Consider the following 124,690-nt stretch of genomic DNA (forward strand, 5'->3'; position numbering starts at 1 on the left):
AACGCGCACCCTTTTAGTAGACACCTGAATCATGGACTAGCCGAACGCGGGCGTGGTAGCCACCGCATACCAAAAGAGAAGCCTTGAGGATGACGGTTAACGTCGCACGGTAAAACAGCCCTCAATATTGCACCAGGAAACAATGCATTTTCCAATCATGATGTCTTCTCGTGTGTGTCAGATGCGTCGGCGTATCATGTATGAATAATAGACGTAGCTTATGCTTGATGCTACAATGGCTAGCTTGTTTTCAATTCGAGATATTCTCATGTTATGCATTCACAAAATGTGGGAGCAACAGCTCATTGTTTTACGACTTTATACTAAGTACATTAAATTTTGATCTAAATGATATGAACAAGTCACACGTACTCCTGCAGAACAGAGTTGAAAATTTCAGCAAACAATAATAGGACAAGGTAATCCTCTGCAGCTGCAAGCATCAAAGCACAAGTTATGGCCCATCAGAACAAGAAAATGTTACAATCTTTTCTTACAGAATCTTGAATCTGTGAAAAACATTGTCCTGGAAGCAACACAAACCAACAACCATGGTCCTCAACGCAGTCTTCCCTGGTGCTACCTGTTTTTCGGATAATACTGAGGCACATCATAGAGAAGCAGGTTTCAAAGGCGGACAGAAAGTTTAGATTGTTTGACCATACATGTTGAATACCAATGCATCTGGCAACAGTTACATACAATGAATCTACCAGTAACCTGTCTACATGTTCTGAGAACTCAAATACTGGGGCTACATTGCTACAAACAGTACACTTTATGCGGGTTAAATTGAAAGAAACCATGAACATATTGAGCATCAGGATATTAACATTCTAAACTAAAAGGCTTTTTAGTAACTTAGCTTTAGCTACAAATCACAGCCAATGGAGACAACCCAATACAGGCAGAACTATGTCAACTAATGAGTTTAACTTAATTGATACATGAGAGATTAGCAAGGAAGGAGTCTGAAGCATTAGAATCAGCAAGGAACTAGTTTTCGATGAAGAGCAGGGTGAGAACTTCTAAGCTCATGTCACAACCACATAATCTCACCCATAAGGCAAACCTGCAGTAGAGACAAAGTTAGTGAGGCGTGTGCTAATTAGGAAACTAAGTGCTGAGTCCACAGCTAGTTAGACAGTGTGAAATCAAGTGATGGTATTAGTTTAATTGGAGCCTGACTGAAGAAAACAACATAACTCTTGCACTCAATACAAACAACAATTCAGAACATAAATCCGCCGCAAATAGTTTTCCTTTTCATGACTCATGAACAAACAACAGTGGACACTTTTAAAGCACCGGCACAACCATCCATATGCGGATTTTAATTTTAACAAAATCATCAACAGTGCATCTCTCCATTAGTTTTCATTCTTAATAGATGACGGCTTCAGAGTGAAACGACATAGAATTAGTAGTGTATCATAGGGGGAAAATGGGGGGCATACTTTGTATTATTGTGCTTCATGTGGCATCGTTATTTTGATTGCTCAAATGGTGCACGCACAAATAGCTGCCCATGGAGAGTGACAACTGCAGAGGTTTGGTGAGGATCAATGCGGGAAGGCAAACTAATGACCTGCAATGGATGTGCCATTTTCAGTACCAATGAGTATATCCTTATACCAAAAACTAACTATCAGTATACAATTCAAACAGTTAACAGACCTTCTTGAATGGAGTGACACCCCATGGGTTATCTAGTTGCTCAGGTTCTCCAGTAACTATCAAACGACCAGCAGGATCCGACTGAACATGCACCTGCATCCAAATATGCATCAGCACTCTATAAGCAGCCTCAGCATTGCAACTTTTGGCAGCACATATGAGAAAATCATGATTAAGGGGCAATAACCAACCAGTTAAAAAGATTTGCATTTACTTACCTCTTCACGCAGAAGGCCAGGAACCAATGCATAGACTTCATAGCAATCTTTCTGCAAGAAAACAGAAAATCTTTTTCACAAAATGCCCACAAGTGATCACAGTTTCACTTAATTCTGGCTGACACATGGTATTTTTTAAGATTCCTATAATAACCACAAGACCTGGTATTTATACATTTCAAAAAGAATCAGCAGTTCAAGTAGCATAATTTTTAGTGCTTCAAAATGTCCTTTTCGGAATCACAGGCAAAAGCATAACAAACAACATAGAGCCATAATATTTAACTACAGAGAAAATAAAGATAAAGATACTCACAGTTCTCCTGACGTTTATCTTCACCCAATCAGCAGGAGGGCCCATGTCAATAACCATTGAGTCATTTCTGCCAGATAGCAATAATTCATCCAATCAATTAAAGTCCAAGGAGCAAAAAGAAACGGTGACTTTGTTCTTATGCAATGCCAAGTCTGAATAATTACTTAAATGGGTATTATGCTCCATAGGGCTATTATTTGCCATGCAAAAGAACAGAATGTAGCCTATGCTATGATGCAATGTTGCAATTCTTACTGATCTTTTGACAGTAACAGCAAGGAAAATGAACACAAGGTTTGCGTGAAGATTATATACAGAAGTCCACAAGGGATTTACTGTAGCTTATCGGATTTATATGGCATCACCCTGTCATCTTCCAAGGATGGCATCCTTTTCCTCTTGGCAGAACCTACGCAAATCCAACTATTAGTAAATAATGGCATTAATGCAAGTCTAACAAAAGATAATGCAGGAAAGTACCACTGCTTTTAGGAGTCTTATCCTTCTTCAAGACAATAGTGCCTTTATCCTGGGGAAAATAAAAAAGGGTTATTATACAACAAAATAAAGATTGCTTGTGATCCTTGACTTGAGAGCAACCAATACCTTAATTATAGGATCAGCAATTTCACCATTTCCCAGTAGACGCTGGGAATGCCAGCCTTGCATAGCACGAGTTGCTGATTCTCTTCTGGCTCTTCCAGAGCCAGATACATGGCTTCCACCCACCTGGGGAAACATATAACATCAACTTTTAGGCTCCTTCCACATCTCAAAAGCAGCATATTAGCTCATGGAATCATCATGGATCTTAGATATAAAATGAATCCCATTGCATGTGAAACTAGTTTGTGTTAAATTATCTAAAAAAAGGACTAATTCTATTTGAGTTCCATATAAAAACAACATATGCTAACCCAAATAAAAACTGTACCTGGCTCTCAGAACCAATTCGATCTGCTAAAGTAGATGAAGCTACTTGGAACTGTCCTGTTTCAATTTTGTGTTTCTCATATTCAAGGAGTGCCTGCATGAGAGCGAGGGAGAAAATTGAAGACAGCAGTAGGAAACAGGGGGGAATCAGTGCACACTAAAGAATTCAACCACTCTTGACAAACCCAGAACTACACTTTGCATCCCTGTGGGGAACAGTTCTTCTGAAGTTCTCAGGAAAACCTAGGTGGATAAACTAACAGAATATGTATACAAAAATCCTACCACTACAATAGAAATCCACAATGTTTTTCACAAAAAAGAAAAGGAAATCCACAATGTAACCTAAAACTTGATATGCTCTGTGCCAATAGAGTATATTAAATTTGATATGCATAATCCTATGTTGACAGCTTGGAAAAACTTCCAACAAACAGAGCATATTGTCAGATGGCAAGAGTCCACAAGACTCATTGCCATGATCATGTAGAATGTGCTTAAATGAAAGGTTTTCTGTTCAAACAACTGTAATGGCAGTTACCAAACATGGCAACACTAAGTGCTAAGAGAGTCCTGAAACTAGAGAGCAATTAAGGCGGACCAGGTAATCCTACGAACTGGGAAATGTAGAATTACCTTCTCATAGAAGTTACGGAAGGTCCATGAAACAGTTGTGCACGTCCTGCACAAAACATGCCGGTCAAATCATGGAAGATATAGCAGAAAGAAGAGTTTATGTCAACTATGTCCCAATTTCTGTCATCGTAAAATGACAGCTGAGAACCATCAGTTGAGAAACCATGAAGGGAATGATTGCAGACTATCAAATTCGTACTTTGGAGGTTTGAATGACTCCCCCACTTGGCGCCACAGTTTGCATGACGTCACCTGTCGAGTGTTGATGCAACTAGTTAGCAAGCATACAGTGCAAAAGTTATATTTAAAAAGAATTACAGAACAATATTACACAATCAAACCACTCTTAGAGAAACAGGGCCAAAAGCAGTCACAACCACAAATCAACAGATACATATTTTTATGTCCACAAAGAAATAAAATAGATTAAATATCAAATTTGGTGGACAAAAGAAATAAATCATGTCAATCCATTTGGTAGCACGGAGAATATTTAAGCACTAAACAGGAACATAATAGTTATTTAATGTGCAAATGGTGATTTCTCAAATGGAAATATTCATGCCTATAAAGGTTAAGTTTTTGCGACCTGTTGAGATTTTCACCACTATATGTAAACAAAAAATAGTGCCATGCATGTTAATAAGAGGAATGGTGTATCACGGGCCGCCTGAGTCCGACAGTAGTACCTAGTGTTTCATAGGCAGGTACACGAGAGTTTTTTAGAACAGGCACTAGAAGATTTGAACATGGACACAGAATGCTACAAACAAGGTGAACGGGTTAAGCATATTCCACAAAAAAAAAACAGAATGATGGTTGTGTATATGACTCTGGAAGAGAAAAGGGTGACATCAGATAATAGTAGGCCTGAGTCTCTGCGTAGGGTACGTATCCTAAGGCGATTTGATGGTCAAATAAAACATATGTAGGCAACATTGGGCAAGCTAGCCAAAAATTTTAACTCCTACTTGAGGCACAAAGTTAAAGGAGAATGATATGCTAAGTACCAACAAAGGAAATCAAAGGCAGAGGGTGAAGAAATTACTTAGGCATGAACTCTAGTAAGAGCTCATTGCTACACATTTTCTAGACATAGCGTGTTCATTAACAGAACAAAAATATTAATGATTGAACGCGATGCAAATGGAACCATAACTCAACCATCCCCAGAAAAAATAATTCATTTGTGTTTTCTTCAACGAGACAGAAAGGTGTAAATAATGGTGAGTACCTGATCATAGCCACCCAATCCAGTAACTTGTCTCCACAATCTAATGATAGTAAAGATTCGGTTAATTCATTCAGCACAGTCACAGGTCAATGAATAATCCAAGAAAAAGTCTATCTTGTGTGTGCTTACTTGAGGCAATTCAATCCTTCGCCATAAAACTTCGGGGGCTTGAACTCCATCATCTTCTCCCTGTAGAACCGCTCGAGCTCCTTCATGAAGGCAGCCTGCTCCTCCTCAGTCCCCGAGTCATCACCGCCAGTGGAGTAATCGAACATGAAGGAATTTTTTGAGAGCTTGGCCATCACAGGGTCCTCCTCAGCCGACACCAGCACAAGCTGGTTCTCACCAGGCTGATTCTGACCATCCACGCCCTTATCGTCACCACCCTCCGCAGCACCTCCCTCTGGCGAGCCTTCCTTCTCGCCGCCCACCGTCACAAGCTCATCCCCGTTCTCCAACTTCTCAGCCTCGCCAACCGAATCCGCCGCCGCGTCACCGTTCAGCTCCTCCCCGTCCCCATCCTCCGCGCCCGCCGCTTCGGGCTTCACCGAAACCTCCACGGAATCAAAGGTGCCGGCCGCCCCGTCTGCGCCGCCCTCCCCCATGGCGGGTTCCTCCTCCTCCTCATCCTTCACCGCCGCGGCCTCGCCCATGGGGACATCCGCGGCCGGCTGCGCCTCGCCTTCCGCCTGCGGCTGCGGCGGCGGCGGCTCCTCCCCACCTTGCTCTTGCGACATCACTGGTCCCGGCGGTGGCTGGGGCGAGGAGGGCGTTGGGCGCGGCGGGATGAGCAAACCCTAGTCGGAGATGGGGAGACGACGAGACAAGGGGCGGAGGGAGAGGTCGGGAGGAACAGTGGGGGAATGGTTTGAACTGAAAGTCTGATGCCGGGCTTACGTGGGGGAGCGTGGCGCTCCCAGTTTAACCCTTTTTGTCATGTTCCGTGCTTTTTCTCTGTTTTATGTAAAAAATATTTATTATTTATTGACTTATTGTTAAAATATATTTAGGCTAGCGTGAATATCATTTTCAATAAATAACCTGCTACCAACCACATAGTAAGCATTGATGATTGATGATGATATGATAGAGATTTAATGCAGAGAGAAAATGAGCATATCCACGGAACAACCCTAAACACTAGGTGCTCTCTCTAATTCTTTAAAATCAATTCAACCTCCCTATTCATCACACGATTTTAAACATCACAATATGAAATTATATATTGGAGAATATAGTTAATATAGTTTCTTGTTTGCTGGCCATTACTAGCCACACCAAGGCTTTGGCGACGGCACACTCATCATGCAAAAATGCACTAGCGATAGCAGTAAAAAGTTGTGGGCGCTTTATATGTTTCACCAACCAAGCAGGTCACTTTTTCTTGTGGCACCGCCGCAGCTTGGCGTGGCAATCCGTGGCGGGAAACCAAACACGCTCTTAGTTACCATTTTACTACTCCTTGCTTAGGTGGTATTTATGAAAATAACAAAATGAAATTTATGGGGATGGGTTGAAGTGAGATGAGTCCGGTTTCATAAACTATGCATGTAACTATGCGAGTTATCTCATGTATGTATAGATGTGTGGTTTTATGGTAGCGAGCATATACGTGTAGCGGAGGGCTCCGACATGCTATCATATTTCTTCCGACAATATCGACTTTGTTTTCTCTTTCTACATGTTTATCTCTCACATATATATACATATATACACAATGAAAACTGATGTCCCGTGTGGTTTCAGTTGATGTCCAGTGACGAGGCCATCGCGTCACCTCTTGGATTGAAGGCATGGTGGTGGCTAGTGGCAATGGTAGAATGTCAAAGCTCGCTAATTAGAGTTGAAGAAGAAGCAATGAAGTTTACATTATAGAAGAAATGATTAGAGTTAAAAAAAAACAATAGGTGTGACACGCTTTTTTAGCATGCGGTGGAAGATAACTCGGTGGTGTGTGTCAATCATGGTTTAAAAAAAATAGGGGAGGTTAGTGGACGGTGTTGATGTGAGGTCAAAACCTCACCGCTAGTTGTGGGCTGTAGCGGAGACCGGTTAAGTATCATACTGAGGTGGTGTTTTTATCAATGATAATGGTGAACCCCAGTTATACCCACCATCGGGAAGGTTGTTCGGTTATGAACGGCATGGCCTGACCTAGCCAATGATTCTAGGCGTGCAGGCATGATACAAGACAGCGTGAACCGTAAGATATTGCTTGAATACTAGTTACATCATCCTTCCTTGTAAACTGACTAGATGATATATTGCATCAAACTTGTAAATCGGGCTCTACAAGGCGACTGAGGGGCAATCCTGAAACTCTCTCGAACCCTCACTTCTTGGCTATAGCGAACCGATATACAACACCCCATAATACAACACTTAGGATATTATACTCTCATTGGTGGTCCGACCATATGTCTAATCCTTGCGCCTTGTGTTACCATCATGCTATAAATCTAGCAACCCCCTTCGAACATGTACCACTTAAGGATACCCCTTGAACACCGATAATCGGTTGCAGAGGATTAGCTGTGAGGCAATGAGGCAATGGAGAAGCCCCATGGTAGCCAGAAGAATTAAGAGGAAGAAGAGGAGCAACGAACAGAATAAGGGCAAATGAAGCAGGATGAGAAAAAAAGATAAATGGGTAACTAGACCTTTAACCGCTGTTATCACCGGCAACACACGCACTTGCTAGAAGCTCTTTCGATAGGTCGCACATACTAGTATGGTAGTCACATGCGTGTGTGTGAAGACATTATTTGCTTGCTAACTTGTGGACTACGGGTTGCACATAGGAGCATGGTAGCCACATGCTTGTGTGTGAAGATATTATTTGCTTGCTAGCTTGTGGACTATGGGTTGCACATAATAGTCCACCTGCTAGGAGCGCTCCCCCCGTATTTTTGGAGGTAGTTATTGTGTTATATTGTTTAAGAAAAATATATGATACTTAGGGTAAATTAGTTGGCCTACTTTTATTTGAAAATGAATGGAAGAAGAAGCATGTGAACGAGCCAATAAATACTGAAAGAAGGCAGACAAAAGAATAACAGTGGTAACTATAAAGAAGCTCTTTATTATAACAAAAGTTTGTTGTTTGACGATTTCAGCACACACAAAAAAAATGCACCTGCATTACGAAATCTTAATGGAGAAAATACATATCCAAGTAGAATCTAGAATTTTCTTTTTGGCCATTGTGCATTATTGCATCATTCCAGGGTTTTCCTGATGCGCATTCGTTCCCACATTTATTCGTTTTTACTCTCTCCGTTCCTAATTACAGGTAGTTTTGACTTTTTTAGATTCATAAATTTTTTTAATCTATAGATTTTGCTATGCACTTATATATACGCTATGTCTAGATACATAATAAAAATTATAAACCTAGAAAATTCAAAACGATCTATAATTTGAGACGGATGGACTACTTTGAAATCAACCACTAGGGAGCTCGAGGAAGGAGCATTCTTTACCAAAAATGTCCAATCCTTCCCTGGTTCTCAAATCTCAATGTTGCGTGCACGTGTACGTGAAGCAAAGACGGTTCTGGGGTTTGTTTGACTACGAGAATCGCTGGATAAAGAAAGACTTGCACATGGCCGATATACTCTCTTAGCATTAGCAAGCCACGTGTCACATGTACGTGCAAGTGCTGCAATCTCGCTAGTCGCTACTGTATCTGTGCAAGCCAAAATTGACCTCCTTTCTTCTTTGGTAGGAGGTTAAATTTTAGCCCCCGTCACATCAAATATTTGATCCTAATTTATTAAATCTAGACTAATTACAAAACTAATTACATAACCCCTAGGCTAAATCGCGAGACGAATCTATTAAGTCTAATTAGTCCATGATTTGACACTGTGATGCTACAGTAACCATTCACTAATGATGAATTAATTAAGTTTAATAGATTCATCTCGTGATTTAGCCTAGGGTTCTGCAATTAGTTTTGTAATTAGCTTATGTTTAGTCCTCCTAATTAATATCCGAACATCTGATGTGACAGACTAAAGTTTAGTCTCCTCCTCCCAAACACCCCCTTCGCGATCGTGCAAGCCAGGCGCAGGGCATCGGGTACGAGCTACGAAGAAATTGCACGCACGCTATTGCTGCCATTTCGCGAGATGTTGCGCCTTTTCTCGAACTTACCAGGGACAGGGCAAAAGCACCGAGGAATATGACACGGAGGAGCAAGAACGATCAGGCAACATGGGCAGTGGTAGGAAGAACGAACGGTCGAACGCAGTACGTAGATTGTGCTGTTAAAAATCACCAAGTCGCCGAGTAAACAAATCATTGAATTTTAGGCTCGATGTAATGCAGTACCACATTGTTCTTCTTTCTTTTGATTTCCTCAAAATGTTTCTCCTGCTATGTGATTTTTTTCCAAAAATTTCTTTCTTTACTTGCTCAATTTCTAACGAATTTAAGATACCCTCTCGTTCCAGTATAAACGGTAGTGCGGAAGGAAAGAAATGAAGAATTATGTTAACAAGACATCTCCACTTCACTGAAAAGGATCCTGACTAACAGCATAATACAAAAGAAAAACATCCATGTTCCTTTTGCCTTCAACATCGCCGGTGATCTCGGCTGCCAAAGAACGCTGGAGCTGGAGCAGAATCCACCCATAATCTCGTCTGGATGTCCCAAACCTTAAGCTTTTGCCGCAACAGCCCACGTCTTAGCACACAAACCTTAAGGCACATTTGAAGACGATGAACGCATATCGTTCACTACCTGACCAGAGTTGATGGAGGAAGAAAACCGGCCGTAGCAACCCTAAAATCTGAGATTAATAAGCCAGAGAGGAAACCTTGGAAGAGAACCTCTCTTCCTTTTATTATTAGACCAGTAGGAGGAATTAGATTAAGTTTTTAGTTTAAAAAGAAAATATGCTCCTAATAGTTAAAATAAAATCTAAAATAAAGCGCAGCCCTTGTCGAATCACTCTTAAATTGCGCACTTCAGTAGTCTCGCTGCTTCAACTTTATCAGTCAGATATTTGGTACTCCCTCCGTCCGAGAAGTTTAACCTCCAAAATTTATCCCACAAAAAATGTTTATATAGTTTTATCCAACCCTCATAACATATGAATCGATCATTTACTCCCACCATCAATGTCTGAGCCAGACTCGTTAAATAAGAAGACTAACATGTCCGACAATTACTGCAAGCGTGCATGCCAAATTAATTCTACTCGGTAATCCATCTGGCAGCTCGGATGCCAAAACAGATTAAGAAGAATTATTAGGGGTACTTTGAACTTTTAACATTGCTAATATCCTATCTAAAATTTTCTAAACGAAGTCTTTATAGTACGGAGGGAGTAGTCAATAAGTGAAAACTCATGACTAGTTGGACTCGAAGAAGAACGGCGGACAGTGGCAACTGATACTGGCGTAGCTATGGTTTCAAGTTAGGATGGTCCAGCTTAACATTGTTTAAAAGATATACATTATCATCTCTATACCTTTTCGCGGTTTTGAAGGATGAACGACTCATGCTGATGCAAAATGACGAGGGAGCGATGCTTCTTTTTATGGATTGGAACATCAAAATTTTTATGGATTGGAACATCAGAATAGGTGGTAATAGGCTTGGAATAGATTTTTAGGGTGGTCCCTGACCCACACGGACCACCCTCTAGCTCCCATAGTAATGGTGCCCATCTTGGAACAAGAAAGAGGTTAATGCAATGCAATGATACTCAATACTCAATTAATGCAATGCAATGATATTCAATACTCAATAGTAGCAAACTATGGCATGGTGTTGTAGTAATGTCAGGGCTAGTTTGGCTGGGCTCCAGTAGCCCCAAGGAGCCGGAGGAGCCACAAATTGTGAGGGGGAGGAGAAGTGAAGTGTCCCCATATAAGTAAAGACTAAATGTGATACAAATATCAGTCCAGGAGGCTGATAACACATTTATTCGACAGATAATTCAGTTGCCGTACAACTTCCGAGGGAGTGGGCGTGAAAGCCACGCAGCGATAAGAAGTAAATAAACAACAGCGGCTAACCAAGTGACTGCCAAAAGACAGCACTCGGGACTACACGGCAGCAACAACATCTTGGAAAGGCCAACACCACAGGCAGCGTTGGGTGCGGATACAACCTCTATTCAAGGTCTTCGGCGATGAAGTCCGGGTCTTCCTCTGTAGTAACGAAGCAAGGGTGAGTACGAACGTACTCAACAAGTCCAACCCCATCCACGGAGGGAGATACAAGCAAGTACATGCACATGATATATCAAGGATAGGCTAGGGTTTATTTGCAATAAAGCTAGATTTTTCAACACATGCAAGGGCTCGTTTTCAAACAAATTTTCGTAAAGCTTTTCTTTAGTAACCGAAACATTAAGTGGGGTTGATCCTACACAAAGGATCCAAGTTTTTATTGCTATCAGGCGCCCCGTCCACCATAGCCCACGGCACAACTGCCGGACACTTCCAAAATCCAACACACACGCGCGCGCGACATCCATGCCCAAGTGCTAGTTATGTGACCAAGCCGTAACTCGTCCAATGCCGTGGACACGGCTACCCGGATAGGTTTTAACTCTGCAGAGGTTGTACACTTTTCCCACAAGTAGGGTACCACAGCACGATCACCTTAGTGCCGGTGCGGGTCCTAACAAAGCCATTACCCACCTTAGCTAAGACTGGCTAGCCCTCACGGAAGCACCCAAGAGGTTCACGGCTCATCCACGAGACCGCAACCGGGACCTAAGTCACCAAGATCTTACTCCTTTTCCATGGGCTCCCGTTGCTCACCAGCACCCCTGAAGACTAACAGTTCAGCTAGTGGGATTTATGCTAAGCCGTTACCCATACAACGGTCGAGTGGTTGCACGATGGTTGAATTAGGCAAGATGACACATCAACTTGGTCCTTAACCACGACAAGATGGATATCTACCGACATTGCTCAACCACCAAGGTACGAGCACAACACCCTGGCATCCCACACAAGGAATACCCATCCATCCTATCTACACATCCCTTTTCCTTTGAACCCAGAAAGCCATTTTCCTTACTTGCACACACACACACACACATTTATTTTCCAAAAATATCATTGTAGTAGTGATTGAAGTTTAAGTAGCAATTCCCTAAGCATTCTAGCGGTGGCTATCGACCAAATAGAGCGAATCATATTTAGAGACAACCATATGATAACAAGGAATGTTCATAACAATCAAGGGGTGGCTATCCAACCATGTCTTGCGATGAAATAATATGCATTTTGTAAAATGGGCCAATAGGTTGTGTTTGAAAACTAGGTATTAAATATGCATCAAAGGGTGAGATTGGACTTGCCGTCTTCAAAGCCTTCCAGGAGTTCCGGCTCGTGCTGCTGATCCTCGGGCTCGGGCTCGCAGTCAAACTCCTCCTCGGGATCCTCCTCGGGCAATCCGCGATCTACGGCACACACAAACGGACACACAAATAAATAAAAGAAAGATCAGTTTTTAACCGTGAGCTCCGAACAGAAAATGTGAACGGAAAATAGGTAGAAAGTTTAGGGAAATTTGGATATGGATCGGCGAAAGTATTCTGGAGGATGAAGTGGTGAAATTTGGGATTAATTGGAGGAAGTTTGGCGCATGAAATGACGGGTTAAACATGAATTAGGGGCTTAAACGGAGGTTTAGGACTGATTTATAATAAACCAGGGACCTATTTGTAAATACTTTTGGAGGTGAAGGGGCTTATCCGCGAATAGGTTTATGAGAGTGGTGGAAGGACTGTTTCACGAATAATAGATTCCTTGGGGTTAGATCGGAAAGGAGGGGTTTCTTCTTCTCTTCTCTCTGTACCGGAACAGAGGAGATGGGAGGGAGGGGCGGCCGGCCTGGGGTGGCGGCCCAGGCTCGCCAGCGATGAGGGGAGGCGGCGGGAGAGGCTAGAGGAGGCCGTGGGGGCTCCATTTTGCCCGATACCTTGGAGCTTCGGTTAGGGAAGGGGTGGCCGGCGGTGGTTCGGTGGAGGCGGTGGCGGTTGGCGCTCGGGCGGCGGAGGTACTAGTGGCGGCGGCGCTTGGCGAGTGGTGTAGGTTGGGGTGGCGAGCTGGGCGGTGGTGGAGTGGCAAGGGAGGCCGGGCGAGCGGCCCTTTTTATAGGCCGGCGAGGGGCGGCCGGCGGTGTGCGGCGTGGGGGTGGGGGCCGGGCAGGCGGGCCGGCGGTAGGGGCTCGGGCGCCGGAGGAGGGCGTCGCGGGGAGGGCGGTGTTGGGATACGAGGTAGGCTACACTAGCGCAAATCAAAATTTCTACCGCGTATAACCAGGAAGAACTGCCGTATAAGGATCACGGGATTACCACTCGACGCACTACTGGTGCGGAAGATGTAGATATGCGTCGGTGCAGTGAAGACGATCACGTAGTCGTACGTAGTCGATCAACGTAGTCGTACGTAGTCGATCACGTCCAGCAGCTCCTCAGCAGCTCGTCCACGTGCACAGCAAGATCGCCTCCGGTGCCGCGGCTCGTCGTCGGCTCGTCGTGGCTCGTCGGCGGCTCGTCGATGGCTCGTCCAAGTGCTGCAGGCGCAACACCTCCAAGGTATCCACACGTGCAGGGAGGAAGCATCGCAAGCCGGACTGCTAGATCCGCGAGTTGCAACAGGCGAGGGCGTGGGAGGCGCGGCAAGTCTGTTCAGCCAAAAGGTGTGTAACCCTAGGGCGCCCCCACCCCTCTATTTATAGGGGTTCCTGATGGGCCTCTGGATCCGAGGCCCATTAGTACTCCTAAACCTAATCCAACTCGGATTAGATCCGAATTGGGCTTCCAGCCCCTTAAGTGTGTGACCCTATGGGTTCGGATACGTATAGACATGGCCCGAGTACTCCTACTCGGCCCAATAGTCGGTAGCGGCCTCTAGCAAGACGTGCCAACTCCTATACGCATACGAAGATCATATCAGACGAACCATCACAACATAATATACATGCTATTCCTTTTGCCTCACGATATTTGGTCTAGCTTCAAGCCGACCGCTCTTTCTCGATCCTGTGATTCGGAATCCCTTTGTAGGTTAACTCTTAACCGTACGTAGCATGGCCATGCATTTTCTGATCCGATCACTCGAGGGGCCCAGAGATATCACTCTCAATCAGAGAGGGGCAAATCCCATCTTGATTGACCATGTCTCATAGCATGCTTCTTGACAAACCCGAAAGCTACCTTTATAACTACCCTGTTACGGCGTAGCGTTTGATAGCCCCTAAGTAGGTCAATCCACATCTAGAATACATGCGACAATCTCAGGTCTAAGGATAAAGCGTATATGTTGTTTAAAGAGAGAACTACTTCTCGTGTTGGGTCAGTCCTAACACATGTCTCCACATGTGTCCACATTATTAGTTCAACATCTCCATGTCCATGACTTGTGAAACATAGTCATCAACTAATACATGTGCTAGTCTAATATTCATGTGTGTCCTCACATGAACTCCGACCAGGGACAACTTTAGAATAACCATACAAGTAAAGAGTTTCACATACAATTCACATAATTGCAACTCAATTCAAGTAGCCTTTAATGGATATTCAATGAACACAATATACAAATCATGGATACAAATGGAATATCATCATCTCTATGATTGCCTCTAGGGCATACCTCCAACAGGCGGCACGGCAACGGTGGCGTGCGGCAGGCGGCACCGGAGGAGAGGTAGGGGCCGGCAGCGGGCGGCGTGGCGCGGGGACTGAGGTGGGGCCAGCGCAAGAGGGGCGCGGGAAAGGGTCGGCGGGGTCGGGCGGTGTGGAGCGGGGCCGGAGGCAGGGTCGGCGGGGTCGGCCGGGCGGTGGGGCGCGGCCCGAGGCGGCCGGGCGGCGTGGCGCTAGGGAGACGTGGGCGCCGGGAGGAGTAAATGCGCCGGTGGGGGGGTGTCCAAAGGAAATGGCGCCAGGAAGAAGAAGGGAGGAGGAGAGAGAAGGAGGAGGAGGAAGAAGAAAAAGAAAGGAGAAGGGAGAGGAAAAAGAAAGAAAGAGGGAGGAAACAGAGAAAGAAAGAGGGGGAACCGGCGGCGATTGCGGCATGCGGTCGGAGCACGCGCGTGGCAGTCTGATGACGGCACGCGGCAAGATTTACGGGCACGGGTAAAGATGATGGCTGTCGGCTTAGGTGCCGGGACGGCGAAATCGCCGGGAAAGTTTTCGATATCCGGGAGCTCAGTGGTAAAAAGATTTTGAAAGCGATTTTTAACGGGTGATTTTAGTTGGTGATTTCCACGGATGTTACAAGAAGGAAAGAGAAAAGAAGCTCCATGCTATAGTAAATGAATAGTAGCCCGTCAGAAGGAGCCGGAGCCAGGAGGAGCTCCACCAAACTGGCCCTTAGTTCTGTGGTCTGATTTTACATGTACTGATGTACGGAATACATACTTCCCGAGATAGTCTATGTTCTTGAGTCAAAATACATACTTCCCTGAGACCTATATTCTTGACTCAAAATACATACTTCCCTGAGATAGCCTATGTTCTTGAGTCAAAATCAAATTGAAGGTATACACGGTACATCAGCAAAATTTCCCTAATGGATTTGCTCTCTTCAGAGAGGATAGTCATGCCCGAGCCGATGCTTCAAGTGGAGTAGCAGACGATTATGAGAAAGATTCCTTACTGAACTGCACAAGTATGGGCTCGTTTAGTAGGGCTTCGGCTCCTTTGAAAATGGCTCCAGCTCCGACTCTTCTGGTGGAGTGGTTTCTCTGGTGGAGTTGAAGCCATTTTAAAAACGTTTGGCAAAATTGCTTCACCCTATTTTTCATGGATGGATTGGAGATATCAAATGTCCAATATGCCCCTTGATATATAACTTGATTGTTAAGTTGAATCGTATGTTTCCCTTCTGTTTGTAATTTTAGTTCATGTAAATTGAAAAAATAAATAGAAATATTTTCTAGATCTCATATGCAGAAGGTCTGTGTCTTCGTGATGGCCCCGTCTTTGCTCATTTGCTGTAGTTGGTATGCAATTACTAGCTACTCAGTAATACCATTGACAGTTTCGGTTGTACATCAATAAAAAAGAAACGGAAATTGAACCCAAGCAGTACTGTAGCTAGTAGCCAACAACGGTAGTAACTAGGGCAGCAGCACAAGAGTTTCTTGCTTGCTCCCTCGCTTTCAGCAATAATAGTAGTGGTTTTTACAAAAGATGAGGCATAATCCTCGCATAAACCATACAAGCCAACATAGATGCTCATGATGATCTAGAAAGAAAGATCGCCCTTGCAAGATCATCACGGAATCTATCCATTGCTCGATCATTCGATTATGGAGTTGATGCATCGCTTGCATTTTGGGAAGGAAGATGTCTTGCATATCTTGATGGTATAGTGGGCAAATAATCAAGATTCCAATCACATTTGTGAAAATGTTTATCTTGTATATGGAGGCACATGGTTGCGGCAATGATCATCATTTGCTTCTCCAATGGAAAAGTCAGCATCTTGAGAAGTATTCTCCACTTCATTTTCAACACTCCAAAAGCACGCTCTACCACATTACAAAGACTTGAATGCAAATACTTAAAGAGCTCATGCTTGCCGCTTGGAGCAGGACCCCTCCTCCTCCATTCTGGCACATAGTACCTTGCGTCCTTGTATGGAGCCAAGTACCCAGATCTGTTTGGGTAACCGGTATCAACATTGTAATATTTTCCTAAGCACACATGGAAAACTATATGAGCTGCATTTCAAATATGTCCATGTACAATTTTGAAATATGAACATACCTAGAGGAGGGTGCGGGAATTTGTCATAATCATGCCTCAGTGCATGGAACAACACATTAGTGTCATGCATAGATCTAGGCTGCCCAATAGTTGCATATACGAATCGCAAGTCAAAATCAACAACAACAAGAACATTTTGTGTCGCTTTGCCACTTCAGCCAATATATCTAATATGGTAATGAGGAGGTGGTGTTGCCAAAATGTGAGTACCATCTAGGGCACCAATGCAATCTTTGAAATGTGGTATCATCCTATGATCATTACTGATCCTTGGGTGTGTAAGACTGAAATTATGTAATCCTTACACATAGCCACCACACAATTCAATACCTCCTCGAATTTTCTACTGATGGTCTCCGAAAAATGGTTGAATATACCATCTATAGCACTTTTTGACATACCTTAGCCACACACAAGTAGGAACATAGCAAGTGATTCTATAAAATTAATGTGAACAACTGACTCAAGACCATATGTACTCGCTAGCAAATCATGCAGATTAGGTGTGGATCCATCCTAAACATCTTGTGGCTCTATCTTGAAGCGTGAAGTTTTTCCATAGTCCAACCAAAGCCACTCTATGCTGGAGTTCTAGTCCCATTTTTGTCATGGTATGTCATGAAATATTTGAAAGCAAGAACAATAGTCATAAATTGAATATTTTGAGCACCCCTCAATAATGCAAGAGTTTTTACAGTCCATTCATCACCATTAGAAACACTATCATCAGTCTCATGAGAAGAATTATTAGATCTGTGCATGAGATAAAGAACAATCATTAAAATAGTACCATTATTACAAGTCGAAATAGTAGCATTGGAAAGTCATACAGAGCCTACAAATTATTACAAGCCATTAAACTAGTACCATTGGAAGCAACAAATAAGTAACATCCAAAAATGCTCTACTTAGGCACATCATTTCTAGTCATCCACTCATGCTTTCTAGTCAACCAATCAAATCTCTCTTCAGGTGTATCCACTGTCATGAACATCTCTTTTTCAGCCTTTTTGGTAAAAATAAGAAATGCAATGAAATGTTCATTTGTTCCTGGAACAGCACCACTGTCCTTCACCAAAGTCATGACATCCTTGCAATGGACTCACAAGATGCAGTTGTTCGCTCATTCATCTCCACAATCTTGCCTATTTGTTCATGAAACCAATGACCTGCACTTGTCTTAGGTTTCTTTCCCTTATTGTTATCAGCCCCTGTACCTCTCTTCCCTCTCCCACTAGTAGGTGTCACCTGTGTCACCTCCTCTAGTTGACTATCATCGCAATTTTCAGCTTCATCTTCATCATCAAGGTTAATGGGAGAAGTACCAGCAGACAGATTTGTTTGAGAAGGTCTTGCACCACTAGAAGCACACCAATGATCGTCATCGGTGTTACGAAGATCTTCGAACATAATTCCCAAGTTTTCCTCATTTTGGAGCCCTCCGTTCTTGAATCTGGTACATCCCTTTATTTTCTGTAATGCAAGAAATAATTTTCAGTATGGAAACAAAGCATGCAGCAACACAATGGAGCATTGTTAGCATGAAAAATAACTTACACTTACTGCTGCTGCTTCCTTCCACCAAGTCTCTAACATAATTATATTCTTTCCTGATTCATCCCATTCTATGCCAGTCTCCTTATTGGTTAGATGCTTCCAAATTCCATAATCAGTTTTCAATTTATCCTATTTGTTCTTGAACTATTTTCTAGTATACAGAAGACCGGTCCTCTTATGAAACCTTTGTATCACGTTCTTGTAACCAGTCTTATTTAAATTAGTGCTTGATCAATTTCCTTTTTGAACTTCGTCTGCAAAAATCTCATAGACTATTCTAGTGTTCTCATCACACCCAAGCGACATCTCTGTTGCCAATAAAATCATTACCATAAGCATCAAATATCAAGTAACCTACACATTCCAAGCATACTACACATTCCATTTTCACACAGAGATGTATGACACGACATTCCATCTATGCTCAATGAATTGCTAGCATGACAAGTATTTCTTACCTTGGATCGGCATTGCTAACATCGACGGTTGCAGGAGCAGCAGGGATCGTCACTTGTGGTCTAGGTGCCCGGCCACCGCGTCCTCCTCCACGGCGAGCAGAGGCTCCTCGAACTGGCACCGCCCTTGCCTCCCTTGCCTTTGTGTTCTGGTTCCTGACTGACACCGGTGCCGGCACCGAAGGCGACGATGTCACCAAGATGCTAGAGAGCCACTCCGGCCCGAGAGCCGCGGCTGTCGCTACATTGCTCCACCAATCCGGCACCACTCCGCTGCCCGCCATGGACACCCCTCCTGGAAACACGTCGGCGTGCCGGCGCCCACACCACAGGCGGGTCACCGAGCCACGCTCCTGCGCCCGCGGTCGAGGCGGCCATCGGACCGCTGGCCCATGAGCCGCCATCCTGGTGAGCCGCTGCCTGGTCGGCCGCCGTCGGGCCGGGCAGGGCGCCATCTGGCCCAGATGCAGAGGCTTTGGTAGCCCCAATCCCTGGATCAAGGTCAACCATGGTGGATCCATTGTTTTCCCCACTCGGAGTGGCCTCCCTGCACGCCGGTGTTGGGCGTCGGAGGGGATTTATGGCGCTGGCATCGAGCTTCTGCGAGCGCGAGAGAGGGAGAGAGAGAGGGTGCGAGAGATGGCCGGTTGGGATAGGTGATGCAGTGACATTTTTCATGTAATTTTGGCGAAGTTCACAAGCAATTACGTAACCATCCGCGCTGGCTTGAGGGAGGAGCCGTACGGAGCCACAATTTCCGGCTGTCTCCCGCGTAAAAAAATAGCTCCGGCTTCACAAGAGCTTCATTGGAGAAGCCATTTCTTTGAAGTTCTTTGGCATCCCTTCACCTAAAACGGCTTCGGGAGCCGTTCCTGAAAATATACCAAACTCCCCTATCTACGCATAGGACAAAACGGGCAAAAAAATTCAGGCGTCGGGAGTCAGTCAGGACGATCCGTACCGTGAATAACCATAGGCGTTGTTTAGTTCCCAATTTAGAAGTGGCAAAATTGGCATTTTGCCATAAATGCGCAACTGTAGCATTTCGTTTGTATTTGTGAATTATTGTCCAAACATTGACTAATTAGGCTCAAAAGATTCGTCTCGCAAAGTACAACAAAACTGTACAATTAGTTTTTGATTTCATCTACATTTAGTACTCCATACATGTACCGCAAGTTTGATGTGATGGGAAATCTTCTTTTTGCATAGTGTCAAAGTTGGGATTTTGGAAGGAAGTAAATAAGAGTATAGTAATTGCTCCAGTAACCAGCAACAGAGGCCCTGATGAGTGATGAGCCCCAGCACGGTGGTAGCCTCCGTGGATTACCACCAACCCCGAGGGCAATTCCGTCATGCGCCACCGTATATTATACCGTGGCCGGCCAGCCTGGCAGGCAGCAGGACCAGCCGCTCCGGCAGGCTTCCTCCGCAGCGCGGCCCCCTCCGCCTCCGTAACACCAGCGCACCCAACCCGCCTCCGCCACCTCCTTCGCCGCCGGGTAATGCCCCTACCCCTTGCTCCGATCCCGCTCTCCTACCTTCCCGTCCCGTCCTGTCGCTGTGGTAGCGGTACCCGCGCCGCGGATTCCGTTTCGCCCCGCGCGCGGCGCGGGCTCGTGGGTGCGGGGTGGTTGGTTGGGTGGGGTTTTTTGCGGTGTGCGCCCTCCCGCGGCGCGCGCGCGCGCCGGTGTTCGGCCACTCTGCGCCGCCGCGTGGTGTGCTTATAGCGGCGCTTGCTCGCTGATCCTGTTTGGGTTTGGGGTTTTTGTTGCTAGTGCTGGGTTTTCTGTGCGTGGGGTTGGGTGCTTTCCCCTCTAGTACGTCACAGTACGTCGCTTGCGGTTGCGTAACATCCGGTGCGTGATCGGGGGATTATTTCCCGCTCTTAACTACTCTGGTTTTAGTGGCTGCGAGTTTTGCATCTGCGGTACGGAAAAATGGTTGCGGCGTTCGTGAGGCGATTCGCCTCGTCAGAGTTGTTTGCCTTGATTTCTGTGTTTACTTGGGTTTAAGTTGGTGCCCATGGATTAATTTACTGGCTGAAGGGCTGTGGTTGGTTTCCTTGGTGGACTCTGGGGTTCGAATCGAAGCAACAAGGGGTTGAGACTTGAGATTTCCTCTCCTTTCTCGCGATTCCTGAGTGTTTTGCGCTGATCCTGATGCATTATTTGCGGAATTTGTGCAATGCTGTAGACTTACAGTTGTGTTAGGAGCGTCTTTGGTGGTTCACGGCCTTTTGGCCTTCTTTGAGGCCTGGGTTTATGCATTGGGCGCGTGCCTGGGGTGGGGCTGCCGAATCTGTTCCATTTTGATGTTACCTCGAAGCATGTGCGTGGACATGTAAATTGGCACTTCACTGTATATGATCTGCCTGCTGGCATCTGTGTCAGTTTCGATTTTTGCAATTTTTGCGGTAGAACTTTAGGACTAGGTTAGATAGCTCCATGTGTGTTTCGGAAAGGAAAACCCATTTACTATCCTGCTGTCTTTATCTAGGAAGAGTAATTATGCTACATTTTATATTAGTTCTGGACCTGTTTATGCTTTGCATGCCTCTTGGCTAGGAATAATCTTATTACCTTCATTTTGTTTTTCAACTTTGAACAACCGATTCATTTCAGTGCAATATGCAGGCTAGATTTCAGTTTAGTTAGATGTATGCGCATTATCTTAGAGTATAATTGAGTCTCACTCCAATGTTCATGCTATTCTAGCAGGTTAAGTCGAAGCGATGGGAAGTGTGACACTTGATTTGAATGAGCAACCACATGAAAATCAAGGTATGCGTATCACTGATAATTGTCAGTTTGTTATAATGAAATATCCACATTTTTTTGTAGATTGGGTTCTACATAACAAAATTTGATGAGATCATTCCAAATCTATTTGTACTGCTAAAATTTACATACTGCACCATATCTTCTTATGAGCTGTACCGTAGTTTTGATAATTTACCACATATACGCTGTGCAATTCAGTTGTAAGTTGTAGCCATGTAATTCCAATTGCTCATGGATCGATTGCGGGCTTGGACTTTGGAATGGGTCCAAATTCTCTCATGAACACATGCTATTCATGAAACTTTTCGTTCCTAATTTGTGTAGTTTTTCTTAAACTTGAACATTGTTTCCTTTTTGGCTTGTTATCCAACTATATTTATATAGTAAAATAAATGTTGCAAGATTTGTCCTGAAGAATATAGTTTTTTATGGTAGGTGGCTGCTTGAATTATGTGTTGCTGCAAAAGGATGGTAAGAACATATGCCGCACCAAAGTTTGCGACCTTCCCATAGAAGTGTAAGTTGAGAATTTTTCTGAGCAATTAGTTATATTGAGTACTTCTTATACTTGGACCAAACTTGTGGTGAAAGGAATTTAATGTTTCATAATTATGTAACATACTATTGCACATCACTTAACTGTGGATGGATGGCCTTTTGATCGGTTAAGTTCAACACTGTTGTCTATATGTTCAACATTAGCTTCATCCACTTATTTTTTTTATTTCATGGAAGCATTATGTGTCTGTTCTTTTCATGCCTTGATGTATATGCACTATAAAATCACAACTATGATTTCCTTTTGCAGGCCGACCATTTGGTCAATTATTTCATTTAAGCCAACTAAAGCATACCAGAAGAGTGTGTTCCCAAAATTTTCGCTGCTTCCTGATCCCGAAGATCGTCGTCAGAAAACTGAATGGGGAAAGTTCATGCGCTTCCTTTCGGATAATAAAAAGGTAAATATTTTCCACACTGTACATAAAGTGATAAAATACTAAATTAAGAAGGTAGCTTTTGGTATCTTAAGTTACTCTCGTTAAAAAATTGGGGTTAAGAGTAAGTACTGCCCAATTTACCATTCTTGGAGTTCTCATCTTGTTTGGGTGCGGTGTAAGTAGTTTTTACAATAAAGTGTATAGCAACAGGGACATCTGGATTAGTAAGGATAAAGGGAGGTGATGAGGGAGAGGGGCCTGATGTGCTGTCAAATTTTTTTGTGCAATCTAAAATACTGTAGGCAGTTTGTTTGTGCTGTATTTTATTGTCAGACAATCTAGTTAATCTGTTCTTTTGTTTTGATTTTGAAGGCTGCTATTGTTAGATGTGAGTCTTCAACCTTCCACATACTTGCTTCTCAACCTGATGAATACTCAAACTTTCCACATGCGGTGCTCTTGTACAAATGTGGACAAAATGACCCTAGAGACTGCAAACAGATGGCAGGAACATCTGGTGAGCGGTTTTGCTGTGCTGCCTCTTGAAAACAACTCCTTTTTTCCTAAGATAATTCACTAGCCCTACATTGCTACATTTACATAATCAGCATTTCATCATTAACAGTTTGTTTTTGTGTGGGTGATATCATTCCATTTCCTAAAGATTGTTTACTTTCTCATTTCATTGTGTTGGGCTGTACATGCTTGAAGTTGATGATATTCAACATAATATACCACATATTTTTTTTAACTTTTAATGATTTTAATTGATTTTCTAATTGACCATTCTTTTCTTAAATGTTATGACACCAGGGAGATATGTGAATAATCCAGCAATGGATTCTTCAAAGAGGTATTACAAGAGTAAATTTCAATATGGTTCAAAGAAGCCACCATACTTTAAAGAGGAGATTTGTGATAGTGGACCAAACCTCAAGGAGATGGAAAGTTCATCCAAGCATCATGATCCACATGTCACAGGACTTCATAGACCAGTTCAAGAATCCTCACCATGCGAGTCCATTGAAGACAGTCCTAGAGTTTTGAATCCAGTAGTAAAGAAGAGAATGGCTTCTCCTAAAAAAAATTTCATTGTTGCGGACCCTAGTTATCTGCGAACACTAAGTCAGACACATGCTGGCTGGATATTTGGAGCAATAGCCGAGCTCATTGATAACTCCAGAGATGCTGGTGCATCTAGGTATGCTCATATCTTCTGGATGTTGTAATCAGAATATGGTGATTTTTATTTTGCAATCAGTTTAGGTCCAGTTTATAATCTGCTTTTATGTTGTATCATGAAAGCACTGGTTAAGAAAATATTTACCAATTTTAATAATACAATATTCTCATGTAGCCCTAAGAAATGTTCTCGTTTTTTAAAAAAATAGGTAGGGGCCTCCCCTACTGACTTAGGTCAAAAAAAAAGAAAAAGAAAAAAGAAAGGTTCTCAGTTGGTTAATATTTTCAAAGAAAAAGGAAGAATAATAGGACTCTTGCTAGTATCAACCTCTCGATGGGAGAATGAAACCATTAATGATTAGTAATTCTCTTAATATAAAAATTGAATGGTAGATCATAGATTAAATGTCACCATAGTGTCACCCTTACTATTTGTAGTTCTCAGAATCCTGTTGCAAGATGTGTTATTAACATAGTTTATGCACTGTTTTCAGTTATTCCTCATTGATCATGCTAACTACTTTTTATTGTTTATTGTTGTTTATCACTATGGAAGGTTGAGTATTTCCATTGAATCTTTGTTTTCAAAGAAAGCACAGAGGAAAATTCCTGTCTTATCTATAATTGATGATGGGCATGGAATGACTTATGCTGATATGATGAGGATGATCTCTTTTGGTCACAAACGTCCAAATGAGCATCGCGAGAATCAGATTGGGAGATTTGGAATTGGATTTAAGGTAGACATCTCTTGGTAGTCTTGTAGAATTGCTTTATTTCCTCAATTTCAGTATTCTACTCACAGTCACAGTGTTAGATTGAGCTCCCATTCTATCCTCATTGTTGATGTGATATATGCTTTAGATTACCTTGAAGTACTTTAAACCTTCAACTTCAAATTCCAATACCGAACGCAATATGTTCCATTGGTATGGTGCAGCTGAAACAGTTTTATCTGAAGGCACTTATTTGTGTGATGTTGAGAATTTGTTTTTACGTTATTCAATTAGTCCCAGATGATCTATTTGTTCTACGACGACAATTTTAGAGATCTGCAATCAATTCATCATTTCTGTTAGCTAGGATTTTTTCTGCCCAGTGTTATCTTCCAAGTTGATACACGCCCCATCATTTCTGATGTAAAAGCTTTGATGAATGAAAATGTCCACTGCTTAGATACACTACTTTTTGAGACCAAACAAATATTGGTTCTATCAATTCAGAATTCCTGGTTCAGGATTCATAGATCTCCTTCCTAGCGCTGTGAACAGTACTTCAATCATGGCTGCAGCCTTGGCCGATCAAAATTTTGCATACAGAGTTATATTGTATGAAGATTGTGGTTGTTGTTACTAACTTTGCTATTTTCTGTGTGCTACATGTAGACTGGTGCTATGAAACTTGGAAAGGATGCAATTGTGCTTACTCAAACTTCATCCTCCAGATCAGTGGCCTTTCTTTCCCAGTCTTTTAATGAAGAAAAGGATGTATGTATTGTTGTTCTTATTGCCTGCCCTTATACCCTTGTATATCACATTCGATTGAAGATCTTTAAATCGGATAATTTGCTGCAGAATCTTGAGATCCCTGTGGTGACATATCGAAAGGAAGGGCAATACATGGAAGTTGATTTGAGTGTCCAGTCTGAAGCCACTGCAGAATATAACCTGAGTGCTATTAAGGAATTTTCTTCCTTCAATGAGTATTTCATTGGAGAAAAGTTAGGCCTGTTTGGTGAGGAGCGTACAGGGACACAAATTTACATATGGAATTTAGACAGATGGGGTAATGATTACACTTTGGAGTGGAATTCTGGCAAGTCTTCTGAAAATCCTGTGCACAATGGTCGTGGAGACATATTAATCCGTTCAAGAAGAATCAGATCACGTCCAGGACAAACAAGTAACAAGGTATTCTCTTTAACTCTTCATCGATTATTTTCTCTTTTGAGGCAAGAGATAACCATACTAAAAATGAGTTTAGAGGGGTATTTTCAATTTCACCTTGTAGAAACCAGAGTTCATTGTAGCTTTCTGATGGAATACTATAGCCTTTCATGGTTTTGTATCCTTCCTGTAAGATTTGCTTTGGTACTTTGATGAGGATGCATGTCACTCACACATTGAGTACTCTGAATCTTGTGCATGACTGAGTTGGATCCTAACCTTTTTCTTTGGTTACACCATGGTTGGCAAGTTCTTAACTTTGTATTTCCAATTCTTGCCGTGCATTTCACTTCTTTGATGGATCGTATTCATAGGTGCTGTTGGACTATTCTCTTCAGTCCTATTTGGAAGTTATGTTCCTGAATCCTCGGATGAAGATATCTGTCCAAGGATCTTTGGTAAATATTATTGTATTATTTCTTTCTATATTATAGTGTATTCCTGTTTTTATTCACTGGGTTTTGTACTTGGCAGGTCAAAAGCCGTCCCTTGGCAAAGACCCTTAACAAGACATCTGTTATGTCTGGTGAAATTATGGGAAGGACTATTCTATTGACCCTGGGAAGGAGCAAGGTAGAATGGGACAGAACAAATTGTGGAATTTTCTTGTATTGGCATGGTCGTCTGATTGAGGTGAGATTGGTTATTATGGTATTATTGCTCTGCCCTCTAGATTAGAGTTGGAGAGAATTGTAGTTCCATTTATGTTGAGCATGGAAATACATGTTAGATTTAACAGCTATTTGCAGGAGTTACATTGACCTTTTCATGTTCAAGTTTATTTAGCTGTCAATGTTTGTATTGTTCTACTTTTGATCATGTGTTTCACTTTTCAGTCTTACAAGCGGGTTGGAGGCCAGAAGCATAGTGCTGATGTGGGACGTGGAGTCATAGGAGTTGCAGATATCACAAATCTCATTGTATGCTTCAAATACCATGACTTTCCTATACTTTGTTTATTTTTTCAGTGCGAGATATTCAGATGTCCTGTTGTTTAGCCCATGGAATTAAATTCTCTATTCTTTTGCAGGATGATGAAGATGGTAATTCTTGGGTTTTGAACAGTAAGCAGGGATTTCAAGATTGTGAAATTTATGCTAAACTGGAGGAGTGGCTTGGTAGGAAAGTGGATGAATACTGGGATACAAAATTTGACAATCTCGAATTGGTATGTGTTATGATTCTTTTATTTTGAAATATATTAGATGTGCCTTACTGTTCATGCACACTGGGTCATGAAGTGCTAAGTGTTCATATTAATATATAGAATGAACATAGCAGGGAATGGGATGGAAAGTTTCTTTCCAATCATTGTTTCTTCTTATGCCATTGGGAGCTAATTTTCATGTTAGATATGGACTAAATTCTCACTGTAGATTCTTATATTATTCTGAAAAGATTACATGCGTTCTTTTTTTGAAGTGCTCACTCTATTTAACTTTCTTCATCCAGAGAAAAAGGGATGAGCACCACAAGCCTGATTGTGACTGGGTTCAGTGCTGCAGCTGTCGTAAATGGAGAGTGTTGAATGCAGGCTTCAATACAGACACTCTTCCAGTGGAATGGTTTGTATCAGGCAACCATGAAGGATTTTCATATATGATGAAGTCATTATTTTATTATTGTGCCCTTCTTAGCTGCAATGGCAACTGATTGGTTTACATGTTCAATGTACTAGAGCAGTGTCTTTACGTATCAATCAAGCAATTATGCTCTCTTTAATCATACACGATGTTCGTATCCATATGTAGTAGTTGTACCATTGTGCACTTCTGGGCTACCGTGACACCTTACTCTATGAATAATTAATGATTTACCATGTTAATCACACTGGATCACTTAATTAATGATGATCATCTTGCTGGCTTCTCACCTTACTGGATCTAGATAAATGTTAATGCAGCAGTTTTAGTACTAATCAGTTAAATAATGGGATCTCAATCCACTGATCAGTTCAAGCTATTTTTTAGATGGGAGAGTTTATAATGTTGGTTATACATGGGCATCACCTGTTTCTGTACTTTACTGACAGGTTTTAAGCACTGACGATCTCACTTTCAGGTTCTGCTACATGTCACCCTTCAATGGGAAATGTGAGGTTCCAGAGCAACAAATGGGACGTGGTGTCATTGTGATTGGTGAAAAGAGATCTGGCAACGATGAACAAAATAAGACTACCCAGCAAGGAGAGACACCAAAGAAGGAAATGAGGCCTGAGAACCTTGAGGTTGAGAAGATTGTTCAAGATGAAGATGCGAAGGTAACTATAAATCCTAAAGCATGCAATACATTTTCTCTCTTTTGGTCAAGATCAAAGCCATGTAAACAGACAGCTTAATCACATTCTGTACTCAGAATGTCCAGGGTACCCTAGAGGTCAACAAGCGAAAGAATTCTTCAAGTGGGGTACCATCAAAGCCCAAGAACAACAGTGATGGTAGGAAGATTGTGCAGCTGATATTCCCTTTATATTCAATTGTTTGTCTTGCATGAACTAAACTACCTCTTTCAGATGATTTTGAAGGTGCATCCTCACAAACAGAGGATGATGCCCCTCGCCCTACTTTAAAGAGGCTAAGAAGGGGACCTGCTGCGAAGACTTACAAATGCTGACGAAATTGGAAAACATGTGGTAACCATCATGTCCTTTTCCTTTTTACCCCTCACATAGGCTTTAGCCCATAAACCAGTAATAACCACTATGCTTTGTTTCCCTAGATTTTTCTCTCTGATCGCTTGTTGGTGCCCCTACTTTTACCCCATCTGTGGTATCATGCTTCGCGTGGACTTCAAGACTAATGCCTGAGGCCTTCTTTCAACGCACACTATTGGAGGAGCACTGCATCAGTATAACCAGTTTTGTTCTTGTGCAGTAGAAGTGCTGTTGTCGTGTTTGTAAATATAGTGGTGGATTAGTGGGTCGTTTGTAACTAGGTGTTTCTTCTCAAAATGTTAGCAGCTTGACAGCTTCAGTCGGTGAAAGTGTGTATAATAACTGGCCTGTGAGCTTTACAATGTTAGGGTGCGAGAAGGGCAGATCGTTTTTTGCTGCGCACAGTGCTCCAGTAGCCACTAGCCAGTCGGCCACTGATAGGGCCGTGGAACCTTTTTTGTGTTCATCCTGAACTTTAGAGGTGCGAATAGCGGAATACGCATTATTTACTGTTTGCTGCATCTGCACAGGGCTTCTCATACTGTGTGATGTACTAAGTTGGCCTGTTCTATCAGCGACCAAATAGTATTTTTTTCTCATAACAAATCAGCCGTTTCAGATTTTCAGTCGGCTTATAAGCTGAAGTGAACAGGCTGATGTTGCACGAGGCATGCATTAATGCCTTGTCCCTACTTGCCATATGACCTAAACTGGGCATAGCCGGAGCCCGGTCTGTAAACTGGGCATAGCCGGAGCCCGGGCAGACCGCCATGTCAGCTACAAGATGAGGTGGAGGGGAGAGAACGCAGTCGCCGAGCTGAACGCAGAAACGAAGGCTACCCCATTCAAGTGCTGGGTCCCACCATGCTTTTGCCGTACCAATTCAGACCCTTTTCTCTCTATCCCTCTACTGGTAGTCCCATGTAATAAAATAACATGCCCTTGTTTACTTCCCTCCAAACTCCCAACTTTGACACTATGCAAAAAGAAGATTCCCCATCACATCAAACTTGCGATATATGCATGGAGTACTAAATGTAGACGAAATCAAAAACTAATTGCACAGTTTTGTTGTACTTTGCGAGACGAATCTTTTGAGCCTAATTAGTCAATATTTGGACAATAATTCACAAATACAAACGAAACGCTACAGTGTCGCATTTATGGCAAATTGCCAATTTTGCAACTCCCAACTTGGGAAGTAAACAAGGACCAGGTATTAAATAAATATGAATAGACTAGTTATTGTGTGCGTTGGGCGGTAAGTATCTTGCTGACTTGTCTCGGCTATAAGTCAAGTCTTATGGTCTTCTGCAATTTTTGTGAACGAAAGGCTTGTTTAGTTCATCCCCAAATTCCAACTTTGGCACTATGCAAAAAGAAAATTCCCCATCACATCAAACTTGCGGTACATACATGGAGTACCGAATGTAGACGAAATCAAAAATTAATTGCACAGTTTTGTTGTACTTTGCGAGACGAATCTTTTGAGACTAATTAGTTAATATTTGGACAATAATTTACAAATATAAACGAAATGCTACAGTATCGCTATAGTATTTTTGGCACCTCAAAATTGGGCAACTAAACAAAGCCGAAGAACTCGAATCTCAAATCACTTTTCTAATTTTATGGCACGTCAGAGCTCAGGAATGGGTGTCAGGCACTTCAGACGGTGAATCTGTTCACACAGTTGCCATGTGACAAAGCTAATTAAGGGCCCGTTTGGCACAGCTTTGGCTCATGAAAAAACAACTTTGGCTCTAGCTCATCTGGAAAAGCAGCTTTTTCTGGCTCTGGCTTATTTTGAAGGAAAAAGTTTAGCAAAACGGCTTCTCCTAGCTTTTTAGATCGGAAAGAAGGTGTCAAATGTCCAAAATACCCTTATATTTTTCTCTTCTATTTTTCTTTTTTCTCTCCTCATTTTCCTTTTCTTTTTCTTTCCTTTTTTTCTTTCTCTTTCCTTCTCCCTTCTTTTCTTTTCCCTATCCATCCGCTCCTCTCTCCTTATCCATCCGCTCCTCCCTCCCGACCTTATCCGCACCCGACCGCCTGGCCCTCCTCCGCCGCCGCTCCAGCGCCACCCCGCCGGCCCCGACTCCGTCCGCCACCAAGGCGCCGCCCTGGTCCTCCTCCGCCCCTCCGCCGCCACGGTGCTGCCCCGGCACTCCTCCGTCCCTCCGCCGCCATAGCACCGCCCTGCCGGCCCGGCTTCGTCCGCCGCCACGGCGCCGCCCCGGTCCTCCTCCGCCCCTCCGCCGCCATGGCGCCACCTCGGCACTCCTCCGCCCCTCCGCCGCCACCGGGGACAAGGATGGAAAGTGACGAGGAGGAGCCAGAATAAGCCACTTTTTTTGGCTTCCGGTGGGTGGAGAAACGTAGAGACCGCATTTTGCGGGGCTTCTACTGGCTTTCGCGGGTGAGCCGTTTTGCCTTCTCCCGTTTGGCACGGCTTCATCAAAAGCCACCCTAGAAGCCGCTCGATGAGCTGTGCCAAAGGGGCCCTAAGTGTCTATGGACACGGTACCAAAGTAAGGCCCCGTTTTGGTTCTTCGGGAGCACCTAAAATTCCTATCACATCGAATATTTAGATATTAATAGGAGTATTAAATATAGACTAATTACAAAATCAATTGCATAGACGGAGGCTAATTTGCGAGACGAATCTATTAAACCTAATTAGTTCATAATTTGACAATATGGTGCTACGGTAAACATGTGCTAATGATGAATTAATTAGGCTTAATAGATTTGTCTCGGGAATTAGCTTCCATCTGTGTAATTAGTTTTATAATTAGCTCATGTTTAGTCCTCCTAATTAGCCTACGAATATTCGATGTGATATGAATTTTAGTCTGGACTAAAGATCCAAACACCCCCTAACTAAAGTTTTGATTTCACATACTGTAGAAAATGATCTATGTTGGATTGGAGACAGTATTAGCGGAATTGTAGTGATACTGTATGTCTGAACCACAGCAGAAGCTGATATATGTGTAACGAATAACATTTAGATGCACAATAATATCTATGAGCTTAGAAAAGCTAAAACGATATGCCCTAATAACTGTGGGGAAGTCGTAGACAACAAGACAGATATGGAGTGATGGATCATATGTCTGCAAATTAAACGAAATATTAGGATGGGTTGCTCAATGTGCCAATAATCTGGCTGATCCGTCGTAAGCTACACCATTGAGAAGGATAAAAATAGTGTTTTCTAGAGTATATGTGGTGATGGACCATTGGAATCGGGAAATTAACAGCCAGTAGAGTATTTACTCCAAGAACAGTAGCACTACAAGTGGCTAGTAGGCACTAGGCAATACTCTAGCTGCCAGGAGTAGCTGCTGCTGGATGTGGATGGAGTACTGGAGCAGCAGTAAAATTTGCTGGAGCCAAACGCCGCAACTGCTCAGGTCAGGTCAAATCGATCGCCAATTCACACAGCGTCACAGCCCGCTCAGCCCAACCGCCGTCCACGTCGGTCCAAATTGACCCTTTGTTTACTTCACCCCCAACTCCCAACTTTGACACTATGCAAAAAGAAGATTTCTCATCACATCAAACTTGCGGTACATACATGGAGTACTAAATGTAGACGAAATTAAAAATTAATTGCACAGTTTTGCTGTACTTTGCGAGACGAATCTTTTAAGCCTAATTAGTCAATATTTGGATAATAATTCACAAATACAAACGAAACGCTACAGTGTGCTACAGTGCTGTAATAGTAATTTGATACCTCCCAATTTTACCAACTAAACAAGGCCTGAATCATGGTGCCCATGCCTCCAATCCAAATTCCGTTGACGCCTTCCCTTCGTCTCTGCCCCTGAAGGCTGGGCAGCTGCCCGCTGGACTCCCCCTTCCGTTCTGCCCATTCATACGTCTCCGGCGGCGGTCCGGCCAGGGGCCAGCGGCGACGCTCTCATCCGTCTCGTGCTGCATGTCATGGTTTAAGAATCAGAATCGACCAAACTAGCCAAACAGTGCACAAAGCCGCTCTGATGTTTCCTTGCTGTAGCTGCAGCTGTGGCTGCACAAGCCGCTCGGCTGCATGCTCAAAGCAGCTGCAGCTGCTTCCCAGTTGCTCATATTTAGGCAATTTGCTGTCGTTTACCATAGTAAGAACCAGAAATCAAAGTTTACTTACATGTTGATGTGCAAGAACATTACTCTTTTTTACTACTGTGGATGGATATTTAACTTTTACTTCATCGGTACCGCCATCTTCACGCGTTCGCATGCCATTTATTAATTTAACCAGCGGGCCTCAAAACACATCAAGGGCTGACTGAGTCCAAAAAGGACAGAACTAGCCCACACAGCCTAACAACAGCCCTAACCTCGACTCACGCAGACCTTTAATTTAACCAGCGAGCCTCAAAACACATCAAGGGCTGACCGAGCCCAAAAAGGATAGAACTGGCCGACACAACCCAATAACAGCCCTAACCTCAACTCACGCACCAACCCAGCTCACACACTGTCCGTCACCATCGCAGCCGCCGCCCCTCACCGTCACCATCGCAGACTTCCACCACTGTCATTTAGGGGTGTTTGGTTCTCTAGAACCTTCTAAAATTTCTATCACATTGAATGTTTAGATACTAATTAGGAGTATTAAATATAGACTATTTACAAAATTAATTGCACATATGGAGGCTAATTTGCGAGACAAATCTATTAAGCCTAATTACTCCATGATTTGACAATACGATGCTACAGTAAATATGTGCTAATGATGAATTAATTAGGCTTAATAGATTTGTCTCGGGAATTAGCCTCCATCTGTGTAATTAGTTTTATAATTAGCTCATGTTTAGTCCTTCTAATTAACTCCGAATATTCGATATGACATGAATTTTAGTCCGGACTAAAAATCCAAACATCTCCTAAGCATTACTCTGTTTGGACTACAACAGCTGTTGGCCAGCTGGCTGCAAAGCAGCAGCCAACCAGCCAGCCTTTTGGTTCATTGTTTTTAATTGGTTGATGAGCCTATTTATGATAAATCCAATCCCTCGACCGCAAGATGTCCAGGGTTGATCCACCTGTAGCTTAAGCATGTTGAGATTAGTAAATTCATCGGGAGATCACGTCAAATCAACTAGGATCATGAGATAAACATCAAATGAACTAGATATGCGCCTATGCGCTAGGAAAGGAAAGGCATAAATAGCAGGTGGAGGCGTGGAGCCACTCTTACCTCTAGTGCCAGATTCTACCTTTCTCCTGAAGGCATGTATTCAAGCTATAAGCGTACGTTTGGGACGGCTCCGCTCCAAGTTTTGCAGCTCCACTCCATATTCATCTTGCCAAACACCTTCAGCTCCACTAGCACCAACTTCAGAAAAAGGTGGATCTAGGGACTAACTCCAAGGTTTTTCTGGATCGAGGCTTTCCTCCCCCGCGCGCATGTTTCTCTTCTGCCGCCGCCGCGTTCTCCCCTTCCTTTGACGCTCAAAAAATCGGCAAGATGGATGCCGAGGATGATCCTCGACTCCTCAATCCTAGCAAATTGGTGAGTAATCCTCCAACAGGATCGACTTCTACCCAAGCCCACGCCGCCAAAAGAGTTCTCACCGCCAACGCCGCACGTGCTGCTACCTCCGTTGGCCGGAGTCTGTTCCACTCGCCGGCTCTCAGGGGCGGGCGCAGCATGGTCGGGAGCGGGCACCCCTTGGCCGGCGACAGCCACCCAGGTCTGGAAGAAGCTCTGGTCGGTGGCTTTATATGTTTTATATGATTAAAGTTTTACTTGTCCTGATGTTGAACAAATAATAACTTTTATTATATTCTCATTTTGCAGGCAAATACTATATCATTGATGTGGGTTATCCTAATCGCCCTGAGTATCTAGTTCCTTACAAGGGTGAAATATATCATTTACTCGAATGGCATAGGGGTATGGAACCAAAGACTCCCGCGGAAAGGTTCAATCGTGTTCACTCATCTATTCGCAATGTTATTGAGCGATCGTTTGGATATTAAAAATGAAGTGGCAAATTCTCTACAAAATGCCATCGTACCCCATGTACAAGCAAAAGATGATTGTTGTGGCTACTATGGTCCTTCACAATTGTATCCGTGAATATGGAGGTGGAGACATTGACTTTGATCGGTTTGATCGTGATCCTAATTACATACCTACTATCCTGGAAAGGTATAACAAATATGCAGTTTCTCCCTTGGCGTCCGACCGATCTACTTTCGATGCCAATGCTTCAACTATGGATGTATTTCGTGATGAGTTGGCCACCGCCCTTTCTCTTGCTTGGAACTAAGTTAATGTTGGTGTGATTGATTTTATAATATCATTTAGTGCCACCTATTAGGTATATTAAATTTTTATCGGATCAATGCTGTCTATATTCTCCAATATGAAAATTTTTCATGAGTAAAAATAAGATGAAGTATAGTACAAATGTGTACAGTAGCGCCTCATGTATTGTAGTGGCGCGGGCACTGTAGCACCACGTGGTACTGTAGCTCGCGGAAAAAATCATCCAAGGGCATGAGTAACTATTCCCACTAGTTCCTACAATTCCTGAAGCTGGATTTGCATCCGGTAACCAATAGATACATAACTTTCTATTTTTCTAGAGTTGGTGAAGTGGAGCTGTTTTTTTGAGCTGAGCCTCTGTACCCCGAGAACAACACGTGCGCATGCACATACAACCACACTTATCCTCCTTTGTTGTTACTGTTCTCTCGTCTTGACGTCCTGCGTGTAGTACAAACAGTTGGTAGAATAGTGTCTGGCACCCATCAGCCTAATTAATTGCATGGCTGGATGAAAAACCCCACGCTCACGCTGTGGCACGCCGCACGCCCGTCGTCGTCCGCGCAAACCGGAGGGCAGCTCCGTCACACACCAGTGACCACAAGTCCAGGTTTCTCGTCGAAGCTTCGTATACCCCATCGGCCCATCCGAGTTCGCTGTGCCCGTGCTCCTCCTCTTGCATGCTGCTGCTGCTGCATTCGAGGACAAAGGGGATGTTTATTCCCGGTCACACTATGCCATACCTAATCTTAGATAAATTTGATCAAGTTGACAAGTGTTTGGTTCAATAACTAACCTTTAGCAAGATTTTTTAGGCTCCACGTGTCATAAAGATAAAAAATGTGGTAAGATTCCCTTTGCCATAGCAAAGTGTGGCTTTAAATTTCTTTACCACACTTGCCAAAGGTTAGGTGTAGCAAATGGTGGCTAGCAACCAAAGTCCTCGCCTCCCTCCCTCGTCTCGCCTCCGCCTCCTCTAGGCACACGGAAGTACCATAGTACATGCATGTTATGATTCAAGCTAACTCCAAAATGTATCATACTACTCCAATAACGACTCTGAACTCTAGCGATACTACAAATCATAAGATCTTTTTTAGAAAATAGAAATCTAGTTCCTGCACACTCTAGAGTACTCGAGTAACAAATTTATGAGACGCACATTTCAGATAACTCGACTAACAAAAATCAACCTTGGAACACACCAATTGCAAATGCAGCTGCAAGACCTCGAGCCTCAAACCTCGAGCCTCAAACAAGGCCAATAGGCCACGATGATCCAGTACTAGAATACCAGATGTGGTTCCAGTGGTGGATCCGGCTCAGGAGGTTAGGAGAGATTCTCTCTTCTTCTCCTTCCTTACGTCCCTTACCTTCTTCTTCATTCTTTAAAAAAAATCAAGGAGGGGCTAAGGGGGCTCCATTGTCCAAGCGGCGGTAGGGGGCATCACTAAATTTAGGCCGCATTGCCCCACCGCTAGATCCCTATAGGCCGCATTCTTCCCGAATCTGCATTTGGGGAGCTTTTGCATGCATGCGTCTTGGAAAGGGATATTATTCATACCTTTATTTTGTGGTCAATCTTTGGAGTGTGGTGCAGCATTTTGGACCTTTGGTTCAGTTTGCTTTAGACGTAGATGCATGATCTTGCAATTTGAGGATAATCTATTGCAGTTTCAATGGTTTTCACATTTCCAGCATTGGAAGAAAAGGAAATGGGAAGTGGAGCAGGAGCACCACATAATAAAGAAGGTATCATTAATTCTTGTATTAATGATTATTTGTTAATGAAATAAGCACATAGTTTCTGTAGAGGTTCTCATGAACAGATTATATCAACTAGTCAATTTGTCTTCTTACATGAGGTAGTAATAGTAATTCTAAGAGACGTAAGTAATTCATTAATAAATGCGGACCCGTATAGCCGATCTAAGTTTCCTATTGTTGCACTCTCATTTGTTCATATTTTAACATAATACTTATATAATTGTTTTCTATTCAGTTGTGATAGACTATAGTTACCAATTATTCTATATATTTTTCCATCCCTATTCATCGTTCCCCACTTTGTATCACACCTGAATGTGCGTTTGATGTGTATTTAGTTGACACCTTAGCTTCAATTATGTGTTTAACATAGAAAGTGATATGATCATAGCTTCTTGCATACATGCATATATGTGTTTTAATTTGCATGGTGACGTATATCATGCATCCATGTATACGTTAAGTTCTTTTTCTATATTAACAATAGCTGAAATGTGTAACGTAGAAGCAGATAAGGGTACTTTGGGACATTCTTCTTTATAAAAACGGAGGTAGGCAATTTAGATGCAGGATTAGAGGTTACTTATATTATTTATAATAATGGTAGGGGTGAGTAATTTGCATAGAGAGATTAAGTGGGTTACTTCATATTATTTTTCATAATAGCGTAAGCAAGTAATTTAGATGAGATTAGGGGGATGTTTCTGTTATTTTTCATAATGGAAGGGGTGGGTAATTTAGACGTACATTTAGGGGTTACTTTAGATGATTTTCATGATGACATAGGAGGATAAATTTTGGGAAAATGGAATAGATCCAAATGACTACTATCGTCAATGATGATTAGAGTCTATCTAGTTGATGGCAATATGTTTCTTATTTTTATAAGAGTTTCTATGATTTATCTTCCTTTTTAGCGCATCTCATGAACATTAACGTGGAGGCTCCAAAAGGAGTATTTAATCAGTAATAATAACAAGCATGGAAAATCTACTTGTTCTGCTCAAAATTTGCACATCGAACGGGTCCAAACTGTAGTATAATTTAAACAACTCCGACATTTACTCGTAAGTGCACATCACAACTTGTAGCTTTGGGCCTTGTACTTTCAATCTCTAAATGAGGGATCATGAGCTCGGAGAGGGTTCAAATTTCAATTTGAATATGTTTTTCTTAACTTGAACTTTAACATCAATTTACTAATAGTGGCATTCCCTACTTTGGAGTTGTTCTCCTAACTTCCTTTTTTTTTGTATGGGAGTCTACAGTTTATCAAAATTTTGACCTTGATGATGTTTTTCTAGTAGGAGCCAGTTTGGACTACGTGTTCCTGAAAATGGATTGTAAGAACATATGCCGTGCCAAAGTTTATGATCTTCCCGATTGAAGTGTAAGTCAATAGTTTTTCTAACTAAATAGTTCTACTGACTATTTCATGTACTTGCTTGGACAAAACTTACTGGTGAAAAAGGAATGTTTAATGTTTTCTGTAGCATACTATTGCACATTGCTTTGTTTTATTGTGGATGGCTGGGCATTTGACTGATGTTGTGAAGGACAAAACTTTTTCCCTTATGTTTAACACTAGCTTTATCCACTCGAATGGTTTTGTGTAAAATTTTACAGAAGTATGTTGTATCTCTACCTTTCACATCTATGTGTAGATTTAGCTTATTTGCACCAGTGAGTACCCTATGAAATCAGAATTGCCGAGTAATCTATGATGTCCTGTCACAGGCCCTTGGATTGGTCAATTTCTAAATTTGAGCCTACTAAGATATGCCAGCAGAGTGATTTTCCAAAATTTTCTCTGCTTCCTGCTCCGGAAGATAGTCGTCAGAATTTTGAATGGAACAGGTTCATGCGCTTCCTTCGGGATAATAAAAAGGTAAATAATTTCACGTTTGCATTAATTGTACAAATACTACCTTGTAAATTCTCACTAAGCTATCGTTTGGTATGTTTATGTTACCCGTTTAAAATACTGAGATGAACCTTCCAAATTATCATCCCGGGAGATTACAATTTGAAATGGGCTGTAATGGTAGGGACATCTGGCTTAAGTAAAATATGGGAAGGTTCCCTCAATCAACTAAAATATTGATGCAGGAATTTTGTTGCCCTCAAATGAGCATGCAGTGTAGTATATTGTTGCAACACACTAACCACTAGTAGCTCTAATATTCGTTGTCTCTAATTGGAAGGCACTTGCCTTTCTTTTCTCATTGGTTTTTGAAGGCTGGTGTTGTTACATTTGGGTCCTCGACATTTCACATTCTTGCTCCTCAACCTGATGAAGACACTACCTTTTCGTATGCGGTGCTCAGATATGAGCGAGAACAAAATAGTCCAGGGCACTGCAAACAGATGGCAGGACAAAAATGAAAAATTTGGTGATGATCTATTTCTTCTTATTTACAATGCCACCTAGTTCCTCTTAGGTTGCCTGTTTCTTAATAACAAACTATGTTTGCTTTGAACTAGATGATTTGATTTTTTTCTAACTGACAATTCTCTTGTTTACCTTATATTATGCCACCAGTGAGACAGGCCGGTGAATAGTCCCGTGTCAAAATCCTCACCATTCGTGTCAGTTCAACATCGCCCTAGAGTTTTGGATTAGGAAACAAAAGAACAACTATAACTAATCCTACGTACGAAGAATTTCTTTGTTTCAAACCCTAGTTTCTTGCGAACACTTGGTGAGGCGCATGATTGTTGGATCTTTGGAGCATTAGCAGAGCTCATTGACAACTCCAGAGATGCTGATGCATCTAGGTATGCTTATGTCTTCAGCAATCACAAGTTGGTTGTTTGAATTTATTGCAATCATTTTTTGATCTTGTTTACCATTAATGGTTAATGTGGTGTGTCGCTTTGTGGGATCCATAGTTAGGTAAGAAATTATTTATTATTTAGTAACAAGATATTACGATTTGGCTCTAAGAAAGGTTTCCCACTAGTATTTCAAGAAATTAATTGAAATAGGGAGCACAAAATAAATGTCAATGTTGTAAGAATTTGAGGAAACGTGATTGCCTATCTTGACCTACCACGGGTGTGTGTTTATATAGGAGGCAATAGCCAAGAGATATACATGAAGCTGTCATCGTATGTGATTCAGATGCTTTACAAAACCTATCTCTAAGCAGTCGAACCATTCAAAGATGACAAGCAGAGTTTGAACCAATTACAATTGAATAAAACCTATTCTAGATATTCTACTTCCCTCAATCTAAATTCCTCTTGCGCTTGAGATTTAGATTGCTTTTAAACTCTTCAAGTTTTTCAACCGGCAATGCCTTGGTAAAACCATCACCAACCTGATCTTTGGTAGAAATAAACCTGACTTGCAGCTGCTTCTTCATTACTCGTTCTCTTACAGAAAGAAAATCAATTTCTATATACTTTGCTCTAGCATGGAACACTAGATTTGTAGACAAGTAGGTAGCTCCCAAATTATCACACCATAGAATAGGTAGCTGTTGCAATTTGACGCCAAGTTCACCAAGTAGAGACTCGAGCCAAATTAATTCGTCTGTAGCATTGGCCATAGATTTGTATTCTGCTTCCGTACTAGACTTTGAAACTGTAGCATGCTTCCTAGCACTCCAAGATACAAGGTTCGGTCCCAAAAATATTGCAAAGCCACCAGTAGATCTTCTATCATCAACACTACCGGTCCAATCTGCATCAGAAAAGGCACTTAACCCCATTGAGCTAGACCTCTTAATATTTAAACCAATGTCCATAGTGCAACGAACATATCTAAGAATTCTCTTGACAGCTGTTCAGTGATCACTAGCAGGTGCATGCAAGAATTGACACACCTTATTAACAGAGAAAGCCAAGTCAGGTCAAGTAAACATGAGATACTGCAATGCCCCAACTATACTTCTATACCGTGTACTATCTTCAGAGCTTAGCAGCTTTCCTTCATGACATGAAAGTTTTTCTGATGTTGACAAAGGTGTAGAAGATACCTTACAATTTGTCATGCCAACTCTTGTCAAGATTTCTTGAGCATACTTTCCTTGAGACAGTCACAAGCCTTGACTATCTTGTTGAACTTCTATTCCCAAGAAGTAATGCAAGTCACCAAGATCTTTCACAGCGAAATCTTTCTTAAGATCAAGTAGCAAGGCCATCATAGCTTCGTTAGATGAGCTAGTAATAATAATGTCATCCACATATATAAGCATATAAATAATAACTTCTGATTTTTGATAGATAAATAGAGAAGTATATGATTTTGATGTTCTAAAACCAAGATTAATAAGTTTAGAACTTAATCTTGCATACCAGGCCCTTGGAGCTTGTTTCAAGCCATATATAGCCTTATCAAGTCGACACACCATATGTGGACCATGAGCACTCCCAAAACTTGGCGGCTGCTTCATGTAAACCTCCTCTTCCAGATCGCCATGTAAGAACACATGCTGAACATCCAATTGTCTCAAACACCAATTTCTGGAAATAGCAATGGACAACACTAGTTGCACTGTAGCAATCTTGACCACCAGGCTAAATGTATCTTCATAATCAATACCATAGCATTGTTTGAAACCTTTTGCTACCAAGCGTGCTTTATATCTGTCAATTGTCCCATTTGCCTTCCTTTTAATTTTGTAAACCCATTTACAATCAATCAGGTTGCTTCCTTGCTTTGCTTCAACAAGATGCCAGGTTTGATTCTTCATTAATGCCGTGTATTCCTCATGCATTGCCTTTTTCCACTTGGGATCCGCTAGAGCTTCCTGCAAATTTTCCGGCTCTCCTATAGCACAGAAATTTAACCATCGAACTATTCCATCAGTGAAGTTCTTAGGCTTGATAATACCATGTTGCGATCGTGTACGCCGTTGTGGAGGAGAGGGCTCAGCTTGAACTGCTGGCGGTGGAGCATCTGATCCAACTTGAGCCATAGAAGATCCGCCCATCTCAGCTTCGGCCGGCTGCGGGAGAGACACAGGGACGCGTGGCGTAGCAGGACTTGCAACGCCGGGTGCAAGCGGAGTCTATCCCACAGGCACATGCGCAGGCGCGGGAAACACAGGGATGCGTGGCGGAGCGAGACTCGCTGTGCCGGGCGTAGGTGCGGGCGCGGGAGAATCAACAACCCCCACGCAGCAAGCCAAGATTCTCCCCAGTAGCGCTCAAGGTTGGAGGAGGATCCACACGGGGATCGGAACCGAATACGCCAGGCGCCACCAGATGATCATGGGATTCAGCACCAGGAACCACAGGTAGATCAAATGGAGCCAATTCTACACTGTTTTGCACCAAATTTTCTTCATCTATGTCCTGCACATGAATAGATATATCACCAGAGACATTAGTAGCATTAGTAATACAACCTATACCCCCCTGGATTGAGAAGATGGCTTGGAAAGAGCACAATTTCTTTGTGAAGCTGAGCCCTAGCATTTGGATGAAGTTGGGCGAAAGGAAAGACATCTTCATCAAAGACCACGTCCCTAGATATGTAGATACGACCAGTGGATATGTCGAAGCACTTGAACCCCTTGTGCATGAAGCTATACCCTAGAAAGGCACACCATGTGGAGCGGAAGGCTAATTTGTGGGTATTTTATGGTCGGAGATTGGGCCAAACATGTGCAGCCAGAGGTTCTTAGGGATGTGTAAACAGGCTTCTCTTGAAGAAGACGCTCATGAGGCATTTGGAAGTTGATAACTTTGCTTGGTAGGAGATTTATGAGGTAGGTAGCTGTTAAGAAGGCATGATCCCAATACTTCAAAGGTATAGATGCATTAGCAAGAAGGGTAAGTCCAACTTCAATGATGTGACAATGCTTCCTTTTAGCAGCACCGTTTTGTTGATGAGCATGGGGACAGGAGACTTGGTGAGAAATACCAATGCATTGGAAAAAAGAATTCAACTTTTCATATTCTCCACCCCAATCTGATTACATTGCTTTAATTTTCCTACAAAATTTTCCCTCAACAAGTTATTGAAAGTCCTGAAAGACTTGAAAGACATAAGACTTTTTCTTAATGAGATATATCCAAGTATATTTACTAAAATCATCGATGAAGCTAACATAATATGTATACCGCCGTACTAACATGGGCGCTGGTCCCAGACATCCGAGAAGATTGACTCAAGAGGAAATTCAGACATAGTATTTGACAAAGGATAAGGCAACTGACGGCTCTTGGCCATTTGACAAGAATTACAGATGGAATCTGAATTTTTATTACTATCATGAGGAAGATTATTCAAACTAAGAATTCTTTCTATAATAGGAAAAGCTGGATGACCAAGCCTACTATGCCATCTAGATGTTGACGGCATACTAACTCCAAAAACTTGCTTGTTGGGACCTTCAATGGACAACCGCGGCTCTAAGGGATATCGGCCGCCCCGGCATCTACCTTGATGCAGAATTCTCTTCGTTCCCTGATCCTTAATAAAAAAAGGAATTTGGATGAAATTCTAGAAAGGCATCATTATTTTTGGCAAGTTTGAGAACAGAGACGAGATTTTTACTAGCGCTAGGAACATGAAGAATATTTCTAAGATGTAAATTTTTGCTAGGGGTATATAAAGTTGTAAGATCAATGTTACTGATTTTCATACCTGAGCCGTTTGCAGCATGGACTTGATCCCATCCATTGTACTTGTAATGGACGGTCATCTTCTCAAGTGCACCAGTAACATGATCAGAGGCTCCACTGTCTACGTACCAATTTGTGTCGTAGCCATAACCAGTGGTAGCAGCCCCTGCTGTTTTGTAATCTTGTTGCTGCTCTTCATCCTCATTATATCTATACCAACATCTTGATGCTTCATGTCCTCCCTTCTTACAGATTTGACATATAATCTTGGTGTTACGGCCCCTTGCTGGGATGTGTTACTTGGACCATAATTACCATGGTTCTAGCTACCACCACCGCGGCCACCATTGCTTCTGCCTCGACCACGACCATTGCCACGACCGTGACCGCGACCGCGCCCTCTTCTAGCCATGTTAGCAGATGACCAAAACTGTCCTCCTTCATGGTACATCTCTAGGTGCATATCATAGGCTAATAATTGAGAGTATAACTCACTCAAAGAAACGGATCCAACACAACCAAGCATAGATGATACAAACGGATTGCATTCAAAATCTCGTTCAAAATAAAGTGAGCCATCTCGTCATCATCTATCACCTTACCAACCGTAGCCAGCTCATCTTTGAAGGCGCACATCTTGGTATAGTATTGCGATGAGGTCATGCTGCCCTTCTTGGTTGTAGAAAGCAGCATGCATAGATTTGAAATCCTTGCCTTGGAGTGCGTCGAGAACATAGCTTCAAGCGCCTCCCATGCTTCTGCCGAGGTAGTCATCGTCGCCACCGACACCAGCGCCTCCTCTGTAAGAGAATTCAGCAGATAGCTCAGAACCTGCTGATCTTTTCCAATCCATGAATCATAGTCGGGATTGTGGACAATCTCCTTTGTCTTGTCCGCCTTGGCCACCTCCAAGGTCTTGGGTGGCTCAGGGGTAGATCCATCTAGGATCCCCATGAGTTGAGCACCTCGAATTGCAGGAAGGAATTGAGCCTTCCATAGAAGGTAGTTGTCCCGAGTTAATTTCTCGGAAACCACCCCTAGTTGAGCCAGCGTAGATGAAGTAGACGCCATGGGTAATGTGGTGGAAGTTTTGGATGTTTGTGAAAGAGGATGCTCTGATTACCATGTAAGAATTTGAGAAAACATGGTTGCCTATCTTAGCCTACCACGGGTGCGTGTTTATATAGGAAGCAATAGCCAAGAGATATACATGACGCTGTCATCGTATGTGATTTAGATGCTTTACAAAACCTATCTCTAAGCAACCGAAACATCCAAAGATGACCAGCAGAGTTTGAACCAATTACAATTGAATAAAACCTATTCTAGATATTCTAACAAATGTAAGGTAAATCTGAGTCTTATTTTAACCTTCCATGTGAATGTGAGGCATACATATTTGTAAATGTACCACCCTATATACAAAAAAGACCCTGTTTTTATGTGTACTTTCCATAATGTGTCTTGCTGCAAGATATTTCCTTAGCAGGAGCATGGGCTACTGTTACTAACATGTCTTATGGAACATGGAGAGTTGTTCGTCTATTTTTTTTGTGCTAACTAGTTGTTTCTTGTTTGCTGTCCTTTTTTCTTTCTTGAAGGTTGGATATCTCCATAGAATCTATGTTTTTGAAGAAAGAAGAGACATATGTTCCTGTGTTATGTATACTTGATGATGGTATTGGAATGATCTATGATGACATGATGAGAATGATATCTTTTGGCAACAAGGGACCGAATAAACATTGCTAGGATAAGCTTGGGAGATGTGGAGTTGGATTCAAGGTACATCTCAGTAATTTTCTGGAGAATGGCTTCATTTTCTTCTATTTAAGTATAATAATATCTCTACTCACTTTTGTAGGTTGCCCTCTTCTTGTGATATCCTCATTGTTCATGTGATCTATCTTACAGATGACCTTCTAATGCTAAGATGCTTCAAATTCTAATTATAAATGCAACATGTTCCACTGAGAATTTGTTTTCCGAATTATTGGCAATATTTAGTTCAAACTGTTTTATCTGTAGGAGCTTATATATATGTATATGTCATGCTGTTGAGCAAATGAGAGTTTGTTTGTGCTATCAGGAGTCCCTAGCTGTTCTTTAATACACTGTCAATGCTGCAATCTTCATCATTACTGTAGTTTTGTTGTTCTCCACAATGCTTATGCTATGTTCCAAGTTGCTATACATACTATCCTTTTTGCACTGTAAGCTATACTGACTAGGAATGTGCATTTTTTTAGTTATACAAGCAATGACATAAAAAAGACTATTAGTGTGGCCACTTGAGAATTCCTGGCTGGCAATGGCAGGAATTGGCACAATATTCATATTTAAACACTTATTTCATATGTTCATGCTTTATCATGTATGCAGTTGCATTATACCAAATGTTTGCATGCACAGTTTTATTGATGTTAAAACAATTTATTTTTTCATCAACGTTAAATTTTGTGTTATTGCCAACTTTACTGCTTTATTTCTGGATGCTATTTGTAGACTGGCGCTATGAAACTAGGCAAAGATGTAGTAGTGCTTACCCAAACTTCGTCCTCCAGATCAGTGGCCTTTCTTTCGCAGTCTTTTAATGAAGGAAAGGGTGTAAGTATTGTTCCAGTTATTGCTTTTATTCTTAGTATATCACTCTTTTGAGGATCTTTAAAGTTACCATTGGATCATTTGTTGCAGAATGTTGAGATCCCCGTGGTTACACATATCGGAAGGAAGGGCAACACATGGAACTTGATTTGAGCATCCAGTCTGAAGCTACTGCAAAATATCACCTGAATGCTATTAAGAATTTTTCTCCCTTTACCAAGTATTACCTTGGAGAAAAGATAGGGCTATTTGGTGAAGAAGGTACTGGAACTCAAATTTATATATGGAATTTAGATAAATGGGGTACAGATTACACCTTGGAGTGGAATTCTGGGAAGTCTTCTGAAAATCCTGTGCGCAAAGGTCGTGGAGACATACTAATCCGTTCGAGAAGAGTCAGATCACGTCAAGGACAATTAAGTAACAAGGTAGCTATAACTTTTCACCAATAACCTTTCAGCTTCATTACAGTAACTTGTAATTCATTTGAAGCTTTGTGATGGGTTGCTATGACATTTTTTATATACACTGCTTGGAAGCTTTGGTTTCTGGTAGCTTATGAGGGCTTAGTGATAAGCCTTCTCACTGTCACAATTGAGTACTCAGATTCTTTTACACGACTTTGATTTTGAAGGAACTGAATCATAAACTTTCGTTAAAGTCATGACTAGCAATGATTCTTAATTTCGTCTCGTTGATTCTTTCTGTGCAATCAGATTACATGTCTTTCATGTATAATTGATATGGCTAGTTGATTGGCGATGAGTACAATAGCAGATTGACAGAACCTGCTCGCCCTCCCTAGGAGGCTTTGAGCTTAAGACCTATCTTTCTCCTGCTCTAATCCCTGAAGCTTATGATTCTATCTCTAAGCTGTGCCTAACTAACTTGCGGCGCCTGAAGAGAACGGGCCCTTTGGCTCTACGGTGGAACTTCTTGCCAAAGAAGTTGTCCACAACAATAATATTCATAGATGCCATTGGATTATTCTCTTCAATCATATTTGGAGGTTATGTTCCTGAATCCTCATATGAAGATCTCTGTCCAAGGGTCTTTGGTAAATGTTCATGTGCTATATTTGTTTCTACTTATGTTGTATTTACATTCCTGTTTTCATTTGCTGGACTTTTTCTTGGCAGGTCAAAAGCCGTTCCTTGGCAAAGATCCTTAACAATACTTCTATTATGTCTGGTGAAATTATGGGAAGGACTATTGTATTAACTCTGGGGATGAGCAAGATAGAATTTGAGAGAATGAACTTTGGGATTTTTTTTGTACTGGCATGGTCATCTAATAGAGGTGAGATTAGCTGTTCTAGTATTAATAGTCACAGTGCTTGTTACAGTAGTTTTGGAGAGTGAATTGTAGCTTAATTAGCCTGTGTTGATAATGGAAAATACATGTCAAATGTAACCATTATTTGCAGAAACTTCTTGAGGATTTTTAGCTGTAGAAGTTTGTTTTGTTGTTGCATGCTATTTGCACTCTTTGGCTTTGTGTTCTGCAGTACATAGTTGTATGACAGCTTACCTCTTCATATGTACACATTTTTTTTTTTTTTTTTTTTTGAAACGAGCTGGCAGGAGAGCTGCCGCTATATTAATAAAGAGGAAAGCCCGAAGGCTGAACAGGTTACAAAGAATTACATGCCACGCGATGCGATTAGCTCACTGGCAAAAAGCTAATAAACGCTATTATATACACTCAATTACGCCTTGCGGCGTCTAAAAACCGCTCCAGGTGCACGGCACCTGCCGACACCCACATGGCTGCCTCGTCCCTTATGTGAGCCACTAAACGGGGGATGGATTGTTCCTGACGATGGAAAACTCGCGCATTACGCTCTTTCCAAACTTCCCACAGAACTAAGAGGATGAGAGATCGGAAGCCTCTTTTGTCTGCGACCTGCGCGCCTGCTAAAGCCGTCCACCAGTCATGCAGGGTGTCATATGAAGCCCAACGATCTGGGTTAATGGCCGGGCATCTCGTCCACACGCTTAGCTGAGACCAGACATTTTTTGTGTAATTGCATGCAGTGAACATGTGGATCCCCGTCTCTTGAGTTGTTTCGCAGAGAGCACAATTTGGGTTGCACGGCCAACCCCGTCGTTGCAGCCGGTCCGCTGTCCAGATTCTATCCTGAATCGCCAGCCAGCTGAAAAACTTACACTTTGGGGGCGCCCACGGCTTCCAGATGATGACTTCAAAGTTGGTGTTTGTGGATCCGAAGAACTGTGCCCGGTATGCTGAACTCGTACTGTAGTGACCATCAGCCGTCAATTTCCATCGAATGCTGTCCGGGACCCCAGGTCGAAGTTGCAGTCCGCTTGCCGCGTTCCAGATCCTCTGCAACTCAATGAAGTGAGTGACCGAGAAGCTCTGATGCTGGAGGTCAATATCTGTGACCCACGCATTGTTTAAGATGGCTTCACGTAACGATCTGTTTTTCCGTTTTGAAATGCGGTGAAGGTTGGGCGCCATATCTCTGGGCCTTTGGCCCTCAATCCAGCCACTGTCCCAAAATGAAATTCTGTTGCCATCACCAATGGATATAGTGGTGGCTGCCGCAAATAATTTACGATCAACCTGTGTGCAGGGGATATCACAATCATCCCATAAGGCGTTTGCATTCGTCCATTGTTGCCACAGCCAACGCAGTCGTAACGCTCTGGAGAATTTTCCCAGGTGCAAAATCCCCAGGCCAGCTCGTTTCAAAAAAAAAAAAATATGTACACATTTTTTAAGCTTTTTTTTTGAACCATATTGGTCCGTAGGTGGCTAGGGGCCAGCGCTCGACGCCGGCAGGGCCGACCACCGCTTTGTGCGTCCGGCCCGGCCGTGCAGTGGATGCCGCCGCGCCGGCGGCGGCTAACGCTTGCGCCGGGGCTGCTGGCCAGAGCGCAGCGTAGGCAGGAGTCTGGGAAGGAAAGCTCCGAGAAGACGGAGTACACCGAGGAAGAATGCTCCAGGGCGAGGCAGGCCCTGTTCGCGGCTGTGGCGCTGGCCGCTGATGCCTCAGGCAAGCCATCGTGGCGTCATGGTGTGGAACCGCTGTCGTCCAAGTTTTGGTCGGCCGGTGATTCGGACTATAAGTCAGGCCGAGAGGGATCTGTCGACGCCGGAGTTTATCTCGGAGGCGAGAAGCGTTGGATTCTCGTTGGCCGACCTCGACCAGGCGGAGAAGGAGCTGTCGTCTCCAACGCCGACGAGTTCACAAGGTAAATCCGCAGATCAGAAAGCACACCACTGGCTAACCGGATCATCGATGCCATGGTTCAACGCAAGGTGAAAAGGGGCGTCCTTGGCAAGGGCCTGTCCCTCCTCCTAGGGTGTCTCCGCCGAGAACTCTAGGGGATGCGTTTGATAAGGCGTTGAGCACCACAAAGTTGTCTACTCGGAGCCGTGCCGTCTCTAAGGGCTTATCACCGGTGATCGCCGAGATGCTCGGAGGTCCGCCGGAGTACCCAGGGACAATCATGCCGACGTTCAATCTGTTTCAAATTTCGTATCACAGCCATTAATTTCGGAAACTGAGGCGACATCTAAGGAAGTACCGATCCAAATTTCGAAACCTTTAACAAGTTCACAGGAAGAGGTGAGCCAACGTCAGGTGCTTATCGGGCCTGGTCGATGGTTTCGGCCTACACCAGGTCTGGTGGCTTTGTTCTCACGGACTGGCACAGGGCGAAGGAACCCTACACGTCGTAGCGCGCCGCCAGCATCGCAACCCAAACGTCGTACCTACGCTGACATTGTTCCCTCCGGCGGCAATTCCATCTTGGACGACAGGATGACAAAGGAGGTGGCCGCCGGTGTTCCGAGGAACACGACCCCTGCGGCTTCGGCAGGACAGGGGGCTCGACCGTCTGAGGCCACAATCAATTTGGGCATCGTAGATGTCATGGGAACGGCAGCTATCGAGGCCGAGGGGGCTACGGCAAGGGCCGTGGTGGCCACAACTATGGTTACGGCAAGGGCTGTGGTGGCTACAACTGTGGTTACGGCAAGGACAACTACGGCAGCTACAACTTCTCCGGCTACTTCGGTCGTGGCGCTAGCCGGGGTGGTCATGGTGGTCGCGGGCCGAAGCAAGCGGCATGCACGAACAACGGACTTGATGGCCACAGGCCTCAACAGTGGGCTCCGGCCACAGAGGGCGACAAGACGAAGGCGGCTCCCAGTGAGACGACGGCTGGACTGGTGCCTAAAGTTCACCATCCGAGAAGTGATGCAGTAGCACCATCTCTTGGAATAGCTTCGGCCTTTTGGGTGCTGGTAAGGAAGAGATGGCACATGCTGGCACTGACGTGCACATGGAGACAGACTCATCTTCGCAAGGGGCAGCAAGGGCTGGAGGTAAAAATAAACCATACTGTTACCGATGTCTAACTGAAGGCCATAGCAATACTGAGTGTACCACATTGATCAGCTGCAACATTTGTGCTACTGACTCTCATGTCACAAAGGCTTGCCCTCAAGCAAAGGCAACCAAACCTACTGCTGCGTTGTGTGGCTATGCAGTGGATGGTCGAGGTTTCTACTACATTCCGTATACTGATAAACAAAAGGCTAAACCCGAATCAAAGGCAGCTGTGGTGAAGGTCATCGAAGGTTCCATGACTGCGGATCAGATCGCAATGGAGCTTGAGAGACTCCTACCTGGCACTAGCAATTGGGTTGTCGAGGGGAAGTGCCAAAATACCTTCACGACCACATTCCCGTCATGTAACGAGCTTACGCGTATGGTGTTGTGGGGAGGTTTGGAAACAAAATGTGTTCAGGTTAAGATGGAAGTGCTAGAGAAAGTGGATACGGATGTGTACACATATGAGATTCCAAAATGTTGGGTGCAATTTCGGAGGGCTATCAGAAGAGTTAATGCAGGAATTTCCTATCATCTGGACAGTTGGCTCCATTCTTGGGGTAACTAAGATGGTGGACATGAGGTTTACAAAGCATTATGATATTGCTAGAGTGCAATGGCAGTGCAAAACCCCGGTCTGATTCCAGACCTTGTGGATATTGTAATTGGAGAATACGTTTGCAAGCTGCGATTTAGAGTCGAGAGGGAGGATAATACTGATAACCCAACCCCTATAGACATGGATATATATCCTGACAGAGATGGTGATAATGACAAGCAGAAAAAGGAAAAATATAAAGAGAAATTGGGGGAGAAGGAAGCTTTGGTGTTTGGCCAGGACATCAATGGAAAAATTCTCACGCCCAATACAGGAACTACATCACAAAGTACTGGTAAACAAAATCCAGTGGTGGTCATTAGGCCAAATCGTGATAGTAGTAACAATTGGATAGCTGAACCTTTATCGACGGTGGACGGCGAGGGGGCAGCCGATGCAGCATGTGTGAATCCGAAGCACATCAATGCTAATGTGCATGTCACTCCTGCCCAAACTAGCAAGAGTGCAGAAGCTGCTGATCAAGATTTGATTGAAAAGGCGGCAAAGCTCAAACTACAGGAAAATCTTGGGGAACCTCAGTTAAAAGGTAATGAATTGCAAATTTATCTTCTAATTCTTTCCAAGATGATATAGTAGAGAATAATATTACAAATGTGGGGTTTCTTTAGGGCCTAGTAGTCATATTGCTAGCAGTACAGTTCAGAAGTTGAAATCCTTCGAAACAAATAGACTACATGATGCTTTGGTTTCTAACATGACAGGTTGCTGGCACGGATGACAGAATTGACATAGAGTCAGAGAACGATGAAGAGCTTGATTGAAAGGATTGGAAAATGACTGAAGAGAGATTCGAGAAAAGGCTAAGTGGATGGAAAGGTAAATTGCTCTCTGTTGGGGGGAGATTAGTGTTGATTAATTCGGTGTTGTCTAGCTTACCAATGTTTATGCTCTTCTTTTTTGAGGTTCCAAGGGAAGTCCTCAAAAAAATAGGGTATTTTAGATCTAGGTTTTTCTAGCAATACGATCAACACAAGAAAAAGTATAGACTAGCTAAATGGGATTTACTTTGCCAACCTAAAGATCAAGGAGATTTGAGGATTGTAAATTTGGATATTCAAAACAAATGCTTGTTAAGTAAGTGGTTTTTTAAGCTCTGTAATGAAGATGGAATTAAGTGGCTTTTTAAGCTCTGTAATGAAGATGGAATTTGGCAGGAACGGTTACGGAATAAATATCTTAAGAATAGACCACTAGGCCAAGTGTATAAGAAACAAGGCGATTCGCAGTTTTGGATGGGTTTAATGGGAGTAAAAGATGAGTTTCTTAACTTGGGTCGATTCAAGTTGAACTCAGGATCCTAGACCAGATTTTGGAAGACATATGGCTGGGTAATCAGACATTGAAATCCCAATATCCTAACTTGTATAATATTGTTCGAAAGAAACATGCCACTGTTGCAGACATCCTGAGTACAACACCACTTAATATTTCCCTTAGGAGATCCTTAGTGGGGAACAAGTTGTCAAAATGGTACAATCTGGTGGCAAGAGTCATGAACATTAGTTTGCAGGATGGGAGAGATGTTTTTCTGTGGTCTTTGCATAAAAATGGTTCTTTCACCGTCCATTCAATGTATAAGCATCTTGTCAATAGTGGAATTAGAGTCACACAAGAAATTTGGCAAACAAAATTACCACTAAAGATCAAAATCTTCATGTGGTATTTAAAAAAAGTGTCATTTTAACGAAGGATAACCTTGTTAGGAGAAATTGGAATGGGAGCAAATACTGCAGTTTTTATAATTATGTAGAAACTATTAACCATCTTTTCTTCCAATGTCACTATGCCAAGTTTCTAAGTTTCTATGCCGTACTCTACATATTGTATTTGGTATTGTTCCACCTATAAATTTAAATGACTTGTTCAACCATTGGGTCAAATAGGGTGGTCAGAAACCAAATCTATAGGGCCGCAACATTTTGCTGGGCAATATGGATCACCAGGAATGAAGTAGTATTTGACAAATGCGAACCAAAGATATTTTTGCAGGTACTATTCAGAGGAACATATTGGCTCCGCTTCTGGGCCAAGTTACAGCGATGTGATGATGATAAGGAGCTTCTGACCATGGTTTGTTGTACTTTGGAGATGGCGGCTCTACGTTTCTTCACTTGACATGGATGGTCCTTCAATTTACGTATTGGTTTTTGATGTGTTTGTTAATTGCTTTGAACTCTTGTTTGTGTGGGTGTAGTAGTATGCTACTACTTGTAATAAGCGTGGACTAATTCCTCCTTTTTTGAGGTGGTTGAAGCCGGAATTTTTTCCATTATAAAAAAATGTACACATTTTTAATATAAAATTTTGATTGTGTTTTTACTTTTCAGCCTTACAAACGAGTTGGAGGCCAAAAGCATAGTGCGGACACAGGACGTGGACTGATAGGAGTTGAAGATATTACAGATCTCATTGAGTTGTGCTGTGAAGTTCACTTGTATGTATGGGATTAACCTGTCCTTTCTCTTGCAGGCTGAAGATGGCCATTCCTTTTTTTTTTTGAAAACCCAGGAGGGGTTGAAAACCCCTACTGATTAGTTATATATATAGATATAAAAGTACAAAACCAAAAGAATACAACTAAGAGACAAAAGTGCAAGAGAAGAAAGACTGAAAACGAAAAAGAAGGAAACAAGGTACAAGCAGGAAAAAGAAAAAAATTAGAGAGACTGAATCCATTCTTCTAGCCGAGAACGATGTCTTGAATTGATCCGGAGCAGGAGGTCCTTGAGTTCAGAGACAAATTTGTGCTTACAATCCAAGCTGAGAGGATCAATATTGTTGAACATCCAGTTGTTTCTTGTTGTCCAGATGCTCCACTCCATCAGGATTATAATCTCCATCGAAAATGGCGTTCCTAATTTCCTTCTTATTTGCTCTAAAATGTTCAAGATCGTCCTTGTATGCACATAAGTAATCCCAATACTTCTCCAGCAAGCTTTTGCAAAGTTGCAGCAGAAAAATAAATGATATACCGTCTCTCTTTTTTGTCTGATGCAGAGCTCGCAGTTGTAAGACTCTAGTGCCATCTGTCTTCTTCTTAGAAGATCTCTCGTGTTTAGTCTGTCCACGAGCAGTAGCCAGAAGAAGGTTTTGTGTTTCCTTTGACATTTCGATTTCCATAGCCATTTGAATGCTTGGTGTACATTCCTAGAACCCATGATGGAATGATATGCCCTCTTGGTAGAAAATATAGGTGATCCCCATATGTAGAACCAGATATCATTGTGTAGATCCAAATGAATTTCGGCGGTCTGTTGTTGCAACATCATAAACTGGTCATGTGCCTCTGTTGATAGTGGAGTGTTAAAATTTTCTATGAAATTTGCCTTTTCTTTGACTGACTTGAAGGATGCATTTGTGTCCTTTGCAAAGGAAAGAAGTTCTGGAAATAGTTGTGCTGGAATGGCCCCTTGCCACAAGTCATGCCAAAATAGCACAGAAGAGCCATTTGCTATTGTAGCTGACGCAATTCCTTTATACTTATCTTGTAGTTTAAGGATGTCCTTCCACCAAAAGGAACCTCTACTTTGCCCTACTGGAAGCTTTCCATTTGAATAATATTTGTTCCATAGTAAGGTTACCCACGGTATGTCTTCTTTGGAATAGAATTTGTGTAGAAATTTCATTAACATGGCTTCATTATGCGCAACTATGTTTATCACCCCTAGACCGCCATTTTCTTTAGGGTCACAAACCAAATGCCAGGCTGCCTTTGATGGCTTTGTAGAGTTTGGATCTGACCCCCTCCAAAGGCAATGTTTTCTGAATTTGTCAATCTGTGCTATGACCCCCTTATGCAATTTAATAGTCGAGCAAAAGAAAACCGCTGACGAGGAAAGGACCGAGTTAACCATTTCAAGCTTCCCTCCTTGGCTGAGGAACATAGACATCGAATTCAATCTTTTCTCCACCCTTTGAATGAGCGGCATGAAGTGCTCGATCTTGGGTTTAACTAACCCCAGTGGCAGACCCAGATAGGTGAAAGGGAGAGATCCTTGCTGACATTCAAAGCTTTGTGCTAGAAATTGGAGTCTTTCTTCTGTAATATTGATAGGCATCATCACAGATTTAGCGTAATTAACTTTGAGGCCGGTTGATAGAGCAAAGATATGTAAGGCTTCTTTCAGAACCCTCAACTGATTAGGGCAGGCTTCCATAAAGAGAAGAGTATCATCAGCATATTGAACAATTGGAAAATCCGTTCCTGGCCCTTCCTGGATAGGGAGATTTAGATTCCCTAATTCTTTCTCATGATTAAGAATAGACTGTAAAACATCTGCTGCGAGTACAAACAAAAGAGGTGATAGGGGGTCTCCCTGCCTGACACCTCTTTTACAGTGGAAGAATTTCCCCGGCACTCCATTCAAAAGGACTGAAGATGTCCCAGAACAAAGGATTTGTTGAATCCATTGAACCCATCTGGTGCCAAAACCTTTGTGCTTTAAGATTTCTATGATGGCTTTATGCTCAATCTTGTCAAATGCTTTTTCGAAATCCAGCTTGAGAACCACTATTTGTTTCTTCGACTTTTTGCAAATATGTAGGAATTCGAAGGCCCATGCTAGACAATCTTGAATATTCCTTGTTTTGATGAAACCATATTGATTTTTATGAATAAGAGATCTTATGACTTGCTGCAGTCTCTGAGCTAGGAGCTTTGTTATTAGTTTAATGGTTGAGTTAAGCAGGGATATTGGTCTAAAATCTCCAACATATAGAGGACTCTCCTTTTTCGACAGTAAGGCTATGAAGGAGGAATTGATACTCTGTAAGCATAAATCCCCATGAAAGAAACATTGAACTAAATTGTAGAAGTCTTGTTTGATAAAAAGCCATGTTCTTTTAAGGAACTCTCCATTAAATCCATCTGGTCCTGGTGACTTATCATTTGGCAACTGTGATATAACATTGTCAATTTCTTCTTCTGAGAATGGTTCTTCTAGCCACTGAAGGTTTGTCTCTCTTTGTAGTAAAAGTTGTAAATCAAGATACATGTGAGTGTATTCTGATGTGCCCATTCTGTCTTTGAACGATTGCCATAATAATTCAGCTTTTGCTTCATGCTTTGTGATTTGCGTTCTATCCTCCGAGTATAGATGTGTGATAGAATTCTTCCGGTTTCGAACTGAGGCTTGTGCATGGAAGAACCTGGTACACTCATCTCCCAACTTGATCCACCTGACTTTCCCCCTTTGCTTCCAGTAGATTTTTTGTTGATGTAAAAGATTTTCTAGATGCAACTGTATTTCTTTCCTGAAATTCCATTCTTCAATAGTCAAATCCCTAGATTCTTCAATTATGTCCATAAACTACAAAATGGTTTTGTTATTTTGAATTCTAGAGGCTAAATTTGGTAACTAGGCTTTCCAAGCTTTCAGGACTCGACGGAGGTTTTTGAATTTAGCAGTTACTCTTTTAGCCTGGTCCAACTGATCCAGCGGCAAATTCCAAGCATGCAGTAATATGGGAGTGAAGTGTTCGTGTTGCAACCAGTAATTCTCAAAACGAAATGCGGCCAGCCTGGGAACCTTTGTTTGAACAGTTATGACACATGGTGTGTGATCAGAAGTGTCTCTAGAAAGAGCCATGACCGTTGAGTTCGGGAAGAAAGTGGTCCAAGCTATCGAAGTGAAAAACCAATCCAGTCTCTCTAGAAGAGGGTTTCTCTGTTTGTTTGTCCAAGTAAAGCGGCATCCCTTTAGGGGCAATTCAATGAGTCTTAATTTGCTAATGGCATTGTTAAAAGCTAACATTTCTTGACAGTTGGCCCCTGGCTTATTCCGGTCTTCCGATCTTCTCAGTAGATTGAAGTCTCCGACTATCAGCCACTTATCCTCATCTGCAATGTCAATTTCTTTAAACTATCTGATGAATGCTGCTTTCCCTTCCGGAGTGCATGGAGCATATATATTAGTGAGGTACCATGAATATCCAGATACTAAACAATTAATTAGTACTGTCTGAGCATGATCATTCTGAAATTCAAGATTTGCACAGAATTTTGAACTATTCCATACAATGAGGGAACCTCCTGAGTTTCCTATCGATGGTAGAAAGACAAAGGCATCCATTTGGGGGGGCATAACTTTTTAATGTATCCTGAGTCAATATCCTCTCTTTTTTGTTTCTTGTAAACACAGAATGTCACAACCAAATTCTTTAATCTTGTTGTTGATAGCTTCCCATTTTCTATAGAATTTATCCCCCTGATATTCCAAGAAAGAATGACCCAAGTTCTATCTCTTTGTGTGTGATTCATAAGAGGAATTGGATGGGTGCTGCGAATTCGTGAGGGCAAATCCTACTGCGATTAACAACTGTCAAAACCTTGCTCATGTTCTGAGAATAAAAATACGACATAGCAGCCAAGATTTTGATATTCCAGCTGTCTTGCTGAACAACCTTCCAGACAACCACATTCATGACATTGTTCTGAGGACGAGTACCCATAACAAAATACAAAGCTGGATGAGGTGTTAACCTCTCCACAGAATTCCAAACATTGTTCGATGACATAATAAAAAGGCAGAGAAAAGACAAGATTCCAGAAAGACCAAAATTCAGGTCCTGGAACCCGTGCCCGAGCATTCCCCTTCTTCCAGCTCCTGAGACTTCTCATCATTCTTGTTTTTCTTGGTTCCTGTTCCTTCTTTGTCACCTATCACCTTGACTTTAACTGTTTTCCTCCTGAGCTTTTCATCTGATAAGGTTCCTTTGCTGACTTTGCAGAAGTCTTCTCCCAGGGCTACCAACGTTTTTGTGGGGAGACTCGGAGGGACTGCTGCACATGCAAGGCAGTTCCTGGAAGTGCAGCTGGAGTGCTTGAAACCTGCATTCCGAGTCCTAATTCTTGGACTCCTCCTGGCTTCTGTTTCCACCAATGGTGCTGAAACCTTCATTTTTTTCTGGCCACGAGAATTAGAAGCAGAGTTAAATCCATTCTCAACTTTGTCTTGGTCAGAACTAGAAGAACAAATAATGTTGGCTTGTTTGGGACAAGATCTTGGGATTGAAATAGACACAGTTTTACTGTTACTGGTACCAGTTAATAACAGTTGACTTGCTTTGGAGGATAAAAAGGAGCATGCCCATTCAAACTTATTGAAGTTCAAAAGGTTGAATGTAAAGAAAGGTGCCCATTCGTTGGGTAGAGTGATCACCTTTTCTGGGGAACTATCCACTGTGAAGAATCTGTCCCATAGCTGTTGCAGGTCTAGACTGGTGTTCCTTGCCTTTTTCCCCTCCCTCAGCCAGTCGGCCCATCCAGGATCAGCTACAGAGTTGGAAAGAGATTCTACCCTGAACATGTTGAGGTTGAAGTCGTTGTTTGGCATGTTATCTGGGCCTACCTCTTGAGCTGGTTGAATTGGGTGAAGGAAATCCGGCAGGTAGTTGTCCAGTTGCATGTTCTGGGCCTCCACAGCTGGCTCCTGGGGCTGCATCAGGTATTCATTATTGGCCTGCCCAGGTTGATGCCCTTGAATATTTTGAATGGCGGGAATGGCCAGGACAATCTCCTGTCCTTGGACTTCTTCCTCCTGTCCCACATTTTGTTGGGTGTCTTCACTTAACAACTTTCCTTGCTTGCCACTGCCTTCTTCAGTCGAGGATGAATTAAGGGGTGCAGACAGACTCAGCTGCAAATCCATCTCTATCTGTCCTTCTTCATGTTGAATGTCTCCTTGCTCAGGTGCTTGATCCTGAAGATCATCCGGCAGCATTTGCATTTGGTCCTGTATATGTTCCTCTTCATCAGGATCTTCATTAAGATCTGGGAGCTGTTCAGCTTGTTGATTGTTCTGTGCTTGTTCCACAAGTTGCTGCTCATGCTGCTGTTGGTGGTCTTGCAGATGTTGGTCATGCTGTTGTGGCTGATTGTGGAAACCAGGGAAGATGAAATTGTCTTCAAATCCTGGAGGTGGAATGTCTTCGTCCTGCAAGAACCCACCTAGAGGATTTTGTTGCATTATTTCTACCTGAACTGTTGTTGAAACACCTTCAAAATCATCACCTTCTGAGAAAATCAAGTAGTGTGGCACATCCTCCAAATCAGTTACTCTAGCCTTCACCACCACCCTGGCCATGATGTTATCTTTCTGCCAACATATAAGTCTCCCAAAGGATTTAATGGCATCTCTAATATTGTCAATATTCCGAGAGTCTAGAGGATATCCTATCAAAAGCAGCCAGCATTCCCTGTTGAAGAGAACTCTCCTAGCATTTGGTCCCCTATTGTGATGCACAAAGGAAAAGGACAAACCATTCCGGTTGAAAGGGCTGTGTTGAACCAAAGCATCTCTATCTGTTGCTCGATTTAATCTGATAAAAGCCTGAGCTCTATGAAAGGGGCAGCGCTGGATTTCTTGGATGTGAAGTTCCAACTCATCCTCTATCAGACCGACTATAGCATTTTGGACGTCGGCAAAAGGAATCTCACCGGGCGGGAAGTTGTTGACGGTGACGATTGCTAGATCTTCATTCCCTGGTGGCGATCTTGGAGTAACCACCCTGGTGAACTTTGGTCTTCCGTGAATCAGAACCCGGTTGAAGCCGGGGAACAGCAAAGGTTCAGGATCGACATTGAGGAAGGCCATTTGTGGTGGTTGATTCAGACTTTCGCCGGAGATTGCGATGAGGGAAGAGGATTGTTCTTGGCGAGGTGTGACTGGTTGCCGATCGGTAGTGGGAAATGAAGTAGCCGAAGGGACGTTTCCTCGATATCTGCGCGCTACCTGCCCCAACTCGGCCAAGGAGGAGCAAACTGGTGGGCTTGAGTAAATAGGCCCAGTGTGTGTCTCGAGACGGCCTTTGAACCAGTTAAGCCCAACACCTTTAGGCCATTTATTTGAGGCAGAGACTGGTGAAAAGTTACTCGATGGCGCTGCAGTGAAAGAGGCTTTAAACCTCTATAAATCTAGCCAATTACGACAACTTTGGAACTTATGCCCCGGCTGCTTACAATGCCAGCAAGTAGGCTGTCTTGAGAAGGCCCTAAGCGGGTGGTTGGAGGTTGCTCTTTCTCCTTGGCCACTGTGAACAGTAACATAGTCTGATAGAATCCCCTTCCAGGATCTTGTATCAGAAGACTTTTGACTGACATAGCTTTTCCTTGAATTGTAGCTGAACCTCGTTACTTGTTGCATTGGATTCTGTAACCTTTCAAAAACTGATCTTCTCTCTGGGTACTGGATTCTTTGGAAGACCGAGAGGCGAGGTAGAGAGAATTCAGACTCAGGGGAGGCAAGGCCTAATCCTTTGGGATTGGTAAGGGGTCTCCCCGAGAAACTATCAGGCCTAACGCCAATCCTCTTATTGCTAATAGGGATAGCATTAGCCCCTGTTAGGGGAATATTATGTCTAACCACTGAGGCAAAAGAGGGAGGACTATTCTGAGCAGGAGAAGGAGGACGAGCTGGAATTACCTGCTTCAAAGATGAGCCTTTATTTTTGTACTTCACAGTCTGCCAATGGAATGAGGGTCCAGAATCCTTCTTTGCAAAACGTAGAGCTTGATTGAACCCTTTGTCATTCAGGAGAAAAAAGGATAGCTTGAAGAAATCCGAAGACATAAGACCCCTATCAATGATGAGAAAACCCACTTCCCTTGAGCTGACTGTGAATTTGAAAATCTGGTCATCCAGTTCTTCAGCTTGAAAGAGGTCATAGTGGCCCCCCAAAACGGATTGCAAGCAAACGTTGACAGAGTCTGAGGTGAGACGAAATCTGTTTTGACTGAAAGATACTAGCAGGTGAAAGTCTTTTCCTGCTAGCTTCCTATCCAGAGTTACCTTCGAGTTAAGACAATCCTGAATCCTTTGCTCGAAAGCAATCCCAATGCCAAAATTAAATTTGGAGGAATCCATCCATAAAGAACAAGGCAAGAGAAAGAAGAACCAAAGCCAAAGGCCACCCAACTTTCCTCAAGAAGCCAAGAACATAGCTTGGCAACAAAGGTAGGATGGGACCGAACGATTGCCCGCAACGATCAAGAGCGAAGGATGGTTGGAGAAGGAACAACTTTGAAAGAAGGGAGCTTTTGAAGAGAATGGACGACGAAAACCTCAACAAAAGACATAGGATCTAGCTCGTTCGAAGGCAAGGTTTGCGCTTGAGCTAAAGGACACCATCATGATCCTTGACAAATTACCTTGCCGTCCAGCACTTCCTAGAAAGACTAGAAGATCTTTGCTCGGTAGGAACACTTAAGACTGCCATCTTCCTCTACGCCTCCAATGGTGTCACTTCCAAGCGGTGGAGAACTTGCAGTGCCCAGAGGAGCCTGGGTAGCCTTCGTCAGGAAGGGGAAGCAAGGCTTGAGATGGCCGGCGAGGTCGAGGGGGCTGTTGTCGGGTGGGAGGTGGACGCCGGGACCGGAGTGGTCACCGGCGGGAGAGAGCACCCTCTCTCAGGCTCTCACAAGCTCTCTCAACCTCCTCGTAGTTTTCAGTTGTCTTCCTGTACCACTTCACCAAGATGGCCATTCCTGGATTCTTAACAATAAACAAGGATTTAAAGATTGTGAAGTTTATGCCAAACTGGAGGAGTGGCTTAGTAGGAAAGTGGATGAATACTGGGATGCAACATATGACAATCTTGAAGTGGTATGGATTTAAGATTTTCTTTATTCTGGCAAATATTTTTAGATAATTCTGTGCCTATATGTTCATATTAGTATAAACAAAACATTAATGGATGACGTCTTTCTTTCCAATCCTTGATTCTATTTAAGCATCAAGAGCTAAATGGTTATATACATGTACTAAGTTTTCAAATTAGATTATTTCATATCATTCTAAAAATATTATCATATTTTTACGTTCTGTTCACTTTATTTAACTTCATCGAGAGAAGGGGGTGAGGGTTACAAGGATGAGGATGAATGGGTTTAGTGCAACAGCTGTCGTAAATGGAGAGCGTTGAATGCTGGCTTCAATTCAGAGACTCTGCCATGCTAATGGTTTGTATCAGGCAATAATGCAGGATGTTCATACTACATAGTTGACTAGCTGAGGAAAAATGTTGTAATCATATAATAGTGTCCTCTTTTTCTACTATGCGTGTTTTACATAATAACCACATTATAACACTTTTACTAGTGATAGTTTTTCTTTTTTGTTGAACGGACGGCAAAAGTTTTGCCGAATTTTTATTAGAAGAGGTAATACCAAACAAGACAAAAAAATAAAACAAAAAACAACTCTATGTACATGGCTCTCGCTGCACCAACTAAATAGCACTCCCAAGGGGGAAAGGAAAAAACAACAACAACTACGAGATCCACTCCAAAACCCCACGTTAAAAGATGAAAATTGCTGCTAAGTTGGCTCAACCGCGGGGGCTTCATGCGTTTTATTGGCGAACTGGAACTATTGGATGTCTTCTTTGATAGAGAACGTGACGTCTTCCACCGATTTGGTTTCATGATTAAAAACTTGTCTGTTGTGCTCTTTCCAAATGTTCCACCAGAAATATATGATGAGGCTGTCAAAGAAAGTTTTGTTCCTTTTGTTGATCATGCTCCTGCATTTCTTCCACCACTTGTGGATTGAAAGCGATGTGTTGCCTGGGGGTAAGTGGTTAAGAGAAAACCATCCCTGCAGCCGGTCCCAGACTGCCGTTGTGTAAGGGCAGTCTTTGCACAGATGTGTGGGTATCTTCATGTTCGAATTGCATAGCTTGCACTGAGGGTCATTAGGCTACCCCCGCTTTTCCAAGTTGTCTGCCGTTAAGATTTTTCTATGCAGAAGAAGCCAGGCAAAGATCCGGCATTTTGGTTCAGTTCTAGCTTTCCATATTGGGGTGACACTCAACTTCTTCAGTTGGCCTTGGAATTGTATGCGGTATGCACTCTTTGTGGTATACTCCCCGTCCTTCGTCCACCTCCATGATATTTCATCCTCCGCGTTAGTGTCACGCTGTAGCATATTTATTTCCTCAAACAGCTGCACATACTCTTTGATTTCCTCTCCTGTCACGAGTGGGTAAACCTGCGCTATCCAGTAGTTACTTGTAGGGCCCGTTGTACCGAGAAGTATTTCCTTTTAGATCGTTGGAATAAAAGTGGTGCCAAGTTTCTTGGGGACTGTCCATTCACCCATGCCGAATGCCAGAAGTTTGCTTTCTTTCCATTGCCCACCATTACTACTGTTGACGCATAGAACATGTCTTTCTCATTCTTATCGCACGGGATATCAAGTCCTACCCAAGGTCTCTCGCTATACTTCCACTGGAACCAACACCATCTCATTCTTAGAGCCCTCGCAAGTCTCTCAAGGTCGATAATCCCGAGCCCTCCCTTATCCTTAAGCGTGCACACTGTTGGCCATTTAATCGAGCAATGTCCTCCATTGACCTTTTCTGCTTCCTTTCCTTTCCAAAGGAAACTGCGACGCAGGAGATCAATCTGTTTGATCAGCCATTTTTGAGCAGGGAAAACTGTGAGGTGATATATTGGTTGTGATGTTAATACACTCTTCACCAGTGTTTCTCTCCCGATCGACGATAACATTTTACCTTTCCATCCACGAAGCCTTCCACCGATCTTGTCAATTAATGGTTGGACGTCCACCCTTTTGAGTTTGCGTGTGTGAAGAGGCAAACCCAAATATTTTCCAGGGAAGGATGAAATTTTTCCCGGGAAGTCCTCTAGAGCTTCTGAGATGGTTTCGTTGGTACACCGGATAGGGAATATTTCCATTTTAGTCATATTTATCTTGAGTATTGAACATTCTCCAAAGATATGTAACAATTGTCCGATACTTTGTAGTTCTTCTCTGTCTGGGTTTGTGAAAATGGCTGCGTCATCTGCATAAAGGGAGCACCGTAGCTTTGCTGCTCTGGGGAGGATTGGTCTTATGATGTTGTTGCCGGCTGCCAGTTCCACCATTTTATGGAGTGGGTCAATGGCGAGGATGAACAACATGGGTGATGGAGGCCTCTAGCATGCTTGATTTTTCCCAAGTCTCCCATTAAGTAGCACCTTGGATGATGAGGTGGCTAATAGTGTTGTGATCCAATCTCTCTATTTTTGGCCGAAACCTAAGGCCTGTAGTGTTTCGATGAGAAATACCCAACTAAGCGAATCAAATGCTTTTGAGATATCGAGTTTTACAAAGAGTGCCGGTCTCTTTGATTTGTGCAACGCCTTGATCACATTCTATACGTAGACGAAGTTGTCGTGAATGCATCTTTTTTTTTTCTTTCATACGCTTTAAAGCAATCTTCTTCTCTTTTATGAATTATCATATAGGTGATTAAATCTACTGTTTTTATTTTAGCATCGCATATTTCGTGGCTACCAATTTCTTGAAAGTCGTTGACCAGTTCAAGTTATTTTTAAGTACTCTTGTACCATTACAGTTACAGAACTTTCTCTAAAGGGGAAAATGCAATATCTTGCCTCAATAAAGTTTATAGATAGGCATCAATATATTTGTTTTGATATTTTTGGACATGTTTAAGCATTGGCGGTCTCAATTTCAGGTTTTGCTACATGCTACCCTTCAATGGGAAATGTGAGATTCCACAACAAGAAATGGGACGCGGTGCCATCGTGGTAGGCGAGAAGAGATCTGGTTATGAAGAGCGAAGTAGGGTTGCCCAGAAAGAAAAGACCGCAAAGAAGGAACGGATGTCTGAGAACTCTGAGGTTGAAAGGACTACTCCAGATGAACATGTAAAGGTGACTATAAAAGTGAGATCGTATAATCCATTTTTTATGTTAAAAGCCATGGAAGTAAATGGCTTAACCATGTTCTGTACTCAAAGAGTGTACAGGCTACCACAGCAGCTGTCAACAAGGGGGAAAGGTCTTCAAATGGCACCCTGTTAGTGCACACAATCAGCAGTGACGACGGTATGAACTAAATGGCCTGTTCGCTTCAGCTTATAAGCCGGCTGAAAAGCTGAAACGGCTGATTTGTTGTGAGAGGAAAATACTGTTTGGTGGCTGATAAGCCGGCTGAATAAGCTGAAGCGAACAGGTAGCCAAGGCCCCCAAGTTTTTTTAATTGATTATCTTGCATGAACATAAATCCGGTTTCTGTTTTTTTGGTATTCTTTCAGATTATCTTGAAGGCGCCTCCTCACAAACCGAGGATAATGACTCTCGCCCTACGTTAACGAGGTTAAGAAGGGGGCCTCGATAGTCTCATAAGGACTGACGTAGATGAAAACGCGCGGTAAGTCTGGTAACTATACCATCTTTTTTTGCACTCAATATAGGCCTAAAAAATTATGCTAGAGTAGTTTTCCCTCAATGTTTTCCCAGATTTTCAATATCACTCTTTGACTCAGTGCCTCTGTTCTATTTTACTCCAGCTGGTAAAAATGCTTTTGCTTGGAGGCTGATACCTGAGGCCTTGTTGAAATGCACTACTGGAGGAGCGCTGCAGCAGGATATATCTGCTTGCTTAAACATTGCAGGCTTTTGTGTAGTCCCAACATTCAAACACTTGCGTGCTATCTGGATGGATGCTTTGAACCAAAGCAAGTTATTTTGGTGTTCAGTGTTGCAGTGTGCTCTCTTCACATGTAGGACCATGCAATTTTTTTGACTTGCCAGAATTGCCATCCCATTGCCATTTGCTGCTTTTATAGTGATGAACTCCAATGCTTGTTTGCACGGTGTGATGTCTTTTTCTTAATGCACATATTCGGATTATCACCTTTCTTAAAAACAAAGCTTCAAAAGATTATATGATGACATCGGAATTCTCTTGCCATCCAATACATTTCATCTTCTTGGGTCACAAACTCCCAACATGAAATCCAGCAAGAACCCACCCGTATAATTCTATACTTACAAATCACCGCCGGAGCACGGTTTTCCGGCAGCATCTGCTACTCGACGAACTGCTTGCCTTCGAACGTCTGCGCGAACATCCAGTCCGCCGGCGCGACGCTGTACGCGGTGACCGTCCGGCCCCTGCCGCCGGTGACCTCGAACGACAGCGGCTGGCCACGGAGGTCGGCGTCGCACTGCCAGTTCTGGCCCCAGTTCCGCCCCATCGGGATCCACCCCGTCCGCGACCCCTTCACCTTCACGGCGGCCACCTCGCCGTCGGCCGCCACGTTGGTGATCAGCACCTGCAGGAAGTGCGCGCTGCCGGTGATCGTGAACCGCATGCCGCCCGCCCTGTCGCAGCTCACCCTGCATCACCACGCATTCACCAACTGCTCAGTTGCATCATATATTCAAGAAAAAAAAGAAAGTGAAGAAGAACAGCTCCATTTGTTTATGATGGCGATCATAGTGGCATTGCCACTTTTGAAAGTGATGAGTAGGTGAAAAGAAAGAAGGTTATCAGTTGGTGCTAATGGCAGGATAACTTAATTCCGTGTCCTGGGACAAAAAGGATACTTGCAGTATACTCTTGCCGCAGTTGGAACACACTCATAGCATTTGTCTGAAAACGGGGAGGGTGCTCATAATGAATGACACAAGTCAAATTTGAAAACAAAAAGGGTGCACTGACTGAAAGCTGATGCTTCCCTATTCACTAGTCAGCATTCCAAAGCGGCTTCGGACATCCATCGCATATTCTACGATCCATTTCTAATCATCCAACATCATTCTGGGCTTTCGCAAAAGGCAGTGCAGCCGCAGGCTTAAAAAACACACTGAATGCACAGCTCAAGAATGATAGCGAGCCATGTGCCATGGCTCTGCATGTTCATTATTCATTATGCAAGTTGAAGTTAATTTGCCGGGACACACCAATGAGCAGCGAGCAGTTCAATGCTTCTTCTCGAAACTTGTTTGTTTTCTCCTATTAATAAGTATTGGTAACACAATTCTGATGCGTGGTTCTTCAGAGTGTTCTTGTAAAAAATATGAACATTGGAGAATGAAATTGAAATAGCGAGCATTTCAAGATCAGGCATGTAAGGTACCTCCGGAACTGCACCGGAACGATGCTGGCCTTGGCCTTGGCGACGCGGAGGAACGCGGCCTCCGACAGCTCGAGGTGCTCCCGGGGGAAGTTGCACCAGCCGCCGGCCTCGTCGGCGAGGCCCATGTTGGCCGGGCAGAAGTCCGTCGCCGTCACCACCACCGTGGGGCTGGCCCGGAGGCACCCCCGGATGTCGTTGACGCACCGGAGCTCGTAGCAGCCGCCGCACGCGCCGCCGCGCCCGAACAGCGCCGCGCTCAGCCCCGCCGTGTAGCGCCCGTACCTGAAGATGTCCAGGTCGCCGTACCCGCAGGCGCCGCCACCTGCAGGAACCATTGCATCTGACATCAGACACTACAAACCTGCAATAAGCAGCGGTTTTCATTTAAAAAAAAGAAGAAGCTTTTAAAAACACTGAATAATGTTCTCAATTTTTTGAGAACTGAAATGCTTGAAACGAAATTGCTGCGGATTAGGAAGTTCCAAACAGGCGTTTAGCCTGTATCAATTCAAGAGGAACTGAAGTACAGTTGCAATGAATGGATTGTCTGCCAAAATGTTGTTTCTAGCTTTCTACGGTCATGATAGACATTACTCTACGCAAGCACCCACCATGAGCTGTATAAACAGTAACAGGGTAACAGTAAGGAAAAATCTTACACTGTACTAGCAGTACTTGCTTGCCTCTCATAAATTAGAATTTTGTCAAAGCACCCATTCAATGTGCCCCAGCTACAACTTTCTCAAAAGGAGAAGATCACAAAATTTAAAGCCCATTTAGCGCCGGAATTGTACTCCATTGCATTACCCATTTTCTTTTGGCTGTCAAGGACAGCACTAGTGCACTACCATCGACCCTCCTGAAAAAAATGTTTTTTTTTTCTGGAGTACCTTTCACGAATCGAGACAATGCTGCTATCATCTGCTACTCCATGAACATGCTTGGAATGTCCATGTCCAGCCCCAAGAATCACTCAAATCTTTCTCAAGAAAGGGGAGGGAACCTGGCTAAATCTATCACCCTTCTGCTAGACTGCAACTTCTCGGTACCATTTGATCGCCAACTAGCCGGGATCTGTACAGGACTACACACTGTCTCCTTGCCCATCGATTCGTGTTAGCAGATGGCATTCACCTTCGCCATTCTTTTCAAGGGACAAAGAAAAAGGGGCGAAGCATTTGCCCGTTCCACAGAAATGCACAAAGGGCGCCAGGGGCAGAAGGGTACGAACTGACTGTCAACATTGCTGATTTCCTGATGCTACTGCTACGGTTACTATGCTAAGGAAACGCAAGAGGCGCGTACCGTCGTTGAGCGGGTGCGACTGGAACTCCTTGACGTAGGTGGCGGTGCCGAGCCTCCAGTCCTCGTAGCCGCCATTGCCGAGCCGTACGCCGCCGCCGATGCCGGCTCCGGAGAGCAGCAGCAGAAGCAGCAAGAACAGAGGCAGCGACCTCACCATGCCACCTGCGTTCCTCCTCCCAGCTCTCCTAGACGACGCAAGACGAGCAATGGCGAGGGAGAAGAGCCTCTCTTGGTGCTGTTCTTGGACTATCTGAACTGAAATGTGCAGTGCTTGAGCTGTGGACTGCGGTGGGAGGAGGGGACTGAGGAGACCGGAATGGGGGAGTCAAAGGTGACAGAGCGGGGGGCATCAGGGGAGGACCGGCGGGTAGTGTAGAACAGTAGAAGGGGAAGGCCGAAGGCGAGGCTGCTTTTGCCCGCTTCCTTTCTGCACAGGCTTTATTGGGATTCGCAGGAGTGGGGTCAGACTTCAGAGGCAGCAGGCCGCCCTTTTGAGGGCCTGCCCCGCGAGAAGACGAGGACTGACCGAGGAGAATGTCTTTTAGCACCGGCGTCCTCCCCAAACATGCCATTTCCCAAAGCGGCACCTCGCTGAATCGCTGATTGATTCATTATTTCAGTTCATCATCAAATCGGGGATTGCAATGTTCAGACTCTCGTTTTCCTGTGGCATTTTCACTTGTGTTTCAGGTTTTCAGCGGCTACGCGTGCAGTTGCAGAGGAGAGTGTGAGGGAGGGCTCTCGTTGGAACGGAGAGGTTGGGGGCGACGTTGGAACGGAGAGGTTGGGGCCTTGGGGGCGACGCTTTATTGCTTGTGTGTGTCCTTGATCTTGGGAGTGAGTGATTGCTGGGTGCTGCCCTCGTGCCGGTGCCTGGCTACGGACTGGGCTCATTACGCTGGCCTCAGGGGAGGGGACGCCGGACGTGAGCCAGAGACTGCGGTGAGATACGCCCGATCCAACGCGATCTCCGCCTGAGTGTAGCAAGGGGTAGCAAGCAGTACTCTGCCTCACATGGTCCAGGACTGCCGGCACGTACTGATGCGCTCTCCATTTTACTGATCCACTATCGCATGGTCTTTTTTGTTAAAAAAAACAAATTATGTAGCATAATTCAGGAGGTGTTCACAGGTTTTATGGCAAGCTACACCACCTGGGATTCTGAACAGAGAAGGTCCACGGGTCGGTTCTACTACACTCCTCTTTTCCGTTGCTTGAGGCTCTTCGCTGGAACGATGATTTGCCAGCCATTGGGCCAGGCCAGAATAGACCCAGGCACCCAGCTGCCTCGCGGGCCACCCGAGGAGACGATACACCGGGCGGGATGGGCCGAGATGGACCCGTCGAGATGAGCCTCGTGTTCTTCTGTTCACTAGGCCCTTCTCGGTCTCAGCTCAGGAACTCCTCGGGCAAACCTTTGTTTTGTTCCTAGAGATTCTCCTCTCTCTTTATTTCCAGTTGGAGACTTGCAAGTCAACTCTCCTGCGCGTCCCATTAGCGGCTTTGCGGGGAAATCCTTATGCGCGTCCCATTAGCGCATCAGGATCTCCTCCTGCTCCTCCTCCTCCGTCTGGTCTTCATCTAGCCAAGCTTCTCCTTTGACCAAGAAGAAGACAGTTCGTGAAGGGGAGAAGATTGCAGTCCTCAAACTACCAACCAGGCAATCAGGTAGATAAACGTTTCATCACTTGTTCCACTGCTGTTTTCGTCCCGCCACATAGCCTCTAGTCAATGTTCATCGGATCCAAGATCTCGTTTAAAGGAAGTGCAAAATTCTAGCACAATACCTGATCTTGGTCCGCAGTTACCTCATATGTACTTGCATGGATAATACTTTTGATTTCCTCTTGCAAATATTGCAGTCCATTTTTTTACGTCAAATAATTGCTTTATTCCCAGCAGCGTGTAAGCATAATTTTGATGAAATGGAGAGGGTCGGTGCTTCAAATAGGATGGCAAACTTCTTTTGAAACGCTAGGTAGGAGTACCAATTTGTGACAAAACAAGCCAGTAGACTGGGTGATGCAACGGATTTCCAATAAGAAGTATTTAAAGTTATAGGCTCTAGCAATTGAATTACATATCTGTTCGAAAAAGAATGAATTACATATAGGATTACGCCAAAAAGAAAAAAACCTACATATGTAGTGGAAGGCCATCTGACACACATAATTCTACGTAGATCATAAAATCCTAACATAGAACCAAGCACCAACATCACTACCAACTGTATTTTTTATAGAAGTAAAGATACTAGAAATTTTCCTTTCATGTTACTCTTTAGAAGTTTAAAAGTTGCTTGTGCAGCAAATATTTGGAGCAACAGAACATCAAGAGATCAGGGATCTTGATCCTTAAAGTAAATATACATATAAAATAACTAGAGTCATTTGGTGAAAAATCTCTATTTATCTTGCATTCACCCTATGTAATCACAACTTGATTCTTGTGTTTCCTGAAGTAGCAAACCTGTGAAGTTTAGTTCGGTGAAACAAAGTCCATATGGAATAACCGTAATCATTGCATCTTTGATGGCGCCTTGCCCAACCTACAGAAATGGTGCTCCTGAGTCCTGAGTCCTGACCATAAAAGATTTGAGGTTATGGGGTTTGGCCGGGGCCAAGGGTGACTCATACCTGACGGCACTACTGGGTGTTGGTTAGGTTTTTCGATTCTGGTCATGGTTGTTTTTTCAGCACGGGCGTGGATGTAATTTGTGAAACCTGGGTGTGTGTGTCTGGTCTTGGTTGTGTAGTAAGGGTTCTCTACCCTTTTTTCCTTCTTAATATAAAGATACCCTCTCCTGCGTGTTCAAGAAAAAAAAGTAATTCCACCACTTGCGGGATCTGCAACCATTCAAATAACTAACTATGCATTTTACAGGAATATTCTTGATTGGATGGCTGCAGTATCAACAGCTGCTGTTGTAGGATGGGTTGTTTCACCCATTCTTAGAAGAATGCTTTCTCTGGTGCAGTCCTATATATCAAGTCAGTACAGTTGGAATTCTAATCTGGTGTCCGACCTTAAGAATTTGCAGGCTACATTAACAGAGATACTCCTGGTAGTTGATGCAGCTGAAAGGCAACATGTAAAGGACAGCAATCAGGTAGAATTGTTGCGTCAAATGAAAGAAGCAATTTGTGAGGCAGAAGATATGTTAGACAAATTTGACTACAAACTTATAAGAGAAAAAGTTGAGCACCAAGGCGTGGCTAGGAGCATAATTTCATCTTCACTTTCTCTTGGTAAGCGTTTAATTGGTCTTGACAAGTTGAGATCAGAATTGCATATGGTTATCAAAAGCATGGCCAGAGTTAAAGCTTGTGCAGAAATGTTTGCGAGAGTAATGGCAGCTGAGAACACGAACACTATTGAGCCTGCTGATTGTGTCCGAACTAGAGCCACTGGATCTTTTTCACATGGAGCCATTGTTGGACGAAAGGAGGAGGTTAATGAACTACTTTGTTGGATGCTGAATCAGAAAAATATAACTTCCTCAAATAATAAAGGATCATTTAATACAGAGGTGTATTCTATTGTTGGCGATGGTGGCATCGGCAAGACTACAATAGCTCAACTCATATACAACGATAAGAGAATAGTAGACAATTTTGATATAAGGATGTGGGTTTTTGTTTCACATAAGTTTGACAAGATTAATCTAATTAAGGAGATAATTGCATACACAGCTGGTGGTAAGAACATCGAATTGACAAATTTCAATTTCAGTATGCTCCAAGAAGAACTTCAAAGGAGAATTTCTGACAAGAAATTTCTTTTAGTGTTGGATGATGTGTGGTATGATGAGAATTTTGGGGAACATACTAACCGAGGGAGGTGGAGGGAATTGATAGCTCCCATGGAAAATGCACTAACAGGAAGTAAGATACTAGTAACAACCCGGATGGAACTAGTAGCAAAAATGCTGGACTCGAGAAGATCATTCTTCTTACATGGCCTTGGACAGGATGCTAGCTGGTCTCTGTTCAGAGATTGCCAAGACTTCAGTGCAATTTCTTCAACAGTAGAGAGCATTGGAATGCAAATTGTTCAGAAACTTAATGGTTCGCCTCTAGCTATAAAGGTTGTGGGAAGGCATTTAAACAGAAAGAAAAAAGTGGCAGAATGGAATGAAGTTCTTCACAGCAATAATATCCTCAATCCAAACGACATGTTAAAGATATTGCGATTAAGCTATGAAGGTTTACCAGTACACCTCAAGCATTGCTTTGCATATTGTGGTTTATTTCCCAAAGGTTACCATATTGATCCAGAAAAATTGATACATATGTGGATAGCTCAGGGTTTTGTGGACACCGAAGGAAGCACAAATAAGTCTTTGCAAGATTCTGGAAGAAGCTACTTTGATGATTTGCTAGCTAGATCATTTTTTGAAATGCTTAGACGTGGCAGCCAAACATTCTATGTTATGCATGATATAATGAATGACCTGGCACTTCATGTTTCTCAGGGTGAATGCCTTAGGGCCGAGTGTGAGTCTATGGAGGCTATGCCGCTTTATACTCGGCATTTGTCCATTTCTAGTGAAAACTTGGAAAATCTTGTGAATTATGATTTGGGAATGTTACGTTCATTGATAGTTTTGAGAAAATCTTGGTTTTGCTCCAAAGTCTCTCTGAACCATGCTATACTTGGAAAGCTCAAGAGTGTCAGGGTGCTGGACATAAGTGGTTGTTGTTTAGAAAGATTACCTGATGCTGTCAATCGCCTGATTCACCTACGGTATCTAGGAATACAACGGACTTATCATCCACTACCAAGAAAGATGTTTATGTATCATTTGCAGGCATTGTTTGTGCAGTATCACTCATGTTATTCCCCAACGGATTACCACAATTCTTCAATGCAAAATGCAAAGACAGTTGGAGGCTGTTTCCATCTTCCAGAAAGCATCACTAAACTTATTAATTTGGTCCATGTTGATGTAGAGAAGGCATATGTCCTTATGTTATCCAGCACTCACAAACTTCCATATGTTGAGTGTGCTGGAGAATTCTGCGTTGACGAGGAGGGAAGTTTGCTAGGCCTGAAGGACCTCAACAAGCTCCGAGGACAACTCACCATTATGTCTCTAGAAAAAGTGAGAAACAAAGTGGAAGCTTCAAAGGCCCATCTACACCTTAAGGAGCACATAACCAAGTTGGAACTACAATGGGAATCAAGCAGGGCTAAGTGTGCTAATTCTACCAAGCAGGGCTTTGAGGTGCTTGATGTCCTAAAACCACAGCCTGATCTTGAGGAGCTAACTATAAGTGGATATCCTGGTGCTAGATCTCCTTCTTGGTTGGAGTCTGGTTGGCTGAGCAGGGTGCAATTTGTTTGCCTACGTGATTGTAACAGATGGGAGGTACTTCCTCCTTTAGGGGACCTGTTATTACTGAAAACTCTCGAAATACGGCGAATGCAAGGGCTTAAGACACTTGGTCAGGAGTTCTTTGGCTGTGCCGGATTTCCCTCTTTGGAGAGATTTCTACTGGAGCGCTTACCGAATTTGGAATGGTGTCTTGTAGATAACTATCAACTGTTTCGCAATCTCCAACATCTTTCTGTTGCCGGATGCCCGAAGTTAAGAGAATACCCCACATATCCCCGTACACTTGAACATATAGCTATACTGGACGAGGAGCGAATCCAAATTAAGAGCTATATTCCTAGTGCTACAATACACAGATTTTTTTGTATATTGGTATCAAGCTTCTTTCATGTCTTGCATGCTCATCACCTAGAGTTTGTTGAGGATATGGAGATCTATGTTAACCATGAAGTATGCATGTCCAGAACAGTGTTTGACAATTTGAAATCTCTCAAGAAGTTGAAAATATATGGTATACATCGGGCCAATACTTGCTCCGTAATTGCTACATTGTGGGATCAGAATGGGTTGACTGTGTTTCCTTCATCACTTAGGAGCCTTCAGTTACTGCACTGCTACCTGCAGCCATCCTTTTTGTCCAAGCAGTTGAATAATCTCTCATCACTTGATACTCTGTGCCTGATGGACTGTGACACGGTTGAGATGCCCTGTCCACCGGTAAGCCTGCACCACCTTAGAATGCTGAAACAATTGAACATTTATAAATGTGATTGGATCACATCTTTCGAGGGTTCAGAAGCATTGGTTTCCCTGGAAGAAATGAAGGTGGAACAATGTTACGACTTGGGATATGTACCAGTTGTAAACAACATGCCATCTATTCAGAAATTGCATTTGATACGTTGCCCTCAAGTGATGTATTTGTCGAATGCTGGCTACCATACAGCATTGAAGGAACTGGTAATAGAATCTTGCGATGGACTATCATCACTCAAGGGGTTGCGTGGCCTTGTCTCCCTTACTAAGTTGAAGGTTACAAGCTGCTCTGACTTGGTGTTGCTGCCTGATATGGATGCGTATTATTCACTTGGGCTTCTGATCATTAAGCGTTGCCCTCTGCTGAGGTCACTTCCAAAGACTGGTCTTCCTGTGTCGCTTAAAGCTTTCTTCTTGATTAAATGCCATCCGGCACTGGAGGAGCAGTTTCAGCAGAAGGAAGGTGCTGACTGGAACAAGGTTGCCGCGCTTCCAGGATGCATGAGATATACCGGCAAATCTTCTGTACAATGGCGTAAGCTGTGCTTCTCTATCTATTCTAAATGCAGTATCTCTATTGTTTTTTCTGGGGAGTACGTTCTTTATATTTTGGCACGAGCAAATTTCTTTGGAAATAAGTAGGCCTTCTATAGTTTCTCTTGCCGTGGCATGCTGCATCAGTGTGTTGCAAATTTGTGGTTAATTTGGGCGCTGACTCAATTCTTTTATCGCTGACGCTGCATGTTCTCTTCTGCAGCCAGGGAATGGGAAATATGGAAAGAATTTTGAAGATCCAACCAATCCGAACTGGTGGTTTAGTAGATTCAGGTTTGGCCAACTAGCACTTTATTTTGTACTGCTTGCTATAACCTACTACTTTATTATGTCCAGCATACTGCTCCGTTTTGCTTCCTACATAGTGGCTCATTCCGCTGCTAGCAATAGATTTCTTCTACGGATGACCTCATGAGGTGAAACGCCAAAAGCATCAGATGACTTTGCGTTTACTTGCCTATGCAAACTTACAGAGTTCACATTCCTGAAATCCAGTCATCCTTGCAAAATTAAAGCTCAAACTTTTGATAGCTTGTTAGACATGCGGCTCCTTGAAAGTCCAAAATATGTCAGAAATGCTTGTTAAGAATTCGAACTTTGTTCCGTTTGTGACACTCACTTACAGTAACCGTTAGAAATCAACTGACGAAACAAGTATGATCACAACCACAAGAGATACAAATTTATGTGGAAACTCTTTTGAAAGCAAGACACGGATACACAAAGATGATCTTCACTATTCAATATATGTGGAGGTTTACAAATGCTAGGGGTTTACAATGAGTGGTTAACTCAACCCAAGCGGATTACAAAAGGAATAGAAACGCAGAATGACTCTGCTAATTGTGTTACTCTCTATCGTACGATATTCAACTAGTTTATAAATAGGCCGGAGTATGCAGGAAATCCAAGCAACGAATGGCTAAAAAAGACTCATGCATGCAAACTGTAAACATGCATGCAAGCATGCTACCAAAAAATGCCTCTCCAATTTAGGACAAGCTAAGTTACACGTCCAACGGTTGGTGCATGTAGAAGCCTTTAGAAATTCGGAGCATATTCCAACAAACTCCACCTTGAGACGAATTCCCTTCCCCAATTGAACGAAGAATTAACGACAACAGTAACCATACACCAAAAAATTCAAGGACTATAGACCGTAACACCAATTAAGTTTGAGAAAAGCTCAAACTTAGTAGCAGGAACTGACATGTTATCATGTCTGCGGGATTGTCATGAGTACTAATCTTGCATACTTTGATATCACCTTGAGCAATAACTCCTCGAATATAGTGATATCTAACATCAATATGCTTTGTTCTCTCATGGAACATTTGAGAATACGTTGCAACAACATAAAATTTGTTGCAATAGATTGGTGCTATTACCACCATTTTGATAATTGGTTGCAATATGACAACAATATTGTAACGAATATCTTCCATTGCGATAATCTTGAATTTCATTGCAAAAGGTAGCGATTTTTGCCACCATTTACAAAATGGTTGCGATTAGTTAATAAGATTACTACGAATTTCTTGAGTTGTAATAATCTTGACTTTCATTGCAAAATCTTGGTCTATATTGCAACGAAAAACTAAATGGTTGCCACGAGGGAAGTATTGTTGCAATACATGTGAGCTATTGCAGCATTCTCCATCTATTGCCACATTTTTTGTGCATTATCATTCTAAAGAGAGGGGATAAAACATGATTATTAGCACAATATACAACAAACGTTGTTCTAGTATGGTGGTATATGATTGCAAAAACTATTTATTGCAATACTTTAGTTGCATGGCAATTACCAGGTATTGCAACATGACAAAAAACCGTTGCAATGCACTTATTACCACAAAGCTAATTGCAACGGCTCACAATCAAACCCCCGTTGTGGCAATTTGTACCTATTGCAACTATATTAGCCATATTGCCACGTTTTTTCAACCGTTGCCATAGGCTAAAAATCTATTAGTGCATGAAAGGACTATAGTCATCTGATTTTATCTCGTCATTTTCATCGTCTTCCTCCTCCTTATCTGCAGGTTTTGGAGGTTGACTTTCTGCTATTGTTTCCATCTCAACGGTCCATGTTATTTGGAAGCCTAGCCCATTAAAGTAGACATTGCTTGTCTCATTGATTTCTTTAGGGTTTTTGCACGCCACTTTCACTCTCACTGGGCCTCTCCTCTGGAGGCTCCTTCTATCCACCTCTTCAGGGTCACCAATAAGGTAAGCAGCTTCCTCGATGGGTTTTTCCTTCCTTGCCCAGTCTAGCATTCCTGACATCTTCACCCAGACAGAAGTTAGCAGATCGAAAAAACCATCTGAGATGCTTGCCTTTTCCACCGACACCTTCAAATCAGAGCTCTTGCATTGGAATTCCGTAAACTTTGTTAAGAACTCCAAGTCTGCTTTGGTTGGCACCACAAATTCATATCTGCCATTTGCAATTTTCCTAACCTGCCAGTCCCACTTTGAATTTATTAGGTATCTCAGCTCTGTTGTAACCTTTGTAACAGATCCAGTGCCCTTCTAATGAGCATTACTGTCCTGATAGGTTTCTACTCTTCATCCTCCTCCTCAATTGGGACATGTATGCTGTAAAACAGCTGTCCAAGTAACCCAAATCCACACAACTTGAGTCCCCTGTTCACTTTCACTCTGGGGCAGCTCTGTGACATATGACCAGATGCCTTGCTGTTGTAGCATAATAGGGGATTCGAGCATTCTGATCTGTGATGTCCTTCTTGGTTACAGCGAAAGCAAATCACCACCCCTTCTCTCTCACCCCGCTGAAAACCACCCCTCTGTTGTTTGGCTGGATCTCTGTCCTGGTCCCGAGCTAATCTGTGATGGAGATCGTCTCCTCCCAGATTTCTCTCACCTCTCTCATCCATGCGACGCTTGTTCTGCTTCCCTTGTTCATCCCCTCCACCAAAGAATTTTGCTCTCCCATCTCCACTGTGGAATCCCGGCGCGGCGATTGTCAAAGAACCGGCCTTCACCCCCATGATCAAAACCCCACCTCCTCTCACATCTCCTCCCCCTCCCCCCCCCCCCCCCTCCCCAAAATCTTGGGAACTCACCTCCACGGTCGAAGCCATGGTGATTTTCATCCCAACCTCGTTCGTTGGCGTTCGATCCCCGGTTTTAGTTGCCCCACCGATCCATCTCTGGCGCCACCGCGACCTCTGCAAATGATCGGGAGTCCACCTTCCTCTCCTCGGCCCTCTGGATGTGCCGTGCCCCAGCGCCAAATCTTTGGATCTCCCCTTTCCAAAGAATGCACATCTAGGTTAGAATGATCTAGTTTATATTCTTGCAAGGTAGTGGAAGCCATAGATTAAAACTTTATATTTTCTAATTCACTCCCTCTTAGGGCCTGTTTGGCTCCCTGTGTTAAAGTTTAACACCCGTCACATCGAATGTTTGGATGCTAATTAGGAGTATTAAACATAGACTAATTACAAAACTAATTGCACAGATGGAGTGTAATTCGTGAGACGAATCTATTAAGCCTAATTAGTCCATGATTTGACAACGTGGTGCTACAGTAACCATTTGTTAATGATGGATTAATTAGGCTTAATAGATTCGTCACGTGAATTAGCACAGGATTATGCAATTAGTTTTATAATTAGCTCATGTTTAGTTCTCCTAATTAGCATCCGAACATCCGATGTGACACTGTTAAAGTTTAGCACCTCGTATCCAAACACCCCCTTAGACTATAAGCACCTATTCCTTTCATGGTAAAAGTGTAAGCTTCAATCTGTTACTTTTGAGTCTTCGTGGAGTTGGAGGCTTCCAAGCCCGCAATGTTGAGCTGAAGCTAGTTTATTGTTTATCACAGTTCTTCCATCATGTCCCGCCCTCCCGATATCACTTTCCAAGTTGGTGAGGGACCGGTCCAGGTCGATTACGTAACGTACCTTTCGGTAGCCTTCAAGCACCGGTCTTCCTCTGCCAGTCTCATGTGCTTCTTCCATGTTTCTGTTAAATTAGTTGGGCTTAGCCTATTTTCTTTCTAATTAATCATTAAATTTCAATAAAGTGTAAGGATTACAAAACAGTTAATCCCACACATGGGAGGTTGAGAAGAATCCTAACCAATTTAATAGGAGGGCGTTCAGCTGTGAAATTAGAAAAAGTGTCTATCTTGACACATGCATGATCACTTGCTCGTCTCGTTGGGGCTGGTATGGTTGGGCTTTGGTTTCAAATGACCACTTCGTCTATGTTCAGGAGGTGTTCATGGATCTGCAATGTGTCAAACTCTTCATTGTTAAAATAAGTATCAAGCGAAAGGACCTCTAGCCTAATAGTTAGAGTACATGAGTAGCATCCAATAGGTCTAAGTTCGACTCCCCATGCAAACGAATTGAACGGGAAAAAAATATATACTTCATTTCATTGGCAGACTAATTTTTCCCCATTTTTCAATTGAAGACTAGCAAGGGCCGTCTCTGGAAAACTGAAGCCAACGAAGTGTTGTCTTGCCTAGGGCCGTCGGATGCCAATTGAATGTGGATGCGAGCGCTAGCAAGGGCTGCCTCTGGAAGACTGAAGCCAACGAAGTGTTGTCTTTCCTCTGGAAGACTGAAGCTAATGAAGGGCTTATGGTGAAGCCAAACTGGCTTACGGTTGTTGTTCAGAGAAAGGAGAAAAACCGTGAGGAGCTAGCCATTCTGCAGTCCTAATTACATGCTAGTTTCATACACCAGACATCCACAACGCGCCTGTCCGCGCACTTCCACCGCGCTCTCCACAGGCGTGCATCTTCTTTACATGCCATCAACAGATGACTTATTGAAAGTGGCAGGCTCTGGAAAACAACACCGCTTCTGTGTTTCTAGAGGTGCCAGGCTGCCAGCAGCATAGTAGGATGAAGCTTTCAAGGTGCAGGCTAGGCATTGTTGTCGGACAAGGAACAACCCAGAGCTTTGCAACGCTACAACCATCAGTGTCAATCCCAACATTTTGCCATAACCATTTGGAGAAGGGGCAGCCAAAGATCAGATGATCGCTCGTCTCCTCACTACCTCGATCGGCACACTTCGCAGGTCGGATCAGAGATGACATTCTTCACAAGTAGGTTTGCACGGATCTCTACATAACGAAATATGAGCCAAGCTCTAGCATTTCAATGGGCCACATCGACTATTTTTTTTCCACTGGTGGATTTTGTTGGGGATCGCCAAAAAGTCAGTTACCCTCGAACGTCAGTCGTAGTCTTAGAAAAACCCACTAACCTTGCAAGTTGCATGCTGGCAACTGGAAAGAACAAAACCCTTTAGCCTTGCATGTCCAACAAAGGCACCTCGAAGTAATGGTTTCGAACCCTCGCATCGTCTTAAGCCCAAGTAGGACTTGAGGGTAACAATTGGCTTCAACAATGACCAACTTACATTTAGCTAACCCTCAAGAGTTTGGAATCATTCTTGGACACCGAGCTTTCATCCTTATATTCTTTACTCAGGAATAGCACTCGGAAGGAAGCCACTCGAGGTTAAGGCCTTTCAGCGAAGCTCAATGAAGCAGAAGCCTCGAGGCTGGGCGTTCGGTTCAAAGCAAGGATAAAGACTCGAGGCTAGGCGCTCAGCTCAAAATGAAGATGAAGTCCCGAGGTTAGAAAGCGGAAGGTGTGAGAAGCGTGACCACGTGGAAAAGTTCATCTTGTACACGTGTTTCTCAATGACCTTTATGTACGGCATATCCTAGAAATATAGTAGTTGAGTAAGGATATTTTTGAAATGTAAAATAGGTCTTGGAACACTATAAAAGGGAGCCCTACCCCGTTGTAAAGGGACAATACTTTTTCAATTGAGAGGAAGGCTATGTGTCATTTGTAACTCTAAATCTGTTCGGTGTTGAACTTGTTTGACACCAACAGTGGCACCCACCATGGTTTCATCCACAAAACAACCCACGATGCCACAACTGAAGAAAAAGAAGACCGCACCCCAGGGAGCCGCCGAGGGTGAAAGAGATAACCCTGCGACTCAAGAGAAAAGACTTGTCCCTGTTAATCAAGATGACACAGATATCATAGAGAAGTTAAAGAAAGTTGAGGATAACTTACGAACAAGAAGCGAGAAACAAAGAGCCGAGGCAGAAGCAACAAACCAAGCACAACCCGAGTCAAGCACAAGAAACGACCCAGCCGGTGCAGCAGAAAAGGAGTTAGCCATAGTGCTAAGGCAACTCGAAACTCTAAGACAAGAAAAAGAAAGATTTTCACAAGAACTAGAATCCCAATGTCTAGTAGCACAAAAAATACCAAAGCTAAATCAAGCATAACAACAATTGGCAAAATTGCAAGAAGAGTTGGATGAGCTGCAATACTTACAAAACACGCCACCACAACCACAAACACAACCACCACCCTCGAGACAGTAATATGTCGTGAACACCACAAACATCCTGCAAACACATCCTAATCTCGCTGCACACAATGTGCTAGAGGTAACAGGTGCCTATGTAGCAATCGACCAAAGCTCTCCATTATCTATAGGTCTGCAAGCAGCTTTATGGCCTCCAACCTACAAGACAATCTTACTGCCAAAGTTCAATGGGCAAAATGACCCTCGACAGTTCCTCATGAGCTACGAACTTGTAGTAGCATCAGCTGAAGGAGATGATGTTGTCTTGACTAAGTCCCTAATCATTGCCTGCGAGGGTGCCACACTGAACTGGTACTCACTACTCCCACCGCAGTCAATATACAGCTGGATTGATCTCAAAACAAAGCTGATATAAAACTTCCAAGGCTTCCATCATGCAACAACAGACTCGGGTGACTTATTCCACTATATCCAGAGAGATATAGAACCCCTAGCCAATTACATCAAAAGATTTGTACAATTGAAGTCACAAACTCTAGAAGTGGACAAAAGTGTAGCCATAGCAGCTTGCATCAATGGGCTAACACAAGGCCCAACAACTTCGCATCTAACAAGAGAAAAATCCGAAACCATGGAGGCTTTGTTTGCCAAGTTGGTAAATACTACAGGTCAGATGAAGACCATAGGAAAAGAGTAATTGAGAGAAATTGCCAAAGGCAAACCCAGAAAGATCAGAATTGGCCAAACCCAAAATACAATTTTGCACAACATTAATAGCCATATCTAGCTCAACATGTGCTATCGATCGAAAGCGCTCAACCATCACAGCAACAAAGTCAAAATCAGAATGGACAACCCAGCAACAACAGCAAACAAATTATGGTAATGGGCAAAGAGGAGGCCACTCAGGTAGAGGAAGCGGCCGAGGCCACAAAATCATAACAACCAACCTCGAATGTTCTATTGCACATTTCATGCCAGGCAACTAGATCATGCAACCGACTTCTACCCAGAAATGAAAAAAAAACTTTCAAAAGGATAGCTGAAGAAAAAAGAGCAGCTGCAGCAGCAACGCCAAAAACCATCCACCACACCTCTTTTTGGCCACAGCAACCATACTGCCAAGTTTATCCACAAATAAACCCCAATACCACCCATACACCTACCCTCGCGAGTTCATTCACCAACCCATCCTTCAATTACCAACCCACCATGATGTGGCAACCATCGCCACAGTTTCAATCTCAAAGTCATCAAGCCTCGCAAACTGCAAGTTTCGCACCACCTCAGCCTCTACAAGAAATACCACTACCTCCATCAAATCTACCCAATCAAATATCCAAAGCCGAACCTAATAATGGTCAAAACAGCAATCCCAAAGCTCTACCCACCTACAACATGATAATGCCAATATCGGGGGATCTTCTCAAGAGTTCGAAAATCCAAAAACCAATTCCAACGCCTTGCCCACCTATGGCATGATCATGCCAATAGTAGGCGGGTCGTCGCTAGAATTCAAAAACAAAAACATAGGCAAAATTACATTAGGAAAGTCCACTCAATCATCCCCGATGGACCTCCGGCTAAGCCACAATGGGCACACATGCCAGTATCCTTCACCGAGGAAGATTTCAAACTAAAGACAACCTCGCATAATGATGCGATGGTAATCGAGGCCATAATCGCAGGTTGGACAATTGGAAAAGTGATAGTTGATAATGGAAGCTTAGTAGACATCATCTTTTCAAACACGTTCAGAGAGATGAAAATTGACCCTCGCCTGTTACAACTAGCAAAAGTACCCTTGCTTGGCTTTGGAGGGAAGCTAGTAAGAGCCTTGGGAAAATCACACTGCCAATATCGTTCGGAACACTAGACAATGCTAGAACAGAGCACGTTACATTTGATGTCGTGGAAATGTATTATCCTTACTTTGCAATCCTTGGAAGGGGTTTCATCAACAAATTCGATGCTGCAATATGGCAATTATTCTTGTGTATGAAGATCTCGGCTCTCAAAAGACCCATCACAGAATTCGGTGACCAATAGTCAACCCGACACATTGAAAAGGGTAACACTCCAGGGTAGAAAAATATACACCACTTGGCAAGCTCCAGCGAGGTTGAGCCCTCGGAAAAGAAAAAGCCATACGTCGAACCTAAAACAGATAAAGAAAAGGTAAAAATGAGTGCAGATGGCAAAACAAAAAGAGTGTTGCTAGACGAGTATGTCCATGATAGAGCTGTAATCATCAGCGCTAACCTCGAGCCCAACGAAGAAAAACAGCTAATAGAATTCTTGAACAAAAACAAAGATGTCTTTGCATGGTTTGCAAGTGACCTACAAGGAGTAGACAGAGATATAATAGAATGCAAGTTAGAAATAAACAAAGGTGTGAGACCAAAAAAGCAAAAGCTTCAAAAAATGTCGGAAGACAAACTACAAGCCGTCAAAGCAGAGGTTCAAAGGCTAGTTGATGTCAATGTGATACGTGTGGTAATGTATCCTAAATGGCTAGCAAACACAGTTTCAGTCAAGAAGAAAAATGGCAAATGGAGAATGTGTATAGATTTCACTGACCTCAATAAGGCATGCCCAAAATATGACTTCCCATTGGAAAGGGTTGACAAGGTGGTAGATGATGCTACAAATAGTGAAATGCTGTCACTACTAGACATATTCTCAGGCAATCACCAAGTCCGAATGAAAAAAGAGGAAGAGGAAAAGGCGAGTTTCATCACTCCATTTGGGGCTTACTGCTTCGTGAGAATGCTCGAGGGGCTCAAGAATGCGGGGTCAACTTTCTCAAGAATGATAGCGATAGTCCTAAGCACACAACTTCGAAGAAACATCCTAGCTTATGTGGATGATATTGTGGTAAAAAGTGACAAATGAAAAGATCATATTCATGACCTCGTAGAAACCTTTGCCAACCTGAGGGCAGCAAACTTGAAGCTGAATCCAGAAAAATGCATATTTGAAATTCAACAAGGCAAGGTGCTAGGATGCTAGGTATCAACCAAGGGCATCGAGGCCAATCCAGACAAAATCCAAGCTCTGGTTGACATGGAAGAACCTACTTCAGTGAAAGATGTGCAAAAATTGATAGGAAGAATAGCAGCCCTCAACAGATTCATTCCCAGAGCAGTTGAAAAAAGTTTACCCTTTTTTCAAGTGTTGCAAAGCTCCAAAAAGTTCGAATGGGGAGAGTAGCAAAGCAAAGCTTTCGCAGAACTTAAAGATTACTTAACAAACATGGCGAAATTATGCCCACCCGAACCAACATCTCCTTTGTTGTTATATTTATCAGCCTCAAGCTCTACAGTCAGTGTTGCCTTATTACAAGAAAAAAGAAGTCGAGGGCAAACCAACACAAACTCCTGTATACTTCGCCTCGGAAGCATTATCAGGGTCAAAACTGTTCTACTCAGAGCTAGAAAAAATTGCTTATGCTGTAATCATGGCAGCACGCAAGCTAAGGCATTACTTCGAGAGCCACAGAATAATGGTGGTCACCAGCCAGCCGCTACATGATCTATTCACAAATAGAGAAGCCTCAGGGAGAATCACAAAATGGGCATTAGAATTTTCTGAGTACGTGGTAGACTTTGAGAGAAGAAGTGCAATCAAATCACAAGTCTTAGCCGATTTCATAGTCGACTGGACATCACCATGTAACAGTGAAATTGATGAAATCAAAGTTCCATGGGTCATACATTGTGACGAAGCTTGATGTGAGAAGGGAGTAGGAGTGGCAGCAATTGTCACTTCACCCTCGTGCGTTAAAATCATATATGCCGCGAGGCTTGATTTCAAAGGCAAAGCAAGGTCCACCAACAACACCATAGAGTATGAAGCACTGCTTTTGGGGCTAAGGAAAATGAGGGCGTTGGGTCAATAAGTATTTATACTGAAATCAGATTCCAAAGTGATTCAAGAACACATCAAGAAAGAAAGCGAGACCAGAGAGCCCGAGCTAGTGAAATACCTAGCAACAGTAAGATCCATGGAAAAGTATTTCAAAGGATACATTGTTCAACACATCCCAAGAGCAGAAAATGATGAGGCGGACAAGCTAGCAAAAGCAGCTGCACAAAATCAACCCATGCCACCTGATGTATTCTATGAAGTCATACACTCTCCATCAACCAAAGAGCAAGCCCTGAGGGCAGTAAACGCAATCACAGCATATGATTGGAGGGCCCCAATTATGGCCTACCTAAGAGGACACTTTTAGCCACATGATGAGGTTGAATTAAATAGAATGAAGCAAAGGGCTAGGGGCTATGCCATAGTCAACAGCAAATTGTACAAATCAGGGACATCAACTCCTTAGCTACGGTGTATAACCTCAGAAAACGGGAAAGAATTGTTAGCAGAGAGCCACAGTGGGTTTTGTGTTTCACACATTGGAACCAGAGCTCTAGTAGGCAAAGCCGTAAGATGGGGTTTTTTCTGGCCAACTACTATTTTTGATGCTAGAAACTTGGTAAAAACTTGCGAGGCTTGTCAGAAAATAGCCGATCAGCAGAAATCACCCTAATTGCCTTTACAATTAATACCACCAACCTGGCCATTATAAAGGTGGGGAATAGACTTAGTAGGACCACTACCAACTGCTCAAGGCAACTGCAAGTTCGCAGTAGTGGCAATTGACTACTTTACCAAATGGATCGAAGCTAAGCCACTTGCAAACATAACCTTAGGCTCTGAACAAAAATTCTTTTGGCGGAACATCATCTGCAGGTTTGGAGATACTAGAGAGTTAACAGTTGATAATGGAAAACAATTCAATTGTAATGACTTCAGAGAATTTTGTGCAACCATGGGAACCAAAGTAAAATTCACATCAGTGTATCATCCACAGTCTAATGGGGCCGTCGAAAGAGCAAACGGGGTAATCTTTTCGAGCATCAAGAAATGTTTATATGACCAGAAAAAAAGAAAGTGGGTTGATGAACTACCTAAAGCCATATGGTCTCACAACACCACAACATCAAGAATGATGGGTTTCTCACCTTTCCAGCTACTTTATGGCTCCGAAGCTATGATACCAGAAGCAATCAAGAATGAAAGCTTAACAGGGCTCAAGATCAAGGCTACATCAGACAATGAGAAAGTTGATAAAGATATGATAGAGCTTGATATACTCCAAGCAGCAGAAAACCTTGATAAGTATCAACAAGAAACAAGAAAATGGAGGGATAGGAAAGTAGTGAAAAAAGAAATCAAGGTAGGAGATTTAGGCATCAAAAAGAGAAAGAATTGGGAGAACCTCAGGAAGTTTTAAGAAACTTGGGAAGGGCCCTATGTTGTCACTCGAAGCATTAGACCAGGATCCTTTAACCTAGTAGATTAGCTTGGAGCAGAGTTACCACATTCTTGGAATGTGGACAACTTGCGCAAATACTACCCATAGTCACCATACTTGTAAAAGCCCTCAGCCTGTGAATCTATAAACAACATCGAGGGTAGAAAATTTGATTTCTCGCATTTACTTTCCTGCAAACGAACCGTACTATTTTCCTTGCTAGGGGGGCTCCACACTGGAGGCAAGGTTTTTAACGAGGCAGATCCATGTAAAGCTTTACATTTTAATGTAGTACAATTCCCCTTATCCTTGTGTTTGTCAAGCCTCAAAAGGGCTATTACATTGCATTTCCGCGCAATCAAGACTTGCATTTTTGTGCTAGTAAAAGGACTTGCATTTCTGTGCAAGCTAAAGCCAAAAAGCATCAACAAGTTGCGGCGAAACCTCGCATTTCTGTGTGATAAAAAACTTGTGTTTCTGCGCAAGCATTGGGCAAAAGAAACAACAAGTTGCAGCAGCAATTTTACTTTTTGAATACCTCAAACCTTGCATTTTTGCGCAAGCGAAACTTCGCATTTCTGTGCGAGAAAAGACTTGCATTTTTGCGCAACCTCTAGCCAAAAGGAACAAGAAGTTGTGGCATTAGCTTTACATTTTCAGCACCTATCTAAAATTCTATCTAACCTCGCAGGGCTCTAAGCTTTATGGTCGAAGCAACCAAGAGTTGCGATTTCGACCCAACTCATCGTTCAATTTTCCAAGTCCACAAAATGTGGAACAAGTTTTTGTCGACTTATTACTAGCATACTTGACTATGGAAACTTTGATAAAAGATTACATCGAAATGCAAAAAAACCAAGGATGACCCAACCACCGATTATGGGCATCAAACAGCATAATCCACACACAAAGGAATGAAAGGGGGGTGACATTTTTCGCAGAAAAAGTTTTCATTCCTTTGTGTGAAAATTTTGTCATAGCAACATATCAATGACCTCCTTGAGGCTAATCAAAGTTTTACTCGTTCCACAACTTACTAAACAAACATACTTGACCTCTACTAACTACAACAAAATCTTCGTAATAAAGGAATAAAAGGGGGGTGACGTTTTTCCAAAGGAAAAACAACATTTATTCCTATATGCTACGAGTTTTGTTACAAGTCAAAATGACAATTCGATCACATGACCAGGTTTCGAACCTTGAAACTCTATAGCATCACACACATAGGCGAAATCAAACTCACAACTTTGTGGGCTAAGGGGCTCCGACTTCACCCTCAAAGCTTCAGGTGTTACTTCTTCCATAGTACCAAGTGCATAACCATCGCGGGACTCAAAATAGCGACCCAACATAAAGCTTTGCACGGAAAAATGTTCATAGCAAAAGCACCAGAAATTGTGAAAATTAGTGTTGGGATGAAAAGCGCGAAATAGACGCCAAGCATGACCACTGGCAACAACGTTTCCACGATGAAATCGAAGAGGAAGTACATCCTGCACAGGTCCATCACCTAGGACCTACGCAGGTTAAGTTACAAACAGCAAATGTTTTAATTCCTAACCCTAAGCTATACATCAAAAGATTAGTCTCCAATTAAATCTAGCCTCGAGCCTACAACTTTTGTTGCTCCGAACCTCCAGCCTCGTCCTTTTCCCTTAACTCCTCTTCCTTGGCCTGCTCAAAACAGTACCAATAAGAAAATAACCAAGCAAGACGCAGAGTATAAAACAAGAGAGAAAAGTACGAACCTGCACAAGGCGTTCACGGGCAACAAGCCTCGCATAATCACGACTAGAAGCTTTCCAAAACTCTTTCATGAAATTTCTCTTCACAACCTTAATTTGTTTCTATGTCTCCTCCACATTGAGCTCCAGGCTGAAGAAAACTTATAGTTGTGTGCACCGAGTTTCAGAAACTCTGAGCACCCTCCAACCTCAAGCAACTTCAGCATACCCTCACAACACAAGGAGGCCACATAATCGCTAGCTCCTGCAATAACTAAGGGAAAGGACTCAAATTCTTGATCCATCCAATCAAACATTTCCTTGGAACCCATATCAACAGGGAAAGGAAGGGGCTCCACCTCAAACTCTACCAAAGCAAGCTTATATCCCTCATGAATCTGTGCAAATTAGGTTTTCAACACTTGCTCTGTACCATCAATGAAACCTTTCTGATCCTCGAGATTTTTACCTAGTGCATGGATCATTGTATCTTTCTCAGCGCAAGCTTTTTTCAAAGATGCAATGGTTGTCGAATCTTTCTCAATGGTGTTGTTCAACTTCTCCAAAACCCCAAGGTTGTCTTGAGAGCTCTTCTCCACGGTTTCCCCCTTCTGAACAAGGTCACTGCACGTTTTCGCAAGAAGATCCTTGTTCTTCTTCAACTCAATATTTTCATCAGAAAGTGAGGTTTTCAGATCATCTAAAGCTGAGTTCTCCTTTTTTTTTTAACCTCACAACCTCGATCTCAAGCTCAAGAACCCTAGCGCTGCGGCTAGGAGCAGCCCTCTCCTTCTCTTGAAGCCTATCAATGGCAACCTTGCCAGCAATCATAGCCTAAAAATGAAAAACAAGCAAAACTAAGAAAAAGATCACAATATCAAACAAGCAAAAATCTCAATAGTCAGAAAAAATAATACCTTATAGCCGAGGGTAGCCGTTATCCTCGCCAAGTGATCATGATCATAAAAGCGCAATGATTTTTCATATTCTGCAAAATAAAAGTGAAAATCCTAAGCAAAGGTCTCATAAAAAGAAGAGGGAGAGAGAAATCCCACAAAATACTAACCCTCGAGATCAAAGTAACTGCCCCAGGTGTCACTTTGAACAGAAACCTTAACCCTCGCAGGAGCTTGAGGATTTTTCCCTTCGTTATTAGCAAGTTTCCTCAAGAACCTCGGAAGAAACATTGATCTTAGACGTCTCTTTCAAAGCTACTTCCGCCGTCTCACCTACAACCCGAAGTGAGTCCCTCGATCCCTATAGCAATGGAGGATTGAAAGGATCGTCATTCTCACTTGACCCGGGCACATGGACAGCTAGTAATTTCTCCTTAAGATCTGTTCCAAAAGCTTTATTCTACTCCAACACAGACTGAGGTGGGGCAAAACCCTCGGGCACAGGGTCCACCCTCAGAAGCAACGAGGGTTCAGTATATGGCTCTCCAGCTGCACCAACAGTATTTTGCAATTCCATAAAAAATATAGTGGAAGTACCGCTAACATCCATGAAGCTTAATTTAGGTGAGAATTCAATGACATTTTTACTTGATTGAGTAAACAAAAGCTACTCCGCGGCCTCCACAACACCGGGCACAACTGAGGAGTTAGGGATAGCCTTGTTGGCAGGAATAGCAGCCATGGGCTGCAACTCCTTTTGAGTAGAAGAATCAAAAGTTTTGTCATCAAGCAAACCTCGCAGAAGGGAAACCCAAAGATGAATTCTCATCCAAAAAATCACAATCATTGTCGTCATCATCCAAGGCACTCACAATTCACACTCCAGACTTCTTGGTAGCCTTCTTAAGTTTCAAACCTGCCAAAGCCCCCGCAGCGTCGAACTCAATCTTGGAATCAATAGCTTTAACCTCGGACTTTCGAGTCAAGGGTTTCGAATCCTCTACAGCCTCAAGACCTTTGCTGAAAGAACCTAATGCTTGATCATTAGAAGAACTTTGACTTAGAAGACTTTTCCTTTTAAGGGCCTCAAGACCAGGAGTCTTGGATTTCTTCCCAACATCAACAATGGCCATGGCAAACAAATCTTTAGTTTTAATTTTCTTTTTCCCTTTCCCTACATTGCTGCCAATTTCCAGAGAGCCTGTAGCACCAGCCTTGCGCATCCGCTTCGAGGGTTTACGATGCTTGACTCGAGGCTCTACTTCTATTCCCATCTCAGAAAATACACGGTTCACTCGGACACCGTGTGTAACAATCTTGCGAGCAAACATATATTCATTCTCATGATAAGGACCAAGGATATCAACAGCACATCTCTCAACCTCATCAACAAAAAGACCAGCATTCGCCCCTTCTGGCAAGCTCAAGCCAAAGAGAGGAAAAGGAACCGGCTTGTGGTACCACGTTACAATCTCCATCCTGACTTCCTTCGGCGTCCACCCATGGGAAAGGGGCCAAATGTCCACAGTCATAAATTCTTCAACCAAATCTTGTTCGTCAACAGCTGAACACGCAACAACAAAAGCATTCTCGCAAGTCTGGAAACTTTTCGTCCTCTCGAAAGTGGGAACCGATATAATGTTAAGAGGAGACATCGAATTATAGAATGGGTAAAATGGCTGACCAAACCAGAAGCCTCGGACATATGAACCTTGACATAAAACCAATAAGCAAGCCACTCATCATCCCATATGTTCTTCTGAGCTATAGAGAGCTCGATTCTAAAAATCTTCTTATTTTCATCTTCCTTTGGGTCATGAATGTACAACAACCAAACTGAGTCTCGAAAGCCTCCTCCTCATCGTCAATTGAACTTTCTTTTTCTGAATATGAAGCTCATAGAGCCTCGCAAAACCATCCACATCAACAACCCCACCAAAGGTGCGCTTGACCCAGAAAAACTTGGAGAGTGTCACAAAAGCATTAGGCGTAAGTTGGTGAAGCTTGGCCCCATACCTGTTCAAGATTTGAGGCAACATCTCGTCACATGGAAAATGTAGGCCGGCAGTGATAAAATCCCCGAAAACCATGGCCTCGCTAGGATTGGGTTTCAGCATAACCTCTTCGCTAGAGGCCTCGCCACGTCCTTAGGAAAATAGCCTTTGCTAACATAAAAGTCTGTCGTATTCTAAGAAATCAGCGAACGGCCAAAGCGAAGCATCGGCGCATAAGTCTCCTTGCCGGCCATGAGCTCTGAAGGATCAGCCTTGACGTTGGTCAGATCCTATCCACTGTCAGTATCACAAGAAATTTCCAGATGTGTTGAGAATCCTCGCTATCCTCCTGATGTTGTGAACCCTCGCGATACTCCCGATGCTGAAAATCCTCGCGGCCCTCCTGTCACTCGGGAGCGTCCCCATGCAGCCTCGCTTGCTCTTCCAGCTCTTCAGGAGTCATTAACCTTGTAGTTTGCATAATACAAGCTAGCTGGATAACATACAAAAGTAAATCAAACAGCAAGTGAAAGAGCGAAAGTAGAAAAGAACAGAAGAAAAGGATAAGAATAATACCTTCGAAGCTAGAAAGATTAATGCAAGGAGCAGAAAAGCACGAATCTCAAAGCGCTAAAACGACATCGAACAAGTTCTTAGCAAGACGCGAGAACAACCTCGAGCAACCCATACCCCGCCTTTTATAGGGGAGTTAGCGGGTGCGAAGGGACGCCTCGAACCGCGATCCAAAGCCGAAGTGGCATCCAATTAAAAAATGACACGTAAGATGTCAACAGTTACCATGGGCTCTTTTCTCCTCCGACGCTCGAGGGTGACGTTTTTGGTGAGCAATCTCAAGATTCGCAGATTCAGCCCATCGGAGTCGACCCTCGCCCACGAGGGGCTACTGTTGGGGATCGCCAAAAAGTCAGTTACCCTCGAACGTCGATCGCAGTCTTAGAAAAATCCCCTAACCTCGCAAGTTGCACATTGGAAACAAGAAAGAACAAAACCCTTTAGCCTCGCATGTCCAACAGAGGCACCTCGAAGTAATGGTTTCGAACCCTCGCATCATCTTAAGCCCAAGTAGGACTCGAGGGTAACAATTAGCTTCAACAATGACCAACTTATGTTTAGCTAACCCTTGAAAGTTCGGAATCATTCCCAGACACCAAGCTTTCATTCTTATATTCTTTACTCTGGAATAGCACTTGGAAGGAAGCCACTCGAGGTTAAAGGTCTTTCAGCGAAGCTCAATGAAGCAGAAGCCTCGAGGCTGGACGTTCGGTTCAAAACGTGGATAAAGACTCGAGGCTAGGCGCTCATCTCAAAATGAAGATGAAGTCCCAAGGTTAGAAAGCGGAAGACGTGAGAAACGTGACCACGTGAAAAAATTTAACTTGTACATGTGTTTCTCAGTGACCTTTATGGTATATCCTGAGAAATATAATGGTTGATTAAGAACATTTTTAGAAGTAGGTATTGGAATACTGTAAAAAGGGAGACCTATCCGTTGCAAAGGGTCAATACTTTTTCGATTGAGAGGAAGTCTCTGTGTCATTTATAACCTAAATCACTTGTTGGACACCAATAGATTTTCATCGAGCCGTCAAAAGCGAGCGTAGCATCGCGTTTCCGGAGCCTTCCCGAGCGCCGCCTCCCTCGACCCGTCACCGCTTCCCCGCCTCGCAGTCGCAGCCGCGGCCCCACGTGATGGGCACGCCGGCGCGGCGCTCGTCCAGGCGGCAGCTGTGGCGGGGGTCCCTATTGCCATGTAGCCAAGAGCCCAAGACCCTCGCCTCTCCCGCTGTTGCCTTCACTGCCGCCATGGTTTGTCTTCCTGGCGCTCCTCGCCGTCTCTGTCGCGGGGACGAGCTTCCTTTCCCACGCCCGGCGCCGGCTGCCTGGGGCCGTTTGGAACCATTGCTGGGTACTATTTAGCCTTGCTAAGCAAGGATAGGGACGAGGGCTGTGCGTTTGGAAGAACAGCTAGTTTATCTCGGGGTTTGTGCTGGCAAGGTTTCACCTTGCCAATGCGGGAGAGCCAATCCGGCTCGCTTGCGCCGGCAAGAATTCGCTCGCCTGGCAAGGCAAGGCCAGGCAAAGCAGCAAAACAACCGAACGGCGTATCTCTGTCTCTTCCGTGGAGACTGGAGCACCGTCGGCCGGAGTCCAATACCTGCTGCGGGGAGGTCAAGGCTGCTGTGGACTGCCTCATCAGCTCCATCACGACGCCTTCAGCAATTACCACAGTGAGCACCGCCAGCGTTTTCCTCATCCTGGCAACTAGACCCTTGGCGGCGGCGCGTGGAAATCGCATGTGTCCGGGCCAATTTGCTGTCATTGTAGCCTAGTAGATCGGCCCAGCGCGTAGCGCGCCATCAGCGCTCATGAGGGCCGACGCTCGGAAATTTGAACCCAGGCCGATTCTAGCCCGCCGGTCCAATAGAATCATGCCACGGGAGAGAATATGAGATGCTCGGGGAACGGGCCGCCATTTCCTCACTACCTTCCCCAGCGCGCGTGATGCGCATAGTGGTTCCGTCGAGCGGGCCCGCTTTCCTTGCGCTGCAGTCTGCGGACCTGCACTCTGCAGTCGTCGGCGGCGCGAGCAGCAACAACCATCCGTACGCATGCCGCGTTCGTTCGTCGATGCCGCCACTCCTCCGCGTACCTTTCTGCCGCTCGCCGCCGCCGATCTCGCAGGCGCTCTTCTTCCCTTGCCTGCGGCACACCACGTCCACATCTAGCTATCCACAGCGCTCTTCCGTCTGCTCCGTCCACTACATAATTAACACCTACCAAGCTTACTCCGCCGAATCTCTGCTCCTCCCAGCTGTTCGATCAAATGCCCCAGTGGGCTTGTTTCTCTGTGGTTGTTTGCAGTAGTTCACCAACTTCAGGTCATGAAGATACCATTACCTGTCGCAGTCGCCGTGACACAACTACAACTCCAATGTTACAACTTTTTGGTACAAGACTATTCGTTGAACATGAACTAAATGTATATGACTCTGTGATAACTTCTGATATGCAGTGGCGAAATGTTGCCTCAACTTTTGGAGGAGGAGAAGAAGAATATCTTGGCGCTGAAAGGTTAGAACTGAACTTTTGGGCTATATATGCACATGTACCTGCATTATAATAATTGCAATTGAATCTTATTCCTAGTGAAAACGACAAATGTATGAGTAGATACCAGTATTTTGTATTTCAGTCTACTAATTTTTTCAAATGGTTGCAAAGTAGAGATTTGACTCGATTTATATAGTTATGTTATTCCGCTACTTTGTCAATAATAATGTTTCTACTAGGTAAGGGAAAACGAACTAAAACAATTTCCCTCGTTACAAACATTATGAAATAGGATTTCTTTTTCTTGGATGAAACTAAAAAAGGTTGGTGAATATTTACTGGCATGTCCTTAAGATGATGAGTTGGTTTTCCACCATTGGGATTAGCTAAAGATTTATTTGATGGATGGTGTTGAATTGGTATGTTACATATCTTGCTTTTTGCACATTCATTTATAAATTTTTGCATCTCATGCATTCATGTTTTTCAGGTTGTTAGCACAATGGTGTGAACTTCAACTTGTTGTCCGGGATCTGCACATGCCTGTACAGGTATAGGACTTCGTTTATGTGATTTTTAAGTAAAAACTGCATCTGCTCATTTTCTGATAAAGGCTATATTGATTAATCCAAATACATCTGGCTGCATTGAGCTTCCATGGAAGATAGATTTCTTTCAAACGCATACTGAGTATATCCATAGTCTAGTATCACAATCATAGCTACTACACGATAAGGCCAAGACAAAAATACAGCCATGCTGGAATTTCGGGGCTCCTGTCCCAATTCCCAACAATACACCATCAATGACGTGTCCATAGCTATGGCAACAGCTAGAGCTGATTACACTCCATGACTGTCTCGTGAGCAATGAACATAAGTAAATTGGCATCCAAGCACACAGTAATTGTGTGGGCCGTAAAATCATTCAACTTGGATAATATGAACTGTGCTGCTAGAGGGATTGGTCTCACTGCTGGTAGGGTGCATAGGAGAGAAGATTGAAGACATTGAAGAGTCAGGCAGAGGGTCGACTTTCACAACACCTTCTAGCATCTGCACCACTTTGCGCATCCTTGGCCTCATTGATGAGTCCTGCAGGCACCAGATCGCCACATGTGAGAATCTCTTCACGCTTTCCATATCTGCCAGTGCTTCGCTCTCTCCCTGCACTAACTCCTCAAACCTCCCACTCCTGATCAAGCTCTCTGCCTCTCTCAAACAGAACATGATTCTGGGATCCTGATCTTTAGGAGGTGGCTGCTTTCCTTTGGCTCTTTTGCAGCATATCATTTCGAGCAGTACAACACCAAAGCTATACACGTCCACCTTACTTCCCACGTTGCCTACACCAAACCATTCAGGTGCTATATATGGCATTGTACCTGCAAGTGTGTTGGTGAATGTTTGCTGTGTCTTCTGGTCTCCAAGTAGCTTTGCGATGCCAAAGTCTGTTATCTTTGGTATATGTTTGTCATCAAATAGTATATTGTCGGGCTTGATGTCGCAGTGGATGATTTTTGGATTGCAGCCTTCGTGTAGGTACTCCAGCCCTTTGGCTATGCCTATTGCCGCCTCTGAGAGGCAGCTCCAACATGGCCGTTTGGACCTGATGATGAAATTGGCTAAGGTGCCACCTTGCATGTACTCGAAGACCAGCTTCCGGTCCGTACCTTCTTTGCAGTACCCAATCATGCGAACCAGGTTGCAGTGGTGAATCTGGCCGATAGATCTCACCTCATTTTCAAAATCCTTCTCACTGTATTCATTTGACCCAATGAGTTCCTTTACTGCGACATGAGGTGGATTTAAATAACTCAACTTACCCTGGTATACTTTGCCAAAGCTTCCTTTGCCCAGTTCCTTTTTTTTGTTTTTAGTTGCTCGTTTAAGTTCCTTGCTAGTGAAAATTCTCAGACCTGGTTGGTTCCTTTTAGCCATCTTACTGATGTTGATTTGCCATAGGATATAGATGATAGAGGCTGAAAGTAAAAATGCAATACCTATGGTTATGTAGAACCATATACTTCTCACTGATGCTGGTACCGGAGGTCGGTCTGGAACTGGGACAGAAGTATTTGCTCGTATTTTGATCAGTGCTGTCATGCTGGTGTCTTGTGTCACCTTCCCGGCTGTTAGCATCCCCATAAACATGCAACTACTTCCATCGATCAATACGGCTTTGCAGAAGCAGTCTTCTAAGCAGGAGGAATTGCATTGCTCTAATGTGGTTGTAGATGTTAATATAAACTTCTTATATGTTGATTGATTACTCCAGGAAGTGTAGGGCACCTGCATTGTCATGAATTCAGTGGAGTTTTCTTTCCCGTTGCAGGTGTGGGGTACAAAGTTCGGCCTGCAACCTTTGTATTTATGTTGTTCATCCACAAAAACATACCCATATGGGCATTCACAATCTAGGCGCTCCTCTTTGTCTATGGTGCAGTATGCATTTGGCCCACACATACCTTCTAAACCGAAGTTGGTTCTCCTGCTGCATCCATCACCCGGGAATTGACTGAACACATCCCACAAGCTGCTATCGGTGTTATTCTTTTGATGGACATAGACACGGATGGTGCCATCTGGATCCAGTGCTGCGTAATGGTAGTACATCTCAAAGGAGTTCAGTGGCCGCTCCGTTGTCAGGTAGACAGGCTCAGTGTTGTTATTGATGAAAGTGTAGTAGAGGTTCCCGGAGTCATTGAAGAAAAGAGTCGGTGCCATTTTCTTACCGTTTGTCATAGCAGCCCAGTATGGAGCACCTAAATCACTTGGAACATCTATTTCCTTCATGTACAAAACGATATTGCCATCATCTTGAAGATTCAGAGTAAAACGCCCAGGAGAGAAATCTGTATCTGTGTTCCTCGATTGAAGATATGCTCCTGGTCTATTGCTCATGTTTTGGCCTGGGAGGAGGGTGTCGGTAGGATTGCTGAAGCTCTCCCAAGGTACACCATCTTTGGAAATGAGTTGGAGGTTGCCGGAGTCCTGGAGGACGAGAGCAGAGCCGAATGGGTTGCTAGGACTCCATAGTTCACTCTGGCCGTCGACAAGGGAGACCCGACCAGTTTCAGCGAACTTGAGGACAGACTGCTTCGTGGCAATCACTGTGCGGTTCGAGGTCAAATCTCTTGCGAACCACACAACCTTCTTGTTTGCGGAATCGGGTGCACCGAAGTTGAACCATATGGCGAGGAGGAGCTGGTTTGAGTTGTTGCTAGGATCAATGTTGCAGAAGCCAAAGACGAAGATGCCTGAGGAGCTGGTCAGGTATTGAGTGGATGTCATGGTGGATCCAATTGTGAGCTGGTTGGTTTCGGCAGCAGTGGCCATGAACAAATGAGGTTGCTCTAGTAATGAGATGATGAGAAGGATGAGAGCCAGGAAGCAGAGTACAAAGGAAAGCAATGGCTCCATAGTTGGTGGTCAAGTTTTTTCTTGCTTCCTCACTTCACACATATATAGAACCGTTGGCTGTTCGTATGCTGTCTAATGTTTTTTTAACAGTGAACCATATTATTTTAATCATTGGATTATCCTTCAAACATCTCTCTTATATATTCTTGTTTTTGTTACAAGAATGACTAAACAACTACTGAAGAGAGAAATGACTGTAGTCTGTAGATAGAGTCCTTCATCAGAACACAGTAGCTAATCTATTTTGGAAGACCAAGGTGGAGAACAAATGTTTAGTTTTTGCGTCGCTCTTGGTGCAAAATAAACTCAATATGGCAGATAAATTACAAATGAAAAGGTTAAATTGGTGATATAATAGCCACCGTCTTCTCTGTGCCCAAGGGGAGGGACGGAGACTGCAAGCCATATTTGCCGTGACAGCGTCTTTGCCTGGATTCTTTGGGAACAACGGAATCAGAGGACGTTCCAAGGGGCCTCTCTATCTCTCCAGGGAACATGCCAAGAGATGAATGCTGGCTAACATATGGGTGCCCTGCAGTTGACTTAGTCGCATGTAAACCAGCGATGCTTTCATGGTGCTCCTTTTTCTTAGAGTTGCAGTCCCTTTTGTCTTTTTTTTATGGGTGTGCTTCCTCAAAATGACATCCGCATTATATTGGCGTACGTAATATTCCCACATACAAGTAAATATGGCACGTTCGCGCCGTCCTCTTGATGCGGAGCTTAATTGTTATACATGTTGCCATAAGCCATTTTCCCACTCATTCATGGGAATACCTAGAACGAGGGTAAAATGGAACGAGAGAAGTTTTGCCCAATGCGCAGATCCGCTTACTATGGTCGTCGTTGCTTGCAATTTGCCCTCCTAGCTACTTGTGTAGTTGTGTGGACATAGTTGTTCGTATCGAGAGAACTTTCAACCAAACATTCACCTGATATTCAATGCTTAAATAACACAACAACCAAGCCCAATTAGGGTTTCACTTCTAAAAATGAGATCTTTGTACCGTAGGAGGGGCGACCCTTTAATAGGAAGGTCAAAGACCGTTTCTACTACCTAAAATGCCTCCTACCTAAAATGCTTCCGTTCAACGACTACGTTCACGAAATATGCCTTACAAAGTGTTCGTATCTGACGTATCTGACTTGAACTCTACTTTAGATCACACTTCTCACGCCGCCTTGTATATATACTAATTAACCTTCGTAGCTTTAGGCCACCCGGCGTGATTAAGTTCCAGTCCATCGTGCATCCATGCGAAGGCGTCCGTCGCTTCTGTCGCACCTCCTTGCTACTCCTTCCGTCCCAAATTACTATTCGTTTTTATTTTTCTAGATGCATAAGCTTTACTATGTATCTAGATATAATACATATCTATGTCCATATCTAGATATATATCAAAATATATATATCTAGAAAATCTAAAATGAATAATAATTTATGACGGAGGAAGTAGGAGCGTTACCTTCGTTTGTCGAATCTAGCCTCCCGCACGTTTGCGATCAATTATAACCGTGTTTCCACTCTAGCCTCCGAAGGTGATTGAATTCTGAAGGTCCCGAGGCTTTCCTCCAGCGAGCGAGGGTGTTAAGTTCCCTTTGGTCCGGATTCCCAACAACAGTAGGTTTGTTTGTTCTCCTCCAACGTCCCAAATAATAGAGTATTATAATAACCAGCTACAGCCGTAGGAACACATGCCCTTGAACAAGAACAAGTTTCTGTAGCTTCAAGAGGTCGCTGCCTATTTATATCAGCCAGCTCATGGAGTATTTTCCCAACTGTCATGCATGTGTATTTCACATGCGTCTCATAATTTTGTTTTTGGCCAAATAACCTTTTGCATGAAGGAAGCACACCTTGTGTGGCGGGGTTAGCAGCCTCTTCACGGCAGATACTGCAGTGATGGTCTGATGGAGTTTAAGTGGCTGGTGGTGTTATCAAACCCCTCATCAGCTTGCGCGCTGCAGCCGTCATTGCAGTAGCCGATCATGCGGGTGAGGTTCCGGTGATGGATCTGATCGATGGACATCACCTCGTTCGAGTCGATGAGCTTCTTCATGGCAATGAGATGTGGCTGTGGGGATCTCATCGTTCCCAGGTGTACACCTTGCCGAAGCTCCCTTTGCCCAGCAATTTCTCAAAAACATTAATCATTGATAGCCTGCTAAAGCTCCTTCCAGCTGAACGCTCTTACGCTCGAGCTCAGTAAAAATATCTCCAGCAGATTACTCATCATCCTTTCCGATACTAAAACCTATCCTTTTGTTGTTCTAGCATATTACCAATTCGATCCCCACTCCCAAAAAAATTAGTGATCACCCACACCTCCCTCTCACCCAAATGAACAGGATTCATCCCTCTACCGGTCTACCTTATTCATGGGTACGAGGTGTTTTGGTAATCTGATGTAGCACTATTATTTATAAGGGAGAGAGAAAATGTATTGGTGATGGAGTGTTGCAGATATTCTGACCGCTGCTTTCCTCTATTCCTTCTGCGGTAATAATACCATGCCAGGATTGGGCATAGAAAGTAACAGAAAAATATTTTTAATGACCTTTTGCAGATTGTAATATAAAAAAGAAAGAAGAAAGTACTACTCCATTAAACACGCTAGGCCAACCCAAAGGAAACAGAACAGTGCTCTTTGGGCCTATAAACTCAACCAGTGGGCTCCCATCAGGTCTGAAATTTCGGGCTAAAATCGGGCTGGTCTTATGCTGCTGGGCTGCCGGAATTCTTGAGCAGTCTTCTCTGTGTTTTTTTGTTTACCCTATCGCCAATTCGTCACGCCATTTGAGTCGACAGTCGAGAGACAGCTCTGGAAGAAGGGCTCTGCTCTGTCCTCTGAATATTCCTCATGTTCCATTCTCCAATTAAAATCTCGCCGTGGCACATGTGACCAGCAAGGCGCAGCCGCGTTAAATAATGGTGGTTGATACTGCTCCTAATCCAGCGAAGCATCCATGGGATTTAAACCTACTGTTTAAGCTTCATTAGACTAAACAAGAAAGCAGCATGGAGGGAGTAATTTGGTTCTAATAAACCGTATATTAGATAAGTTCAAATGACGTTTTTGAAGAATTATGGAAGATCCTATACCTCACATATATATTTGTGTCATTGTGTGCGTGACGCGCGCGCGCGCGTGTTCTTTTCAGTCGACGATCCTGAACATAGCCCTCCGCTAACTTAGGATCTCAAAGAAGCTCGCCGGCTCTGGTGTGTGTACTCGTGTCAAGGGACAGTTCTAATTTTTAGAAAAAAAAAAAACTATGGTTATGTTTGAATCCCTTGCCACACCTAACACCTTGTTTTGTATGGCTGGGCAAGAAAGCTGGCGTTTGATTTCTGGGCTAGTCGCTTGCTTCTACAGGAGTGATTTCGGTTCGCCTGGGCTAGCAGGGCGAGGTAAGGTAAGGCAAGGCAAGACTAGTCCAGGAACCGAACACGCCCTAGAATGTAGGACACATGGTTGCAAGTGGTCCGATAAAGCTAAGAATAATTTGTAGTATTTCTACTTACAAGGAAGGCATGAGAGAACACTGATGTTCTGAAAAAAAAGGACGAATTGCTAATACCATTGTGATTGCAAAGAGGTTATGTGCAATCAGGTTAAAATCAGCAAAAGCTAATTGTTGCCGACGGAAACAGTGATGATAACTAGTCTGCTAGTAGCATGATGTACACCATACAGTTTGCCTGCAATTACATTTTTCTTAAGAATGACAATCAGAAACATTCTTAACATGCTCAAATATTTTTCATAGTTAAAAATACTTACATAAAGCTCCAGGTAAAGAACAACCTGCATAAGAGATGTGAAGAGCAAGATGTTAGAATATATAACAGCCGCAGTAAATATTTCAGGTACCTGTATTTTCAGGGAATACATACTCATATAAAGGTTGGCCCAAAAATACCAAAAGGGACTTGTCCAATATCTGGGTATAAGTCTTAATGTTCAGTGAACTGTCTATGCATTTCTTTACAAGAAGCCAATGTAGTATTAACTGTCACCCAACAAGAGCAGTTGATTATGTAAGTTGTAGTGAGAATTCCAACACTGCCCAGACAAACAGAACATTCAACCTACTAATTCAACCAAAGAGATTCAGACCCAAAATACTGAAATAGTACCCATGATCCAGAATGTATCTGATTATTCTACAAGAGAATCAGATTAGTTCAGAATTTCTGATACATGTATAATATTGTGGATATGAACTACAAATTTGACATAAAAGAGATCAGTATTACTGAACTTGGCATCTCTTGTCCTAAATCTAACAAATTATTCTCTAAGTGAATCCGACATTGTAGTTGTATATAAACCTAACATTGAAATACCTCGATCTGCACATTTATACACAAATAATTCACAAATCAACAACTCCATATTGAGTACTGGCAACTGAAGAGACTCAAACACAAAGAAATAGGACAACTTCTATGTCTCGTAGGAGCCTTATTTGGAGCAGCAAAGCAGCCTTACATTCATGAGTTCCCTCATTAATAGTTCAGTATAGGATTACGTAGCAAGGCAAATACTTTGGCCTGGTGGTGCAATGCATGCAAGCATTGTGGCAGGAGTTTTACTTGGACTAACATGCGGATTAATTTAATTTCTAAAATCATATGCAATTCACAATAAATTTATCTTATTTCGTCTACACAAGCGAGGAAAAAATAACCATTTAGTCTAAACTCTAAACACAATCATCCTAGAATCTACCATAAACACCTCAATTTATGAAAATTGTGTGCAAACATCTAATTATGAAAATATTAAACTGGCATGTTTCTAGGAAAATAAGTGAATGGTGTTGCCACATCAAGCAAGAATGTACGCATATCGTTATGGAAAATGTCATACAACAAAAAATCCTATAAATGTTGGCCTACCAGAATGTATGAAAAGAAGATTAGCACACGGATATGCAAAGGATGCTTCAGACCTTTTACCTGTCAGGTGAAGAACAACCTGCAAAAGAAATGTGTACAGTGGAGTAGCTAACGGTATATCTTAATATTCAGCAAACTGTAGTGGATCTCTTTAGAAGGGACAGTGCTAACTGTAGCAAAAAAGGCCGGAGTAGGAGGCTTAACCATCCATCTACCTCCATTCTGTAATCTGTGGTGATAATTCCAACATGGCCAGAGCATTGAACCATGTAAATTTGATCAGGAAGATCTAGAGAAAAAAATAGCATATATGATCCTGAACATAGCTTATTATTTCACAACTATTTCAAATTAGTCTAGGTTTACAATTATAACATAAAAGATCCATGAATAGCTGAAATTGGTTAGCAATATCATTACTAAATAAAAAGCAAGATTATGATTACTGGAATTGGCATCCCAATTCCTGAAGGTAGCTAATTATTCTGCAGTGATTGAAACCCGTTCAGATATATGTGCATGATGTTTTGGACCTAAATAGAAAACTTAACAGTTAACACCAAGGAATCAAGGTTACATAACACCAAGGAATTTGGCTCAATAATGTATTTTGAAAAAGCACATCATTAATATCATAACGAAATATAATTTAATAACCCATAATTACTTGGGAAGCATTTTTACTCTTGGAGAAAACATTAATATCTTAAGCAGTAGGATTCCTAACTAATGGATTGAAATAAAGCAATGAAGACTCACCTTATGCAACTGTTCCCTCATGTATCCATTAATGAACAAAGTGGGACACCTGCTTGGGATGCTCATATTCTGTTCTATCAGAAGCAACATATCCAACATCAAAAGCTATACCCATTGTTTCCCATAGCACCTCAAACCATAGTTCAGACCCCAAATATATTAGTTGTGGGCATGCTAATCACAATCTAATCCCGCATAAGGTGCATACATGAATATTCAGGCTTTTGGCTATACGATAAAAAAAAATCACATGTCATGGATATTTTGAATACCAACAATGTTCTAAACAAACAGAACTACCAGAATCGCCACAAATATAAAGCCAGCTTTGCTTCAGTTAGGACACCTATCCTGTGAGATGGCCTTTTTCGTCCTAAATATGGCGCATCAAGGCTAAAGGTCAAATATATTGAAAATATGAAAACTTGGGGCAGGCATTTCAATAAACATGAAAACAAATATGAAAGACTGAAATTGGCATAAACAATTTTAAAATTGCTTATCAAAGATAAGGAAGGATTTTCTCGCTAGGTTTTCCTTTGCTAAAACTCATCTGCATAAGTATTCTTTTATTCACTCAATTCACGAGAGGACAAAAGCATATGTAAATATTGAACTAATAGATACATGAAACAATATTAAACCAACGAAACAAAAGGCGTACAAGGAAGTGAGGCTCAATGCAGTGTGTAAATAGAACCTGACCTGCATCAAGAAATCCAGGCAGCTAGAGGAATAGGGGGGATGTTGCATACCAGACCAGAATGTGGAAGAAGAAAAGAAAATCAATCACAGGGAAAAATGTCTCTAAATCAAATCAATTCACATTGGTGAAAAATTGACAGGAGAGAACATCCCCAAACTAGTAGTAGGAAAAAAGGATCCCCAATACCAAAAACCTAACCACCATTGAGTGGAGGGGGCTACACATCGAATGAGGTGCCCCAAGATCGATCCCGTTCGTGTGGGGAGAAAGGCAGAGCCAAAACCTGGACGGCGTGAGACAGGTGGGGGAGGTGCAGGTGGACGACTGTCGATCGGAGGATACACGCCTGGGCGATGGCTGTGGGGAGGAGGAGCGATTTTTCTTCTTTCAGGAGGAGGCGGAGAGGTGACGGCGCTGCTGGAGGCGGAGAGGTGCCGGCGCTCCTAGATGTTTGGCGAGGGGCGGTGGGAGGAGGCGGCGCTACTGGAATTTTTGCGAGGACCGAGGGTGCAATGGGCCGGGTAGGCCCAGAGGTGTAGAACTAAAAGAATGCGCCCAGAGGGGTAGAACTAAAAGAATGCTGTAAATCTTAGAATCTGACGGTGAAAAAGTTTTTCACCGATGCAATGGGCCGGGTAGGCCCAGAGGGGCAGAACTAAAAGAATGCGTCGAGAGGGGTATAAATCTAGAATCGGTGAAAAAGTTTTTCACCGACGTGGACAGCGTAATTAGCCGCCGACAGCGCCCCGTTTGATGTATTCTAATTTGTTCGTGTAAATTTGGTAAGGTGTGACTTTCACTAGGAGAGCTTTAGAGACACGATTCACGCGAATCATGAATCATGATGTAACGACCCAGGCCTACCCTACATTTTGAGTGAGTGGATCACGCTTACGCTTAACTCTTGCACTTTCATCCTGCTCTTAACTCTTGCACTTTCATCCTGCTTGGTACAAAAGTAGCCTGACTAAGTTGGCTCAGTCACCCATCGCAACTCCAGATTCTAAAAAAAATTTCAGCCAAACGGTATTAGATCCAGCAACTCCATCATAGATCTGCTCCACGAAAATGGTGGATCTACCTCTAGATCCATGGATTTGGTGGAGCACCTCAGGGAGTGCTCCACGAAATCAAATTTGGTGAAGTTGGAGAAAATTACCCACCCCTACAACTCATTAGTGGAAAATGACTGGTTCGTTCTATTTCTTCTTTCTTCTTCTTTGTGCGAAACGATGCCGTCCTTCCTCTTCCTCTGCTACGCCGTCATCCTTCTCTACCCCGCCGGAGCGCCGCCCGCCCCCGCTCGCCCTGCCGTCGGAGCGCCGCCCAACTCGCCGGAGATCCTCTACAGCGCAGTGCCTCTACAACGAGGAGGAGATGCTCGCGGATTAGAGAGAGAGAGAGAGAGAGAGAAAGCAGCCGCCGGCGCGATGATGTGGAGCTCGGACTCCGACCGCTACGAGCCCGTGGCGCAGTAGCAGGAGCAGCCATCCATGCCCCCGCCGCCGCCACCTCCCCGCCAGCGTCGCCACCAGCGCGTCGCCGCCTGGCGCCGGGCCAACCGCCGCGCCATGAGCACCAGCGTGGTGGCAGCAGAGGAAGAGGAGCAGGAGCTTCCCGCGGAGGTGGAGGCGAAGGACGTGTGGCGTGGGCTACATCGCCGGCGAGACGGACACGTCGCTGGCACGCGGCGAGGCCCCGCCCGTCGGAGCGCCGTCCTGCCCCGCCCACCATGGCCCCACCCCGCCCCGCCAGCGCGCACGAGGTCGCACTCGTCGCGATGAGGAAGAAGATGTTTTTTCTTTTTTTATTCTGATGCATAGGTCCAAATTGCCAGTGAGACAAAGACAAAAGGGGAGCTGTACCAAACGCTTTTTGAGATCTCATATCCACGGTGGAGCAGCTCTACGGTGGAGCTAGCTGAATCTATTGATTTGGAGCTGTTTTTCCAGAGCTAGAACTCTGCCAAACATACCCTAAACTCCCTACCACTCCCTGTTGCTACACGGCAAAAGTGGCCCACAGCCCACTTAATTAGCCCACCGGCTCATTTTCTAAACTGGGCTGTGACACATGACAACTTAACATAGTACACATTCGACTCCTGACTCCACATGAAATTTAGAGTGGCATTGCTTTTCTTTTTTAATGAGTTTAGGTGCCCTATCGAACAAGTAACAATCATATAGTACTGTCACGAAAGCACCACAAGAGTGTTGTCAAACCCAATCACACAAGAAAAGAGGAGGTACAGAGGGCAACAATAAAAAAGAGAGGTCACTGACGCCCAGGAAAGCTGCATCCCAACCGCCATTATCGGGACAAGAACGGATTACCGGACAAGTTTAATGCAAAGCACGAGCCAGCAAGTTATTACGCTCTTGTGCGGCATCACCTGCACTACTACTACACTGGACACTGGAGCTCCAACGAAAGTGATGGCGCGGATTCCCAGAAACCCCAACTCTGCCTCATGTGTACGCCTTGGGGCCTTCACGTGTCCGGTGTCCCTTTGGCTTAACACAAGGAACTAGGAAATATGCTTAATTGCTTGTTGGAGTGAACAGTTTCAATAATAAAATTTGTAGAACTTGCATAAATAAACAGCTATTCCGAAAGTCCTTTTGCTAGTTGATCCTCTGTCCAAACAAGCCTTCACAGTTCTCTGAAAAAGGCCACATATATAGTTAAGGTACAAAAGCTCTACCGAAATTATGTGCAAAAAGAAAACATTTTTGTTGAAAGTTAGGGAGACATATATCCAAATCATCATGCACTCTAAACATATCCTGTTTTGATAGTCGTCTATGAATATTAGTAGTATGAAGAAGAAGATACTCTCTCTCTCTGTTCCAAATATAAGTTCTCCTTAAATTTATCCTAAATTAAATTTGTTTAACTTTGATCAATTAGAAAAAGACATCAACATCTACAAATATTAAATAAGTTCCATCCAATCCGCCATTAAATATTCTTGATAGTTTATTTATTTGGTATTATAGATGCTATTGTGTTTCGAAAAAGCGAAAATACTCTAAATGATCTGCCAGCTCAGTCTCTTAGAAAGTGCTTATAGGGGGTAAGGTTACGTGCGTGTATTCATAAAGCTGAGTGGAAGTATTTATGTGAGTGTTTTCGTCTGTACGTGCTTTGCAAAGAAAAAAAAGAGAGAAGCTAGATGATTATAGAAATAATAATAATTAAAGAAATTGCAAGCATGTTTTCTTTTCTCTATGTCGTCCATGCACAAAGACAAATGGAAAAATCACATCAATCACCTCTTTTTATGTACGTGTGGTCGGCTGGACTTATGCAGATACAAGATACTGGATGACAATTGAGGGATGGTGGCAGTCATCTTTTAGGCCGTTCCCATGAGTTCCCATGAGGTTAGAGAAGGAATGTAGTAGTCCTGCTAATCTATACATAGAACATATGGAAAGAAAGAAAAATTGAAGGAGGGTGTTGAACCCACTGCAAGTGTCCTGGCTCATCAAGGAGGAGATCGGTGTCAAGCAACAAGCAGTCGGAGGACCAAGTGTTGAACCTATCTGGCCCAAAACGAGCAGACGCACTCGACTCGCATGCACGTCGTTGGTGTTCGTTTCATGCGTGAGGAGAGGGAGGCGCAGAGGAGCGTGAGGAGGAGGCCGGCGTAGAGGGGCGGCGGCCAGTGCGGGGAGGGAGGGAGGAGCGGCCGCTGGCGTGGGGGAGGGAGGGAGGGAGGCCAAAGGAAGAAGATAAGGTGAGTTAAAAAAGAAAAGAGAATGACATATGGGCCTGCAACTGACAGGTGGGATCTGTTGCTAACGGTGTTAAAATGGTATCCATCCCATCACTCACAACTCCTCCAACCAAACAAAAGACTGGAATGAATCCATCCCTCTTATCCAAACACAAGATAGGTTGAATCTAACCCACAAAAGTGGGATGAACCCAACTCATTTCATTTAGTCTCAAAACCAAACATGCTTAGGTGGTGTTTGGTTGGCTCAAATGTAACATAATCTGATTACTGAAGGTAACGAATCCCATTACATATGTTTGGTTGCGGCGATTTGTAATCAATTTACACTGTAATCTAATCCCTTACCTAAATAATATATATACAAACTTGTTACCCCTCCTCCCCCACTGTAATCAGATACAACACCCACACCGTAATCTGATTACGTTACCAGAGTGCAACCAAACAAAGAGGGTAATCACCCATTCCACCACTAAATACACTGTAATCTGATTCCCTTTGCGTTTACGTTACCTTAGCGCGAACCAAACCCTATCTTAATGTGTTTTAGTTTTCATGATTAGCAGTATTTATTTTCTGAGTACAAGTTATCTCATTTATGTAACGGAACTTTACGTAAGACTTGTAACGTTTCTTTCTCTTTAAATGATTAGTCATACCCTTATTAAAACAAAAGTGTCCACGAGGAGTGTTTGGATGAAAGGAAAACAGAGGAGGAGTAAGTAGCTGCAGGGCGCAGGCTTGCAGCAACTGAGCGCAGAGAAACCAAAAGCGCTCTCTGTCCGCCGACGAGGCGCCGACAGATTGACCGGTTGCAGCCAGTCACCCGGCCCCACGCGCAGCGTGAGTGGCTGGGACAGCGACGCCCCGAGCGACGCGACGTGGACGTCCACGCTCCCGCCCCTCCGCATCCGACGGGCCATGCGCCCTCCTTCTCGCGATCGGACGGCCGGGGTCGCCCGTGATCGTGCCCCGCCGTTACGTGTACAGCTCGGCAGCGACCGGCGGTAGCCGGTGGGAGGCGACTCCCACCAACTAACCGAGTGAGCCGAGCGGGGGGTGGTGTGTGATAGAAGAAGGGGAAGGTGTGGAGAGGATCAGAGGAAGCAGAGGGCAGCAGCAGCAGCCAGCAGCGACACTGCGGCATTGCAGCGAGCCGGGGAGGGATCCAGGGCATGTTGGTGGCCGCCGTTGCCGCTCCGATCTAGAGGCCCTCGCGGGCCGATCGGTCTCCGCCCCCTCGTCGGTCGCTGTCCGTGGAGGGGAGTGGGAAGGGAGCAGCGGAGATGGCGGCGAACAAGGGGATGGTGGCGGGCTCGCACAACCGCAACGAGTTCGTCACGATCCACCACGACGTCGACGCGCCCGCAGCGGTACGTTCGCCCCCCCTGCCCCCAATGCTGTCCTCGCTCCTCCAGATTCTGTTTGCGACGGCTCGTGCCGCGCGCGTGCGCGTGTCGGTGGATCTGGGCCGCGGCGTTGGTCTGGCTGTAACGCTCGGATTCGCCCCAATTGCGTTTGCTACCGCGGGTGGGTTCATAGATTTGCCGCGTTTCCCTCTCCGTTGCGCATTTCACTCTGTAAGTCACTGGATCAGAGGTTCAGAGAGCATGCCCTCCCGACGATTTCAAAACTGTTCCTGCGCGATCGAATTATTCAAACAGCATCGACGGTAATAGATCCAGTGGAATGCGGATTGTTTAGATCCTGCTTTTACCCAGTAATTTGTGTGCTTCAGTAGTCCCGTAGCACGCACCAACTATGAATTAGATCCTTGTTTGGCCAATTGGCCTGGTGCAAATTAACGTTTGTGACTGCAACACCATGGAATTTCTACATCTTCTGTAAATTGCTCAACCTTTTGGCATTTGGATCTTAGCCTCGACTTGATCACCAATTGATTTTCAGTCTGTTGCTCAAGCGTGAAGTGCATGGGGAACTGATGTGTCTTCTAGTTGTGAAATTCTGTTTGGATGTGTGCTGACTTTGTTGTTATCTTGCTGATGCAGACTAAGCCCGCGAAGAGTGTGAATGGGCAAGTATGCCAAATTTGTGGTGACACTGTTGGTGTTTCAGCCACCGGCGATGTCTTTGTTGCCTGCAACGAGTGTGCCTTCCCTGTTTGCCGCCCTTGCTATGAGTATGAGCGCAAGGAGGGTAACCAGTGCTGCCCTCAGTGCAAGACTAGGTACAAGAGACAGAAAGGTTAGTTTCCTTACAACTTCTTTGAGTGTTTGTGTAACTTGTACGATACAGCATCAGAGAGTCCACATCGTGTGCTTACTTTATGTGAACAAAAAGTAGCAGTACAGGGGACATTCCTTATGATGTTGACAACCAAGATTAGACCTTCTTATCCATTTCATTTATAATGACAGTAATTAACAGATTATTCTTACTTTCTCTTGGATGAAATTCAGGTAGCCCTAGGGTTCACGGTGATGAGGAGGAGGAAGATGTTGATGACCTGGACAATGAATTCAACTATAAGCAAGGCAATGGGAAAGGCCCAGAGTGGCAGCTGCATGGTCAAGGAGATGATGCTGATCTGTCTTCATCTGCTCGCCATGAGCCGCATCACCGGATTCCCCGTCTGACAAGTGGGCAGCAGGTATAATATATGTCATTCGTGTTCATTTATCGATGCTAATCTTGATAATGTGGTGCATTGTTCACTACTCCGAAGTGGTGCATTTACTTGTGTTATTATACTTGCTTCCATTTGAATATATGCTCTTACCAACTAACGTACTGATAATGTTTCTTCAGATATCTGGAGAGATCCCTGATGCTTCCCCTGATCGTCATTCTATCCGCAGTCCAACATCTAGCTATGTTGATCCAAGCGTCCCAGGTATTCTATCATACATCATAAATTCTTAAATTTTGGGAATTTATGTGCATGTTAGTTGGGAAGTATTAATATTTATCTATTATGACTTCAGTTCCTGTGAGGATTGTGGACCCCTCAAAGGACTTGAATTCCTATGGGCTTAACAGTGTTGACTGGAAGGAAAGAGTTGAGAGCTGGAGGGTTAAACAGGACAAAAATATGATGCAAGTGACTAATAAATACCCAGAGGCAAGAGGAGGAGACATGGAGGGAACTGGCTCGAATGGTGAAGATATGCAAATGTATAAACTACTTTCCTTTTCCTATGTTATTATACTCCCTATAGTGTATATTTTGCTTCAAAGAAACTGAGGTATCTGTAATTTTCTTTGTGGCAGGGTTGATGATGCACGGCTACCTCTGAGCCGTATTGTGCCAATATCCTCAAACCAGCTCAACCTTTACCGGATAGTGATCATTCTCCGTCTTATCATCCTGTGCTTCTTCTTCCAGTATCGTGTCACTCATCCAGTGCGTGATGCTTATGGATTGTGGCTAGTATCTGTTATCTGCGAGGTTTGGTTTGCCTTGTCTTGGCTTCTTGATCAGTTCCCAAAATGGCATCCAATCAACCGTGAGACATACCTTGACAGGCTTGCATTGAGGTAAGCTGCAACACTGGCGCACATTTCTTCAAGATTTTGGGTACTGAAATTCTCCTTATGTTGATATTTTGGTGTTGATATGCCTAATTCTGATGTTGCAGGTATGACAGAGAGGGAGAGCCATCACAGCTGGCTCCCATTGATGTCTTTGTCAGTACAGTGGATCCACTGAAGGAACCTCCATTGATCACAGCCAATACTGTTTTGTCCATTCTTGCTGTGGATTATCCTGTTGACAAAGTGTCATGCTATGTTTCTGATGATGGTTCAGCTATGTTGACTTTTGAGTCTCTCTCAGAAACTGCAGAATTTGCTAGAAAGTGGGTTCCCTTCTGCAAAAAGCACAACATTGAACCAAGAGCTCCAGAATTTTACTTTGCTCAAAAAATAGATTACCTAAAAGACAAAATCCAACCTTCATTTGTTAAGGAAAGGCGAGCAATGAAGGTAAGCTATACATCTCATAGTTGCACTACTGTACTGTTGCTGTACCTGTTGCTTAGGTTTTAACTTTGCGTATGCTTTGTTTCAGAGAGAGTACGAAGAATTCAAAGTAAGAATCAATGCCCTTGTTGCCAAAGCACAGAAAGTGCCTGAAGAGGGTTGGACCATGGCTGATGGAACTGCTTGGCCTGGGAATAATACAAGGGATCATCCTGGCATGATTCAGGTGCCCTTTACTTTAAATGAAGCCATTTCTTTCAAGAAAATTAAATGAAACTTGGATCTTATTGAACTTGCTCTATGTGGAAATCAGGTGTTCTTGGGGCACAGTGGTGGGCTTGACACTGATGGAAATGAGTTACCCCGCCTTGTCTATGTATCTCGTGAAAAGAGGCCAGGATTCCAGCATCACAAGAAGGCTGGTGCAATGAATGCACTGGTATGTTTATGTTCCATGAATTCACATCTACACCATGCACTGTATTTAATATTCTATACTAACTATATCCCTTTTGCTGGTGGGCAGATTCGTGTATCTGCTGTGCTTACAAATGGTGCCTATCTTCTTAACGTGGATTGTGACCACTATTTCAACAGCAGCAAAGCTCTTAGAGAAGCAATGTGCTTCATGATGGATCCTGCACTAGGAAGGAAAACTTGTTATGTACAGTTTCCACAAAGATTCGATGGCATTGACTTGCACGATCGATACGCTAATCGCAACATAGTTTTCTTTGATGTAAGTCTGATGGAGTGGTTGTGCCTTTGTTAATCATCAAAACCAAAATTTCATAGCTCACATGATATTTGTTTTGCAGATCAACATGAAAGGTCTAGATGGCATCCAGGGTCCAGTTTATGTGGGAACAGGGTGTTGTTTCAATAGGCAGGCTTTGTATGGCTATGACCCTGTATTGACTGAAGAAGATCTGGAACCTAACATTGTTGTTAAGAGCTGCTGTGGTAGAAGGAAGAATAAGAACAAGAGTTATATGGATAGCCAAAGCCGTATTATGAAGAGAACAGAATCTTCAGCTCCCATCTTCAACATGGAAGACATTGAAGAGGGAATTGAAGGTGTGTGCTTGCTGTTATGCATTTTTTACCTTACTTTTATTCTTAGAGATCTGAGAATAGTCATTGCTTATGTTGCATTCCCAACCATGCTTCTCTTAGTCTAATTTTTGGACATAAAAGAACAAAACAATCTTAAGCTACTCAAGTTGGCTGGCTCCTGCTAATCTTACTTTTGGAATCCCACTAGGTTATGAGGATGAAAGGTCAGTGCTTATGTCCCAGAGGAAATTGGAGAAACGCTTTGGTCAGTCTCCAATTTTCATTGCATCCACCTTTATGACTCAAGGTGGCATACCACCTTCAACAAACCCAGCTTCTCTACTAAAGGAAGCTATCCATGTCATCAGCTGTGGGTACGAGGACAAAACTGAATGGGGAAAAGAGGTTAGTGTGGCAAGCAAAGCTTCCCTCTTTCTTTCATGTTATAGAGTAATTTAACTTTGAAGTGTGGCATAGAATCGCTTTTCCCATTCCAGGCCTCAGAATATGATTTTCCTTTTTTATGTTGTTTCAGATTGGCTGGATCTATGGTTCAGTTACGGAGGATATTCTTACTGGGTTTAAAATGCACGCAAGAGGCTGGCAGTCAATCTACTGCATGCCACCACGTCCTTGTTTCAAGGGTTCTGCACCTATCAATCTTTCCGATCGTCTAAATCAGGTGCTCCGTTGGGCTCTTGGTTCAGTTGAAATTCTGCTTAGCAGACATTGTCCTATCTGGTATGGGTACAGCGGGCGGTTGAAGCTTCTGGAGAGGCTGGCTTACATCAACACCATTGTTTATCCAATCACATCCATTCCACTTATCGCCTATTGCGTGCTTCCTGCTATCTGTCTCCTTACTAATAAATTTATCATTCCTGAGGTTAGTCACAAGATATCCTCTGACTTCCTTGCTCTGTTGTTCAATATTTAGGTATTTTTTTTCTTTTCCCATTATTGCTCTTTTATCATATCACTGCTCTAACCTGTATAACTGTTATCACATTGAACTCAACACATGGTACAAGTGCGCAGCATATAGCCATAACTAGTACTTGTTCCCCCTTTGGCATTTTCCTTCTTACTCAATATAGTCTATTATTTGAATTATTACATTTGTGAGGTTGATGGATGCAAGTAAACAACGGTTTCGTGCTGTCCTCAGTTCAAGTTCAGCAGAGCTCTGTTTTTTCTGCTAAATTTATGCAGAAACCCTTTCCATTGAGTCTCATATGGTCAACTCTCTAATGTTCATATATTTTTGTGATGTGCAGATTAGTAATTATGCTGGGATGTTCTTCATTCTTCTTTTCGCCTCCATTTTTGCTACTGGTATATTGGAGCTCAGATGGAGTGGTGTTGGCATTGAAGATTGGTGGAGAAATGAGCAGTTTTGGGTTATTGGTGGTACCTCTGCCCATCTCTTCGCCGTGTTCCAGGGTCTGCTGAAAGTGTTGGCTGGGATTGATACCAACTTCACAGTTACCTCAAAGGCATCTGATGAGGATGGCGACTTTGCTGAGCTATATGTGTTCAAGTGGACCAGTTTGCTCATCCCTCCAACCACTGTGCTTGTCATTAACCTGGTTGGGATGGTGGCAGGAATTTCGTATGCCATTAACAGTGGCTACCAGTCCTGGGGTCCGCTTTTTGGAAAGCTGTTCTTCTCAATCTGGGTGATCCTCCATCTCTACCCCTTCCTCAAGGGTCTCATGGGCAGGCAGAACCGCACGCCAACCATTGTCATTGTCTGGTCCATCCTCCTGGCGTCTATCTTCTCCCTGTTGTGGGTGAAGATCGACCCTTTTATCTCCCCGACGCAGAAAGCCGTTGCTTTGGGGCAATGTGGGGTGAACTGCTGATCAGGACCATGAGACCCCTCTTCGAAGAGGCTCAATCAAGATCTATCCCCTCGTGTAAATACCTGAGGAGGCTAGATGGGAATTTTTTGTTGTAGATGAAGAAGGATTGCATCTAAATTATGCCCCTGTTTATTAGCTTCTTCAGTGGCGCCTGCTGCAGACAACAAACTGTGAAGCCTCCCTCTTCCCTGTGGTGCCGGGCAGCAGTGTAAATTGTGAATTTTGCATTCGTTATACGTGGTGTTTATTGAATTAGAGTAAATTATCATTTGTTTGAGGGAACATTATTCACACAAACTATATGGCGATGCTATTATTTATACGCAGAGACACTGATACATTATTTGGTTTGTGAGCAAACACTGTAATCTCTTAGCACAACTGTATAAGGCAGCTGTTGTATCAACTCTCTTGGTTTTCGAGTCCGGGAATATAGAACCGTGATCTGCTGCCTGCTGGCAACAATATATGTTGCTGATTGTGATAGCACTCTGTAATGCTTGAAAGACATGGAGGGATCAATCTCTTGTGGTGTCTCCGGTATTCAGGAATCAGATGGCAGCACAGTTATTGAACTGCTGCTAGAGCGCTAGCTTGTTTTCTGTTCGAAGTATGCCCCAGCACACTGCGGTGTGCAGCCTTGTTGCCCTCGTGGATGGTAGTTCTTATTAAACTGAAGCTGAGGGTTCTCTATACAACAACTGGTAACTCTTGGCATGTAACACTATCATGAAGGATAACATGTTACTGTTTGTACACTATCATGAAGCCATGAAGGGGAATTTACACTGAGTCCGAACAGTGTTGAGGAAATGCTTATCAAGATCCCTCTATTAACAGATGACACAGCCTCAGCTGCATTGTTTATTGTTTGCAGTGGCTTTAAAAATGTTTTATATTGGTCACGTAAGCAGCATTTTTCACTTGATTATCCGCGATCTGCTTTCGAGGGATACGCGTTATGAATTCAACACTTTGAGCGACGTCGGGAGCTAGAGCTAGCTGTGGCGGCCAACTCCAAACCTAGAAAGGCAAAGCGGAAGCGGGCACATAGAGTCTAACCAGTATGCTTTTTTGTAGCGCGTGGTCTCACTAAAAGACTTCGGGGAAAAAAGTCCATGTTTTGTTTGAGGAATCTTATTACAATTTATGGGATGGACTTAGAATGTGACAGATGCTCGAACGTGCCCGATACTCTGATGTCGTCTGAGAGAAGAGTGAACTTAATAATCAAGAAACCATAAACCTTCTTTTTTGACACCCCAAAGAAAGTGATTGAGATAAAGTTAAAAAGTCAAACGATCGCTGTCTAGTAAATCTGATTTATTAGTACTAGTCCATCAACCCGTGCTCCCGCACGGGCTAATATTTTTAGAAACTATTGTATAGAAAAATTATTTAAAAATTAAATTCTTAGCTAATTAAAATTGTTTACCTACTACTCTCTTATTTTTCCAATACTTCAACATAATAATTATATAGATATGTACCTATCTTTGTCTAGTTGTGATTGCTTTTTAATCAATAATTACTCTGTACTTTTTCATCCATATTCATACTTTTTCCATTTTGTATCACACCTCCAATCCTTCATACATTATGTTTAGCATACAAATCAATATTTTTCATCGATTCCTCACATACATGTATAAATGGTCTAAATGGTGGCACTCATCATGTGTATATACTTTAACTTAGTATTTTTATATTAACAGTGACATAAATAGGTAATTTAGAATCATATATTAATTTGCTTTTTGATATTTCTGTATGATGCACATGAAGATAATTAGATTAAGATTTAGGTGTTTACTTTAGGTTATTTTTAATATCGACATGCGTGGGTAACATAGATAAAATTTTAGAATGATATTTTAAGTTATGCTTTATAATGATGTGTATTAGTAAATTGGATGAAGATTATGAGGTTACTTTATATTATTTTTTATAATAGTTGAGCTCGGTAATTTAGATATAGGTTTAGAGCTTATTTTTTAATATTTTCACAATGATAGTGGCAGGTAACCCTTTAAAAAATATAATAGATCAATGACTATGATCATTAGAGTTTACATGATTGGTGTTTGATGTTTTTAATTTTTATGAGAATTTCTCTCTTTTTTCTAGCTTGTCTCGTGGGAACTAATGTGGAGTCTCCAATGGAAAAAAATGTAGGGTTACCTCATGTTACTTTTAATAATAGCATGTGTGGGTAATATAGATGCAAATTTAAGGGTTAAAACTTTTAAGTAATAGTGGTAGGCAATTCAGTTGCAAATTAGAGGGTTATTTTAAATATTGTTTATAATGGCATAAGTGGGTAATTTTGATAAAGATTAGGGGGTTACTTTAATTAATTTTATATAATGGCAGAGGTGGGTAATTTATATATAGATTTAGGGGGTTACTTTAGGCTATTTTCATAATGGCATAGATGGGTAATTTTTTAAAAGACATAATAGATCCAATGGCTATAATGATTTGAATCTATCAATCGATGGTCGGATGTTTTGCTTTTTTGTGAGAATTTCTAGGATTTCTCTCTTTTTCTAGAGTGTCCACCTAGGAATCCTAGGTGGCTTCACCTGGAGGCTTCAAAAGAAACCTCCAATTAGTAATAGTAAGATTGTTGATCAAAGTTAGAGCAAAAGTCAACGACAAGTCATCCTACTAATATGCATAGCCATCCTACTGGTGTACCACAAGTCAGGATCAAGACTACAGTACAGGCGCGCAGGAGCAGGGTTCGTGCTGGTCGTACATGCACACCGATCAGATGGCCGTGTCGTATGCGTAATATTTTACTTTAGCATGACCAAATAAGCGACTACATGTAGCTTTGTGAGGGTCTGTTTGGGAAGGGGTGTTAAAGTTTAACAAGGTGTTAAAGTTTAACACCCTTAAATGGAGTGTTAAATTTTAGCATCTTGAGGTGTTTGGATAGTATGCTAAAGTTTAGCACATTTGGTGGCAAATGATCCAAGTGCCCCTCCTTTTTCCTCTTCCTTGCCGGCGCACTGCCCCTCCCAGTGCTCCCTTTCCCCCGCTCGCCACCTCTCGCAGCTCCCAGTGCTTCCTCTTCTACCGCTCGCCACCGCCAGGAGGCAGCTCCACCAGGCCTTCTTCCCGGATCAGCCCGCGTCGCCGGCCGCGCCGCCGCCCTTCTTCCCGACGCTCCCGGTGCCGCCCCGCCGTGGTCTTCCTCGCCGCCGCCGGTGCTCTGCAAAAATCGCCACCCCACCACCCATCCCTCGCCGGGCCTCCTGCTTCGGCCTCCTCGGGGGGGGGGGGGGGGGGTGGGGCGGCGACCACCACCACCACCACCCCAAGAAGCCCAGCCCCTCCGCGCGGGGGCTCGCGCTCGCGTCCTTCCTTGGCAGATCGAGGCCGGCGGCCTCGCCCGCGCCCGCGACAACCCGCCATCCTTCAAGGCCGCCGTCGAGTCCATCCCCGGATCCGCGACAACTCGGAGTGCCCGTCCCCGGAGGGCGGCGGGTGGACGGCCTGCAGAGGGCGGTGGAGGCCTCGTTGGAGGCCGCGCTGTGGATCTGCGAGCGGGGATGGCCGGCGGGTGGACGCGACGCGGGAGGGAGAAGAGGGGCAGCGGAGGAGAGAGCGGGGGCAACCAGGGAATAAAGTGGGGAGGGGACCACTTTTAACACTTTTAACAAGTTTTAACACCCCTTGAGGTGTTAAAGTTTTTGGGGGTGTTAAACTTTAACACCTAAGTTTTAACACATCTGTTTGGATCTCAAAGTGTTAAAAAGTGTTAAAACTAGGGTGTTAAACTTTAACACCCTCAATCCAAACAGGCCCTGAGATTTGGTCAAAGAAGATCATTCATTTAGTTTCGAGCTGTGGAATTAAAGGCTGCGATGATTCCACGTAACAGCCGGGAGGATCAGGCGGCACCTCGACTCGAACCTGACTAGTCTCCAGCACTTGTACCACTTGACGCATGGTCGGCCGCAGCGCCGGGTTCGGCTCGATGCACCACAACGCCACGCGCGCGAACCGCTCCACCCTCTCCATGTCATCCACGGCGTCTGCGTCGTCATGCCTGCTGCGCAGCATCAGCTCCGTCCTCCGGGTTTGTACCAGCTGCGCCGCCCATCCGAACAGCGTGACCGTCTCGTCGGCGTCCGCTCCCTCTGGCAGGTCGGAGTCGGGCACCACCTGCTCCTGGCACCTCCGGCAGCAGATCATCTCCAACAGCACGACACCGAAGCTGTAGACGTCCGCTTTTGTGTCCACTCGCGCGTCGCCGCGGAGCCACTCGGGGGCGATGTACCCTCTTGTGCCCCTGACGTGGGTCACGGTGGCGTGCACCTGCTGGCTCCCGAGCAGCTTGGAGATGCCAAAGTCGGTGATCCTCGGGATTCCGTGGCCGTCCAATAGGATGTTATCTGGCTTGATGTCGCAGTGGATGATCGGGCCGCTGCAGCCGTCGTGGAGGTACTCAAGCCCCCGCGCGATGGCGAGCGCGGCCTCGGCGCGCCAGCGCCACGGTGGCTGCTTTTCTGGGTTGAAAAGGAAGCTGCGGAGGGACCCACCTGGCATGAACTCGAACACCAGTACCCGGTGGTTACCTTCATTGCAGTAGCCGATCATGCGGACGAGGTTCCGGTGGTGGATCTGACCGATGGACTGCACCTCGTTGGTGAACTCTTGCTCGCTATACTCGTTCGAGTCGATGAGTTTCTTCACGGCAACGAGATGCGGCTGTGGGGATCTCATCGTTCCCAGGTACACCTTGCCGAAGCTCCCTTTGCCCAGCAATTTCTCGAAGCCATTGGTAGCCTGGTAAAGCTCCTTCCAGCTGAACGCTCTTACGCTCGAGCTCAATAGCTGCTGCCTTGCTCTGTTCCTGTTCCTGGCGGGGTAATAACGCCATGCCAGGAGGCCGCTGATGGTGATCACCAAGAGAAAAGCCAGGCAGACGGTGATGACCTTGTAGGTCATTGCGGATTTCCTCCTTTTTGCCGCAGGGTCCCTTGTCCGCACCTTGATCAGCGCCTTTGTCGTGACACTTTTTTTCTGCCGTCCGTTCGTGAGCGCGGCGACCTCCGCGCAGTCGGATCCGTCGATAAACAGTGCGGCGGTGCAGAAGCAGTCGCTGAGGCAATAGTCTCGGCACTGCTCCTCCGTGACCGATGGGAACTTGTTGTAGTATATCGAGGTCTCCCAGGTGGTGTTCAGGAGCTCCACGAGAGTGAACTCCTCGGAGCTGCCTCTGTTCTCCCCGCCCTCGCAGCTCTGCGGCTCGAACTCCGGCGTGCATCCGTTGTCCTTGTGCTGCGCGTCGGTGTAACTGTACTTGTTCGGGCAGACGCAGTTGAGCCTGTCCGTTGTCTCCACGCAGTAAGATCCCGGGCCGCACATGCCCTGCAGCTTGGATGTCCTCTTGCCGCAGCCGTCGCTTGGGAACGCGCCCGATACAATCCAAGACGTGTTGCCGCCGCCGTTCTTCGGGCGGGCGTAGGCACGTACTATGCCGTCGGGGTCCATCCTAGCGAACTGGAAGTGCTCGCCGTCGCCGACGGTGGATCTCACCACCGGCGAAATCAAGCTGTGGACGGTGCCGTCGTGGAGTGTGTAGTTGAGGCGGCCCTGGTCGTCGAAGGTAACCGTCGTGTTGCTGACGTTGGGGCTGTTGGACTGCAAGGCCCAGTAGGCGTGGTCGGCGTTGTTGCCGGTGAGGAGGTCCAGGTAGAGGACGATGTTGCCGTCGTTCTGGACTGCCAGGCTGAAGCGGCCGGTGGTGAACTCCGCGTCCGCGCGCTTGGAGAAGAGCTTCCCATCGGTCGGGGTGCTGGGAGCCAAGGACTGACTCGGCAGGAGCGTGTCCGTTGGGTACGAGAAGCTCTCCCACAACACTTTGCCGGAGTCGTCGAGGAACAGTAGGTTGCCGGAGTCGAGGAGTGTGAGGACGGACCCAGGAAACATGTTAGGCGTCGGGACCCTCCACAGCACCTGAGTGCCTCCATCGCTGAGCACCAGGCCGTCGGCCGTGATGCTGAGGACGGACTGCGGAGTGGCAACGGGCGTGGAGCCGGTACTCGACTGTTTCGCGAACCACACCACGGACTGCGGCTGGGGCGGGGAGTCGCCGCTGCCGTCGCCGAAGCGGAACCACGTGGCGAGGAGGAACTTGGTGGGGTCGGGATCGAGGGCGCGGAAGCCGAAGCGGAAGTCGCCGGACGGGCTGGTGATGTAGCCCGGCGGCGTCAAGGTGGCTCCGGCAGTCAGGTTGGCCTGCGCCTCGGCCGCCGGCAGCAAGCCAGCGTGCTGCACCAGCGCGAGCACGGCCGCAAGGAAAGGAACCAGGCGGCGGAGAGCAAAGCAGAGCAGCGCTGCCGCCGGCATGATCGCTCGCGGCTTTCGTGTGGGGCTACGCCGTTGGAAGTTGGACGCTAGCAGCAGCCGCGGATATGTGCTTTGCGAATATCTGATCTTGTGGCGTCGTATTAACGCTTGTATGGAACCTGGGACTCTTCCTGGGACTCCAGGTGACCAGGTCTTTCGCCGCTGCAGACGAAGTAAACGATGCCGGGAGCCCGGGACCGAACAACTTGTACTCTCTGTGCGTCACTGTTCCGTATGAGAGCAACTCCAATGCTACGTTACGTGTGTCTACTGTCTCAGTCTCAGGAGTACAGGACATCTCCAATGGTTATAGATAGTTCTATCTGTATATGTCATATTAGAGACTGCAATAAAATTATTTTTCAATAGTTTATTATGTACATAAGCTTGTTTGTTATAGCATATTAATGCTTGCATATGTGCCAGGAATATAGTGATAATTACCTTGTATTTTTTTTCCAATACTACTCCCTCCATCCTAAATTGTAGGTCATTTTAATTTTTTTAAATTTATATATTTTACTATGCATCTAGATATATATTATGTCTAGTTGTACAGTGAAACATACGAACATAGAAAATTTAAAACGACCTATAATTTAGGACGGAGAGAGGGAGTAGCTTACAATGTGCCCGTATTTTCTCTCTTCATTCTCTCCTCTTCACATGTACTCCCTCCATCCCAAATTACTGTTCATTTTGATTTTTTTAAATATGTAGCATTTGACATGCACCTATATATATATATATGATATATAACAAAAGTTATGTATAAAAAAACCATAGTAATTTGGGATGGAGGGAGTGCTCTTGTAGCCAGCTGTGTGCGGTTTGCGCGAAAAATAATTAATGGACTTGGCGTCAACGTCGTGTCAACGTCCTACCTCGTACGTCTTCTACGAAATGCGAGTATTTCTCACGCTCAGGGTTAAAAGTAGACTGCGATCGACAGACGGCGACCTCGCGGTTGCTGGTCAAGCACGTTCCAGTTTTTGGGGCCGCGATGGTTAAGGTGTACGTCTTGTCATGACCCGATTGCAGGCAGGTTCATGCATGACGAGAAAAAAAAATCTGCTGAATGAGTCGGGCACTGCAGGTCGACGACGCCTGGTCGCCTGCACTCGTACGTGGTAACACTCACTCTTTTTTACAAGGTGTTTGTAGGATCCATCGAGGAAGTTCTAGTCAACGATGAATATTTAGTTTATAATAAGTTATATCAATGTATTCCCCAACTTTCAATTGCTAAAAATACCATCATTTTCTACATATCCTTTTTTTCAATGGAATTGGCACGATGGGACGGCAACGTCGTGCCTCGTGATGTCACCATAGCCAGAGACGTTTCCTCTGCAGTACTGTAGATGGACTTGCTCTTACTGGCGCACGAGCCAGCTGGGCTCCCACTTCAGTGGGACAAGTCCTCTGCAGTATTGCAGAGGAGGTTCATTCGTGCAACGTCTGTAGCTTATATCGTTTTGTTGTACTTGCACATAATTGCATCGAATCATAATCATACATTATTGTTCGTTTATGATACTCATACTTTAGTGGTGTCTAAGGTAATACATGGTATCGAATCATAATCATACATTATTGTTCGTTTATGATACTCATACTTTAGTGGTGTCTAAGGTAATACATGGTTTATAGCAATCTACTAGCATATTAGTATTTTTTAAGCGGGTCATAAATAGGGGTGCGTGCTATAAGTAATGCTAAGTCCGAATAAAGAATTAAGAAATAGTTAAAATTTAAGAACATACATGAATATTAACATCAAGTTTATTGAATTTAAAGTTTTTGATTAGTCATTACATCTCACGCTACAAGAGTCACCAAGAAGCATAAATAAACATATATAAAGAAGATGCATATATACATATTAACATTAAATTCTCATTTGATTCGAAGAAGAACATCACTTGTCATGTCATTCTTTGTCATTTCCTAAATCATCATTTTGAACATTCGTATTTCCATTTAATCCATCGTCATTGTCACTTGAACCATCAACATAGCGAATAGCAGCTGAATAACAATGGCGGTCCACAATAAAAAAAAGTGCTAAGTGCAATTGTCATTGTCGTGATGCTGAGGACGGACCGCGCTGTGGTGTTCGGCGTGGGGCCCTCGGGAGGCACTTTCGCGAACCACACCACAGACTGTGGCTGTGGCTGGGAGGAGTTGCCATCGCTGAAGCGGAACCATGTGGCGAGGAGGAACTTGGTAGGGTCGTCGTCGTCGAGGGACCGGAAGCCGAAGGCGAAGCCGCCGGACGGGCTGGTGATGTAGTGCGGCGGCGTCAGGGTGTCTCCTGCGGTCAGGTTGGTGCGCGCCAGTGCCGACGGCAGGAAACCAGCTTGTGATGACAGCATTAGCACCAGCACTAGCGTGGGAAATGAGAGAACGCTGGGGAGGAGAACAAAGCGGAGCGACGCTGCCATGGACGCTGCAGCTTCGTCGTCCCGAGCTGTACAATTTCAATGTTTTCCTAAGCTGATATTTCATATGCGGCCAGCAAAGGCCGCCGGCGACCTTGAAACCGGCCTAGTCACTGGCAGGCTATTTTACACGATGTGGTGCGTTCAGACCTTTGTTTTGTTCCAACTCCTACAATGTCTAGTCTTTCGTAGGGAAATAATTGGAGAGGTAGCTGATGTTAACAAAAAAGAATAGCACCAAAACGGGGGTGTGTGCCATACGCATCAGCATCACTTCTACTTGTTGATTAGTAGGAGAAGATTGCTGTGCCTGTCATGATGCAATGGGACGCCGGCCGGCTAGCTGCCATTGGCATGTGGGGACTTCAAGTCCACGCTGTGGATGACATGTAAGGATTACTTTGCTGCGGCCTGCAGGTATCAAAAAAGAATAAATAGAGAATTACCAGTGATATCGTCATCTTTTTATCAATTGCGTGCATACCTTTTCAGAATGCCAGGTGGAAAAGACACGGGTGTAGGTTTGGTTAGGAACCGAAAGGTAAGCTGAGATAAGGGGGAGAATATTGAACTTGATCTCGACTTGTTCAGACTTGATTGAATCATTAGGGAATTAACGGCCTGTCCTTAGATGCTCAACAGCCTTGACCCTTACCACGACTAGAAAACGAGACATCCATTCTTAACAAATAATCTCGGAAAGAATTGGACCCGGAACTAATCCTTATGGTTTAAATTTTGTAGTCCCAGAGACCTTTTAGTCCGAGTTTGTAATACCAATTGGGGCCAAAGGGTCATCTTTAGTCCCAATTAGTGTTATAACAAATCGGGACTAAAAGAATCCCTACGGGTGACTTCAAAAGGAAAGCGTCGTGTAGTTAACTACATGTGCTGTATTGGTGAGATAAGGAAGCTACGTGGAAGGCAAGAGGTCGCGGGTTCGAATTAATTCCACGCACCACGCTCGCGCATATTTCACGTGAAAAATCACGTGACTTGTGACTTTCTTGAATTCTTAGTTCCGGTTGGGAAACCGGTTTTTTCGAGATTTCCCAACTGAGACTATAAGGACTCCAGTAATATCCCTCAAATCAAAGCCTTTAAAGATCAAATGGGGTTCTCTCTATTTGTTTAAGGGCTACAAAAATATCTCCAATTCCAGCAATAGCCTAGGGCTCCCAAGAGATCCCCAGGAATGGAGGGTGGAGGGGGAATCTGAAGGTCGCCCCAAAATGGGGAATCAAGTAGAGGACCTACTGGAGTGCCATTTTTTTTTGCTTAGCCCTCTAAACTTGAAGTAGAAGGCTGTTTAGAGGGTCTGCTAGAGTTGCTCTTGCCACCATGAGCCACCACCAGTGCCAACATCCAAAATATTTTTCCACATGTTCTCGACGCTCATGATCCACACCGAGGTTGTTGTCATTACGGATCGATGAACTTGGATGCTGTGGACAAATGGGATGCAAATTGTTTCTTAAAAGAAGATGCAGATTTACGGTTAGTGTGGGACTAATTCAATCCAACATGACTAGACCAGAAACCCACAATACTAATTAGATTCCTAATACTTGGTGCGCAATTGAGCAGCCATGCCACTGGTTCCAGTTTAATTTCTTAACGTTTTCTTATCGTCGAATGATGGAATGAAAGATTACAAGGCCATCGGAGTAGCGCACGTGGCTGATTCGTCCCTCTAGTAAGAATCCAACACCACAAGAAAAACTTCCTGCTTTGAAGGGCCAGCTCTATGGTTTAGTGCCCTTGGGCAAACAGAGGGCCT

General features: G+C 43.8%; 7 protein-coding genes, 1 long non-coding RNA gene and 1 pseudogene across 10 annotated transcripts; 4 read left to right on the forward strand and 5 right to left on the reverse strand.

Annotated features, from left to right (window-relative positions):
- Nucleotides 1–625: 625 nt before the first annotated feature.
- LOC101765012 (AT-rich interactive domain-containing protein 6) lies at nt 626–5,913 on the reverse strand. Its single transcript, XM_004965805.2, has 13 exons — nt 5,144–5,913; nt 5,015–5,054; nt 3,980–4,032; nt 3,781–3,826; nt 3,146–3,238; nt 2,818–2,940; nt 2,692–2,740; nt 2,548–2,620; nt 2,212–2,278; nt 1,896–1,946; nt 1,678–1,770; nt 1,458–1,588; nt 626–1,072 (listed from the first exon to the last, which is right to left on the reverse strand). Exons 1-12 carry the CDS (start codon nt 5,749–5,751, stop codon nt 1,487–1,489), a joined length of 1,398 nt encoding a protein of 465 aa, XP_004965862.1. The 5' UTR covers nt 5,752–5,913; the 3' UTR covers nt 626–1,072; nt 1,458–1,486.
- A 14,273-nt stretch (nt 5,914–20,186) lies between these two features.
- LOC101765406 (MORC family CW-type zinc finger protein 3) lies at nt 20,187–28,807 on the forward strand. Of its 3 annotated transcripts, none has more exons than XM_012845060.2 (18): nt 20,187–20,280; nt 21,496–21,561; nt 21,997–22,078; nt 22,370–22,520; nt 22,872–23,016; nt 23,313–23,700; nt 24,238–24,421; nt 25,067–25,168; nt 25,256–25,591; nt 25,942–26,025; nt 26,102–26,260; nt 26,464–26,547; nt 26,658–26,795; nt 27,080–27,192; nt 27,689–27,887; nt 27,983–28,064; nt 28,140–28,259; nt 28,346–28,807. In XM_012845060.2, the coding sequence occupies exons 2-17, from the start codon at nt 21,513–21,515 to the stop codon at nt 28,238–28,240; spliced, it is 2,397 nt and encodes a 798-aa protein (XP_012700514.1). In that variant the 5' UTR covers nt 20,187–20,280; nt 21,496–21,512; the 3' UTR covers nt 28,241–28,259; nt 28,346–28,807. The 3 variants fall into 3 exon arrangements, with proteins under 3 accessions (XP_012700514.1, XP_004965864.1, XP_004965863.1); XM_004965807.2 differs by having other exon boundaries at nt 21,499–21,561; XM_004965806.3 differs by lacking the exon at nt 20,187–20,280 and having other exon boundaries at nt 20,462–21,561.
- Nucleotides 28,808–65,152: 36,345 nt separating this feature from the next.
- LOC101766366 (expansin-A16) lies at nt 65,153–68,139 on the reverse strand. The gene is made up of 3 exons (XM_004965809.2): nt 67,701–68,139; nt 66,396–66,717; nt 65,153–65,652 (listed from the first exon to the last, which is right to left on the reverse strand). The coding sequence occupies exons 1-3, from the start codon at nt 67,855–67,857 to the stop codon at nt 65,343–65,345; spliced, it is 789 nt and encodes a 262-aa protein (XP_004965866.1). The 5' UTR covers nt 67,858–68,139; the 3' UTR covers nt 65,153–65,342.
- On the forward strand, nt 68,017–79,302 carry LOC101766777 (putative disease resistance protein RGA3). Its single transcript, XM_022826134.1, has 6 exons — nt 68,017–68,031; nt 68,391–68,443; nt 70,584–74,329; nt 74,552–74,622; nt 76,395–76,581; nt 78,802–79,302. Exons 1-4 carry the CDS (start codon nt 68,017–68,019, stop codon nt 74,581–74,583), a joined length of 3,846 nt encoding a protein of 1,281 aa, XP_022681869.1. The 3' UTR covers nt 74,584–74,622; nt 76,395–76,581; nt 78,802–79,302.
- A 14,954-nt stretch (nt 79,303–94,256) lies between these two features.
- Nucleotides 94,257–96,019, reverse strand: LOC101780946 (G-type lectin S-receptor-like serine/threonine-protein kinase RLK1). Its single transcript, XM_004967118.3, has one exon. The coding sequence runs from the start codon at nt 95,997–95,999 to the stop codon at nt 94,620–94,622; it is 1,380 nt and encodes a 459-aa protein (XP_004967175.3). The 5' UTR covers nt 96,000–96,019; the 3' UTR covers nt 94,257–94,619.
- A 4,540-nt stretch (nt 96,020–100,559) lies between these two features.
- Nucleotides 100,560–103,980, reverse strand: LOC111256973. Its single transcript, XR_002677301.1, has 2 exons — nt 100,904–103,980; nt 100,560–100,821 (listed from the first exon to the last, which is right to left on the reverse strand). It is a non-coding gene; the product is annotated as an uncharacterized LOC111256973 (long non-coding RNA).
- A 4,340-nt stretch (nt 103,981–108,320) lies between these two features.
- On the forward strand, nt 108,321–114,567 carry LOC101768666 (probable cellulose synthase A catalytic subunit 1 [UDP-forming]). The gene is made up of 14 exons (XM_004965816.4): nt 108,321–108,610; nt 109,247–109,442; nt 109,658–109,848; nt 110,007–110,091; nt 110,183–110,372; nt 110,469–110,735; nt 110,837–111,182; nt 111,268–111,405; nt 111,493–111,618; nt 111,706–111,918; nt 111,998–112,256; nt 112,444–112,640; nt 112,771–113,121; nt 113,513–114,567. Exons 1-14 carry the CDS (start codon nt 108,524–108,526, stop codon nt 114,098–114,100), a joined length of 3,234 nt encoding a protein of 1,077 aa, XP_004965873.1. The 5' UTR covers nt 108,321–108,523; the 3' UTR covers nt 114,101–114,567.
- A 3,354-nt stretch (nt 114,568–117,921) lies between these two features.
- Nucleotides 117,922–120,678, reverse strand: LOC101769072 (G-type lectin S-receptor-like serine/threonine-protein kinase LECRK2). Its single transcript, XM_004965817.3, has one exon. It carries the CDS (start codon nt 120,464–120,466, stop codon nt 117,941–117,943), a length of 2,526 nt encoding a protein of 841 aa, XP_004965874.1. The 5' UTR covers nt 120,467–120,678; the 3' UTR covers nt 117,922–117,940.
- Nucleotides 120,679–123,225: 2,547 nt separating this feature from the next.
- Nucleotides 123,226–124,690, forward strand: part of LOC105914237 — a 4,019-nt pseudogene continuing 2,554 nt past the window's right edge.

This window comes from Setaria italica, chromosome IV, assembly GCF_000263155.2.
Source record: "Setaria italica strain Yugu1 chromosome IV, Setaria_italica_v2.0, whole genome shotgun sequence".
In the NCBI taxonomy this organism is placed as follows: Eukaryota; Viridiplantae; Streptophyta; class Magnoliopsida; order Poales; family Poaceae; genus Setaria; species Setaria italica.

What these genes read in the sequence shown, in the direction of transcription:
- LOC101765406 (XM_012845060.2), top strand. Translation starts at nt 21,513, where the DNA reads ATGGGAAGTGTGACACTTGATTTGAATGAGCAACCACATGAAAATCAA. An exon ending in AGAGATGCTGGTGCATCTAG is followed by an intron (nt 23,701 to 24,237) that starts GTATGCTCATAT and finishes TCACTATGGAAG; the next exon opens with GTTGAGTATTTCCATTGAAT. An exon ending in GACACTCTTCCAGTGGAATG is followed by an intron (nt 27,193 to 27,688) that starts GTTTGTATCAGG and finishes TCTCACTTTCAG; the next exon opens with GTTCTGCTACATGTCACCCT.
- LOC101766366 (XM_004965809.2), bottom strand. Translation starts at nt 67,857, where the DNA reads ATGGTGAGGTCGCTGCCTCTGTTCTTGCTGCTTCTGCTGCTGCTCTCC. An exon ending in GTCGCACCCGCTCAACGACG is followed by an intron (nt 66,718 to 67,700) that starts GTACGCGCCTCT and finishes TGGTTCCTGCAG; the next exon opens with GTGGCGGCGCCTGCGGGTAC. An exon ending in GTTCCGGTGCAGTTCCGGAG is followed by an intron (nt 65,653 to 66,395) that starts GTACCTTACATG and finishes GTGGTGATGCAG; the next exon opens with GGTGAGCTGCGACAGGGCGG.
- LOC101769072 (XM_004965817.3), bottom strand. Translation starts at nt 120,466, where the DNA reads ATGCCGGCGGCAGCGCTGCTCTGCTTTGCTCTCCGCCGCCTGGTTCCT.
- LOC101768666 (XM_004965816.4), top strand. Translation starts at nt 108,524, where the DNA reads ATGGCGGCGAACAAGGGGATGGTGGCGGGCTCGCACAACCGCAACGAG. An exon ending in TGTTGATCCAAGCGTCCCAG is followed by an intron (nt 110,092 to 110,182) that starts GTATTCTATCAT and finishes TTATGACTTCAG; the next exon opens with TTCCTGTGAGGATTGTGGAC. An exon ending in CTTGACAGGCTTGCATTGAG is followed by an intron (nt 110,736 to 110,836) that starts GTAAGCTGCAAC and finishes CTGATGTTGCAG; the next exon opens with GTATGACAGAGAGGGAGAGC.
- LOC101766777 (XM_022826134.1), top strand. An exon ending in GAGTGTGAGGGAGGGCTCTC is followed by an intron (nt 68,444 to 70,583) that starts GTTGGAACGGAG and finishes TGCATTTTACAG; the next exon opens with GAATATTCTTGATTGGATGG. An exon ending in CAAATCTTCTGTACAATGGC is followed by an intron (nt 74,330 to 74,551) that starts GTAAGCTGTGCT and finishes TCTCTTCTGCAG; the next exon opens with CCAGGGAATGGGAAATATGG.
- LOC101780946 (XM_004967118.3), bottom strand. Translation starts at nt 95,999, where the DNA reads ATGACAATGCAGGTGCCCTACACTTCCTGGAGTAATCAATCAACATAT.
- LOC101765012 (XM_004965805.2), bottom strand. Translation starts at nt 5,751, where the DNA reads ATGTCGCAAGAGCAAGGTGGGGAGGAGCCGCCGCCGCCGCAGCCGCAG. An exon ending in GAAGGATTGAATTGCCTCAA is followed by an intron (nt 5,055 to 5,143) that starts GTAAGCACACAC and finishes TACTATCATTAG; the next exon opens with ATTGTGGAGACAAGTTACTG. An exon ending in GAATTGGTTCTGAGAGCCAG is followed by an intron (nt 2,941 to 3,145) that starts GTACAGTTTTTA and finishes ATGTTTCCCCAG; the next exon opens with GTGGGTGGAAGCCATGTATC.